Raw genomic sequence first — 144,179 nt, forward strand, 5'->3', positions numbered from 1 at the left:
AACCCGCTCGGTCATTTAGCGGATGGACATATTTAAAATGTATACCATCATTTCTGAAGATAGGAATGATTCTGTCCTATAAAATAATAGCTAGTCTCCCTTATAGTGTAATTATAAAATAATTTTTTAAATGATTAATTTAAATTCATTCGTATTTAATCTGTATCAAGTTTTGGTCATTAGATCGAACGAATTTTATGAATTTTTGTTTTTTATAACGTGACAGTTGCTGGTGGCAGATAATTTTATATTTTAATATTTTTTAGTATAGTAAATTGAAAAAAATACTCCAAAGCCCATGTTTTTATTCAAAACAAGTGTTTTGTTTGGGGGTTATTAGGACCATTAAGCATTAAGCATTATTAAGGACGTAGTAAACGTTAGATTTTGTCATATATTCTATGCATTACGGGCCGATAGCCATAACGTAAAAAGCAAATATTGTTTCAATGACGACACATGGCTTGGCAAATATTTATGAGCGAACTATTTGTTTACACATCGTCTAAATGTTATCTTAACGGTAAATATAATTTAGGGTTATTTTGGCGACGCTTGATACGTATTAACATTAAAATATACGTCGTGTATGAATAGCTATGAAGAATTTCAAAATAATAAATGGAATTAAAATGTTTCGATTGACTAAAAAGCACATATTCTACTTAAAACAAAACGTGCAGTTGTTCTTAGACTACTGCTTGTTCACTCTAATAGGGATTATGTGCGTTTTATGAACAGTAAAATATTACAGAAATATTTAATCTTAAAATATTAATGTGTAATTTTGCTATACATAAAGAAAAAAAGGGGACAATGAACAAGTCGTGCGATTGGTTATGAAAGTTAAGAATATACTTTATTGAATGAAAGAGTTTATCTAATTAAACGGCTTAAAATTAGTGACACTTTGTATTAAAGTGTATATATTTTCAATATGACTTAAATTAACATAATAATTTATATATGTGAATATTTTTGATTGTGATATAAAATACTCAATATATAATTCAAAACTATAAATAAGTAACTTTATCAATACTAGGAAGTAAAAAATAACATTTTCAATCTATTTAAGAAAGATAAAGAGATCTAAGATTTTCGCTAGTATTATTCATTTAAAAGAAACGAGTATTTTTCGGATGAACTAGCGTGATCACGGTTGCTGAAAAGTAACCGAAACGTCGGGAGTGTGTAGTTTTTTACAAAAATAAATCACGCGTAGTTTATCCGAAAGATATTAGTTTCATTTAAATATTTAAGAAATATTCTTGAATGACAATCCAATTTTTTTTGAATCAGGACTATTTTCATGTATTTTAGAATAATATAAAAACATTTGCTGAATGAAACTACATCAACTATGTAGAGATTTTTGTTTTTCTTAATTCTCTCTACTAAACTTGTATTAACAATTAATATATGTTCAACCAATATTTGAAACCGATTTCTATTTTGTGGAATTATAGCGGAACAAACTAAACACACAGATTAGTTAAGAACCAAATTTTTCATGTCGTTTAGAAATATGTGCATGGAATTATTAATCTGTATGGATAATTAATTAATTTTAAAAAAGTACAAAAAAAAATCTATTCCATGCGTAATTATATAACTTTATTTTTTTATGCTTAGGGATTTTATAAAATGACAATAAGCGGATGACTTCTTTTAACAGAAAAAAGATAGCATACCTTCTTAACCTTAAAACCAGTGTTTAAACTTTAAAGTAATTATTATTAAAGATTACCTGAATTAACTTTTCTGTTAATACAATTAACCACTTAGCTAACTTAGCGTCAAGTTTCAACGTGTCTTCGTCTCAGCAATTTGTCACCAACAAAATTCTAACTCAATGTTATAATAAATTTGACACAGCTTTTTAAAATTTCATTCGACAAAAGGTTCATATTTTTAGAAAATCATGATACGAACGACGTGAATATTAAAAACAGTACTGGAAAACTAATAAGTAAACTGAAATGAATCCTACATTTATGTACATTTTAAAAATGCCTTCTGTAATGTTAGATAAGTGACTGCATCGTGGATAGGAAATAACATGAACGGGAAGTGAAAGACCACTGCTCATTGGATAACATATAAATATTATATATATAATTTACACTTACAGATTTTTTATTCTAGATATGATCTTTCCAATTATACATCTCTGGAATAGTAATTTGGAAGTGAGTTCATTTATTTTCGTTTCGGTTTTCAAGAAAAATTCTTTTATAAAGCAATATATAATAGTAGGATATTAATATTATTTTTCATGATTGAGAAATATTTTTCATTGGGACTATGTAAACTGTCCTTAAGCACCGGATACATGTACGCTTTTGATTTCTTTGTGGGAAATGGGAACGATTTTGCACTATTCTAGTAACATGCAATAGAGTTGTAAAATTTATTACAGCCCGCTTGAGTTTTTATACTTACTTTATTTAAAAGAAAAGTTTAAATTTTTCAGTTTTTACTTTGGAACCAAACGTCTTAATAAGGCAGCAATTTATTTTTGTTTTTTTAATTGTTGATAATGATCATGGTTTTTTAGAAAAGAAAAATAATCCCTATGAAGCAATCTGATTTTCGACTACGCTTTTCTAAGAAAGGCTTTAAATTATAATTAATATGAGGTATGTGTAATAAATGTAAAATAAAGCACATAATAAAATGTGTTAAAGTATAGAAGGTTAAATATTTTATAAGATCGGTAAAAATTGAACAGTACAATGATTTTTTTAGCGCTTATTGACATAGAATGAAAATGACCATTGCCATGAGTAATTATAAGGTAATTTGGTTTCTATTAAAGCTTATATTAATTATTTTTTTTCAGAATACTTAATACAATTGAAAATAAATTAATTATACATGAGTTGGTAAAGTAAACGATTGCTTAAAATTTTATATGTGCGGTAACATGTATGTAGATATATAAATTTATTTGGATATATGTATACATATGTATGCCTATCACACATGTACAAAAAAAATAGTCCTTCTAGACATAATTATTATAAAAGTCCTAAATTAGATATAAATCTAATACAGAGCATTTTAATCATATGTAATTTCAAAATAGATTGTTTCCAACACGCACTATCGGAAAATATTTCATTCATGATTTAAATCGAAAATAGACGATAAAAGCCACGTGGACATCATCCGTTAACGATGGTATTTTAAAATAAAGTCAATATATCACATCTATTTTTCACCTATCCTAAAATGTTCACTGGCTGGACGCCATAAATTTAGTTAATTTTAAACAAAGATAAACATCATGTATAGATTCTTGGTTTATTTATAATAATGTTAACTTTGTGTTTCAATAATTCTATTATGATTTATATAGACGTGATTATTTTGTCAATGAGACAAAAACTTTTCCTATAAATATCATAAATACTAATATTATTTTTATTTACTTATCACACACTTGGATTCTTCTTCATAAAATAAATGAAAATTCATGCCTTTTTTATTAGCTTTTTATTAGCTTCACCTGTATGTTTGTTTGTATGTTTGTTTGTAACCGACTTCTTTGGGCGCGATTTTGACCCACTTTAAACGGCCAGATTTCGTTCAAACTTTGTAGATTTATTGAGGACCGATGACAATACACTAATTTGATAAAATTATTCCATTTTTTAATTTGCAAAATATGATTTTTGTTAATTTATATAATTTTCATCTATAGTCGATAAGGTAAGAAACTTAATTAAAATTAAAAAAACTAGCTATTATAAATAAATCAAACTAAAGAGTATGAAATAAATAATAGTTTAAAAAAACTAAAAAACACGCTTTTTATAGAAAACCGAACTAAAAAATAGAAAATAAATTTTAATAAATTTAAATTAAGAAAATAGTGTTAAAAATTTCAATAAATATAAATTTATAATAGTGTGAATAAAAAAAAATGTACTTTATTTTTAAAAAAGCGTGGGGTGCTTTTTAAGATATTATGGAAATGATAATCACTCTACTCAAATCTGTCAATAAAATATTTATAACTATTCACACCAAGCACCCCACGCTTTTTTTTTAATAAAATACTTTTTTTTTATTCACACTATTATTAATTTATATTTATTGAAATTTTTAACACTATTTTTTTAATTTAAATTTATTTTCTATTTTTTAGTTCGGTTTTCTATAAAAAGCGTGTTTTTTAGTTTTTTTAAACCATTATTTATTTTATTTAAGATTTATTCTTTTACTTCTAACGGAAATTAAGCATAAGATGGTTTTTGTAGATTATGCTCGTGACTACATCCACATGGACTTTGAAATCGGGTTCAGAGAGAAACTTATATTGTATTCTTAAATGCCATCTATTGTCTGTACCCAGTTATTTCAATTCCGTTTCATACGATTCTATAAGGACATTTTGAATAACTTGTGACCTACACTTTATACTAACGTGATAATATTATCACTCGAAAATTTTAACTAAATCCGTTCTTTGAACTTTTGCTTGAAAGAATATAAAATGTCTATCCCTCCAAATATCCTTACAAACTTCAAACTTCATAATATTAGTAGGATGTGTTGAGAGGCACTTATATTTATACGGGTATTCCAATAGGGACCTCCTAACTATAACATCACCTTACATTAAATGTATTAATAGATACTCATATATATAAAATACTAACATAACAGATACTCAGCAATTTATATAATGCATTTAGTGCTGTAAATAGTTAAGACGTAATTTCTATGGTAATTTTCTTGTTCGTGCCAACGCATCTTAGACTACGTTTCATCAGAACAGCTCCTGTTGTATACAGCTTGTTTAGAATTAATTTACTTAAGATAGCGTCCCAAGCGACTCAAAGACTTCTTCACTGTCAATTATCTAACAACATTTTCACTTAAAAGACCATAAGTTTTACACAACAAATTTAATATATTCTAATACAGGGAGCATAAATTTATTGAGTATTTTATATAAGTATGACCATATTGCAGATAAAATGAGGACCTACAGAGTATTTATATTAAAACATCACGGTAATTTTATTATTAAAAAAAATAAAATAAACTTACTAGTAACACAATCTCATTAGATAAATTAATAAAACCGTATTAACATTATTCTATTAAAAATTAAAATGCCTCCCAAACATTGTAAATTTACCTAAACCATTTCCGACGACAGATACAAGCTACTGGATATAAAATTTTATCCACTTATAGAGAAAAATCTAATATGAAAAGTTGGTTGTAGTATTTTATTTAACAATTGAAAAAAAAATTGTTACAATAATTACGCATGTTGGTAACATTTCATAAATGGAAGTGAACCAACAATAAGAAACAAACCTATTATCAGTTACAGTAACGAAGGGTTAATTTATGAGGTTATGTCCAAAATATAAAGCTATAAATAAACTGTAATCACAACTACAAAGATTTAAAAATATATTAAATTTATAAGTATACTTAATACGAAAACATTCAAAACTAAAACAAAACTTTTTTTCCCTGATGGCTTGTGTGATGTGTCCGTAAAAGATCTTGCAAATTGGACTTCCGAATTTTAACACTTGATAATCTCCATCTGCCGAAGCTGCATATGTCGATTTATTTGCCCTTTGTTGAGTCTGTTTGCCAAATTACTAAGGTCAAGGACGGCTTTTAACAACAATTACATATATGATTATTTAACGTAGATGTGATGTGAACTGGCCACCGAGATCGTAAGACTTACACAAGTCATATTTTTTATCGTTAGATTTCCTTAAGTCACAGATGTATAAAAATAAGATGTAAACCACAAAAACAAGTAGAATAAAACATGCCTACGATAACTCCACACTCACTTTGTTTTATTAATATTTAAATATAGAAAATGTGTAATAAACACCCTCGGCTTACATTTTGACTGTTAGTAACCGTAATCACGGTAAGACGAGTACGTCTTGGTATGTTACATCTATATCCAACGATTTCTTACATTCCTTACGCATTACCACGTATGAACACAGAACGCTGTGTTTCTTTTAGTATACTTGAAGGTGTAGTGAATTAATTTTTTTTAAATTAACAATGATCTGTTTTAAGACGAAATCTCTCAGCATTCCATAGATTCACCCTGGGGGTGCCGGGTCTATCGCGTTGCAGGGAGAGGAGCTTCAACAGTGCCTGGGACTTGCGATCCAGGTGTAGGTTTAAGGGGCCCCTATCTAATGCGCGTTTAACGCTCACCTCCACCGTTCATGCTCCTTTATCTACCTAACCGAATTTGAAATGAACCTACTAGGGCTGCCTTCGACGCACGTACCATGAATGAACTGATGTTAGTTCAGGTCCAAAACTTTTAACAGGTTGTAGAGATTTCGCTGTTATATCTCCCGCACTTACTTCTACCGCGTACAAATTTACAACGAACTTATTTTTAGTGAGTTCGTTAGTGAGCTCGTAATGCTCGTTGACCTTGATGGCATGGTCTTTGGGGATATTGGTTTCCCAAGGAACCGTGAGCTTTATTATGACAAAGCGCTTTAAAATTCGTTAATATAAAAATATTATGTCCGGTCTGGACGCCGTCGCGTAAATATCCTCTGGGATTTTATATTGCTTCTCATACGTATCCATCATGAAAGTCCAATCCGAAGCCGCTTTAATGATAGAGTAAGGCTTGACGTTTGATTATGTAGCCCTAGTGCCTTCTCCCACAAAATCTATTCATCGCTGGTTTGTGGTTATTTCTTTTGCGCTCTTGCTACCGAAAGACTAACCGGTTCACGTATGATTTCTAAAACCCTATCGTGACATCGGGAGTATTGACAGCTATCCAGGAGTATCCCACATTTCACCACCAAGTGCTTAGCAGTTGCAACTGCCTCCCCGCAGATGTAGCAAGTTTTTTCGGTACCGTAACCCCATCTTACTAAATTACTCTGATCTGGGAAAGTCATATGGAACGCATTGATATAAAATTTTAGCAGCGCTGACGACCAATCATGAATTGAATTGCGCCATTTAAGTGCTAATGGGATGCAAAAATCTCCTATGTGCAACCATTCATTCCGCATATCTATGCTCATTGCATGGATGTTATATTTACGATTCTCTTCTTGCCTAATAAAGGTATTGAATATATTCGTATCTTTGGCCTTCCTACCTGATCCTAACTCTACTCTGTTACTTTGTGCCCCTATCATAAACTGTTTATGGAATTGAAGTCTTGATTCTAGCTCTATGGCATCTTTGCCTTTTGGGAGCAATGTAACGACGTCATCATGGGATTTCTCCAGGATATGTCTCTTGGAAACTCATAGGTGTTTATAGAGCTCCGATGGCCTTTTTAGATTTATTTCAAAATTATTGCGGTCCTTGAAAAACGCAGACGAATCAGTAGATAGCGCGAGCCCGAGCCACAACTTCAACACCTTTATGACGCTTGCATCTAACCTTGACAAAAGGGTTTTATTAAAATCATAGACGAGGAAAGGCCAATTTAAACGTGATTTGGAATAATTATTGTAGATCCAAGCTTTTTTGACGTTACTACTCGGTGGATTATCGACCTTGTTAAGATCGTTCAAAAAGCTATCTACTATTCCTTCTAAGGATGGAGTACGACCTATATTATGTATCTTATGACCAAGAAACTTAAAAGAATGCCATCCAGTTAAATGTAAAGATCAAAAAGTTTTCAATTTTAAATTTCATGTACTGAAAAATATAGACGTTATACTATCAGGTTCAATAGTGTTGGAGACATTGAATTGTAGTGGCCGGTTACTGCGGATAATTAGACAGAAGACTATGTTGAAGTTAAATGGATAAAAGTACACATTGAAACTTTAAGAAATAAACTGTCACATGTAATATTAAATGTATTAGATATATGACACAATAACGTTAAGGATTCCTAATATTATTCTTATTTTAAATTTTAAAGAAAGTGATTTGTCAAACAATTATTTTATAATATTCTTAATTATTATTTTTAAACATAATCTCCAGAACGAAAATGTTCATAGAATGAATCATCCTGAATTAGAATAAAAAATATAAAACAGATTATTTTATAGCCACCAGATACAACTGTCTAAACAATTAAGTTTTAGTATTAAGATGTCAATTATCAATTTTTATTCGTAGTTATATTCCAACTTTTTTGAACTTACAATTACACCACTTTTCAAATTAAACTTCTTTGCTGCTATTTTTAAACTTTTTGTTTCTTATATTTTTTGTATGAGGTAATAATATTATGCATATATACGTAATATGAACTTTAAGGATGGTCTGTCATTGGCTAAAGATATAAAATTGTGATTTTATAATTTGAAAATATCATATTACAGTACTATTGTTTTATTTTTGTGATGACAATAAAAAAAGTTACAGAACGGCTATATTTTTAGAAATTAAAAAAATAATGATGTTCTAAATGTTTTTCATAATGAGTTATACTTAAGTATTAAAACAATTTACAGCTTTCACCATACACCGTAGCTTTTAACACAAAAGGCGCTAATTGACCCCAATTCACGCCAACCCTTTAGTTTGAGAATAAATGGCTAGTCATGGAGATTCTAACAATCCACTATCTACACGGTTAATTCAATTTAAATTCATTCATTTATATTTATTTTTATCTGACTAAAAGGTTGTGAATTTTTCATACAATACAAATATAAGGTTTAAAAAAATGTCCAGGAGTATTTGAAGATATAAATATTATTAAAGATAAACATGTTCATTTTTGGATAAAGTCCTTTTGTTAACTAAATAGTATTTTATATTAAAATTTTGAGTTAAAGGAAAGGATTACAATACATTCATTTAAGAGCTTTTTGATTTTTAAGCGCCATTATTCAGAATGGAATCACCAAAACGTATTGCTATTTTTTGTTGTTCTACAAGTCACTGACGTTCGATTTACACTCTCTAAAAATAAAATTATTAGCCCATATCTGGTGAAATTTTTATATAAGCAGCCAATCCAAATACTGACTGCCAATAAAATTGCCTGCCTATTGAAAGGGATAATGATATATACTTAGTTGCCCATAACAATCAAAATATGGTTAACGGAATGGGGAAAACCATTAAAATGAGAGTTTTATTTCTTTAGAGGGCTGCAAGAGGGCAGGAGAAAGTTATTTTTTTTTAGTTTCCTAAAAAAAATTTACATTTAGGGTTACGATTTTGAGAGGTATATATTTTTTAAGTTAACGTTGGGGCTAAGTGTAATATTAAATGGAAATTTGTAGAATGGCTATTGATGTCTTTCTCTTGAGAAATGTGGTGAAAAAGATTTTCACACTATATCTCGTGCACCTAACTATACCTAAACGTACAGAAAATTTTATAATACTAATGAGATCTAAGATTTTCGCGAGTATTCATTTAAATGAAACTAGTATTATTCGGATTTACTACGCGGATTTTTTTATTTAAAAACTACATAATCCCGACGTTTCGGTTACTTTGCAGCAACCGTGATCACGGGCAGCACCTCGTCTGCCAGAAAATTAAGAAATCGATGGCGGTAGATGTTAAATAACAAGGACCAACTGAAAGACATTCACACCTCGTCTGCCCGTGATCACGGTTGCTGCAAAGTAACCGAAACGTCGGGATTATGTAGTTTTTAAATAAAAAAATCCGCGTAGTAAATCCGAATAATACTAGTTTCATTTATAATACTATTTGTAGTACTTGAATTTTTTTACATTTTCATTTTATCGTTATTACGTTTATGGTAAATTTACAATAAAATGCCTACGGCGTAATTCTCTAAAGGATTTTTTATCAAAAAAACAAATTTGTTTCATTTCGTTAATTTATCAGGGTTGTACAGCAGTCTGAAGTTAACTGGGTTTTTCCCCACATGAAAGAAATACTAGAAAAAAATGTAACATTGAAATATAATAAAAAAGTTTTTTTTATTAACACTGCGAGAGATAAAACTATTAAGACTACTTACTCGGAATCCAATTTTCGTTATTTTGTTTGTTAGAAAAGTTACAATTTTTGTTTGGAGGCTTGTGTACGGTCGAAGAAATTTTAACTTACAACTCATCGAAATCACTTCATCTACTTGTAAAAATATATATTATGGGTGAATGCAGTAACAAAAGCAATTTTAAATTGATTAGCTTGTTCATGCACAACTTCAATACAATATTATATTTTATATTGCTTTCTAATATTGTACTGCATAATGTAAAGATTTGGTTTAAATAGCGTTACAACTTTAGTTTTAATAGCAATAAATTTCTGGTATTTTAATAAAACAATTATATCTTTATCACAATATATAGTTTCAACATCACTCCACTATATCACATTTTACTAATTAACAGTCATTAATTCAGTTATTGAAATGCTTATAGCTAGAACATTGTAAAAAAGACAAAATATTACTCTCAAAGAATAAGTCCTCGTTGACACACAATATATATTCACAATTTTTAACACTTGATGAAGTCTTCGCCGACCAAACGGTGGGAATTGACTGACTGTTGCATTAAGCAAATTATAACACTTGGTATTCGTTTTTTAAAAACTACCCTCTTATAGTTATATTTACGTTTCCAACAGTGAGTGAATTCACAAATTAATATGAACAGTTATTAAATATTTTACAATTACAATTCAATAAATTATTGCGATATCTAACAATATTATGTCAAAATGTTAAAATTTTGTTTACCGAGATAAAACAGGAAACAAATGTCAAAACATAAAATCACAGCACGTTTACATTGTGAAAATATTTCTATATTCATAATACCGTCGATCAGAGATGTAAATTGTGATTGACTTGGGTGTTAACCACGTTGTATTATAAATATTAGAATCATTAACTAATATTTCCAGCTTGCTATATGAATATAGTAAATATATTCTTAAATATTCCAAATTAATATTATAAATCGACATATGTTTTTGAATTTGAAATGTTATTCACCGTGACTCCTTTTTTTGTAACCAAGTCATGTAGACGTCATAAATTTGATATTCTTCTCTTCTGGAAATCCATATTTTTATAAACCTCATGAGCTAAGCTGACGATTTAAAATATATATTTTTTTTATTATTCACTAGCATTTACTGAATAATTAAATAAATAAATAAATAAAAGACATGCTTTTTCCTTTGAAAAACTTGTGTTATGTGTTATGTAAAGTCGCCAGTACCATTCATGTTTCGATAGGCGCTAACCTAGTGAGATACAACTTAATTTTTATAGCATTTATCACCCTCTCACCAATTAAATTCAAGATGCTCTGTAAAAAAACATTAGTCTGCAACATCTTTAAGACAAATTAAAATGACCTAGAATAAAACAAAGCAAGCGTGAAATCGAATTGTATTGCTCCCTAAATTAATTTGCAATTTATAATTACATTAATTTGCAATTGCAATTTTAAGTCTATAGAAAAAATAATAAAGGTATGTATTTTTGACATTAATTATATTTGGTCAAAGATTTTTTTTAATGAAACTAATATTTTTTGGATGTACTATGCGTGCTTTATTTTTGTAACAAACTTCATACTCCCGACGTTTCGATTACTTTTTAGCAACCGTTATCGCGGGCAGACGAGATGTGAATCCCCGTGAATCACGAGATGCCCGTGATCACGGTTGCTGAAAAGTAACCGAAACGTCGGGAGTATGTATTACTTTACAAAAATAAAGTACGCGTGGTATATCCAAAAAATATTGGTTTCATTTAAAAGAATAAAACTCGCGAAAGTCTTAGATCTCATTATCAGAACAAATTTTTATACAAATTTAAAATTGAGTTATATATTTGTTAGAATTCCAACTGTCATCGCATTTCATGACCTAGTAAAGATAAATGTAACACTACACGACATGACAACGCTGAGAATCTAATAATATCCAGTAGCATTGTGTTGTTACTTTCACACCAGTTCATTTCACTGATTACTATTTTCTTTGTTGAAGAACGAATATCGTATTAAGAATATTATTTTTGTATTAAAGAATAAAAAATATTTGGCAGTTATATAAAAAATTTTCATGGAAATGAATGTATGTATGTTTTCGGAATTAATTTCCGTTTATGGAGTTTACAAATTGATTTTTAATCTGACGTTTTGATTAGTTCTCAGTAACGGAACTAATAGGAAAATAAGTTCAATATATTTTTTTTGCAAGCTAATAGGTATATGTTTCAAAAATTGATAAAATATATAAGTTGTATTCTTCAAATAAAATAAATGCTAGTTTGTACATGTGTTGTAAGGCTTTAATTAATAGATATAGAATGAAGTAAAACCCTAATAGATATATTTTAATATGATCCACGGGCAACACTATCTTAAGCATTAGAAATATTTTATATAATTACGTTAAATATGATAATGGTGCAGTTTTGAATTAATAAATTTAATCGACATCACTACTAATGGTGACGTTCTTTGGCCAGATCATTTTGGTTTTAGTGAAATGAGTGTTAGTATTATAGAATATAAGATTTTAAAGTGTTTAAATTAGTACTTTGACAAAATAATCCTCTAATATAGTGCACTTATATGTTACGTACTCATCTGCCTTGAGTTTAATTCCAATCTTAAATTTGCTACATACAAATTCGTATTTGAATTCTAAAATAATACATAACAAAGATTCATGGACGCAAGCAGGAAAATAAATTTTCGGGATATCAGATATCCCGAAAACAATATGTTCAACATAAACAAAAGAACACAGCTATAAATAATATAAAACTTTTCTTAAAAGAAGTATAAGTATTTATATTGTTTTGGTGCTACCCCCATGTGTTGAATCTAGGTCACCCAAATCAGTAACCTGAACCTTGGGCTTGACATGTCCTTCACGTAAGATTTGTGACACTTAAAAGCGTTGTAACAGTCACTTAAAATGACAAATAATATTATCAAAACAAACAACAACAGATCAGTTTTATTTTTTCTTCATATTTTATATATGATTTGGTCAAATATTTTATTGACGATAGGTTTTACTATTCCGACCTTAAAAGGAACAAAAGACGTTTTTGGGTGCGCATTATTGTTCATATGTTTCAGTCTGTTGATGAAAATATTTCTGGTTTATATGAAATATGTTAAGTAACGAAACTTAAATAAATATCAAGTGAATAACAATGATCTCATTTGATATACAACTTCGTTACATTGTATTGAATCTACGATCTCTGGATCTAATGTCGTCATCAGAAGTAATCAAAACACTGTTTGACTTTATAAATTGGAATTAACTTCAGGCAAACAATATTAACAAAGGAAATAAATCAAATTTAAAAGAAAAAGTACAAAATATTTCTTAAATTTGAAATAATTGAAATAATATTTGAGGTTATCAAAGTAAAAATAGTTATGTGTATGCTAAATAAGTAAGTATTGGGTCAAAGAAAAAAATTTTAACGAGACATTTCCCCGAAAAACTACTCATCATTAGTTATTATTCAGTGGCATAGAACCCTCGGAATACAAATCAGACTCTCGTTTTAAATAAATCCTACTAGTTTGGTCATCTCGAATAAAATATGGTAACAAAGGTATTTTATTACTATTATGTTAAAAACGAACTCACAAGTATATGCATATATATATATATATATATATATATATATATATATATATATATATATATATATATATATATATATATATATATATATATATATATATTGTAATATAATTATTTTCTAATCTTATTATTGTAACAGAACTCGTAGAGAAAGATTTAACAGATGCCAGTTGAGACAAAAAGATCCATTATATCTTTTTCCCTTAACATTTTTTTTTTCTTATTTGTATACTAGTCTTTATTTAGAATGATGTTGTAAGTATCCCTATCTCCTTGTCAAGCTGTCCTTATTTTTTTTGTGTTTTAGTTTCTTGAGACTAAGCATTACAAAATTTCACAGATATAATTTTTTCTTATTTTATATTGGTATTATATTTTAGTAATCGTGTATTTTTTGGCTTTAAAATACTGTTATCTACGTAACCTCTTCATAAGAATCCCCAGTTTCATATAAAATACAATAAATTAGAGATTTATTTTTGAAACTTATGCTGTCTTAGTTTGTATTCTTCACATGTATTTTATGTATATCGATGTTTATGTTCATAATGAAACACGCAACGATAACAAACTTTTAATACTGGCAGGGGCACAATATATAAACGGGTCTCAGCATAATTTTTAATTACAATAATAAAGTCATTCAGAGTTTATGAAAACATATACATGACAAATTTTCAGATGTAAATTCACTGATGTACCTTAATATTATAATTTTTAATCTAACTAAATAGAAAAGGTCGATTTGCGTTTTCACCACCCTTCGTCGTTTCATTAATATAAAGGGATCTTTATTTATATGAAAGGGAAACCAGGTCATTGGGCTACTTGACGATCATTAATCATTTCAAAGAAAATATGATTTTAACTGAGGATGTTTTGAATGCAATATAATTTATTAACATTTTCAAAACGGTAGTCTAAAAACGCCAACAATGCTATTGCTTATACAATCTTTAGGACTAATGAGTATTCTTTAAAGAATAAAATTCAATAATATTCATAGGAACTCAATTGAAACGATTCCTAAAGTAAGTAGAGGAATTTCCATGATTTTACTTTTTGACTTAAAAGAATTTGCCTCTCTTTGAATAGACATTAAGTAAACGTGAAATAAATATAAATGTGTTGAATTGAACTTAACAGCCTTAATATTTTTTCTGAATTAGTATTTAAAAATATGAATTCGCTGAGAAGAATCACTAATATCTTTTGTTATTCAGATATTAAGTTTGTACTTGTATAATATTATATGTAATATGTATATAAGTATATAGAAATATCAAACTTACATCATAAAACTTCCGTTAATAAAACTAACAGTTCTTAACGAGTTTTAGATCAAGTTTTATTTGTTTTCCATTTTAATAGGGATACCCTCCCCGTCCTAACTGTAAAATTATGGGCAAATAGATTTGACTTCATGTAAATATATTTGCTATTTCAATGTTTACATTTAATTTAAGGCTGTCGATATTCAAAATCTGATTGAATTTCAGAATAGTTAATAATACATTTTAAAAAACAATTCCTTTTTTTTTCCTTTTATAGATTATTTCGCAAACATAAAGCATATGTATGTTTGATCGGAAATATTCAAAATTGTGCCGAATTGCTTCACAGCTGAATGATTAAATCAAGATCCATTTAACATCATCTTGAAATTAGTAATTCCACTTGAAATGAATTGTTCTTAATAGCTTTTGGGATATATTGGGATGTTTACTATACTGTGTTATATCAAACGTGGCACAGATAGTATTTTATGTGTGTCAAATGTTTAAATTCTTATAAAATGAATCTTTATAGCAGCACAGAGTTAAACGATTACAATTTATTTAATTACAATAATAAGTTCTTTGTCTAAACATTATTTGAAACTTTGTATTATTCTTATGTATTATTATTCTCATAATAACTATTCTCATTTCAGGGGTGATAATTTACTTTTAAGAGTTTTGATCAAAAAAGTAATCATAAATATAAGTCGAATTTAAAATACTTTAATTCAAATAGAGTTCCGAATAGTTGATTTTATTTTTTTTATTACGAAGAAATATTTTTATTAAATTCACGTAAATAACAGTGTTAGCATAACCTCAGCCTTATATCAGGATAAGTGATTTTTTGAGAAAGTTTCTTAGGCAGATGGATGAGTGTAATCTCCACTTTCCCCGGTATTATTGAGGGCTTAAAGGAGGGTGTACTCATATTACCGTTACATACCCAAGGATGGGGAAGCTGCGACATTTTATAGAATTTCAGATAAAAAGGGTGCGCGAAATCAACCATACATCACCTTAAAGGATACTATTATTCATTTTATAAAGTCACTTTACCAAAGTAACGAATTTCAACAAATTTTTTTAAGCATTGTTTGTGTACACGTTACTTCTACTTATAAAATTAAAATCGTGTAGTACATTTTTGCACCATATTTTGAATTAAAAGAAAAAAGAAATTAAATTTTATGAATCTATAAAATTTTATTTTTTGGTAATTTCAGAAATAGCACCATAATAATAAAACTACAACCTGGGGCAATAAAGGGTCTAGGTCTTGGGCAATAAAATTTGTTGTTTGTATTAGATAATTATTTTCTCTATCGACTTAACTTTGGTTATTGCCTGGCGGGGCGTATTCTTACTTCATTTAATCTCAAAAGAACCATTATTGGTGTAATTATTTAATATAATAAAAAATGTATTAATCAAACAAAAGTAGTAGGGAGACAATAAATGTAAAAATGTCTGATATATATTAAAAAGAGTGATTCATTAAAAATAAATCATTATGAGGTTTATATTTTAATTATATAATTTAATACGTTTGTAGACATTCGTTTGACTATAATAGGCTATTATATAAAATTATAATTATAATCATTTTCATTTATAAAGCGAAAACATTCATTTAACGAACGAATAGGTATTACTTAAAGCAATTAATTTATATTTATTAATTGATCACAGTTATTTTTACAACAAATATAAAACATTAATTTGAGTACATGAATTCATCGCCGTCAAAACTCAGTTTGTAAACACAATCAATCACAAAATTTAATATTTACTTTGTGTAACAGCTGTAAACGTTATTTTTTTTTTAACAAAAACAAAAACATTGGATAAACATCAGATATGTCACAAAAATCGCAAAGACTAATACAGAATTAAATAAATTTATTTAAATGTAATTACGGAGATTTAAGTCTTAAAATTTTTAGAAAAAGAATAAGAGCGGGCCTATGGAATTATTTTGAACATGAGCATCCCATTTAAGCATTTATGTGATTGAGTATACGATTAAATATAGTTCATCATTAAAATTTACGAACGATTCCTACAAATTTAATTACAGATTAAATTAACGAAATAAATTTGTTCAAATAAACCAAGTGATTAAAAAAAAAATCAGAACAGTAATGTAAGGGTCAATTTATTTTGTTTTACATTCTCCAATGTCAATTCATTAACACGATGTTCAACATATGCAAATGAAGAGTGTGAATTTTTATTGAATTTGATTACCTTAGTAAAAAGGCGAAAAGGTGTTCATTTCATCACCGCCTATTTCAATAATGTCTAATTAAGCTCAAACATTGAAACGACGTTTACATCGTTGAATTTTAGAGAAAGTTAATCGTCTGAACTACATTGCGAGTTATAGTGAAGTAAAGAGTGTTTGTCAGATAATTATGGATGAAATACAAAACTTGTGCCAAAAATTTCATTTACCATACATGTATGCAACATTTTTTGAATTTTTATGCCTCAATTTCTCTTTCAATCCTTATCTTTATCTTTTGCTTGTATGCTGGTATGTGTAGCTATAGTCTAAACATGTCGTATTTCCAATTTAAATTGAAAAAGAAATGTTTAAATTGCTTCAAAATCATTTATATCTTAGCTTCATGTAGAATGTCTGTAGATATGAATTCAGGCATAACAAACTTGTACATTGAATTAAGTTCTCTTAAAGTTTCCTTATCAATTTATTATTGCTGTCAATGCACCTGAGACTTACTTTGACTATTTAGATAAAATAAATCTTTGCTCAAGCACATATTTATTAATAAATCATTATACAGATTAACATTTGTACAACAAATTTTTAAAAAAATAATTGTTATAAAGATTAATATTTATTTCACCAAAAGATATTGACTAAATCAATATAAATTTAACGCTCACTGAAAACGTAAAAATGGTCTGCCAAAAATCGTCTCTCGGCATCGTAAATCACACGTTCGCAGCCCTCGCTAATGTCGAACGTAAGACGACGTAAAATTAATCTTATATCATTTGTAACTTATACCACGATATTTACTTTTTTGGTTATTGTCAGAAAATAAAAATTGCTATTCTATTGCTATTACTAAAATTTTTATCTCAATGCTTTCCAGAAGACTCTCCCAGATCTAAGCACTGCTAAGCATTTGCTGGTAGGATATAAGCTACCTCTGGATAGCGGTAAAAGTCGCGTCGCTTCGATAGGGTTTTAGAAATCATATTTGAAGCGGTTAGTCTTTCGGTAGCAAAAAACAACCACAAACCAGCGTCAATATGTTTCGTGAGAGAAAACACTAGGGCTACAAAATCAAACGTCAAGCCTTACTATATTATTAAAGCGGTTTGGAATTGGACTATCATGATGGATACGTATGAAAAGCAATATAAAATCCCAGAGGATATTTGCGCAACAGCTTCCAGGCCGGACATAATATTTTTATATTAACGAATTTTAAAGCGCTTTGTCATAATAAAGCTCACGATTCCTTGGGAAACCAATATCCCCAAAGACTATGTCATCAAGGACAACAAGCATCACGAGCTCACTAACGAACTCACTAAGATTAGGTTCGTTGTAAATTTGTACGCGATAGAAGTAGGAACTAGAGGTGTAACAGCCAAATCTTTCTACAACCTGCTAAAAGACTTGGGCCTGTCAAGAACTAACATCAGTTCATTCTTGGAATGTGCGTCGAAGGCAGCCCTAACAGGTTCGTTTCAAATTTAGTTAGGTAGAGAGAGGAGCTTGAACGGTGGAGGTGAGCGTTTAACGCGCGTTGGTTAGGGGCCCCTTAAACCTACACCTGGGTCTCAAGTCCCAGGCACTGTTGAAGCTCCTCTCCCTGCAACGCGATGAACCCGGCACCCACAAGGTGAATCCATGGAATGCTGAGAGGTTTTGTCTGTTATTATTATTTTTACCAAACGGTTCACGTTGCAAGTATAGTGTGATTCTATTAACGTATGAAGAGGTCTAATTTACATTGTAACAAAATTTTATGAAATTTTTAAATACCCACTGCATATTGTCATATAAATTTTCATTAAATGATTACCCTGAGAATTAACATGCGAAAAGTATAATGAGATCTAAGATTTTCGCGAGTTTTATTCATTTAAATGAAACTAATATTTTTCGGATAACCTACGCGGATTTTTATTATTTTAAAAAACTACATAATCCTGACGATTCGGTTACTTTTCAGCAACCGTGATCACGGGCAGACGAGATGGAAAAAATAACAAGGACCAACTGACAGACACTCACATCTCGTCTGCCCGTAGTTTATCCGAAAAATATTAGTTTCATTTAAATGCGAGAAGTACTTCAATAAATAATTATAGAGCAAAAATGGCTCACATCATTTCGATAAAGAGCTGATAGTTTTATAATGCGGGCGAATATCATACCAAACATAGCTAAGAAATTGCTATTAAAGTAAAAACAAATACATCGAAATTGGTATATCCGTTTTGAGCGCTATAATGATATTTATAGACGGACATTCTCAACCACACACACACACAAATTTGAGACTGAATTCTGGAATAGGGAGTCCAAACCGATTTATAATTCAAATAATAGTTAGAAATAGTATTCTATATTTTTTCAACAATAAAATAATGATCAAAATTTTATTAGATCAAAAATATTTTATTATTTTAATTTTTGCAGTCATTACATGTAGCACCTAAATATTTAATCGCCACATATTGCTTTTCTGGAGTAGTGATATGAGTATACTCATTCTAGATATTTGTTAGACAAAGTTCACACATTTTTCATTTATTTGCTTGTCCTGGAGGCGTACTAGAAGAAAGAACTGATTATTAGAAGTTATCGTATGTGAGTTTTCATATTTCTTTCATTATTTGAACTAAAGTTATTCGTTTAAGAGGTTTTTGACCCAACTTCATCATATAACTAAAATATTTGAAACCGGTATTAACTATGGGTAAATTGTGTGTAAGGAATGATTAGCGATCTTGGGTTAATTTGGGTTTCTAAAAATTGGCCAACATGTGAAGAAATTACAAAGTTCTTTTCAAATGTTACGAACAACCCATACAAAAATTCCTTTATGTAGTATGTATTCCTTTACGTATGAATATAGTAGTGCAAGCATTTCTAAATAAGAAACACCCGTTGAATCCAAAATTTAAATGAAATTAAGGTTAAACTAGTTTTCACAAAAGCCTTCGGTCGATTCTGGCATAGCACACTTCTATCAAAGCTTATGGTAAGGGATTACCCAAAGGGATTATGCAGTTGGGTAGTCAGGTTCTATTTTAGTTTTTAAGTTTTGCGTTTACGGTTCAACCTAGACTTTGCCAAAGCTCAGTGCTATCAGCAGTAATGTTTATTCTTCGTATAAAGAACACAAGCTATTAATATATGATGTAAGGGAAATTATAATTAAAGAGAAATTTCGAAATTTATATTTTTTACAAATAAGGATAAAATAGAAGTAAAAACTAATGATAGAGGAGGCTGGAGGGACCAAAAATATTTGTGTCCAAAACAGGACATTGTTTATGGAGTAAGTTCATTTAAGCCCTGAAAAAGGCCCAGTTTTACAAACTTACTATTAAAAAGACTATTTTTACTATTGCTTCAATATTCACTGTAGTATCTGCTAGTTTCATTAATTTAAAAGCTACTTATTTGGATTAATACTCTAAGACACCTATGGGGTTTTCCAATAGGGACGCTTGAACTTTGACAGCTGATTGCGGCCATGTTGTTTGAGTGACAGCTGTCAAATGCCGTGTGTTATATTCATTCCGTCCTTCCAAACCACCATGGCAGGTTACAGTGTCGAGCAGCACGTGCAAATCATAAAATTGTTTTATGAAAATGGGTCTTCAGTTCGAGCAACGTTCCGCGCACTTCGCCCGTTTTACGGTCGCGATGATCGTCCTGCCGAGTCGACTATCCGTCGATTGGTGGACAAATTCGAGTCAACCGGGTCAGTTAACAATCAGCCGGTTCCCGTGCGTCAACGTAACGCGAGATCTGCCGAGAATATCGCCGCTGTGCGCGACAGTGTCATCGAAAACCCGCGGCAGTCAATTCCGCGTCGCGCACAGGAACTCGGCCTTTCGCAGACGACAACTTGGCGAATTTTGCGTTGTGACTTGAGCCTGCACCCGTACAAGATCCAGCTGACCCAAGAGCTCAAGGTTAATGACCATAGACAGCGCCGTGTGTTCGCTGACTGGGCATTAGAGCAGTTGGAAGTTGACGCCGATTTTGGCAAAAAAATCATCTTCAGCGACGAGGCGCATTTTTGGATGAATGGCTATGTCAACAAGCAAAATTGCCGTATTTGGGACGAGACCAATCCACACGAGGTTCACCAAGTGGCAATGCACCCGCAGAAAGTGACTGTTTGGTGCGGATTTTGGGCCGGAGGCGTGATTGGTCCGTATTTTTTCGAAAACGATAATGGTGTGGCCGTCACCGTCAATGGTGAGCGATACCGGTCGATGATAACCAACTTCTTTTGGCCTGAAATCGAGAATATGGATCTGGACAACATGTGGTTTCAACAGGACGGCGCTACGTGCCACACAGCACACGCTACGATGGAAGTTCTGCACGAGCAATTTCTGGACATGGTCATCTCGCGCGGAGGCGACGTGAACTGGCCACCGAGATCGTGCGATTTGACCCCGCTGGACTTTTTCTTGTGGGGTTTTCTTAAGTCGCAGGTCTATGCCAACAAGCCGCAAACCACCGATGCCCTCAAAGTCAACATACGCCACGCCATCGATCAAATACAGCCCGATTTGTGCGCCAGAGTCATCGAAAATTGGACCTTTCGTGTGCGCGCCACCAACCGAAGCCGTGGCGGTCATTTGAATGATGTCATATTCCATACATAATGGGGTCGATAGACCTTCCAAATAAAAAAAAAATTTCGCAAATATCTTTCCTACATGTATTTTTTTTTGCATTTCAAAGATCAAGCGCCCTTAATGGAAAACCCTTTACAAGTTAGGTCAAATTGTAAGTTTTTTATGCAATTACAAGATCTTTTACTGTAACAGCCATTGCCATAGGTTTGTTTATTTTGGATTGATTACTTTTATTTATTTTCAGGTCTCAAAAACATGGTTCTAAGAAAATCAGTCTTTGCATACAAAATAAGGTCAGCAAAAAATCCCTAAAAATACGCGTGTCTTTACGAGAGCAACCAAATATCATCAGGTAGGTCTCTTATTTATTATTTAAAAAAAATATTTTACACTCATTAAAGACATTGTTTTATTCTTTTATATTATAGTGCTATATCATACCGTATTATTTTGTGGTTTTCATTAAATTTTATTAAAAAATTTATATGTATAAATAATTGTTTTTACAGAGACTTCTTTAAATATTAATTCATAATGTTTTAATAACTAATATCATTAATATGTTCATATTAGATAACCCGAAGAAAAGAGTGCTGATCAACTTGGTTGGTCATTGATTTAAATACATTTTTTGGTAAAATAAAGAAATTCGTGGTGGTATTAACAATATTATTATTTAAAAACAACAAAAAATTGCCTGTTTTGTGTGATTTACAATCATGTGTTTTAGTAATTCGTCTATGTCTTGGATTTTAGTTTAACACTCTGCAGTTATTTGTACCTGAACGTGGAAAAATGTATCCCCTAAATTTAGAAGGATCTTAGTATGACTTGGTTATTATGGTCACTGTTATTATTCAATCAGAATTTGAAAGTTTACAAAATACAGAAACATTGTGCTTTAGATAGATAAGGGCTCGGGCAGCCGGCAGAGTTAAATTAACTTTTAAATTCCCATCCAAATACACACAACTGTATATCTCTCACTTGTTTGTTTAGGTCCATGCCTTTGATTGTTTCGGTTGTTCCATTATAAGAAATCATAACATATGCTGTATAAACTAAATTCTGAGTTATATTCAGTAATCAAAATAGTGATTTGAAATTACTTTCAGTACTTTTGCCTTAGTGGATGTTGCCCTTAAAGTATTTATTGGTCATATGATGTTCTTAAAAATATTATTCTTAAAAATATACACTAGAAATACATTTATAGAATATTGTACTTATATTTGTGACATAAACTTGTAATTCAAAGTCGAATTGCAAGCACTTAAGATTTAAGAACCCTCTCATAAAGTTTTGTAAGCCAACTTAACTGCCGGGAGAGGTGAGCGCAAATAATATCCAACTTTGGTTATAAATTATTATTTATCTGTGCCGACATGAAAATACGAAGAAACATTAAAGCGGATTTCATGTATGGCTAAACAATATAAATGCAAATTGTGATAGAATCTTAATCGTATTTCTGTGTTGATACTTAATAATAAAATATAATCCCGCCGACAAATACAAACAAAAATATTGTAAATTGTACAGGTAACTTTAGAAATCGAGCATAAACAAAAGAAAAATTATGACTAGGTAAAAGATAATCGATTTCAAAAAAAAAAAAAAGAAACAGCATAGGAACATAGGTATTAAAAAGAAAAAAATAATTTTACACTTAAAAACTATTTCCTATCCTAATATATCTCATAATAAATTCTCAATATCCGCATAAAAATCGACTTAAACCTAATGTAGATTAACAAACACTACATACTTTTAATTATTTACCAATAATCTAATTTAATACTTAACCTAATACATATGAGTATTCAATTTCTTAATATCTTAAAGTGTATATACTACATTATGCAAGTTTTAGACTTACATATATGCTTTTCTTATGCTAACCATGTCAGAACTGGACCAAATTGAAATTGGATCAAACAGGAAGCACTAGCATTAAAAAAAACAATAAAATCGCTTAATCCACTCAAAAGTTATTAGGTAAAAATATTAAAAAAATACAGACGATAAACTACAAATTTTTTGAAGATATGTTCTCATAGTCATTATTATCAGTTAATTGTAAAGTCAGAATATGAAAAATCCCGTGACTTTTAATTAAGTTAACAGATACATTACCCTCCGTTAATAATTAAATAACTTAAAATGTCTGATTATGTGCAAGCTATGAGTAATTATAAATGTTTTAATTGACATTTGAGGTACAAAAAAAAGAATCTATTAATTGTTATAACCTTTAAGATACTACGTCATTAAAAATATATATTAATAAAGATATTAACCCATTTTTCCACTCGTCCTAAGACGTCATTGAAATTTGATTACGAAGTAACTTCTGCTAGTAAAAATCTTAATTTGCAGTTACAACTGACTGTGGATATAGAGTTTTATTATTTGTTGAAGAATATTAACAAAGTTATTACCATTTTATTATCATTTTTAACACATTATCAAGTTTATGGAAAAAAAAATGTTTAGTATCCAATCTATCTAACATCGAAGTCCTGACAGACACTTGATAATTATATTATAATTTGTTAACAAACAAAATTAAAATTAAATGCTACTATGTAACACATTATAAGAGTCTCATATGACGCACTTGAAAAATCAAGAGAATGCTTTTTATTCTATGCAAAAAATAAAACAATATTAAATATGAACAATTTAATTTACTACAGAGAAGACTTTTTTAATATTTTATTAAAAATCCTCTGTCATTATTGAAAGAGACATAAAAACATAATTTTATACACATTCGACATCACCATCGATTTAACGTAAAAGTGCTATAAAAAATAGCATGGTGTAAATCAGGCCCTTAAACTGTAACCAAAAAAGCACAGCCTTAACATTAGAAGAGCGACATTAATAAATGAATTGTTCCCAAGATAACTGAACTTAAATTATCTACACTACGGTAGGCTGACGCTGGGAGGACGAAGGTACTTAATATTGTAATAGCTTTCTAAACCAGAACAATCCCAGGAGAACATCCTGGTATAACTGGTTTTAGTTGAGGTAATTTCATTCCTCTTTTGTTTTTCATAGTTTTAAAATTTCTCTCTTCATTTTTGTTATTTGTGTTTCGGATTTCATCGAAACCGGATTCCTGCTGACAACAAGGTTATCAATGGATGATAAAATAACTGTATCTCGTTTTAAAAACAGAACGTTATTTGTTTGTTGAAAAATTATTTATTCATTCGATCATCCGTTCGTTGGTGCGTTCACTCACTCACTGATTTAGTCTTTCATTCATTCATCGTGATGATTTAATTATATACTTTTATGTTCCTATTCCAGGAATATAAAAAAATTTTCAACTAACTTTGCATACAATTAAATTTTAGATATTAAATGGAATTAGGATTCGAAATAAAATTTCATTTTAACAATACGATTCATAAACTCAAAATTTATATAGAATTTTAATAAAATTCTATATAAGTTCCATAAGTCTTCTTCACTATTATACTGCTTGTCTATATTACAATTAAATAAAACAATTAATTTATCGCCACATTGGCAGACCACGCAATAAAGTTCAATGAGCAAGACACTTTGACATTCATCAATAACAGCGTTTATATTTTCTTGTTTTGTGTTATCATATTTTTATAATCTGATGAACATTTAGAACTGAACAGTTTTTTATTTATTTATTTAATTATTAAATAATAGCAAACATAACCAAGCTATGAAAATGAAATCGTTACGTCATAAATAGTATAGTAACAAAAAATGTTCTTGGTGAACCTGTAAGGAGGTTGTTTCCTAAGTTTCCTTGAGATTTAAGCTGAGTGCAATACGCTGTTAAGCATAATTTTCATCAGATCACCAGGGAATGTGTGCACATCTGTATCCGATGCTCAGTATCTATGCACATCTGCCTTCAGAATCTCCGTTACTGTAGAGACACCAAATTTTACACACTTTGATCGACAGAGATGTGAATAAAATAATTTATACTGATGTATACAAATCGTAGGGCAGTGACAAGGAGATGATTCGGTTATTTGAACATATATAGTTTTAGCGTTTTAGACTGACTTAAAATATATATTTTTTAAATTTTAAAATGGAATTACCCATGAAAATTTCCACTTAAGAATTAAACGCATATGTTCGATGAAATAATATTCAACTCTACAAAATTTATATTTCTCCATCTAACATTAACCGTATAATAATAAAAATGTGAAAGGAAAGTAAAAGAAACTTAATGTCTGCCATCAAAATATACTTATATGAGATATTTTATGGAAAAAAATATTAAAATAGAAATATTAAACAGGGAGATATTAATATGTGAGCTAATTTATGATATGTGCTTGTATTACCCTGTCTGAAGTCATTTTCTACATAAATGGAATCAATATGACATACCCTTATATATTAATTACTTCTGACATGCTTTATTTAATTAAACTTTTTTGTAATTATAAAAATTCTTTGGTCTTAAAAAATGTTTAGAGGTCATTGAACAATTACTTGTATCCAAGTAATCCAACTTAATTTTTTAGAAATCACAAAAATTATCTTCTTCGCATGTAATAAGGGTTGATTGAGAAACCAGAAAAGCGCATTAGTAAGTCTTAGTAGCAAATCAAGTTCAACAATCGCTTAAACACAGAACGGTGAAATAAAACCATATTTTTTACAATTAAAATGATCAACATAGATATGACACAAATAAAGACGTTAAAATACAGATTAAATCACTCTCAGTAAATGTTATTTTTCTTGCAACTTTATTCTCCGAAAGATGTGACCGATACGATAAAACTGTCACGGTATCAGAGAACTTATAACCCAAATATAATCTGTCATTTTAGGGAGATGATCGTATTAAAAATATATCTGTAACTATTTATTATTACAGACAATCTTGCAAATATTTATTAGTTTTTTTTTTAATATACTTATAGTTACATGATTATTATTTCACAACAAATAAGTCTATTAAGTAATCCTAGAATCCCCAGACGTTTCGACTCGCACGTTTCTCGCGCCGACGTTGATGTACGTTTATTGGCTTTAACACTTCCCACCAATCTATATCAAACTGAATCACATCCGTTTCTTGTGATGCATCTAAGATCGGTTTGTAAAATGTTTTTATTTATCGATAGTATACTACACATAATTAAATTTAATTTGATAATTCGATAATTATTCTTTATTATATGAAAAAACATCAGATGATATGGAATAGATGTCATAAAATATCGTTTAATTGAGATGAGTATGTTTAATGCGGGAACGATCTTCACTGAACCACAATAAATTAACATTATATTGAACTTAGTTAGCCGTTTTATTATATTCCAGCTAAGAGGAAATAAATGTACGTACCTAATATAATACAATAATTTTCACGAAGAACACCGTTAATACTTACAATACACCCTAAGACGTATAAGTAACTGCTATACTGAAATCATATAAAAAAATACTCTTGAAAATACAAAGTAATATTCAACTGTAGAATATAATTTTTATAAAATAGCAATATTTATGTACTGTTACAAAATAAAATTTACATTATCAAAGGACCTTCAAGAGTGATTATGTTTATATATTTTATTATCGTTATGTGTTTTATTTTCAATCGTTTAGTACTGATTGATTTTAAAGTAACTTATATTCAATGTATTTATTGTAAGTGTATATACAATAGCGTTTACAGAAATATTTTTATGACATCAAAAGGGATAAGCATTCCTTTTTAGATTTAATTTCACGGGTTGATTTCTCGGGCTATCTATAATTGGACTATATTTCTGTAGAAATATATAAAGTATAACGAATCAAACTATAAATTTATTATTCTAGTTACCATTACGAACTAGGTCAAAAAATAACAGTTAAGATACAACAAATGCATCTGTCTTATTGTTATTTGATTTGTATTGAATTACATCAAATCTGTCACGTAAAGAGTAAATGTTTGACAAATGGTTAATAAAATTGAAAGGTACAAACTTTGTTAATATTTACATTGAAAATGTGTTTTTGGTTAATTTTGAAACACTTATTTTTATTTATACATTTAATACATAATACATCAATGAAAAAATTATCACCGTACGTATATTTTTAATATTAAATTAATAATTAAGGTAATTTCAATATGCAATAATAAAAAAATTATATTCGCTTCACTGCATTATAAAACCAAAAAAAAAAACACGAATATAAAATATCAAAACAAAGGTAAAGTAATTGTTTATTTCACAAATTAAATATAATAATTTTAGTGAGTTTTCTCAAAATACAATAATAAACATATGTGCATTTTTATTTCTAGTTAATATTAACTAGAAATAAAAATGCACAAAAATCAAATAAAATCTGTCTAGATTTTTAAGAAATTTTACGTAACTTAACGTAATAATTAATTTCTGTTCGTAAAAAAAACCTTATGAGCGAACTTAGATAACGACGTAGTATAAAGCTAGCAACCCTTTTAGTTTACTGTAAGTCAGTTAAATTGTAAAATTTGCTATTCATATCGAGCTTAGTTTAGTTATTTAACTTCTTATTCCAAGTTGTTAAAATAGCGGGGAAGAGGCGGTTTGTTCGGTCAATAATAAATCGATGTACACACATAGTCGTTAGTTGTCTTGTCTATATTTGCTATGCATGGTTAGAAACCTGATCATCATTTAACAAAGTCATTCGCAGTTATTAACATAATATATATTCATATATACATATATATTTACTTGCATATTTTATAAACATTTGTCCTACTATCGACTAATAAGACTAATAAGATAGAAGACTAAGACTTTCGCGAGTATCCATTTAAATTAAACTTATATTTTTTGGATATTATTTTTTTAGATCTTCATACTCCCGACATTTCGTCGTACCGATTGCTGCAAAGTAACCGACGGCCCGTAATCGTGATCAGGGGCAGAAGAGGTGTCTGCCCGTGATCACGGTTAAAAATAATAAAATACGCGTAGTAATCCGAAAAATATTAGTTTCTACTATCTACTACTGTTGTTGGTATTTCAGAAGAAAATGTACCTATAGCACATTCTCATGCATTCGTCACTTGATTATTTATTTATTACTATTGCTATTTTGATTTTCCAATTCATTATTTAGTTTTTTTCCAGAAATTTTATGCATGTACAATTTAGTCGTCATTCACCAAGAAAATATGTGTAAAAGAAAAAATATTCGTTACATTTTACAGTCTTAACACCCACTTAAAAGTTCATGCATTATTATGTCTAATATTAAAGACCTCACAACACAAATACCTTAATTCAAGGAAGCTAATTAATTCTATAAACGACTCCATATTTTAGTTACAAACGACCATTTTTTTTACGAAAATTGATCTGTATGATAAACCCACTAATATCTCTATCGCATGTTGACTTTTATTGTGTTCAATCACATATTTACGACTACAATTTATTATTTGTCAATAAATAAATTGGAGTGTGACTTTAATTCCAATTCCTTGTGGTTTTTTTTTTTTATCAGATTTGTGGACATTTTTTGTTCGTACGTTTGTATTCAAATTAATTTATGATGTCAAAGATCTAGGTTGAAGGTTAAAGAATTTCATGTTCACCTAGGTTTTTGAGTGGCGTGGCAGGGGAAGTAATTACACGTTTTCATTGTGTACTGAGTTATACAGAACAGAATAACGAAAGTGTTTATTTTTGGAAAAGTGTATATTTTTTCATTTTATTTGTTTGGTTACGAAGCAGAATTAATATCCTGACGGTGTTAAAAAATTTAAACACAAGTTTTTTTTTCTCCGCTCGATACTTTTCTATACCAATATCATTATATGTAACGAACGAATCGGCAAAAAAGATTATGTAAAATTTGTTTATTGATAATATATGATTCATATAAAATAATATACCTTGTAATCACTATTGTATATAGACTCTGTTGTATATATCAATAATGCATTAAAGTTTTATACTCTTTGCGTATTCACAGATTTCTTAAGCCGTTTGTATTCTTATCTTATCTTTAAATTCGATTTATCATTCTACAAGATTGTATGAAAATTATATTTCTTTGTCTGTTTTATTCTATTATATAAAATTTTAGAGAAAATATTTTTTTACCCAATTTCTAGCTACCTTAAATATACTTTCATGTAAAAATATTTATTTTTGGAAAAAATATTAAGTTACTAAAATATAATTAAGAAAATACGAAAAACAAATCGTTGATTTGTAATATAAAAATCACATACAAAAATTCGTCTCATATACATAAGCAAAAATAATTTGTGCAGTTATGCATTATATATATAATTATACATAATATGTAATATATAAAAAAAATATATAATTTCGAAGATATCTGTTAGAGCTACAGGTGCGCATTGACCTAACTGTGGAATCGGCAGTTGGTTCGAGGTCTTCACGACGGCTGGACGTCCGCGCTCATAGAAATGTTCGATATGCCAACGAAATCACGTTTCAAACAGAAATGGCCGTTACAAATATAATAGACGTACTTGTGGAGTGTTATGGTGTTTCTAATATATACTGTGTAATATAATATTTTGTAACTTATCACAAAAAAACGTGAAGAGTTAAAACTTTTAAGGGCCTGTTTGTTTATTTATTTGGGTGAAATTGTTTGGAATGTTTGAAAACAATTTATAGTGGAATCGAATTAATAAGTTTTGCTCGGAATCTTTACTTCGATTTGGTAAGTATCAAATTTTCTTTGTTTTTTTTTATATTATAACACTTATATATATCATTTTATATACATGAATAATTAAGAATGTATTATTCTTGTTAATATTTTAATTTAATTGTTTTAATTTTAATTAACGAAATGTATGTGTTAAATTTAAACGGAATTATTCAAAAGAACGTAATTACGATTTCGAATCGAATAAATTTATTTAATGAAAAATTAAGCAAGTCATTCGCACATAATGCTTGTATAAATATATTTTGAATTGATTGTGAATAAAAATATAAAATCGAGCGCAAAAACTACATACATTAAAATAAATGCTACAAAAAACACTATGACGTTGTAAATGATAGATAGAGAAGGTCAGAAAATGTGTTGCTTAGCCAAAATCAACGTCCTCTTATTAGAAAATTAATTATTAGTTTTCATCTGCTGATCGGTCGAGGAAGTATACCATTAATTCCAACCGTTCCATGATATACTCGAAGGTTAAATTTGATAATTCACTCAAATCACCCAAAGCATAGTTTGACCCAGGAAGCTGTTAGTATTATTATTTATTAGTTATAATGACCATTAAATAAATTAAAATCAACCAAAAGTGTCTATGTAAACCCTTAAACTTGTAAGGAAACATACTTGTAATGTATCGAAATAAATTTTTTGTTACACAACTAGTTATTAAAAAACAATTTTGATTTCCTTGTTAGTTTTTTTGTTCAAGTAAAAATAATGTCATAAAATTATTTTGTCTTTGTCATCCTCAGTAGAATTGATATAAAAAAAAATCCGGGAGTGTTATTAAAGTTTCTATTACAATTTACTGTAAACTTATAAAATTTTTACATAAAGTTTATAAAATTTTCTTTTTGGATAATTTTATATGTGTACATATCTTTTACGAAAGTTTTGTATATATTTATGATATATTATATTTTTTTATAAATGCATTTCTTTCTGAAACCATTATGATCCACATTGTTTGTCTGTAATTCTTTATAAAGACCGGTATTTTATGAAGAAATCAAACAAAATGCCTATAAATTTCAAAGTCGAGTTCACTGTTAATTTAAACAGCAATTAAGCAAACGCTTGTCAATTATTAAAACATGGATTAAAAACGAGAAGATTTCTCGTCTTTCCCTTTTCACCACGAGCATTCTGACTCGATTTAGTTAATTAGGCGACTGTAATTAATTTAGGGATTGAAGATGGATAATGTAACTCGGCAATTAATATCAAAGTTTTAGGAATAAGATATGCTGTTTCTTTTTACTTTGTAAGATATTATCAATAATTATATAAGAAATCTAAAAAATAACGATAGTAAACGAAAGTCTGTGGATCGATTTAGTTGGTTCTTAACGAAAAAATATATGTGTAAAAATAAAATATGGTATATTTGTTGTTACGAGCAACTCAAACGTCTATATGTACTAACCAATACAAAAAAAATATTCGACGTAAATATACTGTTGTTAAGCTGTAGTTGTGACGTCACTTCCGAATAATGCCAAGTTTTTTTGTCAAATCACTAGTAATTTAAATAATAGATTTTTTTTTATGGTTACCATAATTTGTAGTCTGTGTACAACCATAATGGATTAGTAATCGACTATTTTGATGTCAAGTATCTATATTGTCTTTGTGTCTCCACCAAGGAGCCAGTACATAACATAGTTTTTTTTTTAATTACTATGAATCTATTCCTAACTATTGTGACGCAATTGACCTTTGTATAAGTCATGACAAGTCAAATTATTTTTGTTCAGTTGTATTTCAATTAATAATATTCAAGGGTAATGAATAATTTTATTCAATTATAAAAACTGAGCAAGTAAAATCTTAAGTGTAATTATACATTAAATAATGTACAACATTGTGTATTATATTAAGAATTTATATTTAATTCCATTTTATTCGAGATATTAAAATGTATAATATGAGACAAATAAAGAAAATAAGCTATTTCTAAGGCTAAGCAAGAACTTATATCACGTAAATTCTATTTTTAAATATTTAATTCCAAAATATATGTTACGAATGTATATTGTTTAAACGCGTCTTAATTCCCGAAATCACCATATGTTATAGATTTTGTGTTTTATAAAAAAAGATATGTATTCCAGACGACGTTGTTAAAATTTAATTAAATTATAGCACGTAAAAATAACTTTTTCATGAAACCGTCAGCAACGAACAGATTGGGTCTTTGCAGATAAAAATTATTTATTTTGTAGTAAATCGTAAATTTAATAACCTATCTTGGAAATGATTTTGATGTTGTGTTTATATTTAAATTCATTTAGATATATTATTTTATTTTTCACCAGGTAGTCTTTTCTTTTGCCCGTTTATCATGAAAAAAATGTGAATTTCAAATTCTAAAATAGAATCAGATTTCTCTCATAACGCTGACTATTGATAGTTGTATAATCAACTAGTGTGAATGAATTATTTCGTAAGAAAGCCTGCCAAATAAAGCCTTTTAAACAGAACAAGTAAAGGAAAGTAAATTTATTTTCGTTAATTTTGTCCTAACAGCTCTTAAATCAGGTTCACATGTCTTATAATTTATAATTAATTCTATCGCTCTAGAAATTGAAGGCATGGTTCAATTCTGTATAATTTAATGTATATACACCTACTTTGTTGATATAAAAATAAATAATTTTTGGTATTTCTAATGATATTAACAAAATATAGAGATAGGGTAATAGTAACGATCCACTAAAAATACCTTGGATTTCTTTGAAAATCGTATACATCTAATGACTTTAAATAATGATCATTTTTATACTTACCGACTACTTATATTCTACAATTTATCGGTTCAGAATGCACACCGTAAATAAAATACTTCAAGAAGAAAAATGAGTTATTAACATAAAATTGTACACAAAAGAACCTTTTCTAGTACTATGGTAGAAAGAAGGGTAATTGCTTACACAAGTATACACTCTAGCTGGGATATAAAATAAAATTTGAATAGATTTTTAGCTCAATATAAATTCATTATTAAAGAGAAAAATAATATATTATAGTTTTATACATCGAAAATGTATATGTATATTTATATTTGCTTTAAAAGTTATTAGACTTATCTACTAGTGTTTGTATAATGGCTCATTATGTTTATTTCATAAAAATAATGTATTCAAAACAATATTGCTACGGAATAATTAAAATAATATCTTTATTATTATATGACTCTTTAAAGTATATTTGTATAATAAAACGAACATATAATAACACGGTTGAAGTATGTAGCTCTTCAACTGAATCTTGGTTCTTTATTGCTTACTTTTTTCATAGTATTTATTTTTTTAGGTGCTTATAAAATAAGACAATTAAAATAAAATATCTGTTTAAACGGTCTTTTAGATATTAAAGGTAAAGGTAAAGGAAAATCTCACTAAGCACTACAAAATGTTACTAACATATGAGTGTATGTTTAAAAAAATAACCATAAATCATATGTGTAATCTTATCATACGTTAATTAATTATTATATCTATATATCTTTTTTTGTATAACATTTCAATCTATATCTTGGATTTAATTTCAGATTTTACTAATACTGCTCGTAGTTTTAGGATTATCAATTAATATTTTTCAAGTAAGCTAAATTGTTTCTTTATACAGACAGCACTTTAAATTCTTTTTATAATTTTGTCTTTTTTATGACTAACTTATAAAAAGGTGAGGTTAAATCCCGTAAGTTTCTTTAAATACAATGGTTATTTGAATGCTGATTAATTTTTTGCTTTATTGACGTAAGCATTACAATTTATAATACAGAGTACACACGTGCGTATCAGTAAATGTGTACATTTAAGACATAGTTATAAAAAAACACCTACCTCTTGGTGTAGCTATGAAAACATATAGTTTCTCCATGACTTTGTCTGTCTGGAGGTAATTTAAAACCAATACGTTTGTTTGTGAACGCATATATTTTGACTTCTAGAAAGTTTTTTTTTTTCAATATAATTAAGATTTTTTTTTGTAAAGTTTTATTTAATTAACAATATATATGTTTATATATTATAAATATAACAAGCTGGTCCAAGTTATTGTTGAGCGGTAAAATCATGGAATTCACTTTACCAATTCAATCACATACTGCTTGTTTTGAAATTGAACTAAAAGATGATATTTAGTTCCATCGTCTAATGAAAACTGAAATTTTTTTTGAACTGTTGTTAAAATTTCGTAATTCACGTTTTATTTGCCGAAATGTTAATTCTTGCATAATAATAGTACGTTTAAAGAAAACTCTTTCATATAGATCTGTTGTTTCATTTGATTTTTCCTCCTATAAAATATTTCGGACATCACTAGCCGAGATAAAAATTTCGATATAATGAAATAAATCTCAAAATTAAAATCTCCTTTTCCATAGTAAATAAAATACCAGATCGTATTGTGTCATATTTAAGTAAACATGCTAAGAATGATGACGCCAATATTGATTTACATACTGAGACTCATATTTTTTATTTAATCGGACTTACATACATGTGTTTATCCATGCTTATTGATATTGGTTTTATGTGAAAATCTTATACGCGTGTAACATTTTAGCGTGATTTTATATATTAATACTTAAGGATGTTTCTTTAATTATTCCCATGTATTGGATTTCGTCTTTTTAATATGAATGACATTAACATTTGCGTGTGATATCTGAATATTTATAAAATATATATATTTTTTTTATAATTATTGTTGCCATACATTTTTGTTAGTCTATATCGTTGTTCGGGTTGATAACCCGAAATTGAATAACTATTTTTGATAGTAGTTAAATTTCTACGAGCTTATGATGTAAAATAAACATAGTATCCCTAGAATATAAAGTAACACGATTTGAATAAGTTACGCAAGAAAATGTCTAATTTAAGACACAAAAAAAGATTTTAATATGTCCTGCAAGATAAACATTTCATTATCGATAATGGCTAAAAAATTATAAAATATCTGCTGTCAAAAATTATTCATTAATGGTAATAAATATTTGATAACACTTTCTCAACTTCCTGTTGGCGAGGCCCGTTTCCCTAATGGCTCGATCTTTAAGGACGCCTTACAAATTTATCGCATTCGTCATAGAAATACGTAATAGGATAATTTAATAATGTTAGTGTAAATTTTACCTGACAATGTTTAAATAAGCATTAGCAAATACGTCAGTGTAAAACATCCATCAATGAAATATGTTGTCGTTTGTTAAACAGTTTCTATAAATTTAATCTTAAACAATTACAATTTACGTTGCTAATAAAAAAAAAAACCTAAGCATTAATTAACAAATAAACTAATATAACAGTAACGAAAACTGCTGTTTACTTGAATTTTCTTCCTTAATTATTTATAATCCTAGCATGATTTCCGATAATTGTATTAATTCCTTCCAGTTGATCTAAAAACTGTTAAAAAAAGGTATTAAAGTAATATTTTCTTAACGTTTTACAATGTTAATAACTTTTTTTGTGTACAAAATATGATAATTCCTAATTTATTATTCATTTAATACCGTCTGGACATACACGTCTAGTTTGTTTTAAATACCAAAATAAAAGGTGAAGGACGTTTTATTTTATACTTTGTTTAATTTTCCAAATGTAAAAATTGAAATTTATATAATTTTTTAAACTTTAATTACTATTAAAAAAAGATATTTTATATAAATTAGGAAATTTTTACCGTCACAATTTTTAATTATATTTTTTCTTTCGGAATAATAAACCTTTAAGATGTTAGTATATATATAAAGTATATAATTTTCGCCTCTTGACTACACCAGTACAAAAAAAAACTATTGCTCTGGATAGATTTTGCCGTCAGGTTTCAAGTAACAATTGTATATTATTCTACTTATTTTTTATGTGAAAGATGGCAAACGAGCAGACGGCCTACTCGATGGACAGTAGTGACCGCCGCCCATGGACACCCGCAACATAGATGTTGCGGATGCGTTGCCAACCTTGATTGTTAAGGAAAAAGGAATGGCAGGAAATGCTTGGAATAGGGAAAAGGGAACCGGCTCTCCCACTCACCGGACGAAACGTAGCCATGTAAAGGCTACTTCACTTCGATCTTCTGCGAGAGGGTGGTACTTCCCCGGTCGAGCCAGCCCATGTTCGTGCTGCAGTAACTTGACCACAGTTAGGCTTTACCACCTTAATATTTTTATTTTTATTTTATACTACACTGTCTTTAATTATTTTAAAATTCAAAGTAATATACGCTAAGGTTATATTACCACGTCTTGTTAGATACTTTAATAACACTTACAATTTTAACAAATATTATGAATTATTCCCAAATGTCACAGTCTTATATAAATATATCAACAATGTCAATTACTTCCAGTACGAGTTCTAAGTTAAACTGACGATAACAGTTACTATGATTCATTTCACTAAGCTTGAACTCCTTGAGGTCTTGCTTAAAAACACCCTCATTATTTATTTAACATGCAATGTGTCAAGCTTTTGTCCGTTTTAAAGAATAATATGCAAGTTTTATCAAAAACACATAAATGAACTGTTATCTCAAATAAATTGACGGTGAATATGTTCTCAACTTAACGTAAACACGTGCCATATTTTTATAACTTCCAACTATAATGTATGTTGTATATTATTAAAATTTGTACATTAATGTATATTTTTATTTAATTTGCTTTTAATACAAAATCCACTATATACCTACTGTTTGTTTTTGTTTATAAGAGAAACTTAATATTCGTTATAAAGGACCCATTTTAATGTACACTGAAGTGATCCTTAGGGTGAGGTTTAAATTACGTTTGACCTTTGTTTTGTTTATCGATAAGTATTATTTGAACATTAATTTGTTTTTTGGACCGGTTTGTTTTTATTGTTCCCTGGAGTTTCTAACTTTGGGTATTTTATGTATACATATGTATACTGTTTATTAAATATAGGAATATTCTTTGATTAAGTTGGTTTATTTTATGTTTATAATGTTCTGGTTAAAGTGGCCTCCAAAGTAAAACTATCCTCTGAATTTTCGCAAACTGTCTCAAAAAGCTTTTCAATCTATCCATTCATTGTACTGACAAGGGTCCAGTGGATAATTTTGATCTCAGCTGAACAAATTGAGCTTGAATTATAATTGATAAATGTATAAATTCTTGACTTAATACCTATACGAAAAACAATGAAGGTTATATAATTTATTCTACTAAGGGGAGGGGATATATTTTTGTTGAGGGTCATTTATAATATTTAACTTAGCGTGTTAATTTGAAAATATTTCTATTATAAAATTTATATAATAAAACAACATTTTTTGCGACTTTCAACGTGTTTACGTAAAACAACTGCAATGTATAAACAGCAATCAAACGTGCATTAAATTCTAATCAACAATTTCCAGGTAGTTGTTTATTTGTTCACAATGTACTTTTCTGAGAACACTTCCTAGGTAAAAAACGTATACGTAGATTTTTACAAAATAATTTTCATTATAACAATATGTTAAAGGAATAGATTTTGGTTGTTAGAGGAATATAAAATTTTAAACAAGGAGGGATACGAAGTGGTTTATTATATAAAGAATATAAATTTCTTATACATTCAAACCAATATTCTACCTTAAAATGAATTACAAATCATAAATAGTTTTTATTAAATAGAAATTGCATTTTAAGAAATCACTATAAACTTAATATTCTAAAATATTTTTGTATTTTCTATATACTTAAAAACCATATATAACGGTTTGAAATTTAAAAGTAATTCAATTCAAAATTATCACAATAACTAAACAAGCGTCACGGTCATCCAGAGGAAGTATCAATTGATCAGTTAGTGAGTTAGTATCGTAAGTGTGATGAGAACAAATGCGTCATTTTATCCTGCACTTATTGCTTATCGTGGAATATTGGTTCCGCAATGGAGTAATAAGCCTTACTAGTAATTGGTTCCGTCTAGTGTACACTTGAAGTAAGATGAAAGCTTTGAGCGGTATTCTTAAAGGGAACCTTCTATTTCAAATATATAGTCCCCCCATTCTCACATGAAAAGCCAAATGTCATTTTATTCTTGTCATATCCGTTATTCTGTTTGAGCGATGGCATCAGTCCTGCTTATAGAAATCAATATTAGTTTTTTAATATTTCCCAGTCACCCTGACGTCATAACAAACAAAAACAAACATTGTTTTCCGTGGAAAAATTTCCAGGGAACGTTAAACTCGTTCATAATTTTGTTTTAACAGGCTGAAATGTAATGAATTTAAAAATTTATATCAGTATTATAAAGTTAATAGTCGTGGTGGCCTGGAGGTTAAGGTAAGGTTAAGCTACTCATAGACGAGGGAACGGGTTCGAAACCTGGCAAGTACCTATGTGATGTTTTCCTAGTTATATATATTTTTTAAAAGTATTTAGACACCACTCACTGGCGGTGGAGGAAAACATTTCGAGGAAACCTGGGATTATAATTTAAAATTATAAGTTTGAAATCGCCAATTCACCGTGAACAAGCGTGGTGATTAATACTCTAACCTTTTCCCTGTGAGAAGAGGCTGCTCAGCAGTGGGCTACGCTCATGATAAGGATGATGATAATAAAGTTTGGATAATTAAAATATAAAATCGATTGTATTTAAATATGCTAACGTCAACGCTATTTTTAGTGTCTGTTAATAGCTAGACATATACAAACATATGTTTAAATATACGCATATTGATTTTCTACTTCTTTAAACAGCTTTACTAGCGTCTTTTTATCCAACTGAGTTCTTGAACAAGTAAGAATATGTTGATAAATATTACAGTATTTTATTATTATTTCAGATCTCGTAGCAACAATGGCACGTTAACATTTCGTTTGCGTAATTGTCATTACAGATGACTAATTGTTTCAAGGTATAATGTAATATTATTATATATTAATAAATAAAAATTTACTTTTAAATATAAAGAAATAAAATATATTATTATTATGATGTATGCTGTTTAAGGTAGCATACAAACTTTTTGTCTTAAAATTTTAATTACTTCACCATTGCCATTTCATCTGGGTAGAAGAGACAACTTTTCTTAACTCATTTACTAATGTGTGTAATTCAAACTTAGTTAAGACTACGGTTATTTCTTATTGTTAAACGAACACAAAGCTAAACATGAGTGAGATCAAAGCTTAAATCTTTTTTGATACTATCAAAATCTAATCAAAATACTATGACTAAAAAATTGTAAGATTTAATCGCATGTGCACATAAAATAAACATGAAACAAATAAAATTTTTTAAACGTGTGACGTGTGGATATATGTATGTTTTATAAAAAAAAATATGTTAAGCACAAAAATATTACTGGTTACATATTTGACTGAAAACTTTACTATGCAATCAATTTTATGACGATATGGATGGCACATTATGGAACACACAGTTATGTAGTTACCGTAGCTTATAGACGCTTGCAATACCAGCAATGCCAGGGGTGTCAAACGTGTGTACTCTCCTTTTCTGAAGACCCTTATAAAATATCTAGGGGAAAACTCCGAAGGCAGTTTATTCCATACCATGAAAGTTCGCGGAAGGAAATATCTCTGAAACAATAATATCCGTGACCGTTGACGAGCCGTATGCGAATGGTCTCCCTGCGAGTAATGATGTACGGATAAAAAGTTCCTCTGAACATATTATGTCATTATATATTCGGTAGAGCACACAAATGGTAGCAAAAATCTCTCCTCAAACTTCATGGTTCAATACTACCTGTAAGCATATCGTCGACATTCTGCACAGTCACGTCTTTTCTTAACAGTGTTAAAATTCCATGCTATTATGTTCGAGGTATTACGTTTTGAAACATGAGCGCAATTTATTGCTATTCATGACATTTTGATAAAAATATGTTTATTATAACAAGAAAATAAGACAATATTATATTTAAATATTTATTTTATCGAAACGTTTCAAAGTAAATTAAAGTTCTTGGCCGTTTTTTAAAATTTTATTTATTTTGCCTAATTATAGTCAGTAAAAAATTCGTCGTTTATCAATAAGGTAATCGTAAAAAATATACCCTTAATTCTTTGGTGTCTTGTATAATAGGATTGCTTATGTAATGTTTTATAATCTTCGCAAAAAACAGCAAACATAATATGTTTTAAGACTTAACACCGCAAGATGTTCTTGAGTGTTAAGAGCCACCCAGCTTTGTTTATTGTCATTGCTTCCGTGTATAGGATTTATGTTACTTGTCTTTGTGAATAATTTACTACACAAACGTTTGATATTAGTACGAAATTGTTCAACAGAGTGTTTGTTATAATAATAATGAAATATTTCAAATAAAGAAACAATATTTTGATATTATAAACAGCATAATATCTGTTACAAGTTAATTTGTTGGCTTTTGTTTGCTTTTGGATTGAATTATTTTTGTTCAAAAAAAAAATATTCAGCTGGAAAAATGGAAAACTCTTATAGCTGACAGTGATAATGCGAAAGACTGATTTAGATTCATTCACCAGTTTCATAGATCAAACAGAATAAGAGACAAACCCAAAAATATCTTAAAATCATATTGTATGTAATAAAATTAAAAGGGTTGCTTACAACAGTGAAAGAGTTGTTTTTTTATTGAACAAACAATTGGTTTAATTGAATTTATACCGAAAATGATGTTGTTAAAAATGCTCTAGGAATTTTAATGAAGACAATTGTTTAATCCGTTCTGTGTATTTAAAACAAATAACTCTGTTGTAATTAAGAACATAAAGTACGATGTAAAGATCCTTTACAACCTCACCCATAAAGCCTGCACGTCTTCTATACTCACGAACTCATTTGAATTTCAAGTTACATTATGTATTTCCGCGTGTCTACATGAAATTTGACAAAGAAGTTCTAGAATATTCTCTTTTATATTTTAATTCCATATCTGCGCAGTTTCCTGAATACGTATGTCACGTTTATAGTATATTATGAGCAGACATCTAATTTACTTCATCTTAACGTTCGCTTGCTATTCGAAACTTAAAGAAAATAGCTCTAATATTTATCCTAAATAGAAAGTAAAGTAACTAAAGTAATATTATTATAATTAATCCAAGAGACTTTTTTATTTAATTTAACCTATTTGTCACACGCTCTTTAAAAATTAGTATTAAATATATCGTCGATTTTTTTATGTATATAAAATAATTTAGGATATCGGTTGACACAAACAAAAAAGAGTTTTATAACTGTACATTTTCTAAATTAAAATATGTAATATTGAGTAGAGTCATTGTACTGACAAAGGGTTTCGTTATCACTTATAAAATGAATATTTTTTAATACAGGTTTATACGAAAAAAATATTTGAAATTTTAATGTGCCAAATCTTGGCGTCATATTTATAGTTCAAAAATTGTTTTATACTTGAGTTAAGTAATTTAGGGCTGTCACACTTAAATGAAATATGTTTTAAACACCGGTTTAAAAAGTATTATGGTGTTATAGCGAGTATAAAACGAATAGGCTTTTCTATTTTAAAGTTTTTAACGTTTGAGCCACATACTTGCCAATTAAGCTACTGTGAGCTTGGTCGGTGAAATTGTAATGTAAAATTATATTACTGCTTTCAATTTTGAAGTGAATTAAATTTTTAATACATACAGCAATATACAATAAATATTTTATTAAATTATAAGTCTATTTAGTTATACAGAATCCTAGGAACCTTCTTAATATTATGTGATAAATGTCATCTCTACTAGCTATATTGGAGAATCTAAAAATAATAATTACAACTGTAATTCAGATAAAGATGAAATGTCTTGTTAAAATAATAAATTTATATATTTACTCAAATAATATTTAAATAGCAATCGTCTTATCATAAGTACAATATTATATTGAGTGTATCTCATATTAGTTCAACTTAATGTTTTGTACATTTATTTTCCACATTTTCATACGCTTCGATGTTTTATTTCACTTAATTTTAGAGCAAGCGTCTTCGTTTTAGATACGTTATCTTTTTATTGATAAATACCGCGTGTATTAGATAGGTAGAGATGATTAGATTTTATAGATTTTAAGAGAATATTTTTCCAATGTTATCAATCTGAGATAAAAATGACAACTTATCAATGGAAAGTACACATTTTATATAAAAATATGAACTTATCGTTATCATTTGACGTTTTTTAACTTGATTGGATTTTTTAAATAAGGGTACGTGATATTATGATATGTACGTTTTTTAAACATATTATGTCGAATGTCTAATTGGCAGCCATTTAAAGCCTCAAAGTGATAGTATGTGATAAAGGTGATAGTGTGTGATTCCGCGGTCGTAAATTACCTTGACTTGACATTTATTACGTTTTGTTCTACATGTCTTATAGTGTAAGCGAACAAAATTTATGTATCGTTCTAAGACACTGGAATAAGTAAAGAATTTGTTATTTCTGTAGTTTCTTAACAATTTTTTGATTCTGATTTAATTATTTGGATGTTTTTGAAATACTTTGACAGGAAATAATTTATCAAATTTAATTTAATGTCAATCTATCAAACACCATGATTGAGCCCTTCAACTTTGCTTTTCGTAGAACAAATAAAAATAATCTAACTGTCTAACCCCACGATTATTATAATCTTTAACAATTGTAAAACTTTTGAAATAAAATCTAGAAGAAAGTAAACTGATATTTCTAGTATTTTCATATGTATTCTATATTCTATTGGCAATACTTGAAATACAAGGCTATTTTTATATTTCTCGGAATATATATTCATAAAACAGCCTGTGACCATGACATTATGCAAGCGAGATTTTAGGTACTGGAACTGAGTATATGGAGCGTTAAAGGGTAACAAACGAAAACATTTTTGCATCGTTACCTTATTATAGCATCTAAACAGAATTCAAGTTTAGGAAGTAATATAATTCGTTTAAATTACAACTGTATACTTGTTACGTGGCGTGGAAAACTATACATCATAAGAGAATTAATGGATGCAATTACGACGCGTCAATTAATAATAGTCGTACACACAGCGTCATTTACTATACGTGCTTATAAGACCGGATCTAAATTTTAGTTACTAATTCGATGTAACAGACTATTGTCCAGATTTAATCAGCCTCTTTAAGCTTATAATTCGGTACATTTTCTAACATGTATACAATTATTTTAAAAGTTTTTTATATTTTTATTATACAGTTTTTCAGAATCTCTCATAATCGAATGTCTTATATTGAACAATTTAGCATATAAAGTACTTACTTTATTTTTAGCTTAGGATTCATTTTGATATTGTTTCATCTCAATATTCATGAGAAGCAATAGTAAATATTATTTTCTGGGAAGTATTTATTAAATCTAATAATCTAGCATTGATGAAATATGTTCAAGAGTTCATAGTGCATTTTTTTAGTAAGGTTGTATGATAATTTTAAAAGTACCTACAGCTATTTGTATTGGAGATCAAGGCTGAATACAAAAGTTATTCAAATACAGATCATTTCTATTTCTATCGCCTATTTCGATGCTCTTGATCATAAGTGATGTATTGTCAGTACTTTTCTGTGATCGTTGCCGATCAAATATTCATCCTTGAATCGATTCTGTGGTGAATTTTCTATGAACCTCTTAAAATAGCCTTAATCACTTTTCTTCGTTATGTAATTTTGTACTATCCAACTGTTTTAAACTGTACATTCAACTATTTCTTTATGTCATGAATGTAGTTATTTTATGCAACAATCTCAAAACAGTAGTGATTGACGCTTCGTTGATAGTACATATTTTAAGATATAAGACTTCGATAAATGTCATCGATTTTGTTTCACAACATAGATTGATTATTAGATTGATAATGAAGTCGTCTACATGGCAGTTCTTAGATTATAGTTATAATATTTTTTAACGTAAAAAATCAGTAAATTATTAAAAGTCTTAAAAAAAGCATTGCTCTAATAATATTGTTAACTTGGTAGCACGAAATGACAATTCGTAAGATTTCACAAAAAGCAAAACGTTTTAATTACAGGCACTTTTTGAATTACAATGACGTCATTTTTCCTTTAAGAAGTTCACTTACTCAAAAATATAACTGAAATTTTAAAAGTAAGTTTGAATTTTTTTTAATTTTAACTGAGGCTGAAGTAAAGGCCTGAATGATATATAACTAGTAATTAAGGAACTTTTTTTTTTATGTGTGACTAATTGATTTTGGGACAGATTATAAATGAATTAAGAAATGGCTTCTTGTGCTGACGACATCATATTTCGAAATAAAAGTGATTTCAATCAAAAAATATATATTTATCCTACTTGTAAAACAATGGACTATCGGGAAAGATTTTTATGTATACCTATCTCTTCTTCGGTTTAATGTATTAAGAACCGTTTAAAAAACAAGTCCGTACACTTTACAAGTAATTGGTTATTTTTTAGGTCCATTACACTATTACCAAGATTGGTTGCACTTAGATTCGTTCCCCTTTTCAAAGCTATTATTTTGCTTTTTGTTGAAAGGGTTCTGACAATGAAAATTCTGTAAGCTAAATGAAAATACGACCAAAATTTATTATTTACTTCCAAATAGAAAATATTAATGCTGAAATTCAATGAAGTATTTTATTTTTTATTCACTATTCGTTTGTATAAAAATATTTGACTAGGATTCTGAGAATTTTAAGTCATTTTAAATGTAAAAATGTATTATGGAACGTAAATAATGAATTAAAATTGGATAAAAATTTTAAATATTTATTCTTAATCATAATAGCAATGTATAGCTCTAAAAATATAAAGGTCTTCACTTTTTAACACCTTATAAAGCTTTATGGAGGCGAATAGGAAAAACGCAGATGGTTTTTGGTAGGAAATATTCTTAACAATTATTTAGTGTCTGAATCTTTAATATTCAAAAAATTAAATGGTAAAAACCCTCGATTAGTGCTTGATTTGTATATCAATTTAAAAAGTAACACTCAGTAAAACGTCACTAAATATAAGTCGTCTCCGAAGAATTTCGTACTTTTTTCTGAATTGATTTTGTACTTCATTGGCAACCCTTGAATGTTATATTTTACAATAACATTACCGTCATAGGATATTAATATTATAAAATGCAATTGATAGCACTAAGTAAAGTTTCTTATAACGCTGTATCAAAAAAAAGTAATAATATTTGAAATTAGATATCTGACGTTATTGGTTTTCCCTATTATTATTTATTATTGACATTATTGGGAACAGATTTATCAGATTACTTTGTTTGAGCATTTCATTGATTTATTATTATAAGACCATGTAGATCATGTTCAACATTGTTGAGCACAAAATTATGTATATATATAAAGACGATACAGTATACCTGTCTGTTTTAATAATATATTATTTTATAACTTTCTGAATTGTTTTTGGGAGACTATGTAATTTATTTAATACGGCTGCATTATATACTTCTTCAGGAAGATATTTCAACGTTCATAAAGTGAAATCTGAAATAAGATCTAATTTTAATAAAAAAACCACTCGATTTACTTATAATTTTTTTGTAATAATTTGTCCGATTTTATTGTAATTCGGTAAATAGTGCAAGTGTCATTGAAGGTATTAATGATATTGGTTTTGGATGTTAAATATCGGATAGTTATATCTGACAATATATATTATTATATCCCAAATGTAATCTTAAATAAGAATTTTGACTTTCCGTCTTTGGGTTGTTGGCGTACGCAATCATCTATTTGCAGAACCACTATTTAAAATTTATTTTTAGTTTCTTTGAAGTGTAATCATATGTAGTTTATGAGATAGCTAACAACACCATATCAGTTTCCCACGAACACTATAGAGTGGAAAGTAGTTATTTTTTTTATATAAATAGCCCAAATTAATTCTTTTTCCAATAATTTTATATATTCTGTAAAATATGTAAATATTTAATTGAATTAAAAATGAAATGGATGTACCAAAAATCTCTCATGTCAATCAAATTATACCCATAGTATAGTTTTTTAAAACGTATGAGCGAGATGAAATATTTAATTAACTTAATATTTATGATATCCAATTTTAATTATGGTATTAATTAAAATTTTATTGCACATGACACTATTTTAAAACGAAGGCCTGACTGCTGGTGTGCCAATAATATAGTCCTTATGTACCAATCACATGTATAGTCTTCTCGAATTTTATTTATTTAATTTAAGGATTAAAGATTATTGAGCAGGAAAACATTAATACAGCCTTGTGTATGTGATCTATATCAAACGGAAAACAATTCATTTCATGATTGAATGAACTCGTGATATCTCGAAATTGAATATTGATGATTGCCGCTGGACTTTCATTACTTTCTCGTGCGTTGCTTTAGATCATTTTTGTAGTAAAGGATATATTTAATTCAATAATTTTTATTATGAATTATTCTTCCTACCTTCTTTTTTATTTGTTTCGTCTTCATCTCCCATCTTATAAAGTTTTTTTTTAGTTTATTAATCTAAAATGTTGTAAGTTTAAATTTACTTGTGGTTATGTTAATAAATAATTATTTCTAGCTCCGTGTGCGGAATGTCAGTAAATTTATAAAAGTCTTAATATTAGTATATAGTCAATTACCATTAAAAGTCTTTGGAAAATATTTTAAAGATTTTTTACGACTCACCGTAATGCTTTCTTTGTGTTCACTGTCAATTTAATTGTTTCTAGTGAAAAATAAGAATTTACGTTCGGTTGTCGGAAACCCGGAAACCGTCTACTCTTTTAATGCCACTGCGGCTAGCAGCATAAGTCCTCACAAAACAAACAAGACAAAATTTACTTGAAGAAAACCCCATAGCAGAGCCGTATTCCAACTAGAACTTATAACCTCTGTTTTATGAAATAAAACGGTCTGAAATAAACTTAATTTCAATACAAAACTACCTAAAACTTATTTGATAGAGGTGGAATGGATCATTAAAAGTTTGGTCATAAGAACGACCCTACTATTGAATTTAAATTGTCCTGGTTCCTCGATCACGTCAAATTTAAATATTTACACAAAAGCGGAAGCCGTTTTCTTGATATACTTTTTATTTTAGTTTCGGCAACTAAACCGGATTGAAAGCAACTTGAAAAATTCGTTTGTATCAAATAGAATATTTTAAAATCTTCTCTTAAAGTATAAAAAAATAAACCTCAAGTTTCTCATCTGCAAGAAAACTAAAAGATAAATTATTTCGAATTTAAAATGAAATCAACTGTCTAGAGCAAAGCGAACTGGTTTATTTCATTTACTTCACTCTACAAGTCGTTTACAACCGTACTTTACTGTTTAAAACTCGGCAACCCACAGAAGAGTATCATTTAAATTCGCTCCTTACTTCACTGAATAAAATTATATTCTGTAATAAAAATAGGAACACCATATTTTAACTTCAGGAGTGATGACACGCGCACTGACCTTCAGTAAAAAAACTGACTCCCAAAATAATATTACTTATTTACAAATATACTTATATGAAACAAACCTATTGCAAGGTGAAATATAAGTTGGGTATTAAATATATATAAATTATCATTATACGGGTAGGGTTCCTGCTTCGATTAAAGATTTTAATAAAAATAAGATGTACCATTGTACTTATCATATTTTTTTAAGAATCTACATTTACATCACAGCATGTGTACATATACCAAAATATCTAGACAGATAAAAATAACTGAGTATTTTATTCTGAGTATTTTGTATGAAATAATAATTAAGCTCAGCGAGCAATTTCCGATAAAATTTGAGTCCTCGACGGTAATCAATGGCTTACTGGATTCCGGAACACGTGAATTGCAGTAATCAAAGTTGCAGTTTGCTGTAGAGCACTACCTGTATTGTAAGGGTTTTAAATGTATTCTTTTGATCATGCCATCAAAATACTGTATTATTTACTGCCATACTACTGGTACAGATTTGCCGAAATTTAATATTAACTAGAAAAAAAAAACACACTTCTTCCATAACGTTTACTCCTTTGACATAATATATTGAAAACATGTTTTATAGTTTATGCCTTGGGAAGCCTTTGCTTACTTAGGATTTATTTTTAAGCAGTAACCTTTGGATTATTCTTATCAAAAAACTACATTCTATACGATTTATAAAAATAATATTCCATTAACTAATCTTTGCTGCAATCTGTTACTAGTACTTCCTATTAAAAAATAAAATTTCAAAAGTAATTTTAGGTATAATTAAAAAAGGCTATCTTATAGCTTTGCTCATTAAATATTGTAAAAAGTATGACACATTATTAAACAGTTTTTTTAATTGGCTTTATTAGGAAATTTTGGAGGTTGAAAAAATTTATATTATCGAGAAAAGTCTGTTTTTCTGCTTGGTACTTACAATCGAGCCAGAACTTTTTTTACAATTAATTAAGAAAAGAAATGAGTGTATGTATATTTAATCAGGCTTTCGAAGGCCGGAAGACTTTAAAAACAAAAAGTATTTTTTATAATATATTCAAAACTAAAAGTTACAATTAAAACTTATACTAAGAAACAACAGTGAACGATGCTAGGTCACCTATTGAATGTCTCTTAAATACGACACAGAGACGAAACCTCTTAGCATTCAATGGATTCACCGTGCGGGTGCCGGGTCCATCGCGTTGCAGGGAGAGGACCTTCAACAGTGCCTGGGACTTGCGACCCAGGTGTAGGTTTAAGGGGCTCCTATCTAACGCCTTAACATAAATGTATATTGTATAGAGTGCTGAAAATAAGTATTAATTAGGACTACCCGTGTAGAGATGACCTGGTGGCTCAGCAAAGTCAGCGGTTCTCCAATAAGTATTGCATGTAATGTGCTAAGTATAACTGGATCGCATTCTCAGCAGTTACACAATGATTAGAGATATAGAAATTTCGTAAATATTAATAGATGCGAAATGATCTATCAATCTTTCGATTCAATATTTTTTGCACATGTAAGTGTAGCTTCAATTCGTTATTTACGTTGCTGAGAGAATATACAGATGATAGTTGTGTATCAGAAAAACTATAATTAAATTAGAAAAGACATAAAATTTAAATTGTAAATCTAAGTAAACTTAGATATACAAAATTACAATAATATGTGGTTAGAAAAAAGTGTATTTTTTTTTTGTACCACTATTATCATAGCATGCAAGTTATCTATCTTCTATAAAAGTGTGCATAACTCAAACGTCTTAAGTTATTCTTCACTTTATGGCCCTTACTCGTCTGAGTGCAATCTTTATACCACTTTGTTCACAAAGAAAACACTTATGTCTTTCAGACCATATTTCCATTTTATCAAACTGCTTAATTTAAAACTTTAGTGGCATACTAAATTCCTCTTTTTCAAATTAATTAAAATTTATGTGTAGACGCAGAGATTATAATTATATTAGCTTTTATAAAATAAGAGGTTGTTGATGAATATTCCAGATAACGCTATTTAGACACAAAATAATGTAATCATATAAAATTTTACTAATATAATGTAAGCTCGTCTTAAGTAAATACGTAATATAAATGACTCAGATAATTTTAGGAAACGCTGTCAACATTTAAAAAGATTTAAATACATTTTTTGTATCAGAAATTGTTTTGAGAAACCTCAACTATACTTGAAAATGTAGAAGTGATTCACATGTTTTAAATTCTAAACTACAATGAAAAATACTTTGTTTAGCGTTATAGCGTTGGAATCTTAATCCAAATGAATTTTATTCAATATAATACTGCTGAATATTCGTAATAAAAGTGACATAAGTCAAAAGAAATTGTTACCTTAAATAATGCTCTTTATTTTTATACAGTACGTGCAATAAAGTAAATAATTTAAAAGCTAAGTCTTATTTACTATTCAAACAAGTATTTAATAAACAATATTCTTCTTCTTATTATCTCCTTGTTATCTAACAAAGGCTTTGACAAACTCTAACATTTTCATCGTCCCTAAGGCATCTATTGGGCACTTCTTTGAGCCTTCGTTGAATATTTAACTGCTTTCAACCATAGTAGTATAATATATGATCTTACCCTTTAAGTTTTAGAATATTCTAGTACGGTAAATGAAGTTGGGCTACTGTAACAAACTACATACTAGATCAGATAATTAAAATCGATACGTATGAGAAATTTTATTAAATATTTGAAAACACGGAAAAATATTAACATTCGTGTGTTTTTGCACTGATTATGAATTTCAATATTTTTTTCTGGTTAATTGAATTTTTTTCAGTTGAATTTAAATTTTAATATTATTTTAGAATATTCAGTATAATGACATTATGAATTATTTTTCTTATCATCTTCAGAAAAGAATAGTTTAAATATGAAATCTAAATGAAAACATTATTGTGAACAACTTCTTAGTAACGAATGGTTCTTTATTTCTTTTTAATAAAGGAGGATGGTAAGTACAATGGAATGGAATGGAATGGAATGGAATGGAATGGAATGGAATGGAATGGAATGGAATGGAATGGAATGGAATGGAATGGAATGGAATGGAATGGAATGGAATGGAATGGAATGGAATGGAATGGAATGGAATGGAATAAATTTAAGTACAATGGAGTATTAAAGTGGCTGATATTTACCAGTGGCAGTGGATTAAAAGATAAGTTACAAGAAACTTGTTATTCTATTGTAATCTTATCTTGTATCGATAAATTTTGATACAATCATACGTTATTGACGTCTTACGTCTCCGTTTTACGTTCTATTTTCTATTACAAATTATTATATTACTTCACTTAAAGAATAGTGAATATGAAGCAATGTTTCAGAAAAGTATTAGGAAGCATTTTAAACATGAGTAGATATTTTTAAATAACTACAAGACAGCACTATTCATTCAGCAAAAAACAACTTATTAACTATGAGTAATTGTTAATTTATACAATACTTATTGTAAGAGTTCTCGAATAAAATGAAGTTTAAAATAAATTTTTTTAGGTTATATTTAAAAAAAATCCAAATATTATGTGAGATATCCATTGTAGTTTTTTTTTTTTTTTAATTAAAATAACGTTATTGTGTTTCATAAGATTTTAAGTCCGAACATAAAATTCTTATTTTAATATTGTTACTTAATATAAATACATTAAAATATAATGAACACTCAGCTAAATATTTTAACCAATATTTATTTAATTAACTGACTTGTTTTTGAGGAAATGTTATAAAGAAATATTATACAAAACACTTTGAATAGTCTCTTTTTATCAAGACGCTTACATGACCAATATTATATCACAATAGCTGATGGTCTTACATTTAAAATCATAGATCCAACAATTAAATGGTATGTAAGTTATAATTTTTTTCTTGAAAACTTATTATGACACGTTCTATAAGTCATTCGATTGAAAGAGAATATGATACGAAATTGCATTCCTTAGCAGTAATGGAATTCCCAACCTCAATACCTGAGATCCTTATATCTCAATATCTTCGGCTTCCCTTTCTATAACAGATCCAATGTTCTATTTGAGTCTAGTTAAGACGATAACTCCCGATCGGCTGTAGATAACATTCCCAGTAAACATTTACTTGTGATGTATTATACTTTATCTCATAGAAATTTATATTTACGTATATTCCCAGAAGTATGTGTTAGAATAAAAGTGAACTAACTAGCAGTGATTTTATAAGCCTATCAGAACTTTTATATTTTAAAGGTTTTTTTTTATCCTTGTAATTTTTTTTTTAATTTCTCATAATTTCAACTAATAACTTTTAAAAATATAAAGGAGCAACTACCTACTGCTTATACTTATTTAACCATTACTCAGTGGATTAATACATAATTTAGTTATAACTAAGTTAACAGTCACAGTTGTATAAATATTTCATATAATACATTGGTACGTATTGTTTGCGACTGCTAACTCACAGAACTAAGTTTCCACGCTAATTTAATAAGCAGCGGTTCGGCAAATCTTGAAGTTACTGGTTAACCTCTGTTGATGTTTGTTTAGTGTTAGATATTAATATGTAAACTATTATTTAAATGTATATAAGTAAATAAAATTGACTTTCATTTTAAATTGATATATTTCATTTGGTATATTATTATTATAAATATATAAACTATTATTTATTATTGCTAGTATTGAAGTATCCTTGAATCTTAACTTTGGGAGTTTAGTTGAGTCCATAAATTAAGGTAGCGCCAAGGAAAATCGGTGTTCTTAAAAAAACAGGATAGTAGATTACTATGTCACGGAGGTGCAGGGACAGCTTCCTTGTCTGTATAAAGCACAGGTACGGCTTACGGTTACATTTGCGTACGGTTACATTTGGGCAGGCGCTGCTAAATGTCACCTCACTGCTTTACTGACTGCTGACTCCGTGGAAAGGGGTGCAAGAAGACTCAGTGACGACAATGATTCTGTTAAAACCTGTCTAGTTAACTTTAAGCATAAGTGTAAAGATGTTAGTGTCGCTGTTTTTTGGCGGATACACTTTGGAGTATCGGTTGACCTAATGGCAGAGAGTCTCCGTAGTTTCGTTGTGGAATTTCCACGGTTGCCGACGAAGTGAAACGTTTCTACATTCCTCAAAAGCAAAGTCCCTACTAACGGATATAATGACAGTCAAGCCCTATCTAGTTATCATGGAATGGAAACTTTTAGGATAGTAAAAATGTAAGAAAAAGAAACAACAAAAAAGACGACTTATGTAACTCAACTTATGTATACAATAACTTATATACATGAGCCTGTAAAAAATATTTTTTCATGACACAAGTATAGGAGACTAGGAAATGTGATTTCTCGTATCTGGCTCAAATTGCTCCAATAATCTCAGTCGGAATACCTCCAAGCATAAAAAGCTTCACTTTATTATGTCTTAAAAATATTTTTAAAAATGTTGAATGTTTTACCATAACTTTTATTATAAAATCGATCGTAAGACTCAAGCTTGCGCAACAGACGTTTCGTCTCCTCTAATATATCACTTTTATTACTTGGTTGTTTATGTACCGCAGAATATTTTCAAATCTTTCCTGTCCTATGTGCATGAAATTAATAGTCTCGTTCATTCGATTTAATGGGCGTTTTTTCAGTCTAATTTGACATGAAGAGATTTCTCACTACTCACAGCGTTTATTAGACATGAACTATTTATTTGTTGAAATTTACTGCCTAGAGAATAAATATTCTTTAATAATTTTTGGATACGACGACTTGATATTTTATTTTATGAATTTTCATTCACATATCTACCAAACAACTGTTGTAATCTGTAAATTAAAATTATTTTAATGTCATAGTATTTAGCTGTAATTCAAATAATAATTTACCGAAAAACGGAGATGCAGTTAAAATGAGGAGTTTCATGGATATGTGTGAAAATTATTTATCATACAACAGTCATATCGGTTAAGCGAAACAACACAGATGTATATATTGTCCATTAGTTAAGATGTGTATACATAATATATATGTTTTTTCAAGCACTTCGTTCAAAATAGCCAATACTTAGGCAATTCTGGGATAGACTTTTACTGAACTAACGGACAATATAAAAATAGCTTCTGCTTATTTGTATAAATCATGAACTACCGAGCTCTTAAATTGTAGACTATTTATTTTCAAATACCTAAAATATGCTAACCATAAAAATGTTGTGACGTAGGTGATCTGCATTGTGTAAATTGTTTAGAGGAACGTTTTTTTCTTATAGAAACAACAAAAGGTTTTTCATTTCGGTTACATACCTACAAATTTGTATAGCAATCAGTATTTGTCTAAAGTATTATTTATGTAAAATATACACATAAAAAGTGAATAAATAAATATCACACATTCATTAATATTCATCATCCATTCTCCGCAGAAAACATGACTGGAAAATTTAAGGACTTAATATCCTATAATACAAACAATTGAGCTTGAAGGGAATAAACAAATGCTTTGATAGAAATACATAATAAAATAATCATTTAATAAACCAGCCTTTTATAAAAAATATTTAAAAAACACTACATAGAACATAGGTGCTATACTATTTTAGTAATATTAATAAGGTCCAGAAATTATTGCAACAAGCATATTTTGGGCTTAAAAATTAAATTCTGTATGTATATCTAATTATTTGGAGTGTTGTAACACAAGATATTTAATGGGAATTATCACTTTTAAGGTTAGTTTTATTAAAAAAAGTAGCGAGTGAGAGTTTATTTTTTTCAATATCCACAAGAGAACACCTCATTTTTAATCAATCTTCGAACTATTTTCCAGAAGAAGAAAGAGTCTTGCGTTACCAAAAACAATTAATTTTTTTTTTGTCGTTTTCTTTTAAATTTGGTGTCAAATTATTATAATCGTAGCAAGTGAAAAGTCAGTCTAATCTAAGCCAGATTATTATTTATGTATTTCTTGAGTTATTACGGGGCCGGTAACAATAAAACTGGAGACATTAAAAAAAAATGTCGTTATCCCAATCGATAAAGTTTTCTTCAGAGTAATTACAAAATATAAAAGTTAAAATATTCGTTACTAATATTTTATATAAGTTATAAATGTTTAAGAAATTACCATTGACAATATGTTCTACAAAATATTGAATATGAATGAAACCATAACTTAAAAGTACATATAACATAACAAGTGACACTTTCAATGGGGTTGTCTCCATAACTAGATCTAGGTACTGCAGAATAGCTCATGTGATATGAACATGTTGGAGTAATTTATTGTAATTCTGTAGTTGACTAGAAATAATCAACTTAAAGAGAATATTATACAATGACTCATAAACATAAAACGTCAATAAGATGTCAGTTGTGTTTTTCATCTACAATTATTATAAATATGAATCTATCCTTACCTAAATTACATGTAAGTATATTTTTCTGTGTATAAAATATCATCTAAAGTTCATCAATTTTTATATCAGATTATAATTTCTTAATGTAAGATTCTGTGTTTAATCCTTTACATTTTGAAAAAATATATATTTATACGAATGCTCCTATGACCAGTTATTCTCGGTTCTGTTTCTTAAACGTATGAAATATTATATAATTATATTGTCACAAATTCTAGTTTATTATTATTTAGAAACTATCTGTTGATTGAAAGATCATTAAGATGATCTTGCTGATACCTAAACAGTGAATCTAGATATATCATAGATGTTTAATTATGTTGCTTAAGCCTTCAATTGTAACTTCTCTTCTTGGTCGATACAATAATAACAATTGATCGTTTTTTCAAAACGTATCTAAACTCGCTATATAATCTTCTCAACAGCTTCTTTATGGATCACCTGTCAAAGTAAACCAAAACGTTAATAGCATCTCTTCTTTCACACTTAATTTTAGACTCATGGCTACATTGTGATATTGGCACGAAGTAGGGTGTCAATGATAAGTCATCTTGGGTAAACGCCAGCGATGAATAATGGATAAATCTGTAAAGGTCGACCAGAATTGTGAAAAAAATATATAAAAGACATTTTAGTCGGTAGAGTACTTAAGAGCAGGTTTATTTTACTAATGGCGTCGGTGGCTTAATATATTTTTATGGAGCGCCAAAAAAATTAATATCAATTTTGTTTGAGTGTTATCAAGTTTTTTTGGTAGGATGAATTTATTATCTTTGGTGTTAAAAATGTGATTTTATGATTCAAATAGTACTTTTTACTTGATAGTTCACTTACACATATATGTTGTTAAAGGACATTTTTATTTTCTAATTGTTGTTTCCCCGATTTTCCTCCCCATGCCTAATCCTATAGCAAGAAAAACGAAGATTACATGCAAATCTCTATAAAGACAGATACAAAAAATATTGAGTTTGTTTGTAGTTAATCTTCTATGGGTACAATTCTACATCTTGAATTTTACTTCGCTGTAGCACAAGAAACATTCTACTTGAAATAATGATATCAATTATATCAGTTTTGATATGATATATAATATTTTAAATACAAACTGCCAGTTATATATTCGCTTATGAATAAGCTTTGTATTACTTTATGTCAATGATATAAGACACGGGTGTGAGTGGACTATTAATTAATTTCCTTATTCTAGATTCCCTTGCTAGAGTGAATATTGTGGTCGCTTCATTAATACAAGAGGTATTAATATAGTGTATATCGTTATATACACTATATTAATACCGGCACGCAAACAGATATGATACGCATTCTAAATCCCTAATTTATCTAAATACCATCAGAGAAAAGAAATTAGTGTCATATAAATTAACGGTAATTATATTACTGCCTTTAAAAATCGTAGGTTGATTTTGAAAATATTTAATAAAAAAAATATATATTAATATGAAGTACTCAAGGTTGGTAAGAAGGTAATATCCTCACGATTGCGTCCTATTATTGTGGCCACGAAATAGATTTTGGGTCACTCGATAACACTTTGACTCCTAATGTTGTCATTGCTTTTTATTACGGACGGAAAACGAAACAATAATAAGCTCCTGATGAAATTCATAGTTTAATAATGCGTTAAACATGCATTATTAATTAAAAATATTGTTGAAAAATATATATATGTAAAGAGCTAAAATATTACATTTCTATTATAAATTGATTATCGACTTTCATTAAATTTATGAGATACATAAATTTTTTGGAGTAATAATTTTGGTCCTGACTTTTTACAGGATAATAATCTTAAATTACTGGCTTCCATTTGTATGTTCGTCCTGAATTTTATGTATATCTAGCCTGTTTGTTCCAAATCAACCAAATCAAAATTTTATATGACATAAACGTTTTAGTTAGACAATTGTTCTTCCTTTGCAATACGCGTTCTTCAAACAGACTATATAGTATAAAAGAACAGTACATAGTGTATTTTATGCTATGGGCCGATTCAGAGAAGACCTCTTTCTTATATAAACTATTGTTCTGTATTTCCTAAGAGAATCAGATTTAAAACCCTATATCCAACGTTCTTCATTTGTTAAATACGTTTCTATTATAGGCGGCATTATACCTGTTGCAATTTTAATTTTCAGATATTTCACAAATCATTGGGCGCTGACCATAAACATTCTATACATAATAATTTAAGTTTCTCACATTTATATATATAACAATTTGAATTTTGACCATTATTACAAATGCGTATTACAAAAATTCAAATTTTATGATATCTCCGTCCCCTACACTCTCAGATAAGATACAAAACTTTTAAGTATTTCCACCATTTAGGCGTGTTATCCTAATAAAGACAACGATCTTTTATTGAAATAATACTTAGGATAATTAGTAAAAAGATAAAAACATTATTGTTGCTGCTAGAGTGACACTTTTTTCTAATAATATAAATAACGGTTATTCTAATATAATTGATAATTTTTATACAAAATATTCCAATATATGTATATATAAAAATTACTGAAAACTATTAGAAGATTAAAAAAACTTCTATTAAAGTATCTATTTAGGATTTATTATTTTTTCTTTGTACAGCAGAACGGAAGTAGAAGCATATATTTGTATAGAAAATATTCAGTCTATTTTTTATGATTTATATGTAAGATACTGTTTGTACTTATTTATACATGTACGTAAAAATTCTTTAATTATTTCTTGTGTACACAACTTCATACTTTATACGATAAACACTTTTGTACATAAAAACTATTATTACAGCAAAGTATGCAAAATGTATTATATTAAATAAATACACTATACACGTAGCATGCGATGACACTTGAACTAATAATTATTAAGACAAATGACAGTATAATTACTGCGGCAATTGTTTTTGATTGACATTGCTTTTAGTCGCAAATAGTTTAAGAATTAGTTTTGAAAAATCATGAATAAACATTGCTTACATTTCAAATGTGTAATTTAAATTATGTGTCATTTGTATTCTAATACAATATGAATGTCTTGTTTGTTTTTAAACTATTGTTTTATCTTACCCTTTAAACGTGTTTTTGGTTGACTGGTAAGTAATGTCTAAACATTAAGACCGTCATTTGTAGAATTTGGTACAAAAAAAAAACGACATCAGGAATTCTTTCCGTTTTCTCTCTGTGTTATTTATTTAAAATGTTAAACATTTATTCTATTTGTGCTACTTATTTTGTTACTTCTTTATGTTTATTTGCGTATATATTTGAAAATTCGAGTAGAAAATGGAATATTTATGTAATACAAATCTTAACTACCAAGTAATGGTTTCATTGTTAATATTGTAACGCTAATATTAACTGTCCTTTTATTTAAAATTAGTGTTTGATTCACGATAAATTTAATATATTAATACGATCACTTTGGATGATTTTTTTGAATTTCATCGAAATGTGTTATCAACGAGTTGTTAATATATCATGATTTGCTAAAGAATTAGAGAAAAAAGATATTAAAAAAAAACTTAAAGATTTGAAACATTTCGTTTTATCTTTGCTTTTTTGATAATCCTTTATCCAAGAAACATTTTAGGCAATTCAGGGAACTGTCCAATAAATTTTAATTTTTACGTAAAGCTACAGTCTTTTATTATTTTAACAATGACGTTAGAACGCCCATTAGAATTATAATTCTAGTTAGTAATATTTTTTTTGAGAACATAAAGAGATAGAATTCTGTAAACTGTGATATATGTTAATGATTTAATTTAATTTACGATTTTAACCAATAACAGAACTAACGAAACAGTCTAATAAAAACATAATACATAATTTACGTTAATAGTAATTCTAAAATTACGAATTCCATGAGAAAATGTCGTTTATTACACCCATTATTCTGTGTAGAATTGTAATTTGGCAGCCATTATGCTTAAGTAAGTTTGCGTGTCACAACCACACTAACAGCACTAGACTTTTAAGACATTTAATTTGTTGATATAAGAAACCACAAGATATTTTTAATTAATTATTTCTTAAAATCTAATTTTAAACAAATAAAAAGTAAAATGCAAAAGTTATTAAAATATTACTATATTGATCATAACTTTCATCATAAATAGACAAAAGTATTCGAGTTAGTAATGACGATGTAAAGAGAGTTGAACTGTCACTCCGGTTTGTTTGGCAAAGCCTCTATTTATCATATACTCTTTTTTCAATTATTACTTTCTAAAAAAAAATTTATTCAAAATATACAGACATAAAGGTATTTTGTAATTAACTGATTTAGATTAAACGGAATTGTTATTTGTAAACTCAATAGTTAAATAATACAAAAGTCTCCTGAAACTCCATCACTTAGGGCCTAGAAAATAATAAGTTGCTTCTGGTTTTCTTTACAGAGATTTGATTTACATGTTCAACGGATACGGTGTAACATATGTTCGTTAAAACATTGAGTAACGTTGACTGTATTGACAGATGTTATCAGCTCGTCTCTGGCCTTGAATACCCTAAAAATTTTAAGCTCTGATGTTTTTTGGATATTTATGTGGACAAATTGGTTTAAGTGTCTATTGATCGCACAGTTGCAACCAAAAGAAGCCTCCGTTATACAAATAATCTCCAATTTAATTCTTTTTTCCTTGATCTTAAATTTGTTTTTTTTTTTTTTCAATGACATATTAATTCGTTTTAAAGTAGCCCTTGATTCATAGTTGAATGTGACCAGCGTGAAAAACAACCATTTGGCGTATTTTTTTCTCGGCGCATTCTCAAAACAGCAAGCTTTATAAGTGGAAAAAATGAGATTTTAACAATACCGACTTTCCTTAAACAGGGATTTCAAAAGTCTTATCTCGAACTTATTTACCATGTGCACCATAGTTGTGTCCTACTCTGGCAAGATTGTACCTCTACTCTCTAGTAACTGGTTTAGAGATTATGTCTTGGACGCTTGCCAAGTGATACGCGTATTAAAAACTCGTGTAGGCCCCTAACTAAAGTCTAATTTCAATCACCTCCATACTGTGTAAGATTATGTTCTACAATCTTACACAGTATGGAGGAGTGTTATTGATAAGATACTTCATGTTACATCTTGAAAAGATATTCGTAGGGAACAAAAAGAAGGATTTTGATAAAATCTGTTAACGGAGTTTTCCTCGGATGCAAGGTATTAAAAGATATGCCTTTAAGGGGAATACACCACCACCTTCAGTTTTTAGACTACCAACCTATTTAAGAGTTTAAAGAACATATAAGTAATAATTTTGTATTAAGAGAGAGAATTTACTATTTTAGGACCAATGTCACTGGTATTAGGAAGCATTATAGCCTAGCAATATACAGTGCAACTTCTAAAAAGTGGAACTTAATATTGCGATAGAGTAAACTCATTACTCGTCACAGCTGTAAGAGGTTTTAGTATTGAACTTAGACCAAGAATATAAAAAGAAATAAAACCAACTTTATAGAATGTAAGAACATTGGTTTTTGGTTTCTATGATGCAAGAGGTTTACACCTACAGTAAAACAAATTTTATAGATTTAACATCGGTTACTACCCTTTTATATACGCACAGTCATGGTCGATCAATCATGTCTACCGCCTAAGTACCGTGATGGATTTAACCTTAATATTACTTTTAACATACTGTTTTTGAAAAATAACACATAGTGTTTATAAATTAAGGTTCATTATACATATTGCGGAATATAATGATTGTGTTAAAACGCATTTACTTATTAATTTATTTTCAGAATTGGTAAAGTTTTAGCAAAAAAAAATTGACAAAATTTATTACACTTTCACTGCAAATTTATTACCAAAATATTTTAAATCTTTTACATCTGCAAGTACTGCCTCCACGAAACGATCTTATAAATTTATGTATTCCAATTTCCAATTCTAAAAGATAAGCCTCAAAACTAAGACAAATTTTTATTATTCATGCATAGAATGAAGTGTTACAGGATCAGTTTAATTTTGAAATTTTTTGAAAAAGTAAGGATATTTGAGAAATGAAAATAGGCATAGACAACTTCTCCAAAAAGACATAAGGTGGTGATTGAAATCAAAATGTTGTTTTTATTCTTTTTGAGAATTCTTCAGAAAATATAACATTATGTCTAAGCCTGTTTTCAATGGTTAAATTCAATTTAGAGAAATGATAATAGTAATTAATGTTAAATAACTGTAGTAAATTACTCACATTTAATCTAAATACGCGAGAACCCTGAAATATAACGCAATCCCCAAATCTTCAATTCGTAATTATTTAAAAGTAGGTAGCCATTAAGACCCTTTGTTCTATTTAATTAATGCAAGGACGTGATGTAGCTATTTCAAATTTTTTTATGGTCCTTTAATTTGTGAACGTAATACTGGTAAGTTACTCCTTGTTAATAATACGTAAGAAACCTGACATTTATTAAATTAATTAAGCGATACTAACATACTTTACGTATAAATGACCAAAAAGATTTACGATACCATTAATATTTATGAAGACTCCATTAAATTTGCTACATTGGAAAACATTTCTTAGGGATCATGGTTTTTTTATGTGAAAGGTGTCAAACGAGCAGACGGCCTACTTGATGGGCAGTAGTGACCGTCGCCAATGGACGTCCGCAACATAGATGTTGCGGATGAGTTCCAAACCTTGATTTTTGAGGAAAAAGGGGGGGGGGAATAAGGAAATGGCAGGAAAGGGTAGGAACGTGGAAAGGGCAACCGCTTCAATGTTTCCCAATAGGACGTGATATTACATTTAGCTAAAATTCTATTTCCGCATTTCATTTCGGTGTATTGACACATGAGAATGTATGAAACTCTGTTAACATAAATCTAACGTTAAAACATAACTATTATTTCTTTATATGTCCAAATTTCAACAGATTCGTTACTACCTAGAAATACAGTAGACAAGATATACAATAAAATAGATCATATTATTGGTTCCACTGGAAAGAGATTGGCAAAAATTTAATGATTTCTCTTCGTTTAAATTCTTAAAACGTCACAAGTTTTGTTATTTCCTTTAGTTTTTCTCTTGTACCGAAGTTAGAAATAATACCCACGTAAGTCTTCATAACTTGAAAGATTAATATATATTACCACTACTTTTAATCATAGTATAAAACTAATATCAAAGAATATCAAAATAAAAACAGAAGTGATCCATGATAATAGTTATAATCATTTTATGCATATTTATTTTACCAAAGTACTTTTGTTCTAATAAAAGATTTGTTTTGTCATAAGGCATGTGACTTTGAAATTATCATTTAGGCAAAGTTTCTTAAATATTTTTAATTTTTATGCATAAAATAGACACAATTAAGAAATATATAAATATTACCAATATCAATACCAAATCCAAGACATTGTTCTTATACTATCCAATTTATAATTTACATTTTTATTTGATATATCAGATTAAATTTACTTTTTTTGTAGGCTAGTTAAACGTTAAATTATATTTTAAGAACATCAAGACTGAATAATTGTAAAATATTGCTTAAACATTTTTTGACAGAACATTGAAATATTTTTAATTACTTTGCAATCATTAATAAAATATTTCTGTTATGGAATAAAACCTCCAGCACTCATTATTACTGCGATTAAATCATAAAACAAAATTCAATATTGACGTGGCATAAATATAGTTGTAAACACAATCTCATTAAGCGCATTATTTTTTGGGGTCGATGTTTAATTTATACGGCTAAAAATTTATAGACCTAAATGCTTAGCCGGACATCCGCTTGAGTTTGCGGAGAGCAGGTAAATGAGGGCTACATAACATTTATATTGCAAACTTATTTTAACTTACTAAAAAGGCAAATGAATATGAACTTCAATCTATTTTTTTAATTATTTATCATGTTAAAATTATACGATCTGTTGTAACAAATATTGTTTATGCGGAGGCTTTTTGGAAATTGAGGAACTGTCTTACATTAATACACTAAAAGCATAAAGTATTCGGTGGTAACTTTTTTATTTAATGAAAACCCTTAGAGGTTACATATTATTCTTTAACGACCTACCTATATTTGTGTTAAGTTGATAAATATTTCTGCTTATTGGTAGTCTACGGAAATACCAATTGGAAATTTTTTGTCGAACATTTGAAATGCATCTCAGGATCATCAACAGACGCAATTTTATTTATTAGGATTATACTGAATAACTATTTGAAACATCCCGCCTTAATTTCTTTTCTATGTTATTTTCATAGCAAACAACACGTGATTAATATACATAAAAATATTGATAATAATTCAATATTACTATTGTTTTTCAATATTACTTCTCTGTAATATTTTTGGTGTATATTTTATCCAATTCATATACAGTTGCACATCAAGATAAACAGCTAAAGATTCATAATAATCGAATTTATATGCTACGCTCATAACTCATACTGTATAGCCCTTATTACGAAAATCATTGTATTAATGAATAAATTTTTACTCGCAATGTGTTTATAAAAAGGAGTCATTGTTTATTTAATAGCTATAGCAGACATATTTGTATATATTATATAAATATATAAAAATATGTCTGATATATATATTTTTTTTTTGACATTCGACTTAGACTTCGCAAAAGAAATTTCTTGCAGTCTCAAAAATTATTAACTCATACATAAAAGAAATTGTATTTAAAATGTTCTAAAATGTAAAGTATTTTTTAAAAACATGTCTGCACTATTTGTTACAATCGAAACTCGTTCCCGTTTTTAGATGTATCAAGTAAGTACATATAGAGCATATAAATCAGTCGCATATAAACAAATTTATATCCCTATTTATAACATGGAAATTACTATATCAATTAAGGCACGCTGGTTATATTACTTTCGTGTTTAATATTCATCAAAGAGATTTATATGGTTATACATAAGGGCAAACTAAGTACCACGTCACATAGGCAAATGTGTAGAGTCATAGTTCAAATAGTAATAAGTCCTTAGAAGGTCAGCCGTCATATTAACCCTTACGTCTCAAATTTTTTTGTTTTACCGAAGTTACCGGAGTTTTACCGAATACGTAACTTTCTGATATTGACATTTAAAAAATTTTGGATCTCAATTAAAGTTTAGTGCTTAGGTAGCAATAATGAAGTTTCAGTATAAAATAACTAAATAAATTAAATGTTTAACGTTTATAATGTTAAAGGATATGTTTTTTCTTAAATGTACGATCCTTAAACAACGGTTCTTTTATAGCCATAATAATATACACATCTGTTATGTAACTTTGGACGGGAAATATAATATTTCCACATTTTCTGTTTTCAATATTAACATAATATTCAGTGACATGTGCTATATCAAAATAACGATTGCGTCAATTCTGTAACAATATCTTATTATATTTATAATCCTGTCAACGTTGCGTATTGAAAACAAAACGTGATACGATAAGACACAAACAAAAAGTTTTTAGGTATATTCGTTGAAGAAAAAATGAGGAAAAAACTTTTTTAAAAATATAAACTATAGTTATTTTTCAACGATGTTATAAAACGAATCTATTGCACCACATAAAATTTTATACAAATTCCTGGATTGAATGATTTATATTTGAAGTATATTACCGATATATAAACCTGAGGATACGTTTTTGTAATACAAATACATAAAATAGTCCAAATCTGTAACATTTTAATGTTAAAATTGAATATATTAATTCTTCACAGCTTATTACACTCAGTGGCAATTGGTAGATGAAATCTTTTGTAATAATGATAAAATTTGCATTTATTCGAAATATATTTGCTTTGTCAGCACAAACGTTGTACGTGTTTTGATGTTTTTAACAACAACTGCTGATTTTAATGCTAAATCGTCATTACTTTTCTCAAGTCTTCTCAAAGTGATTAATTTTCTATTTGAGTGAAGAATATTTTGTTTTTGAACAATATACATTACAAATACATGAAACTATTAGAAAATTTTCATAATTTTCATTCCACTCTACTGTCAAGCGTTTTTTGTTAAGAATGAGTTTTATCTTTATTTCATAGCAATATATTATGTAAGCCAAAGAAACGGCCAAATGTTTTTGGTAAACTCATTTTGTCTGCCGTTTTCTGATAAAAATACACTCAGATTATTATAAAGGAGTGAAGATGACTAAACGAAAAAATGCTCTAGCTTAAATAATATAAGAAACTTATTGAGTATACACGTTTATAAAACGGCATCTCGGACGCTTATACTTGTAAAAATTTTGCAACATTCGTATTCAAATTTTGCATACAGATTTAGTCTCAATGACAATGTGTAGTTAGCTAAGTGTCGCCATTCTGAATCGTATATGGTAAGCGGTACAAGATGGCAGACGGGTGATTTTTTGTACACAACAGCGTCATAGGTATTAACATAAATAATTTCGTGAAAATGATATGTATTATTTGTTATTTGTAAAATCTTTTGTACTTTGTCAACTACCGCGAACAAGTAAGACTGATCAGATAAGATGCAAGCGATAAACCAAACATTAAATATTGATATAGATTTTGGTAATCGATCACGACAATTTTAATAGCCTTTATTTAAAAGTTGTTGTTACTAATGTATATTCTGCTTTTATCTAGATTCGGTTAACTATGTCTCCAAGAAAAATGACCCCTTTGGTAAATTCAAACGACAGTTAAGCTAAGTATTAACCGAAAATCAGCATTTAAGTGCTATTATAGTCATTTCTCTCGTGGTCAGATGTGTAATCGGAAATTCGTTACAAGTTTCCACCCTCTCCCTTTGATCCTATTACCCTTTATCCCTCGATCAGGACTTCCACAATTTAGTATATGTTGCTTTGCAAATATGCAAAACCAACATACAAAGAGAATTATTTATTAAACATTACGTATTTTCCTTCGCAAAGATCGCTTTACTGTTAAAACAGCTTAATGCATTAGAAACTTGATACATTATTGGTCATCTGTCTCGTTTGAGTATATTACACCGTCAGACGCTTACGTGTATAAAACAATACATCTTCTGAGTCATATTTTGTCTTCAGATGTTTTATTTATTCACTATTTCCCGATCGTTATAACATTAGGTAGATGTATTACAAAATAATCTTTGAAAATTTTAAACATACATTGACAGGGGCGAAGTTAAGAAAAAACCTTATTTATACCTACAACAAACTTCTATTTTCCTTTAAAATTTTCTTGTTACTTCTGAATTCAAATCATTTTATTTTACGATATATATTTTCCTACAATATATTTAAAAAACCGGAACCAAGATCACCAGCGTAACAGCGGTTCTAATTTTAGTCGTGGAAGAAACCAACCGATATGTTATTTACGACCGTGGATATGAATTGTGGGATATGAAAGACAAATTGGCACTGACGGACGGACATGGGATTATTATTGTATGTTTCTATTCCAGTTCATATTGGTTGCGTTAATATCACCCTTGGGAGTTCAAGTTCGGCGTACATTATCACTTTGACTGATTAAAATTACTCTGTCCATTATTATCAGTGTTATATAATTTTGAGTAGGGATTTTTTTAATACATCTCAGCCATTTCTGTTGCAATTTTTTCTGGAGTGATATGTCATTTATTTTTGTTATTACAAATATGACTGTCAACTTATGTCATTCATGATATTGGACTTATAAAAAAAAGTATTAATTTTCGTCTTAACGGAGATTTGATAATAATCAGAATTTTTCAGTATATCATCAAGTGCATAAAAACTAGTCATTATCTGTCGAACGAAATGTTTATGCCAAATTGCACCTCAATCGGTTGAGGCAATGCTTTAACATGCAGTTGCAATTTTAAACCAAAGTTATACACAGGGTGGAAAATTCTGATGGTTTGAGAAGTTTTTTTTTTATATTTGTTATTCCATCGATATAAGTTTAATTTTAATTTGTTTGGAAGCTTCAATATTTTATATCTCCGTCAGAATCGCTGTTATTATTCATTAGAATATATAACAAAAAACATGTAATTGAGATCTAAGATTTTCGCGAGTATTCATTTAATATGTAATTGCCTAATGGCAACAATCGAGGGTGGCAGCAATAGTTCTGAAATGGAAGTGTTTTCGCTAATTGATGTTTTATTAGAAATGTGTGATTAGGTCTTAGGCTGAAAAGAAATCAATCACATTTTTCCTAAAAATATTTACACATTTAGTGTGTTTTTTATTATTAATTTTAGAATCTTATTTTTTTGACTCAGTCATTTTTGTAAAATTACTTATTATACTTTTCTTTTCATTGAATATGTTTATTGGATAAACTTGCGCCGTAACTTGAATTTTCAAAACTATTATTAACATATATATTTTATAAGGTTTTCTGCGTTTCGCGTCTCAGTATTTAGAATTCGTGCTAAATTTGATTTAAAATGACAAATCTTGCCTCACATCCGAATTTATTGCTTATCTAAATAAAAAAATTTAATGTTTTTAAAGTGCTCAATGAAAATATAGAAAAATTTTCAACCAATATTAAGATAATTCATGGAATATTAATTATTTATAAAGTATTCAATTAATTACGTCATGTTTATGTACGATGTAAAGGATTATCAAAATAATAAGAACTTGCTTCGCTACGGGCATAATTCATATTATGGAAATGTGTAAATCACGTAGTATTTGATATTTGTGAAATTCGGATTTACGTTACGTTTGAAACACAAATATAAAGAACGCTGTATTGTTATTTGTTCGGTTAATTTAGAGTTGGTTTTTGTTTTTAACAAACGTATAATTGAATTCCATTACAATATAAAATAAGAGAGGAGACTACAAAGTATTTGTTAAGCCATTCTCTTGCTATTGCGTATAAATTAAGTAAATGTAATGAGATCTAAAATTTTCGCGAGTTTTATTCATTTAAATAAAAGTAATATTTTCGGATAAATTACGCGGATTTTTATTAATTTTAAAAAACTACATAATCCCGACGTTTCGGTTACTTTTCAGCAACCGTGATCACGGGCAGACGAGATCTCGTCTAAAATAATAAAAATCCGCGTAGTTTATCCGAAAAATATTAGTTTTATTTAAATTAAGTAAATCTACTTTATTTAGGTCTAGATGCCAGTCAAAACCACATCCTTCAATGAGCTTATTGATTAAAAAGTCTAATTTTCTGATTTTTACTAGTGAAAATAATTAAAAAATGGCCGTCTAAACAACTCACTACGGTTACAACTTTTGAGTTTTTTATCCGAATATAGTTAACGTGATTACGTCACCGCTAACGTCACAGGTCATTAGATTTTATGTCATTATCAGTTAACTGAAGCGTTAAACTGATAATATTGATAAGGCCGGTATGTAAAATAGAATGTATATTTAATGGTAAAATATGTTTCAAGTCGTTTATGCTTATGATTAGGTTGCTTTAATTATAACAAATTTTATACATACCTAGATAAATATTTTGTTTTATGTGAAAGGTAGCATACGAGCAGACGGCCTACTTGGTGGGCAGTAGCCACCGTCGCCCATGGGTATCCTCAACATCTTTGTTGCGGATGCGTTGCCAACCTTGGTTTTTTAGAAATAGGGAAGGGTGGGAAAAGGAAATGACAGGAAAACGTGGGAATAGGGAAAGGGCAACCGGCTCTCACACTCATCGGACGAAACGCAGCCATTAAAGGCCATTTCAAGTCAATCTTCTGTGAGAGGGTGGTACTTCCCCGGTCGAGTCAACCCATGGTCGACCTGTAGTTATATCACTACAGGTAGGTCCTACCACCTATCAAATGTATGTATAAAATGTATATATATTCTACCAAGAATCGAAGATGGCTGCACTCTGATCAATTAATAGGGCTTAGGCGGTATAAACTTTTTAATCTTTGAAATATAACTAATAAATAAAAAATTAAACATATGCAAAAGTATCTACAGTTTCATACAAGTTAAATATTGTAGATTTAGTGCTCTTATTATAAGCTGTTATGAAAAATATACCTAAAATACACAGGTGTTTCTTCGACATAAATAGAATTTTAACCAGATATTTCAAGAAGCTATTATGTAAAGTGAGACCACTCGTACAGAATATCAAAAGCGTCGCAATATTGTAAATATTAAGAACTTAGCAGATGTAGAGTCATGAGACTTAACGTACGCTTAAAAATGACTCGATTTATCTCCCGAATACTCTCGTATATTTGAATATTACTTGTATTTTAGTCAGTAAAGAATGATATGTAAATCGGTTTTACATATTCTGAGTTAAACAGTAACAAACACGCATCACAAAAATACAAATTTTTCCATTGATGACAGATAAAATTATTACTTATATTTATTTACTTACTCATTTTAGTAGGCTTTTTATTTGTAAATTGTAATTTATCAATTAAAGTATAATAATTTCAAATAAACGAGTATGCAAATGATAGCATTAAAATATACATTTAAAGTTGAGCCAACACTCAGAGAAAAAATTTCTTGTCAAAAGTATCATGTTTTTCGTGCAAACCATAATTTTATTTCGTAAAAAATTTATGTGTCAAGAAATTTCGGGAATTATTTAAAAGTATAAGTACAAAGAAACAGTAAAAGTATTAACTATAGCTAAACATGTTAATTTATTTATAAATTCAATTACAGACTTTAGTTATTAATTATTTTAATTATACTTATAGTAAAAATAAATTCATGACTTATTACAAGAACGTTGACTCAGTGGTATATTAGTACTATTATTTATGTAACATCATTTTCGGACTTAATTTAAATACAAATTTGAAAAAAAATCAAAATAGCAACGTCTGTTCATCACAATAGTCGTTATTCGGAACAAAGGTAAAAATAGAAACTAGCGTCTGTTAAAAGGTAATCACAAATAGTAATTACCTGCTGGTACACTTGTATATACACTATTCACTAAGATACATCCAAAATTTGTTTCATTTGCAACCAATGAAACCCAGACAAATTTAAGATACTAGTAATTTTGAAAGTCACATAACATATAATAATTGTATTACAATTCAAATTTCATTTATCATTATGGTGCTTCTGCAATTTAGATAAATGCATTGATACACATATCAATAATGTACATAAAATTTTTTTATATTAGATTTTATAAAATATCTCTGTTTAAAATATAACATATTAGGAGATATGCAGCCACAGAATGTGAATAGTAAAAACAATACCATTACTAGTACTTGACATAAAATTTTATAAATAATGAGACGTACCTGTTAGGGCCTTCCAAGTTCCAAGAATAGACTCATGTTAGTTCTTGGTAGGCCTAAGTCTTTTAGCAGGTTGTAGAGAGATTTGGCTGTTATACCTCTCGCTCCTAATTCTATCAATCACCTGCTTCTAATAGCATCAATTTTATTCTGTATATTGATAACATATAAAAATATCGCTAGCACATCAAATATTCCTCACGTACATTTTTCTATTTTGATTAAAAATAGTAAATAGAGAATATTATTACATGATTTAAAAAATATATATATAATTTTTAACAAATCATTAACAATTAATCAATATTTCTTATTACAATACTATTAACCACATTTCTAATTGTACTTCCGATAACGGAGATTTTCCTATTGAACAGATATTTAATGTATCGTACATTTATTCATTTATAAAATGAATAAAAAACGGCTCGGTGCTTTGAACATAAAAATTATCAACTCAAACAGATCAAACTTGAGATAGTCCAAATATAACAAAAAAAGTTCTACAGCTGTATTATGCGAAATTGAGAAATAACTTGAAAAGAAATTTCGGTTTACATTTTATTCAAATAAATCGAGCCTTGGTTCAAGTTTTAATGAATTATGAACAACGTAAGTGTAAAGAAATATAATATCTGGTTGTTTACGAAATTGGTAAAAGAAATATGATATAAAATACCCGCTTCCCACAGCTTCGGCTGTAGTCTCTTAAAATTCGGTTGATATTTCTGAATCATGAATTACATTAAGGCGATCATTACTGTTAATTTTTACGAAAAAATATTTTTTTTTTTGTATTTTTGCTTGAAATATTAACAAACGACAATATTTTTTATCACATTTTATATATATCGTAAATCTGATGGGAATAAAAAATCACTTTTATATTCTGTACTACCTGTCTGTGACAAATAATTTTTTTGTCTTATAAATATGTGTTTTTTAGTAAACTCAAGTTAATATCATTTAATTTAAAGGAAGCAAATATTCTTATTATCTGAAATTTTCATTTCGTTTTGGTACATTTATTGAAGCGACTCTTTATTTGATGTGATTGATAATTATCACTGATAACTTTTTATTGTTCAATATAAAAGTGTTCCCTTAAAATAATTTACGTATATATATACATATATATTAACACGAACATAGATTTTTAAATGTATATCAAATATTACATATGTATGATGTATATTTCTCTCTCTGAATGAGAAAGGGAGTTATTCGTCTGCCATTGTATAAAGGAAAATTGCGAAAACAGAACATAATGTATCTATAGGGTATATTAAAGAAACGTTGAGCATTTTTGCTTTATGCATAAAGAATAAATTTCATAAATTATGTATGTACAAACCAACATTTGCTCCTTCGAATGAACGAACCATTTTTTGAATATCGAAATATTTAAATGAAAAACGTTTAAGACGTTCTAACAGGGTTTACTAAAGCACTTTGAAAGATAAATGGAGATCAAAATTATTTCTAGATTATGCCAAATATATAAGTAATATGATTAGAAAACTAAGTGATTTAAAAAAAAATCTTTTAAACCATTTATAACCAAATGTATTGAATACCAAAAACATTACGTATTTTTTTTATTTAACAGTAATAATATGCATTCCCTTGTAAGGTCGTCTAAGCAGTTGTTGTTGTTTGAGCGTTTCATTATTACTCCTCAAATGGACCCTTCCTTTATTCGAGTACAATAAACATTAGACGGGACCAATTTTCAATTAAATTATCGAGTACGAAAACAATTATAAAAGTAGGTTCTTAATATAAATGCTAATACGAAGAAATATAAAAAAACACAAATTTATAAACTTTTAAGATGAAAATATATGTGCGTCGATATATATTTTTTTTAAATACTAGAATTTAGATAAAAATATGTACTAAATAAAAGTCGTGGAGGCCTGTAGGTTAAAGGCCCGCCTCTCATACGTGAGGGCGCGGGTTCGAAACCTGGCAAGTACCAATGTGATCTTTTCCGAGTCATATGTATTTTCTAAGAGTATTTAGACACCACTGACGGACGGTGAAGGAAAACATCGTGTGAAAACCTGGTCTTATAATTTCAAGTCTTGAGCAAGCGTGGTGATTAATGCTCTAACCTTCTCCATGTGAGAAGAGGCCTTTGCTCAGCAGTGGGCTCCGATAGGCTGATGATGATGATGATAACTAAATAAAATCGTATACGAAAGTAATGATAAAAGAATTACTGAAATTAAAATTTTTCTTTTCAATTATGACAAAGGAATTATTTTTACTCCTATGTATTGATATAAAAAGTATTTTATCGTTTATCAGTACTTGTGATTAGAGATTACAATTCAATGAAATCCTATGACATATTATTGCCAATAACAATAAAATTATTCAGAATAAATAAAATTAATTTAAAAAAAAAAAAACAATGTATTGCATAATATTTTTCATTGCATATTAATGAAACAGTTATATAAGTTAGGAACTGAGATCTCTTTCTTATAAATACTTTGAAAAAAAAACTTTAAAAACATGAGGTTAAAATAGCATTTTCTTCACAAAAGTTTGGTATTAAAAAAAAATTCGAAAAATTTCTAGAATTCAAATATTGAAACTATGTTTCAATAGAAATTATGTTATCTAAATTAAACAACCTTATAATCTTATCTTATTATCGTTATTAATCTTATCTTAAATATTGAGCTCGAATATGTAACAAGTATCAAGAATGCCACCGAATGTGACGTACATTATTTAAGCACGGAACCAGCCAAGTAATAAACAACCTAACAAGTTTACTCGTCATAAGCGTTTTACGTAAACTCAAGTCGTTTAAATTAATTAGTTAAACTAAGCCTGAAGTCTGTTTCTGTTAAATTTTTACACTTAAATTCAAAATTATGTTTAAGAACACAAGGTTTTGAACTGTAAAATTTATTGCCTAACTAGAATTCCAGATGTTATTTTAAATAATTTTCACTTTTTTGTTTTTAGAATGACTGGTTTTCTCGCGATTATGTATTTTTGATATAAAAAAAAACAATTTTCGTCTAATTTTCTTCCAACACCTAAAGCCATTATCGATATCTTATTAGAATATTGATTAGAAAATATCTATCTACGTATAAAAAATTAAAACAAAAAGTTAGAAAATGATCCTATTGCTGGACTCAGACCAATATATAAAGAAACATGTTACCAATATTATATTATTACAATCAGGATCATTAACAACTGGTAATATTTGCTGATAGTAACAACCATAAATCTACGCTATTCTTCTTCATTCTAGCTAAGTCAGCATGAAACATTACGGAGTCCCCTTAGTAACTAACAACACACTAGTGGCCCGGTCGATAGTAGGCAAACGCAAAATAGGTCTAAATGAGACGCTGGCCAAAGCAAGTCACCGAGTATATGATGCTCGTCATCTTGTTATACATTAGTCTGGAAAAGTTTTGTTCTGTCTCACTTATTATTTATAAGATATAGAAGATTTTAACACAATACATCTATTCTTTTTCTTTGAATAATTTTAATATAATACTTTGTATTAATAGATCTGATTTACGAAAATGGAATAAAATACAGACGTGACATGTGCGAATATGAGAAACCCTGAAATTGAGAGGTATGCTTATTGGTTTCAGTCATGACAACCAAGACCAAGGGTGACACTGTGAGTAACAAAATAATATCTTATACATTCTTTGCACGAATACCGCGACAGGAATATGTTATAGATATAAACTTTTACAAGTTCTTCCTTGAAAGGTAATAGATAATACAGTAAAAGACCATATTTTTCAACATTATCTAACAATAAATTTCAATCTATCATGTAACACAAAAATATATATCATATATAAGTAGGTACATAAATTCAATGAAGAGTATATTGTTATCTATCTGTACCAAAATTATATTTCAGTATAGCAAAATATTAATGTCATTACAAAGTTCGAATTGCCAATCCAAAAGACTGAGCCATTGAAATTAAATTTCTAACTCTCGGTGTACAATAGATTAGTTCACAAAATATTGTTTCAACACAATATAAATTAAACAGACAATAACCAAACGCTGATATTCCGAGCCGTTTCTATTATTACCACTTATTTGTTTATTATCTGTAATCACGGCTCAATAAATATTGAGTATTTTGATACTTTATTACACTTCATGTAAGTGGATTGCAATAACGGTAGGAATATTTTTGCTTTATCTTTGTTTGAGTTTCCTTGTAGACTTAAGGATAGTTAATTTGTTTTACTTTATATTACAACAAAGACATAGACCAGTTCAAAGAGTACCTAGTTCATGAAGTTCGAATGTAGTTTTATAATGTAAACAGAATTACTACGGATCTTTACTTTATTTTTCCTTATAATAGCAAAATGTTAATAATCAACAGACAGAAAAGGAATGAAATGTTATAAAATTAATTTAAAAAATAATTGTAGAATTGGATGATAAACTTGGGTTTTGTAGCTAAATTAATACAGAATTTCATTATAATACAGTGAACCGCTATTTCTTCCACTTAACCTTAAAATAATAAGAGTTGTTTGGCCAACCAGAGGTCGAACTACATTGGTCTACGATGCCTCACGGAACCAAGCGAGATGCTTAATGCCAATTCACTTAAAATTTAGGGTTGTCGAATTTTCATTTACTGGTATGATGTGCAATTACAAATAAAAGTAGGTTTTGTCTTTTATTTCCGATAGAAAACTATTAATCTACAAATAATTTACAATTTAACGACATTACTTTTTAACTTTAGTATTCACTGTCAAAACAAGAATCATGTCTTCTGCAAAAACTTTTGTCTTATTCTGATCATTAATTTGTTATGTTTTAAAGTTTCAAGCACAAAGAAAAAGAATCTCAACAAATTCTCGAGTAGACATCCTTCATAGTTTTGTTTTGAGTCCACGAGGAAAAATATTTTAGAACACATTTAAAAAAAAAGAACTGATTCCTTTTTTGTATTTAACACTGATAGGGTCTTTTAGAATGTGATTTTAATTTTCAAGTCATAAGAGTCATCTTCGACATATATTTATATTTTTATAAACAAACATAAATTTCTTTCTGTAAACGTATGTTTTTGTATGTTTCTTACACTTTATTCACTTAACATGTTTTTTTATAATAAGTAATTAATGACTTATATTTAAATAGATATTAAAGTGCATCAGTGTAATGATAGTTTTAAACTTTTTATCGCGTAGGAACGCGATAGAAAGGGGTTATACATAAAGTAGTTCAATTTCCATATTGCAAACGTGACGAATTAGTTTAAAGTGATATATATATATATATATATATATATATATATATAGTATTCCAATAATACTGTTAGTATAGAGTTAACTGTAATATAAATGTATATAGTAACAGTAACTGGTAGTTATTTATGAAATTTTATTAAGACATTAATTTGAAATTATCAAAATTATTAATAATTTAAAAACAACTAAATTATGTTAAATGAATAAAATGTAGTGACATCCCTTTTAGTCACTGACGTTGCATCAATAATGACACTTCCACAGTCGTGAACAAACGGCGGTTTAATTACGATGACGTCATCTGCGAGCACAAATTTTCATTTGAATTGTATGGAGACAAGAAAAACTCACAACTTCTCAAATGTAGGTCATTGGTCTATTCTTCTTATATTATTATTCTTTTTCTGATTTCTTGATTATAATACATGTGTTCTATATACCTACTTTCAGATGAGGCAAACATTTAGTTAGAATACAAAGGTGGACGAAAGTAATTATCTGGAAGTAATATTTGCCTTAATTTAAAAAACTACAATAAATGCCTCATGAAAATCATTACCTTCCTATTAGTAAAATGTAATTTTATTATCATTCTGCACTTTGTTTTAATCAATAACCATTCCTTCGTGTCCAAAATATTTGTAATTTCTACTGGACAGAATTCAATTTTGCGAACACTCAAAAAGGATTATTGTGTTCGGTTGTGAAGGTATACTTGCCATTGTAGTCTGAAGTTCTCGTTCAGATACTCTCCACACTTCCATCGGTATCGAGCAAACACATTAGGAACCGTGAATTAGATTATCCAATGAAAACTCCAGACTTCTTAGGAAGCTTTGTTTTAAAGTTTGTTTGTTTTAAAGGCAATGTATTGTCCAACTTATTTAAGGAGTAGTGATGATTGTAGGTTATAAAAGAACATATTTATTTATTTTATTATTGATTATTTGGAATTTAATTCAAATGGAAACTAAACGGCCCATGTCTTAGTACAAGTGTTTGTTAGAATTGCCGAAATTTCTTAATAGTATTTTCCATCATCCGATCTGGCCCAAAATGATTGTTTCTCACGTCCTGTGTATTTGAATGGGTGGTAATAGAACCTCATAACCCACGCCTTATGGTTGATGGTTATAGTATACTTCTCATATTTTTGGCTGACCTTATCCACTAAAATTTAAAACAATATAAAGTTTTAATGTGGTAAGTATGTTTAACAATAGATTTGTGAATTTTTTTTTGAAGCTAAATAATGCTGACACAATCTTGGCAACATATATTTCGGCAGAATATTCGGGAACTTCTAGAAGTCCAGGCGTAAAAAATGTTCTAAATTTATTCCCATCCAAAGTTCAACTTCGAATCCGGGCGAGAAACGTAAATAATAATTAGGTAATAATAATGTCTTAAATTTTAGCAGCTAAGTTTTTTAGAACTAGTTCTAATTCTTAAATAGCGAAGCCAAGGGAGCAGCTCTGTACAAACATTTTTGTAATTGTCTCTAGGTTTCATTAAATTTAGTTTCTCACAGGATTGTTGTTATAAGCATTATAACAAAAGAAAAAACAGATAGAAGTATATCCATCTTTCTGCCTATTACTGGAATTAGGGAGACAATTTTGGTGACTAAAAGCAGCACATAAATAGATATAAACATTTAGAGATATAAACAAGGAAGCATATAAAATAGATGTTGAAATATTTAATACCTATTAAATACTAAATGGCGACATTTACTTAAAAAAATTTCGCCAGGTGTAAATATGAAACTATTATCATTTTAACTCATGCTACCTTATTCAGATGATAATAAATTTACCTTCTTTAAAATACACCAAAAACATCAACCGACCATTTATGTGTACGAAGTAGTGGGAGGACAGATTTATAAAGAGTCTCTTAATACAACGATGCTACAAAGTCTCGAAGGCGGATTATAATAAAAAATATAGTCTGAAGAAATATAAATAAAATATCTAATATATAGAATATTTTACATAATATCATAATGTACTTGCATTGCAACACTTTTACCACTGGTATCAAACAGCTGAGCCACTTGTAAATTCATGAAGCTGGAACGAAACAACTCGAGACCAAATCCCAGTAATATTCTAAATAAAAATAAATTAATACGAGCATTTGAATCACTGTGTTAATATTTATCTTTCAGCGACCACTGATGTTGGACTTTGGTATTGATCTCCTTAATGATCAGTCTTATTAGTATTGCTTGAGTGATCCCAACATCGATTGACGATGTCTGTTAATAAGTTTTTTCTTTGGTGGGTATATTTTATATTCGACTGAAGTATCCCTTGATTGCGACTGTTTTTATTTTCATATTTATCTAATATTCATAAAGTTTTAGATATAGCAACTGATTCAATACTTTACATCACAGTGAAAAAGCATTCTAGAACAACACTTTAATTGAACTATTTTTAACAGTTTTCTTAGCACCAAATAACACCTGCAATTCCTTTTATATACTAGGAAGAAGGTAACACAGCTTCTCCATTTTACGGTACAATAATTTAAATTTTTGATTATAGATAAATTTAAAATGTTTTGAATTTTATGAGACGAGGATGATATATGTAATGCAAAATTTACGTTACATTTGTCTTAAATATCAATTGTTGTTATTTCGTATAAATAATATTCGTAGTTTGTATACAGAATTCTAATAATTTTGACACATGTTGAAATAACGCTTCAACTTCCTAACACGCTTATGACTGTTGACTGTTTCGTTAGCAAAGTTGCAAAATTAAAAAAAAAATATGAAGAAGTAATTTTTTTTAAATAAACTTATCATTTGATTTATTGTATATAATTTTATCAGTTCATACCTTCTTACGCTTATACAATAAATGTTTGTTATTATTGCAAAAGATTGCATATATTTGTCTTCCATATAAAATTCCGTACTATCCTTGATAATAACAATTTTATTGACGTCATATTTTGCCCAACGATTAAGCATCGCCAAATTGCACACATCATTGTCACGTCTTTGTGATTAAAAGTAGCATTATTTATTTAGGGACATAGACATAGATTTAAAGATGGACCGACACGTATTGTTCATTACTATTTCAAAACACGTTTTAACTTTCAATTTCGATTTTTGTTTATATATGTTTCATATTAAATTTAAGATTGAATAATTCGAATGCATTTGTTTATCTAAAACAGTTGTTAAATAAGATACAAAGTATTGAATTCAAAAGAAATAATCTACTGAAAAAAATAATTACGTTTACATAAAAAGATACGTTTCAAAATGAAACTGAATATTGCATTATGCCATATATTTGTAAAACATGTGTATTAGACATTTTATCTTAACAAAAGTGAAATAACAAAAAATAGTAATGGTATGTTGTTAAATACATTCATACTTTAATTTTAAAGTCTACTCAATGCTATAAATAATTCTTATATTTTATTAATCTCGTAGTTTGAATGCTTAAAGATTTGTTATACTATATTTTTTTGTATAACCCAGCAAATCCTTTTATTCTACGATCATATTGAAGTAAATAAAAAAATAAATTGTTGACCACTTTAAACAGTATATCATTTTAATAAAGTCACTTTTCAATCATATGATGTGATCGACTCTGAATTTGTACGATGATCTCATCTGTCGAAATGAAAAAACCTTCTAAAACAGCTTCAGAACACTTATTTCATCGTTGCATATTTGCTTAATTGTTATTTTTAAACATACATTTGCATGATTTTTTAAATTCAACATTCTAAATGATATCTATACTTAATAAGCAATAGTTTTATTTTTCTACAGAACAAAACAAAAAGTAGATGGATAGGCATTTCTTATTACGGCCGAAATCAATCAATCAGCGTAATAGAATCGTTTCTAATAAGCCCCGCCTCACTGTCAGTCTGTTTATTGGATACAGCGCATAGAAGAACCATTAGGCACTATTCACTTGAACGAGGCAAGCGATATATACTGTTTAATCAATATCATTTACAAGGACGTTCGATTCGTAACGAGCTATGACTAAATCTTGTATGATGTTCAAAACCGAACTTGTCTTCCAGACTTAATATGCTTACCTAATCAGATGTCTAAAGTGCTTGATGCGAAGTTTCTGTAACTACCACCTATTAAAGGTAATTCTCGTTTAACTTTTTTCTTACAATCTTTTTGTTTTATTATTCAAGGCAGTGTTACCAGTAATATTAAAAGAAAAATATTTGTATTGTGAATATTTCAAATATTACTACTTCTTAAAGTGAGAAACAGTTTCAATGCAAATTAGAATTTTCCAAAATGCTCATTAAAACTTCGATAATATGAAACTTTGAATAGTTTTCATTAATAAGAATATTGATTTCTAAATAATTTGTCAAACATTATTATTATAATATATAGTTTTAACATTATATTTAATATAAACAACGTTTGAAGATAAGATTTAGTATTCCGTAATTGCCCATTTCGTTACGTATCGGGCGGATGTTTTGGTAATTAGATTTATTAGATAGCCATTTCAAATGTCTTCGGTTTGTTTTATTTTATCTATAGATTTAAATTAGCATTTTATAACGAAATATAATACAAGCATTGATATATATTTTGAGATAGAGACAATAGATAAAAATTACTTTTAAATTCAGTAAATAATTTAAAATACCTGAAGCTTGAAAGCTATGACCAGATATTGACAAAATGTATGTATAAATCTTTTTTTATACTTGCTAAAAGACTACGTACCATATAAGTGAAGTTGCATTAAAATATTTGCAGACAATTTGGCTACCAAATAGGGTCAGCGTTGATCAATTAACTATCCCTATCATACGGCTTCATACCTCTTAATTATTTTATCTAGGATCTTGTGATGATGCCCGTCAGCTTTAAACACTCAGTCACTGTTGACAGAACACTCTACTTATTGGTTACACAAAATATTAGACTAAACAGAAATTTGATCTTATACATATTTAAGCAAAACTAAACGATTTTATTTCTATTTTATTATGAAACTTTATTTAAAATTATGGATAAATATTCTTTTTTTTATAAATTAAATTATAATTATTAAATGGTTTATAAAAGAACATCCACACATCGGTAATTTTAAAAGAAAGACAAATATGACTTTGAAACTACTCAAAGACATTTTATGAGACGTACCTGTTATTGTAATTTAAACATCTGCACTACACACTTTCAAACGCAATTTACTCACTAAATTCAACAAACAAATATTTAAAAAAGGTATTTAATAAAACTAGGAGATAAAAACAGAGGGCTCTATTATTTCGGCAGTATTTCCATTGTAAGCAAACAAATGGCCGGTAACGCCTGCCGTATAAAAGAGATACATTCTAGGTTCGTTTTTCAATTTAGTCACAGTGTTAACAAAATTTTATTATTACTATGATATTTTATAAGAATATTTAATGTATTTTTCATGTACTTTAATTTCATGTAGCGCCTTGTTGTCGACGAACTCAATCTTGCATCAATAATTCGACAGACATACCACGACGTGTCAATTTACTGAAAAACAACCTCCAGCGCTTTTTAATTAAAGTTTATCAGGTTTTATGATATAAAAAAGAGTAAAAACATTGTCACCGGAAAAAATAAGCTCAGCGATAAATCATAGATTTTACGTACATATACATTATAATGGAATGTATATATAAATGAATAAAGAAGTTAAATAAAAATAAATTTATTTTTTTACTGTCATGTAAAATTATTCATGCATAATATGTTGTAATATAGATTATATAATACGTAAAAAAGGTTTGAACATAATATTTCTTTGACGTTTTGTTAGAATTTTTCATTCATTTACGTACAGTTCAGGAACTAACTTGAATTATTTAAACATTCGACCGTCCTTTGTGGACGAATGTTATCTTACCATCTACAGAAACTTCAAAGACCATTGTTCTCAAAACACTGGATAATATTAACGTAAAAACAAACAAGACAGATAAAAAGATCTGAATAAAGTTATATTTAGTTTGATATCTATTAATGGCATTTATAACAACGTTTCTTCCTTATAATTCAGTTTTACATGTTTAGCTACTGTACTTATGGAATAGAATTATTTAAGCATATGCTTATATAGCTATTTCAGTTTCAATTCAAATCTTACAAAAATATTTTACCATAATTTAAATGTGGCTTCTAATTTCAATTTGAGAAATGACACACTCGATTAACCTTTTTGGTGTATTTTATCATCTGTGATTTAAAAAAATACAATATTGGTCCGTATTTTGCCATTATTTCAATTTTTTTTACCGGTACTATTTTAGGATTTTACTGATTTAGCCTTCATGGTTAAACTAATTTAATAAAATTTTGTATCTTGCTTATTACATATTATACAGCTTTTGCAAGAATGATTTTTAACCAATATTTTTAGAATTAAACATTTAACTTTGTTTTCTGAAAACTAATAAAATGAAAGTATTCTACATTTTATCGTATATCATTTTAAACTCAAGTGTATCGTGCATCTGATAGTTTAATTGGAAAAGTGAATGAAACGCGATATTCCGGAAGTTGGAAGTTCAAATCCTGTTCGTGTCGGTAAATTATTTATCAACACAACACACATATGTATGCGCTAGTATAATAATTCTATGCCAATCTTCCACACTTATATCCTCTTCCAAAGAAAGATGATACCTTTTCTCAGTGTATTTTTTTTCTTTTTTAAGAAATCCTTGCTATTTTTAGGACATTTTTGTTTATATTTTTTTTTATAAAATATCAATGTTTTCAATGTCGTGTTTCAGCCATTTACACAAGTAACTATTTTTATTTAAACTCTGCGTGGGACCTATTCCTATCCGTAGTCCCCCTTATTCTTCTAAACTACCATTTTTATTATTTATTACAATAATTAGTTTTTCTTACATTTTCACATAAGGAGTAAGGAAAAATAACTCTACATACATATTCCTAATGCCTCTTTAAAACTTCACAGTTGGAAACATTTGTGGCTGTTCATGTTGGCTGGATCAATTGGATTATGCGGTCCGTATCTACAACTTATTCGAAAAGATACATAAATTTTTATAAATTTAGACTAACAAATAGCGTCCCATAAGTCCCTAATAGCGTCCCTATTAAACTCTTGGCTTATAAATACAGCCGTATAAGGAAAGCTAGTGCTTATCAAGATCCGGCATACAACCATACAGGAAATGTGCTAGTACTTAACGCGTACTAGAAGAACTACATTGTTTATGCACTGGCAACGGACGTGAAGCTCTATTTTACACCTTATTTATAGCGTTTTTACCTTTAATTGTTTTCCACAACAAGAGGACACAAAAATTGTTCTTTATTAAGAACAATATTATTATTATTCATAACAATTTTTAATTAAAAAATAACTGTCTTTTTTCTCTGGGAAATCTTCATGAAAGCGAGTTTTTATTTATCTATACTATAGTAATAAAATATGATTATAAAACTGCTGTATTTTTATGTGCAGTCATTTGTTATATATAAATAAAACTACATGATGTTAAAGTCAGGCTTATGGGCCATTCAAATATATAAATTTTATCGGAATACATTCCGGAGCTCTTTGTCGAAGCAAATATAAACTACAAAACATCTCATATCCATCCATATTGTCGCGTTTTGTTCGGGATATGGTTGTATAAATTGGCTTCCGTGAAGCAAAGCAATGTCTTAAAGGATTATGCCGTATTGAAATTTATGCTAGCGTAAATTTTAATAAGATTTAACGCCAAAACGTCGTCATTACTTTATATAGCTGGATTTGGAAATAGGAGATATTTAGGGATAATTAACCATACGTAACGTTTTTTATTACAAACATACATTAAATACAGAAGCTCATATTTAATTGGACATTTTAGGTCGTAAAAAAGTCGATAAAATAAAAATTTCGGCTAACTCTTTGCTATTACTATATTGTTGGAATTAATTATTGAATGATCCTCCTAAAAAAGATATAAATTTTTGTTTAAAATAATATTGTTTGTCTTGCTTTTTGTACAATAAATATGTTATTTTTTTTTCTTTTAATAAATATGGTCTTTGTAGTTACTGAACAAGTATGGTATTAACTAAGTACATCATACATAAAATCATCTAATTACTAATGTAACATACAAAAATTATGTTATAAGGTAATATCGCATTTCAAACGTAATTGTATTTTCTTAAAAGACATGAAATCCCACTTTATTTTATTCATATAATGCCATTTAATTCTTAAATCTCTTAAAACATTTAACAATGTAGCCACTGCTTTTGAACACAACGTGAAAGCAATCTTCTTTCAATTCCGTGATATTTTTACTCAACAAAAGATTTTCCAGACCACCTGTAATACTGGAAAGTAAATTAAATATTCTTATTTTTAACAATACCTTTCTGCAAACGAACAATGGATTAAATTGGTATTTCTTATTTTCGAGATATAAAAGCAAGTTTATTTCAGATAACTTTCTCGTAGCTAGAGGCATATCACGTATGTCGTGATTCGTGTCGTGTTCATCAGGAACATGAACTAAAGAATTTTCCAATTTTCAAAATGCTTTGCTCTGTAATGTTGCTTTTACTTGAAGTTCCCTCCAATTTCTTCAACTACTTAAATATACACATTGCTGAGAAATCGTAATATGTTGACCTCTCTAATATAGGGTGTGTAGTGAATACAATAGTATGAGGAAAATTCTTTCAGGAATTATTTTTTGATTTATATTTGTTACTCACTTTTATGCACATGAATATTTTGATTATTGATCCATTCTTCTTACTGGTTCAGACCTCCGAACACAACTTTTTGCTTTTGTTAAAATCAACGGACAGAGACAACATTTTCTGAAATCATCCGGTCTTATCTTGAGAATAAAAGTATTTTATTCCGTCCATTACGGTTGCTTTAAGTAAACTTGGATCGCGTAAGGGTCAGACATAGTAACCGTGGGATTAGTTTTCCCTTTGATATTAAGGATTAGTGGACCTACATGTATAATGACGTGGCTTACGTAAAAATACGTTACAATTACAGCTCATTATCATAACCTAATAAGTATAACTTTTGAAAATCATACAAAAAAAATTATATATCCATATATAAACTTATATATATATATTTCTTTTTATATTAAAGCCGTAGCTCATCTGATAGAAATAATATCATTTTTATGTTGTAGATAAAGTTGTAGTTCTTCATTCTTTTTTGTAAAGATAAACCGATTTCTTATTTTTATTCTCAATTAATTAATTATATTCCATAAAAACTATTTTGAAATATCACTATTTAGAAACCATTATTATCCTTACAATATTTAGATTTTATAATAGTCTATTTTATAGCAAAAAATAATCGATCATAAATGTGATTACTTAAGGTTTATTATTCATTACAATTTTTTGTAATTATTAACACAGTTTAATCGCATAATCTGTCCATATCATATGATATTGCCTATATTGCTGAAGCGCTGTTTTTTTATAACCTTTTCTGCATGCGATCTTACAATATATATTAACTTCAAACGATACCGTTCGACTTTAAAGAAACTAGGTCTGATATTTAAATATATTTTCTGTTGTAATAGAATTTAAATCGTTTATTAGGTTTTGTGCTGCAATGCGCAAACTTTAGCAGAAATTGGAATCTGGTGTATATTCTCAAATAAATTTATTTGAATATTTAAATTTATGAATATATGTATAACATACATATGTATAAGAAGTAGTAATTGATAATTTTTCAAACTATTTCATAAAATAACACCATGAAATATTTGATAAAAGAAATTATAACACTTTGATATTTAAAATCATGCAAATTTTATAATAAAAAAGCAATAATATCTCATTTTAACTGAAAATAAAGTATCTCTGTTTTTAAAATAGCTGAAATTCGATAGAAGTTAATAAATCTATAGTACGCATGATATTTAATTAAGGTGCTTTATCTTGGAGATAAGATGGTACCTGTGTGATACAAATCCACTATCGGTGATTTGACTATTCTTTTATCAATTGGTTAATTAAATATTGAAGCATTCCCACTAATTCAGAAAGACTCAGTACATAACAGATATTAAGTTAGCTTTTCGCAAGTAGGTTAAAAAGTTAAGAAGAAATTTATCCCACTAGCACCAATATTACTAGATAGTGCACCACCATGGTCTATTGTGAGGTTTCAATTGAAGTTCATGTTTATTTTTATGAAAAAAAAATCTGTTAGACAAAATTTTACTAGCATTAAGTATGTTGAATATATATAACTATTTGATGTTTATGTGACTGTAAACATTAATCAAAGTAAGAGATCAAAGGGAAATTATTTAAATTCAGCTCTATAAAGTATTTTCTTTTAATATTATGATAAATTGAGCTATTGGTTCGGAGCGACAGATAGTTAAATGGTTCAATTAAAATGAAAATAAAATTAAAAACCTGTCTCGCAAAAAGCAGCTTCATAAGGTTTGATACGGGTACGCAATTTTATTGCTGGCTCTTCAGAATACTTTTAGAAGGCGTATTGGTTTGGCGTATTGGCGTATTCATTCTATTTGCAAGCGGAGTTATTAAAAACTCTTGAAATAATTGTCAATTCTAGTGAACTTTGAATATTTTACCTTTAAAAATATATTTAACATGCAGAATTTCAATAAAACTTAATAGATATTTAATAGACCTGGCACCAGCATGGTGAATACATGGAATGCCGAGAAGTTCAGTCTTTCGTCATCTACAAGAATATAAAGTGGTGTATTAATCATGATAAAAGTTTGAACAGTGAAACAGGAAATGTAAAACATTCCTTATTTTAAGTTAAATAAGATTTATTTTTACCTCTTATTGATGAATTTCATTTCAAAATTAAAGTTCTCTATTTAATACCATTTCACGGTCTTTTATAAAGACTTAAAGAAGACCTTATTTTGGTATCTCGCAACAGATGAGACGTTCGAATCGGCCGTAAATATTATACAAAGCTTTTATCTTTCTAAACCTCACAGTTCAAATCTATTAATGACAACATATAAGTTTGATAACATATTTACTATCAACCGTAACAAGGCATAAAAACGTACAATATCTTCATCGTGAAATAAAACCATACGCGAGAGTAAGTAAAGAAATAAGTAATTCAATCACTTATAAATATCCTTATAAAAAAATTCAACAAATTTACGAACCTTCGAAACGCTTAGATTACATCTAAAGAGACCGAAAATATATGTGAGGAATTGAATTTTCTTTTTTTCCTTATATTTGCGAAATTCCTTTCTGATATTTTTGCTTGAGGCATTTGAATTATCATATTTTCTTTCTTTAACATGAAATATTAATAAAATTAAAATTTTTTCACCTTATTTTTTTAAGGTTATTAGTATTTGGTTTATTGTTTTATGGCAAGATATTTTACTAAAGGTCACATTGCATTTATATTAAATACCATTTCTCGTAGGTCGCAGTTATTAACGCTTCGTAGTTTATAAAATTGTACCAATGCCTTAGTTCTTGACTAACGTCAGACTCTCAGGCTCTGGAAGGTGGCCTCGTAGATGATTTGATGAATCCTTTATTTCCAAGAGGTCCAAACCCTGCAACGGCTCGAGCAAAAATGTTTTTTAATCTGTACCGTTATTTATACCAACCAACACTCATTGTTGTGACTACACTAGAACACACGTGCCTACGGAGGCTATGCAGGTGACACTTGACAATTTAAACCATCCATAAGTACTAATTACGTATATATAATTCACTACTCAAATTAGGTTTGAGGAAAAAAAAAGAGGTTTGTATCATAAAAATATATTATTTTGTTATTTGGCCTTTACATATACTAATTAAGTACAAAATAGTGTCTTATTCGGATATATAACGATAGAATAACAAAGACTCAGTCCAATAACAAAAGAACACACACTTTAGCTTTTTTTAGTTTATCAGGATGTATTGTAACGACGTATTTGTAACCGCAAGCCATAAAAAGTCGTGGCAATTTAAAATTTAAACATAATTAAAACTTATAAGCTCTGTTATTTGTTACGTAAGTGTTAGGAGTTGTTAGTTCACAACAAACTCAAACGGATCATTAAAAGTTCTGATAAATATTTATATACAAACGAAGAAGCACTGAATGTTTATTTATTTTTATTATTTAAGCTACTTAATATTTCTTGCCCTAATTAAGTCCTTGTATGTAATGGCTGTGTCAAGTTTGTATTGATTTGATATATAATTAAAGTAAATAATAGTAAACAAAATAATATAGTGCACGCATAAATACGATATTGACTACACCTTAGCTAACAAAATAGCAAATTTCTTAAGAATTCCTAATTTTTTTAAAAGTAAATATAACTTTTTTAATAAATGGACTGTGTATATAGATGCATGTATTCTACATATATGTATGTATCGTATGTTATGACGTATGTTCATCAAGAAAGAATTATAATTTAAAATATTAGCTTTTTTATTATTAAAATTATTACAAAAATTATCCAGCATTGAAACTGTGAAAATGACACGTCTAATCATAAATCAAAAGAACAAAAACCAGTGTCGTTCGAGAGGTTCTTTTCTCGAGTATAAGTGGGAATAAAGTGAAAATTATGTTTGAAACTTTAGAAAACCTCTTGCACGTGTTGATGAGTGCGAGCGTCCTCATCGTCATTGATTTGTTGCGTTCTTTTACGAAGAAAAGAAATAAAAAACATTCAAACTCTAATGCATTTAAAATTAACTTGATTCAATTACATAATTATAAAAATTTTACATCATTATTAGTCTTACGAATTAACACAACAAAATTATGTTCCTTCGCTTGGTTTTATATTCTAGACCATTATTATTTACTTGTTACGTTATGACTTTATATGAGGCTGCTTGTTGAAATGATAATGAAATTTATATAAATTAAAATTTATTATTTTTTTGGGAATAAATCAATTGACGTGTTTCACAATACACTGTACTATTTATTACCTCATCTCAATAACATTACATCACCATAATGACATTTTTATTAGAAATATAATAGAATATTATACAGACAATATCAATTAAATGTTTAAAAACATTAGTACTGAAAGATATTTTTAAATGTGTAACAAATTTGGTAACGTTTACGTCAAAATACAGTTAAGGAATAGATTAAGTATTGTTATTACTGTACGATGGTTATCATTCAGGTTAACTACCGCGTGACCATATAAGTTATCTAATGGGTAGTTAGTACCTTAAGATGTCGTTACTATATGTGAATGGGTGTTAGCATGTACTTTTGTGATTGTTATGTTGTTTTATTTATTATAAGCGTGTCTGATTTATTAAATTAATAATATTGTTTTTTATAGAAATATTAACCATACGTTTATCACAAAATTTCCTATTAAACAGTTAAGTCAAAAAATATTATGTCTATTATACATTAAATATAATAAAAAATACTAAAATTGTTCCCATCTTTTCAGATCGGAAATTTTCTACAACCGCTGACACTAATGAAACAATCCGCAAGCGGGATATTGAACTAGCAGCCACTCCAACCACCTTTCTATTGCAATAAAACAACACGATCGACTAAGGATACGAACAATTGAAAATAAACTCTATTACCTGGACCAAACAGAAGAGTTATTTTCAATCATACAATCCAATGGCTCTATTCAGAATAGGAAGGACGATCCAGGCGATATGTCAATTAAAGCCTATTTCTGAATGTAATCAGTTACGTCGCTCCAAAACGAAGCAGTTACATGACGAAGTTGTTTTTCAAACTTGATTTCGCTGTTTATTTGAGTTCGATTTTATCATACGTTTATTGAATTGGGAAATAATTATCATTAAGTAAACTGTAAACCCAATGCATGGTAATCATAGCGCAAGATTAATCGTCACCCACCCCAGGGACTCGTATGGCGGGTCTAAATCATAATAACCACTGTTCACGGCCTAGCTTTGTTACTTTACCTTCGTGTCTTCTCATACTAATATTTTTATTACTGCAAATAGATTTGGCTCTAACGAACGATTTCAATGATTCAGATTCCATTTTTTATTCAACTCAGAATTCTTCACTAAATTGGACCTTTTACGAAGCTAATGATACGAATAGCAAACATTTACACATCAAACATTCTAAATATTCAACCGTTGTAACGGTTTTTTTAGCAGCAATATTCATGATAGTAATATTTGGAACAATTGTTGGTAATATCTTGGTTTGTGTCGCTGTCTGTTTAGTCCGAAAATTGAGAAGACCTAGTAATTATCTAATTGTTTCGTTGGCCGTAAGTGATCTTTGTGTAGCAATGTTAGTGATGCCAGTGGCAATGGTCTATGACTTGTTAGGGTCGTGGCCGTTTGGACCAGTGGTTTGTGACTTCTGGGTGTCCAGTGATGTGCTATCATGCGCGGCAAGTATTTTAAACCTATGCATGATATCAGTAGATCGATATTATGCGATCACAAAACCTTTGGAATACGGTGTAAAAAGAACGCCAAGGCGTATGCTTTTTTGTGTTTTTATAGTCTGGATGAGTGCTGCTTTTATATCCCTTCCGCCTTTATTGGTTTTGGGAAATGAAAAAACAGAAACGTCATGTTCAGTTTCACAAAATCAGGGTTATCAGATATATGCTACTTTTGGATCTTTTTATTTACCTTTGACTGTAATGGTGGTCGTGTACTATAAAATATTTAGTGCTGCACGAAAAATTGTTAAGGATGAGAGACGCGCTCAATCACATTTAGAGACACATTGTTATTTAGAAATAAATGTTAAAAATGGTGGAGGCGCTGAAGCGAGACTATTAGGAAGTCAACCTACTCCTATTCCGCCTACTCGAGGTTCTACTGCAAGCACAAACACGACGGTAGGTTTTACCTGACATATTAAATTTACTATCCTACATGACAATAAATTTATGCTTTTACAAAATTTATTTATGTTTTCATTGAAAAATTTATAAAATAGCTTCTTCTTTAATATTGCGCTGTGTTCAACGATGCACAAATCACATATTTTAACGTAAGCAAGTTATATAATAACATACCAATACTTTAAACCAATATTCTTATTTCAGTTTTAAGCTTATTTTCTATTTACAATATTAATAATTATTTTGATACAATAATTTAAAACCTTTGGGCGATTAGCACTAACGTTTGTTACTTGCATACATATTTAAAAAAAAATATTAGGCTATCATACTTCTTGGTAATTTTAAGTTACTTAGATAGAGATCATTTGTGTACTCTGCAACATTTATTTACAAAATTTATATGACAATATTTATAATGTTAAATATTTTTTGATAAAGTTGGTGCAAAAAGAAATATTTTTTATATTCTTAATATAAATAATATATTTATCAAATATAACATCGTAATCAAATGGAAAATTTTTGTTTCTGTTACAGTGTAGTATAGAAAAAACGGAAAGTTCAATAGGAAGATGCTTTACAGAACAACGAAAATCAAATGAAGCGCAATGTCCTATGTTAACAGTACAGAAAATTCCAACAAAACCTATTCATACAATAAATCGCCCAAACTCTCAAATGGTTCCCACGCCGGAAATTAAACTTCCAGCAAAAGAAAGACGGAGGCAATCTTCTGAGAGCAATAATAAATTATCAACTAGCAGAATCCGATCATCGTTGTCTAGTTTTGCTCAAAAAAGTCACTTTGCCAAAGACTTATTACATCAAACTCATTCACCGCATCAGAAAAAGTTACGATTCCAATTGGCTAAGGAACGTAAAGCCTCAACAACTCTCGGAATCATTATGTCCGCTTTCATTATTTGTTGGCTACCATTTTTTGTGTTAGCCCTTATCAGACCATTTGTTGCAGAGGATACTATCCCTGACGCTGTGAGTGCACTTTTTCTTTGGCTAGGATATATAAATAGTCTACTCAATCCAATTATATACGCAACTCTGAACAGAGATTTCAGAAAGCCTTTCCAAGAAATACTCTTCTTCAGATGTTCCAATTTGAACCATATGATGAGAGAAGAATTTTACCATAGCCAGTACGGTGGCCCAGATCAACATTACTGTGTAAATAACTCATCTAAAATTCAAAATTACGAAGAAGGGGTCGAAATAGTTTCAGCTGTGGACAGGGAGGAAACGAGGGCCTCAGAAAGTTTTCTATGATTGTCAATACCCAAGGTCAATGTGGACCTGGATACTGTGATTTAATTAAGACTAATACCGAGGTGTAAGTGATAACATTTGTCTTTAGGCATTGGCATTACAATTTATGTTACGAGCCAACTAGTCGTACTTAACTGTATACCTTATTTCTTACGACACATTCTGTCCGAAATATCTTCTGTATAAATGATAAAATGAATGTTATATGGTAGGAAATTATAGATATTCAGTTACAATTTGGAGGATATTAAAATAAATTAGATATATTTCGGATTAACCAAAGAGTAATTATTATTAACTAAAGGAATTTATAACATTAAAATGTTGTGATTTTATTGGTTGGTATTATTTATATTTTGTATTGTCGTGTACGATGTAATGACAATCAATTTGAGCCAGTATTCTAATACATGTGATAGTAGGTTAGTGCCGTTCTATTTTATTTTTAATTGATCAAAATGCTTTTATGTATATTATTAATTATGCCTGTATAGTGTATACGATAATTTTATTTGTATTTTCTTGCAGTGTTTTATCATGTGTTTCCTTTCACCATATTGTATAATAAATGGCACTGCCAGAAGGAGTAATAATTATATTTAATTAAACATAATTAAGTAGTAATTCGTACACAAATCATAGAAACATTTTTAGGTATTAATGTGCTCTATATATGGTTTGCGATTACTAGGTGTGTTGTATAATATTTGTATTTCTATGTATATTATATATTTTAGACAAAGTACTACAAAGATAATTTTAGTGAAAAATTTTATTTATCATTTTTTGTATGTAGTATAATTACTTTGTCATTTATTCATATTTGTCATTTTCGCATTGATAATGTTAAATAATTTAATAGAACAAATGTAAATATCATCAAAAATAATATTAAAGTATATGTATATAAAAAATATAGAATAAAAGCAGATACCGTGTGGGGAAACTACGCTTGGAAAAAAAATATAATGATTTTGACAGTTGAATTTGATGTTGTATTTAATGGAATTTAAAATAAATTTCTTTGATGTAGTTTCTTTCCATAGAATATTATTATACTGTTTGATTAAAATATTCATTAAGTAGATAAATTTTTATTCTAAAAGCTGGTATTCTGCTCTGTTTAAGTAAATTCAGTCGGATAAAATACGTAGTTAGTACTTCGTCGTTAAAAGCACATGAATGGAAAAATATGTCCGGGAATTTAGAAACATTTGCATATATTTTTACGAAAATCTTTTGACAAGTATCCTTTTCCTTTGTTTTAGACTGGGTACTATATGATACTACATTTTTTGTCCTACCTAATATATCAAACATGCATACCTATTGTATGTAAATTTTATATATGTATGTATTAAATTTTTCCCTAAAAATTTAACCAAATCAATCCTGACCATTTATTCACCCATTCCTTTACCTGACAAACTATCTTATTTATTGTTTAGAAAAAAAAATATATCCAATACATCACCGAAGGCCAAAGAGTACTAATATATATTGCATCAGTAAATATAAAATAAATCTCTTATAGCCCGGTGATCTTGTACCGGATTTAAATTTGTTGTAAATATTCTAATAAAATACTTGGACATCTTCCAACAGTGTAGTTAGTGTAAATGGCCTTCATTTTAAATTGATAACGTTGCATAAGTAAAGTCATCTATCAAGTTTTTTTTTTGTAATTTTTTTTTAATAAAATCCTATAAATCTTCCACCGAATTTATTATTCATCTATGTAATGTGTTCCATAAATATCTTGTTCAAATTGTGACAGGGTTGTCACAAATCTATTGAAACAAAATAATTTCAAATGTAAATAAAAATTATTTGAAACAAATACGGGTTTTAGCCTGAAATTTTTTAATCACTTCTTAAAAGTTATATTCATATTAGTAGTAAAAGCATGTATTTTTTTTTTTTTCAATTGGAGTCATTTTCTCTTTATCTTGTTCACAGAGATGTTAAATTTCCTGGCTCAGAATGTTACTCTTAATTAAAACTGCGCCATGTAATCGGGATTCATCTGTCTGTCAAAAGTTATTTCAAAATGTATGATATTTTTTGTGTATAATGAAAAAAACTGCAATTACCCTATATTTGTTTAATGCAAATTACATGTGCCCGTAATATTTCATTGCTTAAATCATATCATTATGACAAACAATGGGTACACTTATACGATTTAATTGAGTCACCGCTAAATTACCGTTGAGGAGTGCACTTTATGATTTCTTTTATAAAAAAAAAATAATTATTTCTTATACAAATTATGTTGCTGGGGAACTCTCTATGGATATAGAGTTATTGATTCTGACTGGAACTTTGATGCAGTTAGGATTATAGTTTGACTTGAAGTTGTTTAGACCGATGATTCATTTATTTGAAAATGTATTTTCTCCACATTCTCCAAAGAAAATCTTAATACCCGTACATCCAAATATTAATATTATATTCAATTATAAACTAATTTGTATTATTCATAGTTTAAATCTAACAAACATATGTATAATATGATATGTGAATTATTTAAATAAACAATGATTTTTGTAATATTTATGATCCAATGTAACATTGGCTACTATGCCATTACGGATTTATGTTATTCCGTGATCTTTTATTCCTTTAAGGAATAAATAATGAGATGGAAGATACAGAAAATTTGTTTCGCTCAAGACTTAATTATAATTATGTGCAATAACTTTCATGTAATATTATTACCAAATGGCCTATTCATATCTTTTTCTTTGTAGTGTTATATTCATAGATAATTAGGTAAATGTATTTACTTTTGGCAACGCTGCGTATGTCATAGTCTACTCTTATATCTATAAGTAAATGTTTTTATTACAGTGTTACTATATACTATGAAAAATATTACCTTTATTTATTAATGATTAATTACGCGGTGTTGCCGCAATCTAAGATTGTTAAGTACAAAATTGTTTATTATACGTTCGTGTTATGTTTAAAATATAATACAATTGTAATGATTGTATATTTGTATAATACGTCGTGAATCAGTAGATCCCTTATACTAGACATTATTGTATTTTTCTTATGTAAAGTGATGAAATAAAAAGTAGATTGGGGTGTTTTTGTTTTACTTTCTCAGCATTGGCCTTTGAACTAATAAAACAAAGTTCTTAGTATCGTGAGGTTGTGGCTTATGTTCTCCTCCAACGGTTTTATGTAGTTTCTTTGGATACAATGTTACTAAACAGAAATTTATGTAATAAAAAAATATTTCATGCTTTTGATGACACACCAAAATTGCAGCATTTCTAAACTTTATTAAAACTATTTATCTTGTAAGTATGCCTTGATATTGATTATAAGTATCTCAAAATATTCAGAAGATTGCAAAAATTAAATTTTATGTATTGATTGATTGAATTTCATATTAAACAAATAAAAACGTAAACATTGGTGATTATTTCTAGATAACAAATTAACATGTTTAGGTTTCTTATATATAAAAATATGTAAACAAGGCAAGACTTGGTTATAAAGGAAAAAAGTTTAAATAAAACTTAATATTTTCGAATATATTATCGCGTCTTTTATTATTTTAAATACACCCGCCGTTGGGGTTACTTTGCAGCAAACCTGATAACGGGCAGACGAGATGATACTACCTGTCAGTTCGTTTTATACAAAAGTTTATATAGGGTTTTCCAATAGGGACGCTTGAACTTTGACAGCTGATTGCGGCCATGTTGTTTAAGTGACAGCTGTCAAATGCAGTGTGTTATATTCATTCCGTCCTTCCAAACCACCATGGCAGGTTACAGTGTCGAGCAACACGTGCAAATCATAAAATTGTTTTATGAAAATGGGTCTTCAGTTCGAGCAACGTTCCGCGCACTTCGCCCGTTTTACGGTCGCGATGATCGTCCTGCCGAGTCGACTATCCGTCGATTGGTGGACAAATTCGAGTCAACCGGGTCAGTTAACAATCAGCCGGTTCCCGTGCGTCAACGTAACGCGAGATCTGCCGAGAATATCGCCGCTGTGCGCGACAGTGTCCTCGAAAACCCGCGGCAGTCAATTCCGCGCCGCGCACAGGAACTCGGCCTTTCGCAGACGACAACTTGGCGAATTTTGCGTTGTGACTTGAGCCTGCACCCGTACAAGATCCAGCTGACCCAAGAGCTCAAGGTTAATGACCATAGACAGCGCCGTGTGTTCGCTGACTGGGCATTAGAGCAGTTGGAAGTTGACGCCGATTTTGGCAAAAAAATCATCTTCAGCGACGAGGCGCATTTTTGGATGAATGGCTATGTCAACAAGCAAAATTGCCGTATTTGGGACGAGACCAATCCACACGAGGTTCACCAAGTGGCAATGCACCCGCAGAAAGTGACTGTTTGGTGCGGATTTTGGGCCGGAGGCGTGATTGGTCCGTATTTTTTCGAAAACGATAATGGTGTGGCCGTCACCGTCAATGGTGAGCGATACCGGTCGATGATAACCAACTTCTTTTGGCCTGAAATCGAGAATATGGATCTGGACAACATGTGGTTTCAACAGGGCGGCGCTACGTGCCACACAGCACACGCTACGATGGAAGTTCTGCACGAGCAATTTCTGGACATGGTCATCTCGCGCGGAGGCGACGTGAACTGGCCACCGAGATCGTGCGATTTGACCCCGCTGGACTTTTTCTTGTGGGGTTTTCTTAAGTCGCAGGTCTATGCCAACAAGCCGCAAACCACCGATGCCCTCAAAGTCAACATACGCCACGCCATCGATCAAATACAGCCCGATTTGTGCGCCAGAGTCATCGAAAATTGGACCTTTCGTGTGCGCGCCACCAACCGAAGCCGTGGCGGTCATTTGAATGATGTCATATTCCATACATAATGGGGTCGATAGACCTTCCAAATAAAAGAAAAATTTTGCAAATATCTTTCCTACATGTATTTTTTTTTGCATTTCAAAGATCAAGCGCCCTTAATGGAAAACCCTATATATACAGCTATCATTGTTAAATAACGGTATGTGTAATACTCAGGGAACTCTGAGTTAAAATTATGTCAACATGAATATAAGTTAAAATTTTAGAATACAGCAATAATTTTTCACTGTTCTATTATTTTGAACCCTCAAATTCTTTTCTAATGACTCACCATAATTTTAGCACTTTATTATGTAAGACGTAAATTTCACAATTCATCTTTTAAAAAAGCTTTATTCATGAAACACTTTAATTCAGACCTTAATAATGAAGCACAAGTTTGAAATTTCATTGAACATTACATTCTATTAGATTATCAGTTGTTATAATTAGATGACTATCCATCGGATGCTATCAATCATATGGGATAAGGCTTCGTTCGAATATAGACTGTTTACTATAACTTACATCAGGCCCTAACAATAGAATTCAGTCTTTAATGGAGTGTGGCTTAACAAATATCTTCTGTATTTGTTATAAAAATATCTGAGAATATCTGAGAAAACAAAATTATATAAACATATATGTCAGAACGTCTTTCTCACGTTCCCTTTTTGAATATTTAAATATAGAAAATTCCAAGACTTTTTGTCGTTGACAAATATTATATTCAGTAATTGTATAATGATATTTCTGTTAAGGAATTTTCTTAAATTGTTCATAATAATTAATTGTCTTAGCTTCGGTTTCAGGTTAAATATATTTTTTTGTAATTCTAGTAGCTACTTTTATTATTTCACCTACCACAATTAAGTCTTACAAGACTCATAACGTTTTTATAAGATCTAAAATAAGAGAGCTATATTAAGTTTCTTCAGATTAATATTAACCTTATTATTTTATTATTTACATTCGCCTATTTAATTTTTTTTTTAGTTATATATGTGATCAGTTCTGTAACTATTGTCATAAAATATTTAATTTTCATTATACAACAAACTTAAAATATTTAATAACGCAATACAAAACAAAGACTTTTTTTACTCAAATGACCATAAAAGGATGTTTTTAAAACACATATGTATAATATTTAAATTGTATAAAAAACCTTAAACGCCAAATGGGTTAGTTTTTTTTATGAAATATCAAAACCAATCATTGTATTTCAAACTGTATCAATATCAATACATATTATAAAACAAAGTCCCTCGCCGCGTCTGTCTGTCTGTCTGTACGTGATAAACGGAAAAACTACTGCACCGATTATCAACCAGTTATCACCACTCAATAGTGTGATTCTTGAGAAAGGTGTTAGTGTATAATTTGTTAAGTTTTTGTATTTAGTAGTTATTACATTCAATATAATAGTTGAAGATTTCGGGAAAACATGATCAGCCTGAGAGCTTTTAAAAAAAAACTGTCTTTGAGATATAACAAACTAATATATGGGGGAATTGTCTATCTTATATAGGTCTACAGAAAAATCTGCGGTGGCATATGTCTATACTATAAGGATAACATACTATATCCATTTTACAACTTTTAAAAATTGGCATTCCTAGACCGTTTATTGGAAAGCTATTTACATAAATACGGTATTAAGTCTTATCAAAATAAAATACTTCGTTTTCAAGTCTACATCAGTATCTGTAAATAACTTTTTAAATCATGTAAACGGGACGTATCATTTGAAAGTTATCATAATATAAGTTTAATAATTCTCAAAATTAAATAGGCTATTTTATATTTTTTGTAAAGAGCCCGTGCAAAGCCGGGGCTGGTACCTAGTATATTATGAAAAGTTGTTTTAAATCATTATTAAACCAAGTCGTGTTTTTTGTTTAAAATTATCATTTTAATTTTATAATAAACTTCAAAAACATTGGGACGCATATACGTTATTAAATTACCTAAAAAAGATACGTAAATTTAACACACAAAGCATAACAAGATTATATCTAGGACCCTCGTAACAGTATTGCGACAGCTGTAACAGATAAAAGTCAAATACAATCCAATTGTATTAAAATCACATAATTAAAATAGTTAAATTTTTTATTAAAAAGAGAGTAACTTTATTTGTTTTACGTTATTAAATACTAAAACAAGTGCGTATAGCTTTAAACTAAGTTTATTAAAACTACATATTTTGGGTTAGAAATGTTTTAAATATATTATATAAAAATATTGTTCTTCAATATTTGAAACGTAATACAATCCCGATGTACATAAAGTAACCCTGAGGTAAAAGAAAGAATATTTAATTAATTAATATTTCCGACTGTTTCAAACACTGAAATATTAAAAGGATAATTCTTTCTTCTTGTAATATTTCTTACATAAATGTTTTATTATTCAACGGATATTAATTATTTTGATCAAAGCATGGATAATTAGATTTTTCCATTTCTTTTAATATATCTTTATATATGGCTAGTTCTTTTGAGTAAGAACCTTTTGACCTTTGACACACGTCAACTCCTTCAACTCGAGGGTGTCAAGAGCAAGACACTAGATGTGGTTAGATATCCTTCAAGTTTACGATAGTTGTTAGATATTAGAGAGGAACACGTGCTGAACGTGTTCTAGGACATGTTAGATAAAAAAAAAACCTTAAAATTCTTCAACGTTTTTCAGATGACTTAGATTTAATCATTTATAATTAAAATATTTAATAAATCATATTCATTATAGTCAAGCATTATTGTTATCTGTGCAGAAACATTGGAAATGAGAAATCTATATTTTTTTTATTTATAAATACGTTATAGAAGTAACTACATTTTTTTTTTCATATCAGTCTAATTATTAAAATAATTACAAAACAAACTACTGATACTGCTTTTGTTTCTTTAATAAATGTTCCCAGAAGAAAAATAATATTATTATACCTGTCTGGTATTTGTTTGCCGCATGTGCCCTCCCTTAAATGTAATATTGTAATACCCGTATAGCTTGGGGCTCATATCTGATGGATGTCCGGACCCAAGGGGATTTTAACCACATCTTGTTTTGATTAAGTTCTCGCAAAGCTAGCTTTGTAATTAGATTTACAAAAATAAAACAGTCATATAGTTGCGCAAATATTATCAAAAGTCTAAATCTTCTATTATTTTCTTTTTATATTTAAAGTAGATCAATCGAATTTTATATTTGAATCACCAAAGTGGAAAATACGCGAGCTTTAGGAGGATTTTTTTTTTTTAGTTTGTATCCCGAGATTCTTGGCACAAAAAGTAGCAAATGTTTTATATCGGCACTGCAGCCGTATATATCTGTATATACAAAAAATCAGTTATATCTGTATAAAAGTTTTTTTGTGAATTAGTTACAGAAACATAATTCTCACAATTATTTTATTATATGTACACACTAAACATTCATGTTTAAATTACGCTAATTTTTAATAGCTATAATGAATAATTTTGATGGTCGTTTTAAGTCATGACATCTAATATATTATTTTAAATGAAATATAGTAACTTAATGTTTTTATTAGCATTATAATTACATCTATACCTTAACTATACACAACTATATATAACTTTACCTGTACATTGCTAATGTGATAGTCCCATAGCGTTATCAGTCGAAAACATGTTTAGTCACAATAATTAATACAACATGAACATGTAATGATTAGAGCATTACATTACATCATTATAATTAAAAGATTACAGATATTGCAGGCACATGTATACATATATATATATATATAGTGTTTCAGGAATAAAGGTATAAATTAAGATAGATATTTAAAAATATCTGAAATGGTCTTTTTAAAAATGGCCTAGAAATAAAACATAAATATCATACAATTAATCTATATTTGATTCTAACGATACTCTCCTTTCTATTAACAATTAAATTAAAGTTGTATTGATTTAAGGAAAAAAATAAAGTCATTAACAACATATATACAACTATATATAACTATTCGCGTAGCTTTTAGCTTTATCAATAAGATAAAATTTTATCCGATGTACGAAAAAGTTTTAAGGCAACCTTTATAAAGTATGTGGGGCTGTGTTAGCGTCACATAAACTTTATAAATTTTTCTATTCTGAAATTCGGTTCCCAACCTTTCATGGTTCCACTCGTATGCTTCTTCCGGTGCAAACATTGCAAAATCCTGACAGCAATACAAAAACCATCCCTTCGGTCTCTGAAAACTTGGCAGAAAGGACAATCGGTCATTGTCACTGATAAACGATAGTGAGACAATGAGTCATGCTATATCAGATGTCAGTAGCAGGGACGAACGGGATTGAGGCTCCAAAAAAACGTCTAATTTGTATGAGCGAACTTTTTAATACGGATTTATAAGCTTCTCTTTTTTAACTTATTTTTTGGACACAACAAAAATATTTAAATCTCGACTTGTAACGTATAAAAACGTTTCTTTAATATATTCAAAAATACCTAAGTTATTTTTCACATTTAACTCGTAAATTTAGCTCATTAAATTTTAGGAAGTTAAAGGTGATTCATAAGATATTATTTTTTATCTTATCTGAATATATATATTGCACAAAGTCAGCATAATTAGTCTTAAAAATATTCTTAGGCATACAAAAAAACTTTAATATTATTTTAATCTAGTAATGTTGTTCGTGACTCTATTAATAGCTATAACGGAATGTAAACACATAATAAATATTTCAGTGATATATAAAACAACAGTGGAAATTTTTGATGTATAACAATAATAGAAAACGCATAGTATCCGGAAATCTTACTTTACTTAAATTAATACACGAGAAGATCATATATATGATTTTAATATTTTTTAAGCAATGATGGAACCATTGCTATTTTTTTTTTCTTTCGTGTCTATAAAAATATTGCATGGTAATTTTTTATAGAAATTGTATGATATAAATTAATCTTTTTTGTGCCTTATGAAAATGATATTACACAATATTTATACTTATGTCATGTGTTTATTGATTGTGTTGTTAGTATATATAGTACATATGGCATTTTGAAATTAAGACGTAATTTTATATTTAATTGTTACTTGAATTATATATTTCCCATTAAAATATTGTGAAATTGCTCCATTCAAGCGGTGTTCAACTCAACGGAAAACATATTGATAAGATCACTCCATCAGATCACACAGTTGATAAGATAAGAGGACTATAATAAAAATATTAAAGTGACAAATAAAAAAAATATATCATTGACTGATTGTGTGATTGATGTTTACAATTAACAGAAGATAAATGGCTTTTCTTTTCTTTAAGAATAACATTCGATTTTAAGATATCAAATATTATTTTATGATTTAAACAGCAAAATTTTGAAACAATTCGAAATGCCCACTGGTCATTGTCACTGACAAACGAGTGGAAGACAATGGTCCTGTCATAACGAACGATGTCACTCGCAGAACTGGGAATTGGGGCTACAAAAAGGGGCAAATAGTCTAGTTGGGAAATCAGCTGTGATGATGCGTCCTCATTTAGAGGCGAGATATAAAGCATTTAGATCAAATATTTTATATCATGAAATAAGAAGTACTACGGAACTATTGTTCAATATTAATCTCAAAAGATGTTTTCAACCATTCTTAGTAGCAATAATAAGTAACAAACATTTAAGAAAATAAAAATTTCATTTAATAAATTTCCTGATTTATAATTTATGACACTATTCACAATTATTCAAATGTGTTATTTAATGTAGAAAGCCATAAAGCTAGTGGATGTTATAACATGCAATGAATTATGCTAATAATATTTTTTTTCTTGTTACATAAATATATAATTAATTAAAGCATTTTTCGGAAACGAGTAGTTTGTATATGTATGTCAAATTTGATTACATTTGATATTTTTATAGAGAATCATTTATTAAGATTGTTAGTTTAGGTTCTCTAGGCGTAATGATTTGATAACATCTAAAATTGCTACATTGCTATAATGTTTACTTAATGTTTATAAAAGGCTAACCTTTTATAATGTCCAATAAAGGTTTTTAAACATTTAATCAAGTATGCTAATGGACCTGAAAAATTAACAAACGATTGCTCATACGATTATTATGTCTAGGATGTATAGAAAGAAACAGTAACTTTTGAATTAGCTATGATTCACATATTTCAACGATCGAGTAACTATGACGTCAAAGCACAAATTAATCTTGGTTGCCCTTACATAAATATTTTCTATGTTGCAAAAGCGTTTACGCTGAATTTTCCCCTATTTGTTTAGAAAGAGTCATTTGTCAATGACAAAATGAACCATGAAGACAAGTTCAAGGTCAAAGCATAAATAGATATCCATAAAGACTTATGAATTATTCATATCGTGATGTAATATTTTCCGTGAAAAACACTTTACCAAGCCGAGTACGTTAAATGTTGTATGTAAGGAAGTCCAACGATTCAAGATGAACTATTTCTGAGAATCGGTGACAAAAAGTATCTTTTATAATTGTATTTATTTTTATAAATGTATTTATTTGTAGGTTCGTTTCTATAACATGGTTGAGAGCAAAAATAAATAGCAAAGGCATTAACCAGGTTACTTACGTCTTACATACGACTAACCTTTCCTCTTCCCGCAACTCTCACTAAATGCGCATTGCAACGCAGAGTTGAAACTTTGTATGTGTAAAATATGGACAAACTAAAAACAAATATGTGGCTTTATTTGAACAAATTATATTTATTTTTTAATTATTTAAAGAAACGGTGGTCGGTAGTTTATATCTTAAGACTTGTGTCGATGAAGTCTTCGTTCTATACTTTCTAATTGAAATTTTATTCAATAATTAGCTCAGCAATGCTAAAAAAATATACTAATGAAGCTATGTTTGCTTCTGAATCGAGAGTAAAACCTTATTTATTTTAATGAGATCTAAGATTTTCGCGAGTTTTATTCATTTAAATGAAACTAGTATTATTCGGATATACTACGCGGATTTTATTATTTAATAATTAATTTTGTTTATTTTTATATCCATAGGCACCGATAGAATGGCAATAGTTTCAAAACTATAGCATTGAAAAACCCTTTCTTATGCAATATTATCTTCGCTGTGGTATTTTAGACAGTTAAAATTTATAGCTGATGCCACTGAACACGTTTTTTTTTTAAATAGTTTGAAGTATTATAAGATTCCTCTAGCGTTTTGTACTATTTTCATCAGTCTGATAAATATTTCAGTTTTTCTTTTTACTTTATTATGAGAAGTTAAAATTTTAATTGTGTGTATATAAGAAGTAAATAACTTTTTTTGGTTATATTGGAATACTTATATTATATGACGTGGTCACGACTAGCGTAAAATTTTGTGGCACATAATAAAGAATGTATTGAAAAGAAACTTAAAGGCAGACGACATATTAGTTTTTAGCCAACAAGGGGCCCATTTAGCAGATGATCATTTTGTTACCTAGATAAGAAATGTAATAATTCCTATATTCAGACACTTTTATTTTTCACTCGCTCTGAAAGATAAATGAATTTTGACACGCCTTTCCTATATTTACTACAAGTTGTCACAGCAATATCAGTGACGCCATAAACAATTTTAATAATCAAAACGAAATATAATTCTGGTTTGTTAACATGTTTACATCTTAAAGTATATTTTCAAGAGTAAAAGGTCATGTTCTGTGAAAGAAAAAAACTGGAATGGGTATGATATGTTTTTTCCGTTCGTAATTTTTTTGAGATATATCAAACATTTTGGTGACAGGTAGTTTCAATTATGTCTTACAAGATTTGACAGGCCACTTCATGGTGTTATTCAATGTTTACTAGACACACAGCACCTTCATTTCAGACATTTATGGAATAAAAATATATTTTGTTATTCTAGGGGTAAAGTTTTCCTCAATACAAATATTTATACAAATGTTTTTTTTATGATTGTATAATATACGTGTTCATAAATATTGCATGAGATGTTAGGCTAAAAAAACTACACACGTCGTTTTTGCAGTTTATTGAACCAAAACTATTTAAGTCTTTTTAATAGGTATGTAGCTAATTACTTTACAATATTAGGATGAATGAAGTACGTATATATATTAAGGATAATCGGAAAAATTAATTCATTGAATTAAAACAATGAAAGGAAATTGATTTGTAAAAAAATAGGGTGAAAATCGATATATGTTTAGTTACCTATCCAATTGTGTCGATTTACATTGTGTTATTACCTGATTACGGGGTAAGATGAAAAAAAATATAAACACCAAAACCAATGACTTGAATACTTGCAAGCGATTAATTATTTAAAATTAACTCGTTTACTAATTATACTCCTTTAATTTTGCGTTGATTGGTAATGATTAATTGAATAACAAGTGCATATAAAATTCTCTACATTTTAAACTTACTTTAATTTATATGTGGTATACTAGAATAAGTAGTTTATGCCTCATTTTTGTTATTAATAATTAGAACAAAAAGGTAAAAAGATTTTTTCCGAATTGTCCTATTTATAAAGTAATGTAGCATTCATATATTCTGTTAAGAATTCTATGACTTTGTTGCTTATTTTACATTTGTTTAGACAATCCATGTCAGACCCCTGAAAGGTATTTTGATTGTACTTTACACTGATAAATTATTTACATCAGAATAGCATATGGTTTCGTGCTGTTTGAAATAATTATTGCAAGAGACAGTCACAAATAACTGGAAATTTTTATCACGACTTTTATGCTATTTTATTTGCCAAATATCAAGTAGACAGAATGTCAAAACTATTAAACTGAACAGAAATAAGAACGTTTCGTAGAGATCTGAATAATATTACTTAATAATAAAGTTAAATATAAAAAATGCAATGAAAGAGAAAAGGTCATGTGGTACATAAATATTATAATACAAGGTCCCTCGCCACGTGTGTCTGTCTGTCTGTTCGCAATAAACGGAAAAACTACTGCACCGATTATAATCAAATAGTTATCACCACTCATTGGCGTGATTCTCGAGAAAGGTTTTTGTATATAATTTGTTAAGGTTTTGTATTTACTTGTGTGTACATTAACGATATTTGTTAAAGATGTCGGCAAAACATGAGCCGTCTGAGAGCTTTTAACGAAAACGTTGCCTAAAGTATATCAAAATAATATATGATGGAATTGTATATATTATATAGGTCCGCGGTGGCATATGTCTATTCCTTAAGGATAATATACTATATCCAATTTACAACTTTTAAAATTGGCATTCCTAGACCGTTTATTGGAAAGATATTTACATAAATACAGTATTAAGTCTTATCAAAATAAATACCTTCGTTTTCAAGCACACACCAGTATCTGTAAATTACTTTTCAAATCATTCAAATCGGGCCTACCATTTGAAAGTTATCTTAATATAAATTTAATAATTCTCAAAATTAAATAGGCTATTTTATATTTTTTGTAAAGAGCCCGTGTGGAGTCGGGGCTGGTACCTAGTTCATGATAAGAAAATACTTCATTATCTTATAATTCAATAAACTTGTTCAACTATTATCCAGCTTCATTACGTTATGTTATTTTAATTATTAAAATAATTTCACTTATTTTAAAAAAATATATATTATTTTATTTGGACAAGAATATTCTATTTAAAATAACTTGTTATTGATTTATCTTACATTATTTTGAAAAGTAGTGTCATTCTCATTATTATGTTATTTAATGTATGTTTGTTTGTTGTTTCCTTAACAGTAGGTTTGTAATATTTAATCGTTTGGTATAGAGAATAGATATATTTTGGAAAATAGATATTACACTTTACATAACAGTTTATATCATTTTATCACTTGGTTTCTCCAAGGAACAATATTAAAAGTAACTCAAACTGAAGTAAAAGAATGTCTTTTCTGCTCAACTTGCCTCCTTTGATCTTATATGAGGAACTGATTTTATATTATCTTGTGTCTTACTGAATTTAACTACATTGTATTTATTTTTCAGTACACATGTATTATTATTTAATGTAAAATTTTTTTGGATACGAAATTTCAACTTTCATTCATTAGCAAGACCTCATACTAAAACAATTTTATACTTCTAACTAATGCAAATTGATTGATTGATCTATTTATTTATTCATGTACCGAAAGTAGAAACAGTTACATTATTATAAAAGAAATGTGATACACAAATGATAATTTATCTGTTAACAGAGATCTCTACCAGAAACCTTTATTTATTTGTAAATACACATAGAACAACACGCTATGGATGAGATAAAAACAGATTTTCCTTTAAAAAACTAAATGTCGGTGTAAGTTTGATATAATGGATTATACTGTTGTATATGTATATGAAACATTCATTAAATAAAAATAGAGTTTGACTTTGTGGACCTCACAAAGATCAGTATCGTTAAGCAACTAAATAAAGGGGCGCGATAGTGGCTGGCTATCCATCTCAACGACTGCACCTAGAGTGGTGAAACGTAATCTCACGGAGTCGCATATATCGCAAACGATACGCTCACGCCACCAATGACGTCACAGATGTAATGCCCCTAATCTTGACTGTTTTGAGTACACTCGTCTAGGTAAGAATTGACTTTTTTAAAAAATAACATTCGATACAATTCCACCGCTAATTTATTAAATTTACACAAAAATAAAAACAATTCTAAATGAATAAGTTTCAACTATCTTGATTTAAACTAATCGTTAAATGAAATCCGAATATAATACAATCGAAAGATTTAAACACACTTCAAAAATCTACTAACGACTAAACTATCACACCAACGCGCGTTACGAACGAAAAAGAGCCCTGATGTCCTCTGACAACTACTTATATGTCGTTTGAATCTCTCCTACCCTCTCATATTCCTACATTGATTCTCTCCTACCCTCTCATATTCCTACAATATATATATTATAATATATATAATATAAAGCGACATATGTGAATCTTTTAAAACGTCTGACTGTTGATGGCATAATCGTTACTTTAAAATAAAACTTTTTAACAAAATTGTTTTCTTTTTATTGACTTAAAAACAATATTCTATAAATTTAGTGTTTGTCACGTTGAAGATTTAAAGCCTATTTGATTTGAAGAATTTAAAGAGACTTTATTAACGTTCCTGTATAATGAAAATTTTGTCGTTATTATAATCTATATTTTGAAATAAGTGTATACAAACCACATCATGTCATTTTCATTAATATAGGAGCAAGTCAATTACTCTTAATTAGGTATTGATTTTATAATGCGGCTCCGCATATTCATATTCTTGTTAATTTGATAAACGCTGGATGTAACAGCTGAAACTAAACTTATAATATATACGTAAAATATTTTTTACGCCTCGAACAAATGGACAAAACATGTTTGCGCTAGACTTGACAAAGTGCCATGCCACAACGTTACTGAAACTTTGATTTATTTTTTAAAACCGCAAAAAATTTGTTGTTCACCTCTTCTTTTAATTTTCGACTCAGCCATTACAATTTAATATCTCGCTAATTAAAAATAGTATAGAATTGTATGGGTCTGCGGTGGTCCTAAAAAAGATATGATTTTTACATAAAAGAATTTAAACATACTTTTATACATCGAAAATAATAATTCCTTATTCCACATAATTGATATATTTAATCGAAAATTAATTCTAGTTAGCAGAAAGTATTATATGGAGCTACTCATCATTATAAATAGAATTTTTTGATCAAAGAATAGCAATTAAATAATTCTTAAACTAATTTTTAGACATTAGGTAATCTAATTTATTTTAAGTGTGAAAGCAAACAAAAACGTAATATGTAATTAGTCAAATAAAATAATACTAATTACCATGAAAAAAACAATACAATAATACAGCATTTTATAAGGTATAAGATTTTCAAACCAACTTAGATAATTCTAAAGTTAATTAATGCTAACTCATAGTTTGATCGCATAAAGTATAATTGATATAGAACGTTATATTACATTGAAAGAGATATCACGGGAAATAAAATGTAATTCCATAAATGCTCTAATTATTATAATGGTGAGAACAATCATTTCATCATTACCATGAAACAGACTACGTTGCGTGTTTCACAAATAAAATAAAAGTAAGATACTCAAAAAGCCAAACGGTGTATCATATTTGTGACAAGTTCAATCGCGTGTCATGTAACTGTACATTATGATACTCATCGTTGACAAATGTGAACGTTTCTGCTTAAATTCAACTCGAAAACAAGTTTCATGGTTTTGTTTTTATGGCTATAATATATCTTTGGAAGAACGTATTTGGAAAAGTATAACCGTTTAAAACAAACTTGTAAAAAATTTATTACGGGTGTTTGTGTTTTGTACATATTTTTCACAAGCAATTATGGTGTCTATTATTTACGATATATATATAGCCCTCGTTGTAGGCATTTTATTGCAAGTCAATTCACATTAAGTAGACTCTTTCGGTCCAGCAACACGGTGAAATATATTTGACAAATTAAGAAAGTATACTACGCTTTTAATATTTTTTTAATAACAGCGTTATTTGAATGAGTATGACAGCACAAACGCACAATAACAACCAAGGATGACGCGTCTATTTGTCGCCGGTTCTCCATCAACTTCAAACAAAACAAACAGCGCTAATAAAAATGTACAAAAGATTGAAAAATGCCATGTCTGTATCTAAGTTATCTTAGTATGAAATTTATAGTAAAACAAAAACAACACAGTGATCATATACTTTACTATACTTTTTATACATTTAATTGATGAGATTAAAATGAAGATTTTAGATTGAGTTACAAAAATGTCTCCAACAACAATTTGCTTGTAACTTCACAACTCTTTTGAAATTTTGACAAATTTAAAGAACTAGTTTTTGCATTTTCTTATTTACAAAGCCTTGATATATGAAAAATAATACTTGTATTAATTATATTTATAACAAAACTAATGGTGAAAACACAAACATTTGTATTGTCACTTTGTATTTGCGGAACATTTCCATGATCAAACAATACTAACGAATTAATGTTAACAAAATTCGACAATATTAACAAACTAAACTGATAGTAGGAAAATACTTGTTAATAAAAACATGATTTAAAAAAAATATTTTGATTATTTTTTTCCAAATTACAAACCTTCTTTCAGAACATTCATTTCGAAGAAAATTTTGGAAAGCTTAAAACTCAAATTTATGGCCAGGTTCCTATAACGTGTAGAATTTCTTTTTATATATATAAAATTATACTAGTTTGATTATTAACTAGCAAATAATGATACATTTAAGTTAATTGTTGTTATAAACACCTGTAATTGACTTTATAATATATTATTATTCAATGCGTAAAAACATACCTGGGCGCAATTAACTGCTCTCTGTTTATGAGCCAACTCATCCAAGGTAGAACCCTCTCATAAAAGATCAACGTAAAATAGCAGTAAAATGTTTGTTTGATACGATTTGTAATAGAGCTGGAAGCTTGTCGCTGCCATTACCCTTTTTAAGTCTGAGATGTGGGTGCGTATTAAAACATTTTAAAACAAAATATGTTTACAATTAATGTTATATTTTATATACGCTTTGGTTTCAGACAAGTGCTACATACATGTATCAGGTCCTAACATATGAAATTGGCGTTTTGTAAGAGAATAACCTATGGTCGACTTTTTCAAAATATATTTATTTAATCAAAATGCCAATGCTATTTATGCACTTTTTCCATCTCATGGATTGATTTGATCCTTTACTAAAAAATCCATTCGGACGGAAACCAATAAATCTTTGAAGACGATATGTATTGCCCCATCAACCTTTCTATCTATTTATGTATCGACCCGCAAATTATCTTCAAAGAACTAGTAAATAATATATAAGACTTAAATTTCAAAGAATTTTTACATTCCTCTTATAGTAAGATAGTAAATGAGTGAGGTTGTGGGCATGTAATAAAACTAAACTAAATGTAACAGTTGCTCGGAATGTTGATTCTTTTGGCTTGAAATTACAGGGCGTGAGAGTAAATCTCTACCCTTCGGAATTCAGAAATGAAACATAGCCTTTAATTTTAGATTAGCTATTAAGAAAATGGGTATGCAATTATTCTGTTTGTATTTTTTTATTACAATTTTGTTCTATGTAATGTTCTGGTAATCTAATAGCAGATTTGCTTGATAATATTTAAAATACCTTTTAACATTAAAGATAACAACATTATCAAACTGTTTTGAGTAAGAGTGGATAGACGAGCACTTTACCCTGGGTCACGAAAAATATCCCTTAATTGTTTTTTACTGAAATTATCAGACCATTTTGTTTTGGAATAAATTAACAAACTCTGTATTTATAATTAGACTTTTAACTTTAAAAATTTACACTCATTTATCGTTTTACTCAATAAATTTTGTTTCAGTTCTCTTACGTTGCTTTTCGTCTTTATATTTTTTTTCTACACAGCGTGCATTCTCTTTATTTTGATATAAATCATAAGATTGAGATTTCTAAACATTTCTTTTATTTTATAATAATGTCAAAAATAAAGAGAAAATGCCTTTGAGAATTAATATTTTATATTTAAAAAAAATGTATAATAAGTGAAAGGACATCATCGCGATTTCATACATTTTCGGTCAAGTGCCGGCCAATAAAAAATTATGCTGTATTCCGTTAGAACTTGTCCCCTTGAGTATTTATTATTATGACACCAAAGCCGAATGACCATTGTCCTTGGTTTTATTGGACTTCAAAAATTCAACATCTTCATACATTTTTAGTGAGTTTAATAAACAAAAACAAAAGATTTGTTCTACCATATTTTTATTTTGAACATCGTTTACTAAGATATATTGCTTCCTGACCTATTTCTGACAAGATAACATGTTATATCTCATTTAAACCACTAATATTACTTGATAATCGGCTGGGATGCCGGGACTTTTTCCTAAGAAATAGCAATAACAATGGCCGCCCTGGTAAACACTCAGCAGATGCCCCTCTTTTTACCGCGCATTACTGCCATCTTGCCATGCTCATTCTTTGGCTCGCATTCGAAAGCAATGCTGCCGTATGTGTCCGTGTCATGCCCACTAGTTGTTATGCTTTGAACTTTAAACTTGCTACAAGTCATGGCAAAGTTGTGTTTCTCGTGCCATGTGTCTACAGAGAATCGGCGAAGATAGAGAGATGCAACATCTCGATATTGCCAAAATAGTGATAGAAGATATAGTAGCTCGACAGTTGGAGCCTACTGCGTTGATTTGTCGACCCAGTAGGCAAAGAACGGAACGAATTCACCAGCGACTTATTCGGGAGGCTGAACAGCAAGCTGATCAAGATCGTGATCTATCGGAAATTAGAATTCCAAGACCAATTTCACTGATTTTGCCAGGTTTTCTTCGTGCTCCAAACACGGCAAATAGTTGCATTTTCCAACATTGTACGAATGAATCTCGCTGTCGTATTTCAGAGAACATAATTTTTCGCATGGTATGCCGCTACAGCTACTTCGTGCCAGAAAGCGCGCACGTCTGTAATAAACACATGGAGCAAAATCTGTGGCATTTACTTCCTGTTCAATACAACTGTTCTGAGGAATTCACTGCAGCTCAAATAATGACTATAACTATTAGACAATTTACCAAGTCTGAGAACTAAAAAGAATAAAAAAACCGTACTGGCGGCAGTATTAGTCAAGTTAAGAACAGGTGACTCGAACGCGCGGCTTGCTAATATATTTAAATGTAGCGAAACAGCGTTTCTTACGGGATAAAAAATCGGACGCAACGCTCTGTTAGAAGATTTTGTGCCCTTAAACGGTGGTTTCGACCATATTTTCCGTGAGGATGTAGCATACAGGAACCTTTTTCTACCCAACAATCTATTTGGGAACCCATCGAGCCCAAAAGACAAAAGAAAAGCGATCACGATTTGTGATGGCACGTACATCTATCTGCAAAAAAGTGGATTATTTTTTCCAACGCAAGTCTTAGAGCCATCACAAATATAGAAACCTCCTAAAACCGTTCCTCTTGGTTTCTTGTGATGGACACATTATCGAAGTAAACGGACCATATGTTGCCACCACGTCTGACGCAGATATTATGAATGACATGCTTAATAATACTGATAGTGCCTTCCAATGGTTTTATATGATTGGAGATGTTTTTATTCTGGACTGTGTTTTTTGTGGTTTTCGAGACTCAGCAAGAAATCTGGAATCTAGCGGATACGTACAACATATGCCAGAGACTAAGTATCCAAATGACACACAGCTAACCACGGATCAGGCCAATAAGTCCAGACTCATAACAATCTGTCGTTGGGTGGTTGAAATGGTCAACGTCAGGTTCAAGGTTCGAGGTTCAAAAACACAAAACAAGATCAACATGGACAAAATAGACCAAAAATCAATATATTTACTAAACGATGTTCAAAATAAAAGTATGGTATAACAAGTCATTTGTTTTTATTTATTAAACTCACTGCAAATGTATGAAGATGTTGAATTTTTGAAGTCCAATAAAACTAAGGACAATGGCCCTACGGCTTTGGTGTCATAATAATAAATACTCAGGGAGACAAGTTCTAACGGAATACAGCATAATTTTTTATTGGCCGGCATTTTCATTTTTGGACCAAAAAGATGATGTCCTTTAGTGGTATTTTTTAGGAAATCTTGAAGATAAAATGTTTTACTGGTTTCGATCCTTCACATGTAATGGCTCTAGAATGGCTTTGGTTGCTACGTGTCAGCTTTGTGCCAGTTTTTATAAACTTCAATTGACTTTCAGTTAATATCTTATTCCTATTTAAAAAACCAGTGCAGGTATTTTTTTAAGTAAATTGTATATTTGGAAGAGTAAAACAAAAGATTCTACAAAACTTAAAACAGTGCCTATGTTGGAAAACTTTATTTTTAACCGGAAGCATTTTAATTTGAATTATAAATAAATTATACTCGTCTACTATAATCGTAGTGTTACTAGCAGTGTTAGAGCTATATTATATTACGGCTAACAAATACCCAAAGGGTTTACAATTATTACAGTGTAAAATAAACATTAAATAATACAATTATATTTGAAATTTAGTGAGTGACGTTTTTGTCTATATATCAATAAATTTATAGAAATGATTCCAGCCTGAAGCTTTTGACATTCCAATTATAGAAAACATTAACGAAGTCAGCGACAATAAGAAACTTTTACAACCTCAATATAGATTATGCTGTGAGTCGTTAAAGAGATCTTCCGTCTTTATTCAAGATGCTCTTTGGGTTATAGCGCACTCAGACTTTTATCGGCTTATAGATTATTGCGTCATATACTAGTATTTTAGATTTTAGTTGGTGAAAACTTATGTGTTTCGGTTTCAAATCTAATGACGATTACTTTGATATGAAAATAAAATATCCACTAAACGTATTGGTAATAATTTCCTAAAAACTAAAACCCGACTAAATACCTTAATATAATAAAATAAATTTTATGAAATATTAAAATCCGAGTTATAACGTCTAATTAACTATTTTCATAGAATTAAAGTAAATCAAATTATTTATATGGACGTCGGAAATCTATTTGATTTATTATATTAAAATAATTACGTTCAAATCTTTAAATTTGTGCCAAATGTACTATTAACGTTAAAGACGATATAACTCTTATCAAAATTTTAATAACATGAATATACTATTTATATATATTTAATATTTTCATAAACTAAATACTGAATTAAATGATAATTTCGAACGTCTGCGTCCTTTATATCTTAAACACAATACCAAAATATATTAAACCTCTATGTGTCAAGAATGATTAATAGCGCGTAACGATGTGTGAAAAGCGATTACTTAGATGACTTGAGCTCCACACGTTTAAAACTTCAGTAAATATAAACAAATATTACATATATAGAGAAATAAATTAACGATGATTTTTATTAATCAATGTAGAAAAGTGTTTAAACTGAACTGTTGGATAATATAAATTATTATTTATATAATTAAAACCTTAAATAGATTTTTATTTATGCGTAACCATAAATAAAATTAAATAAAGAAATTTCTTTATTCATATTTTTTTATTGACTTATCAGTGATAAGTTTAGTTATATTATTTAGCGTGGTTTTTATTAACCACAAAGATACATCCTATTACTAAGACTTCGTGTGACAAAAAATATACTTATTGTAATATTTTGCACCAATCGTTTTAGTTTATTTAACTAAACAACAATGCTACAACGTGTTATTCATGTTATGTAATCACGATCTTCCAGATGATTTAACGCAAAGATTTTTATTTGACAGTTCATGTTTTTCAAAACAAAAAGTCAATCAACGCAAATTTTCCTACAAAGAAAAATGATTTCATTATCACAATTAAAATATGCATATTAACTATATGGTGTATAAAAATTACAAATTTTAAAGCTCTCAAGACTTATACAAATCCTTTGTAATAACAAATATTTATCAAAATTAATTGTCTTAGAATCATTTATTTTTCACAATGTAATTTACTTTCATGTCAATCTATCGAACATACGTATAAAAAGTGAAGGCTTTGACAACTCGATAAATTATATTTAAGTAATATCAAAGTAAAGGAAAAATGTATTTCTAAAAGAAATTCCGTAATGAAATTTAATGGAGTAGAAATATATTGTTCCCAAACTAAAAGGCGCCGCGTCGTATGGGATCAAACGATTCAAAAATATTTGTATAGAAATATACTTTGATTCAAATATATTATTTGCACAAAAAATAACGAAGTCTTATAAATTGATTTAAGTAAGGGTAAAATCAATACATAATATCTACTTCATTTTCAAGCTAAATAAAAAAATATATTGGAACTACATAAATAAATCACAGGTCCGGTAGTGAGGGAAATACTGTTGTCACATTTGGGCAGGCGCTGCCAAATGTGACCTATTGTCATTGTAGTCTTTGGAGAGACTTGGAAAAGGCACATTGATGACCACAAATTAGCCAAGACCAATCTAATCAGTGTTGAGCACAGGTAAAAAGTAACCAGGCTCTCGGTATGCTATAGGTTACACATTAGAGAGTATTCGCAGAAATTGTTCTCTGCAATTCAACTTCCTACAATTTTTATTTAATTTACGTGGAAATTTTATAACACTGAGCCACCTAAGTTTAACTTCTATGTGCAATTCTACCATTCTTGTGAACCAGCATTATCTCCACTATAATTATGGCAAGAAAATAAATAAATAGGTAATCGAAAATAAAGCAAAACGTAAGCTGATTCTTTTAAGTAAAAGTGTCTGAGTGTTTGAAAGTATTATATTTAAAGTGTTTTTAGGTTTAATTAAAATATATTAAATTTTAATTAACAATGTTAACTAGGAATTTACTGAGCAAGCCGAATGAGGTACTAAGTTTTTTTTATTTTATTTTGTTAAACTTTGCTCTCGTTTCTTTATTTCTATGAATTTAAACATCAGTGAAAGTCACTTAAGATTTTGGCACATTTATAAACGACATCAATTTCCATTTGCTCCCTTTAAAGCCTTTTCATATATGGAAAGCGAAAACGATATAAGGTAGCTTTATGAAATCATTTTGTACGGTTTATAATTCAGAAGTAGGTAATATAGACTGTAGTTAAAATAATTCCTTTTTTTACGACGAAAACCGGCGAAATTCTCGCGTTTCGTGTTATAAGTGGATTTATAAATTTCAGACGGAGAGTTATGACAGCTCCTGAAGTATTTTTTTATTTATGCACTGTATACACATAAAAAAATTCAGAAACCATTTCCATTTTTTAAATCATTAAAAATCGAAAACATTATAATGTAATGACATGTAATTTTATATTATCAAAACACCTAAATTTGTTTTGAAGTATCTGTCTGTTATGTTAACAAAAGAATATTTTTGAGAGCTTTGTTTTATTTACATGATACAAAAAAAAAAACAATTATTATTTTATTTGTTACGTCTTTGTATCGAGCATAATCTTAATAACGAATTATCGATTTAAATAATACTTTTACAAGATGATAATTAGTTTTGTAAGGTAAAATTACAGAAATGTAAAATTAGTTCAATTTTCTTACAGAAATTAAGGGTGCAGGTATTTATATAACTGTCACCACAGACAGAAATAAATATCAATAATTAAAATAAAGTAAGATTCAATGTTATAAAATGTGTTTTACCATTGAGATAAAGATTAACAGTTTAGAATATTTAATTACTATTTAAAAATACACATATTAAATGTTAATATTTTTAAAACGTGTTACCGTTTTTATAATATATCGCAACAGCAAACATTTCAAATTGCCATTTCTGTTACACTTTGTACAATAATAATCAATGAATTGAAAACAGGACATAATGAAACTACCACAATTGTACATTAGACAATGCTCAGATTTCAATCGAGCCCGTATTTTACAAATGGTCAACCTTAAGATGATTTTAGTTCACCGAATATGTATAGCCTTCAAAATCGAAAACTGTTCAATAAATATTTTAATATTACACTTAAATATAATACTGTAGTGAAAATATAATTAATATTAATTATTTCATTTACTAAGTATATTTAAAATAATTCTAATTGATTTATGTAATCTTGGAGCATCTAGTGATTTTATATCGGATGATAGCTGTTTTAAGAGGTTCGTAAAAGAGTGAAAAGGTGGGTGTACAGCAGCGCCATTGCTATATAACCGCCTAGATTCTTGAATACTTTACATCGCTTGTCATTGTCCATCCTGGAGATTGTTAGATAAAAATATTAATTTTGAAATGGGCAAGCGGCAGTTTTATCATCTGGCTCTACATTGAGCATTGACATTATTGTGCATTGACATCCACATAGAGAATTGACATTAGAGCGAAGAGTACGATTTACAAATACTTCCGACGGCATCTTGTTCTGACAACATACAATACACGCACGTTTACTGTTGAAAAGGAAAATTGAAAAAGTATTTAAGTTATTTGCTCGGACATGTCGGGAATGTCGAAAGTCCAGACAGTTCAGCAGACTTAATTAGAAAGAACTGGGAAGCAATAACAATGGCAAATATATATATATATGAAGTCGCCGGTGAAATGAAGCTCCTAGGACCCAATTGGTTTTTAAACCAAGTGGGTTTGATGAAGAAGGAAATAATCCAGATAAAGTCAAATTTCCACGTTGCGTTTGAAGGATTGTTTGAAGTGTTGGTAACAACAAAAAAGGAGCTGAAAAAAAGAACCATCACTTTATATGAACCCAAAACTTTGTGAGCGTCACGGTAATCAGTGAAAGCATTAGTAATAAAACTAAAATTTTCGGATTTACTAAGCGAATTTTTATTATTTTAAGCTACACAGTCCCCACGTTTCGGTTACTTTTCAACAACCGTGGTCACGGGCAGACGAGATGTTAATATCTCACTTCACTTCACGTCTTAAATCTCATTAAAGTAATAGTAATTTTTAAATTGCAATTTTCCTTTAATAAATTTGAGGTTTTAGATTGTTACAATCTGTTTTTCCTTTTCTATTGTGTATGTGCTATAAATATGTTGTATGAAATGTATATAACTGTTATTATGTAGAAACTCGGTGATCGGATCGTTTAATGTCATGAATGCGATCCCATTTAGATGCTAGGGATCTTATGAGTATTGAAATTGGACTGAATAGGTGGTTTGATAGACGATATGAAACTGAATATATTACTAAGCGGTACTCAATAAACTAAAATATTTTCTCTTTATAGAACCAGTTTTAGTGTAGAAATTTTAAGGATTACATTTTATATGCTACACAAGTTAATATTTTAAATTATGATAATTTTAGAATAAGTAAATTTTCAACCAAGAAAAAAAAGGAGGAGTATTTTTATGAAAGATTATCTACAGAGTAGTTTGGTTTTGAGATTTTTTGTTATTGCAGAAGGTATATGTTGACTTGGGTTCTATATAAATTTGGAAAACCTGACCACGGGGGTTTATAAGCCTAAGTCGACACCGAAAAGGCAGATTAATTAATTATGTAGAAAGCGTTATGCGTGACGGTGGCGTAGCGCGATAGGACCATTCCCAAGAAAATGCGGAGCGTTCATAAAGTACATGTCACCTAGGCAACAACCTGGATCACTACACATGTGGGGCACATCAATGTGCATCATTGATGGCATTGATTTATTTCTTTGAATTTATTTTTAATATAAATATATTCAACTCAACATATATTTCAATTATTTTAGGAACTTTAAATATTCATTTTTGATTTATTAGTTTTCATCAGTAAAATGTTTTGTTAAAAAAAAATATATATTATTAGCGGAAAGAGTTAAAAATAAATATTTACCATATTGTTTTTATAATTATAATATCATCGAAGTTATAGTTTACATAAAGAAGATAAAAAAATAATTAAGTGTACTTTAATTCCTTTATATACAACAACAGTGCTTGTATATATCTGATAACTGACAATTAATCTTTTGCATAGACAATGTTGATATATAAAGAACACTTTTGTATCTTCTGACACTCTTATAGACTGAATTCCTTTGTTGCGTAAAGCTTCAATATTACAAGGAACTGTCAAACTTTTTCAGATTTCAATTTAGATCCCAAATATTTTTGTATTCAATTCCTTGTACCAAGAAATTCGTTTTTGAAATCCTATGGACACATAAGTTAACCTTAAAAATTATAAGTACTATTATTATTATAACATTTTGTTAGTTTGAAACAACTCAGGCTGTTACTATTCAGTATTGTATCCATAATGAACTATCTTTACGATGTTTCGACTTACCATAGTGTATTTATAATTATTGATCTTACAATGACAGGAACAATTATTTATGTATTATAAAATATCTGTTCGCAAAATTTGCATATACGAGGACATACGGGATGTTTTTATACCGAACGGTAAGGGCTAACATTGTGATATCACTTTTATATAAGTCAATGTTTAAGTGTGGAGGTTGTGTAGACCTCAAACAAGAATGTAAAGAAATACCAGATTAATACAAAATTGTTAATACTTTTGAATATATTTTTGAGATACTTAACAGAAGTCCCCTGAAAATTAATGAAGTACGTTTAAGAGGCTTATTTTGAGATTGGGCAATTACAAGGCAAAGCGTAAGCATTATTGTTTTTGCGGATACAGAAGCTGAAGGGAATGCTTTTGAAGGCTTTTTACCTCCGCAGTTGTCTTATTTACTTAAAATTGTATTCAATTTACTTCTCGAGCAGATAAAATGTTATAGAAAATATTACAGTTTTGCAATATTTTTTAATATTGAAATATATGTGTTATAAAATTAGTACTTCACTACTAGACCTAGTCTGAATAGACCTTAAACAAGGTTTATTTGATAATTTGCGCTCATTGTTTACGCTTATTAATTTCCTTAGGGGACTGACGCTTCACGCTTGGCGTACTTTATCAATAGCATATAAATGGTTAAGGCTGGTAGCCTATAGTTTTAAAATACAAATTGATACTTAACACGTTGATTTAATAATAATTAATAGCTATTAGCATTTATATAATTCTAAAAAAAATATCTATCGTAATGTATGTATGTGTAAACAGTCTTTAATTATTATGAAACAATTGTATTTTAAATGAATTATATTGTATTTAATATTACGCGTAGATATCAATTATTGTGTGTTTCTAAGCGCTTATTCAAAAACCAGGTGACGGTATTACGAAAAGACGAGGTATTGTATTCTTTTAGCATATAAGTATATGTATGTAGAACTGAAAACCAATTTGCTCTTACCGTAAGAATTAATCAATAGCGTTCCCGTGATTTGTATAGAAATCTTATTTTAAATGGAACTTATATTTTCGGAATACTACGCGTTATTTTATTATTTTTAAAACTACATCCTCCCGACGATTTGATTACTATGCTATAACCGTGATCAGGGGCAGACGAGGTGTGAAAATTTTAGATCTCATATTCTTATTTTAAAATGAGAATTTTTGATATGTAAGAGCTGCTTCAATTTCAGTTTGTTTCACTTTCAATAAAACCTTAGTAACATATATTTAGATTGTATAGGCACACACTTGGTTATAAGTACATATTGCGTTAGTACAAAAATCAGAAGATTTATTTAGTGTCTTTTGCTGGCGAACTCCCTCGGGCGATACGTGTGTGATCTTACTGTTATTTATGGCATGCGAAGGATTGTATCCAGTCCCATCGTGTTGAAAGAAACTTTAACGTGCAAATATTTATTATTCCAAACGTTATACCTGTTGGTTGGGTAGTTAGGATGATAAAAATGACATGAGTATAATCAAGTACATTAATATAATTCTTTTTAGTAAGTTTTAGAGACGTCTAGCTATAGTTATTGTATGGAACTTAAACACGAGCTATAATTCAGTTAATTATTTTCTAGTTTCTACATATAACGTTTTAGGCATAACTTAATAAGAATGAAACGGATCACGATCATCGATCTATATAAAACACAGGTGAGAAGCAATATTATTGAAGGCCTTATAAATTTTAAAGTATCGAAAAAAAAGATTGTTGAAATATTTGTCGAAAACGGTTTAGCAGGAAATATTCACTTTTAATTTGTGATAAGCATTAAGCTATACTTAGCATATGTTTTTTTTTTAATCGGTTAATAAGTTAAAACAGTTATGCCGATTTGAAAGATCATGAAGAACATCTGTTTGATAATAATTAGAGTAACTGTAACATATTTATTATATTTTCAATCTAGGTAATGTTATACAAGGTAAACTGTAAAGACGTTTCAATTAATTACTTTCTTGACTTTTTTTTTACTTTAGTATTTCTCTAAATAAAATTCAGTAACAACCTACAGCCAGGCTGTTTAATAAAAATAAAAATAACAGTCGTATACTCTGGATAAATGATATATACTCTCTCTCTTTTCTCTTTAAATGTCAGTTAAAAATTAAAAAGGTTATGAGCAATTATTATTATAGCGTTTAAGTAATCTGTAAGTCCTTATTAGTCTTTGTTATTAGAAGTCAAGCAGTACAAATTTTAAAATAAAAAAAGAATTTCTTAGGAACTTTAGTTTATGGGATGCCGACAGTCAAGTTAACTATCGGCGAGGATGATTTAATACTAAAAGAAGGTACACATCCCGGTTTTAACAACCCTGGGAAGTGAAAAGTTTTTTTTATTACTGTTAATTGTTGTGGCTGTATGAGCACGCTATATAATGTAATGTTACATAGAGTTTATGATTGTTTGATATCAGAGCCTATTCAAAGAGTTCTAAATTGTTGCATGAATAAATGTTGTATTTAAGCTTTTATATTAAAACAAAATATTCGAGCCCAAATCAGGGTTGTCAAAATACTGAAGAACTTTCAGTTTTCCATTTGAGTTCGGTTTGCATCCGCAGTAACCAGAGAAAGTTTTTCTAAACGAATACCGATGCTACAAAAATTCTCATAAATCCAAAACTTCATATCATCCGTCTATGGAAAAGCAACGCAAAAACCAACTTGTTAAAAATTCGAGCTTTGCGAAAGTTTTTTTTCACTCAATAATACGACCAAGCAGCTGCAATACACACTGAAATTTTGAACTATGTTTCAGGGGATAAAGATAATATCACCAGTATTAATGTACTCTGATAAAAATCATCCAATTACTCAAATATTAGCTTTTAAAATTCATTAAATATCTAAGCTATCCATACTATTCCTTGGAAATTTAAGACTACAAAAACTTTTCAACGGTATTAGATTAAATGCGAGCAATTTACAACAAAACCGAATAGAAGCAGTGATTTTAAAAGATTGCAGAAAAGGGGACCTTTAATTTCTCGGATATTTTTCATCTTCCACACTTTTCTATTTAAGTTTTATTGCAACGAGTTTCTATTGAGCTTATGTTTGGTTTTAATTATATATAATTATTGAAAGCCCAAGATGAAACGATGAAATTACCTAAAGTCTAAAAAATTCTGCCTAAAGCCACTTTTATTCGTGAATGCAGGCTCAAGGATAGTTAGTAGACAACAAAAATGTGAAAGGTACATAAATAAATCTTTATACCCTATGTATCGTATAACGTACACCTGTCAGCTTGGGATTCATTTCCGTGTTCTGAGTTTATTTCCATTAATCTCACAATGTAGCTGTCATCTATGAGAACAATAAATACTATGTGTATGTTTAAATAAAATGTATTTAAAAATGTATTTAAAAATGTATTTAAAAATTTTCTGCAAATCTCTTCTAATCTATTACATCCGTAACAAAAATAATAATAATAAGAAACCATTATTTTACAATTATCATAGAAACTACCTGTAATGGTATAGCCTGCATGTTTGATGAAAAATATTGATAGTTAGTATTAGATTAAAGAGCTTCATTAATCTCTCAAGAACTGATACCGTGTATAACGAAATCACATATCTTTAAAGGAAATGAAGCTTTACCTTATTAGTATTCAGGTTCATATTATTAAAACTGTTAAACTATTGTCAGAAAATGTGTATAAACATACATATATAAATTTCCCATCATACAACATGTCCTCATATTCAGTAAGATTTTCTCAATATTATAACCGACCAATAATTAAGACGTGACATAGCTGTAAACCATTTTGTCAGTAGTCCAGGAGAAATCTATGAAATCTGACGATGTGTCTGGTCTAGAACGACGCTTTCCATGCCGCAGCTGTCAGTCATTGGCATGACAACTGCAAATCTTACTTCTGTAGAGTAACCTGAAGCGAGTCAACCCGTAGATTGTATTTTTTTCTTGTCCTACCCATGAGACAAATTTAAGCTGACCAGCTCCAATAATATGTCGATGCATGTCACCTGGTTTGTCAGATTCATCCACGTAGCCTTCAGTAGTAATTAATAGAGGTGAAGGTTTGTGTACCATCAATTCGAATTTAGTTATTCCGAATCGGTAGGATTGCGCAATGCTTCCATCAACAACTGCAGGATCTTGAGTACATTTGAGCAGCGTGGAGCTCAAATCAAAATTTTAACCAATCAGGTGATCTATAGCAAGCCACGGATCACATGGTACTGTAGGGATGGAATATTTCACTTAAGGTTTTATTACCTTAGCTTTGTGAAGTTTCGGAAGGTCCATTTCACATAATATTGCCACAATATAAGCCACAACCAAATCGTCAAGATGTTTCTAAAAAAACTAGTAAGCCAGTGATGACATAGCAACTCTATAAAAATTTACTATTTATTCCTCATAGAAAATTCAGAGAAAATAAGTAAATGAAAATAAGAACAGTACTAAATGTTTGCTGCTAAGTGGATTCTCTCATTTTCCACACCTGGTACTTAGACGGGGCCTTTATAATAAATAAAACATTTCTAGAACACAGAATATTGGTCATATGAAATAAAAGTCTGATAAGTTATTGATGAAATCAATTAGTTAACGAGTAAAAAATATTCTTAAGGTATTTTGAGATATTTAAGTAGTCAAGATCTTGATCAGTAATTATTGATTCATGAAAATCTAATTGTTTTGAGTAGAAAAAACGACACGCTAAGTACGAGTCATATGAATACCAATAAAAACAAATATTTATATCGTATGAGAGCTGCCGTAAATATTTATTTTACTTTGTTATTATATTAGCAGTTACAATATTCTGGGGAAATTTTAATTATTACCGCTCAAAATATGTAGCTCCGTAACAGACTGTCTGATCCTAAAATGGGGTGATTAATTCTTTTTATTAACTTTAACAGGGAATGAAATGTTTTGCAATATTGAAGTGAAACACAAGCACGAAATATATTGATGATGTTAAAATGAACATACATAATTTTCTTCTTGAATGGGATATTGGTTTTATAAAGAATATCGTATTTTTTTAGCAATAATCGTGTTACAGATAACGTAAGAGTATGAAAATTTGTGTTAAGTCATCTGAAGCCAATATCAAGGGCAGAATTATTGTAGTGACATGTTTAATAATAAACTAAAATAACTGGAACGTAACAGTCGAAAATTTCAGAGTAACGGATAAGTATATGGCATCACGAATATTTCATTTTGTTCAAATATTATTTTATGTAAAGTTATATGTTTATGTAATACTCTTTTAATCATAATTTCCTAAGTGTTTTTAGTAGAATTCATCATTATGAAATAATTATAAAATTCCAAGTTCTGCTAACATCAATGAACAGTGTAATAGAATTTTCTGTTTTAAATATTATATCTATCTCAACGTATTTCTTAGTTGTGTGACAGGAACAGATAAGATAGCAGCTTTTGTTTTATCAAAATGTTTAAGCCCAGTTTTTAATGTAAAGTTGTTAAGTCATAGTCAACTTTTTTGGACGATGTTAGGTTGGATGAAATATGGAATAATATTTTATTACATAAACGTTAGTTAAAACATAAGATAGATTGGACAGTATTATGTAATTTACTCTTATATCAAGATGACTATAAATTTGTTCGGTTTCATTTTTATTTAAGTACTTTTCTCTAACTCTTCAAGTAATTTAATTATATTCAAATAAACTGAAAACAGAAAAATAGAAATAAGAAGCTGTGCTCGAAATCTCTTTGAAGTCTGCTTTATAAATAATCAAAGAAAATGAAATCTTATATTTTCCGGAGTAAAATTATTTAAATGAAACTTTTAAAACAATATCGATATACTAATTTCAACAATTATTAAATTTATTCCAATAACCTACTTTAGTTGGTGTCACTGTAATTATTTTATTATTTGTCTCTTTACAGAGAACTTTATCAAAGTGACGATCCAATTTGGTTTTAATGAACAGGACTTACGCCTCCATAACAATGGAATCAAAGTGATAAAGTGTTTCTAACATCCGCCAATAAAAGTGTTTTTTGAAATTTCAGTGCCTTAATTCAATTAATAGTAATTTCTTATTAAATATAGTTTTTATTTTTTGTCTTGTTGATTTGCATTTTGAATGCGAAGCAAAAGGATACTGAAAAGCTAGTTCACAAGTATCAATAGTATATTTTAAATATGAATTTAAGCCAACCTTTTAAGTATCAGATCGAAATTTTTAAGTATCAAGCCCACCAATTTAAGTTTCAGATGATTATTTTTTTAATTTCAGACACCTGTGACTTTGTCTAAGATAAGTTTTGCGAGAAATGTAAATCGAGTTTAAAGTGAGATCTTTTTTAATTAGAAAACTGAAAAAAATATTTGTTTCGAAATCCATTAATTTAGTAATTACTAAAGTGCCACTTAGATACCGTAAGAAAATAAGCTTTACCTTGGTGATTAACGAATATCAAAGAGAATAACAAATAATTTATTTAAGGAAAGAAAACCCCAGGATATGAATATTATTTTTTTATCATAACTTAAAGTTTTCACTGCCAGAAAGTAGTGAAAATGTGACTAAACAATTTTAATTAGGATGAACCGAATAGAAGAAAATAAGTAAATAAGAAATCAACAAAAACATAAAAAAAGTAACACCTAGAAAAGAATTTGTGAAGAAAATTGACGAGATTACAACTCTCTGCCCTCGCATCAGCCTTAGGGATATTAAGATACTATTGCGAGGCATCGAGACGAGAGACAATTATGTATAACATAAGTTTAATATATTAATTAATATATAAATTTACGATTTTCGAAAAAAATTTAAATAACCTCAAATTTGACCTTTTTCTTTTGAAGCACTCATAGGATCGACGGGGACTTTAAAAACTTTATTCGTAATGGTAAACCCCAGCGATATTTGGCTTTCCGGGAATTTTTGTTACTTTAAAAGTCTATATTGACCTATCTATCTTTAAAGTACCACGATGTTGTTAGCAAAGACTGCGCTTCTTGCTATAAGTAAATTTATATACTACTTCTATTATTACTTTTAAAAATTCTTATTTTCTTAACTACACGCTTTCATAGATATTTTTACATTACCCTGCTTTATTAACTCGTGTTAGGGTATGAGAGCTCAATTGGATATTTGATGAATTTTTTTTTTGTGATAATTGTAAAGATCATATATAAGTTTTATATTAAAACGATTTTTGTTTTTTTTTTTTTCGGTATAATTAAAAAGTTATATCAAATTGAAAATATATTTTTGAATCCAGTAACGAAAACACGCCGACAGTCCCCGAGCAAACCCGAGCGCGTGTGACGTCACAATGATAACGTCTGCTCATTGTAGCATACAGCTTACAGTGTTTTGAGGTTTTAACCGATAATATCTCGTAATTATCGGCAATATATCGATAAATATATTAAAAATGTCGAACCTTTAAAGTTATCGTGCTTGCTTCGTACCGTTACGTACGAATACTACAAAAACAACCTCCGAAAAAGTATTTTTAAATGTTCCTCAAGATGTTAAACGTCGTAATCAATGGTTCCAAGCAGTGCGACGAGCTAATCCCAAAACAAAATGATTTTTTTTTTGTTGTGAGGATCATTTTGGTGTATTTTATAATAATATAGCAATCAACAGTTATTTATGTAAACAAATAAGTCGAATAAATAGAATTCAATAATAAAAAACACTTGGTAACTTTAAAAGTCATAGCATTAAAAAAAATCTATGAATAATTTAAAACGATTACATAATAAATTCGTATATTGTTATCAAATGATAATGGGTTAATGTAGTATTTTTATATTTTTATAACGCGCTAGATTATGTATTACACGAAATTGAATTTTCAAAAGTCTATGTAATGGTGGTTCTTCTGTTGTTATGTTTTTATTAAAGTATTTGTTGCCTGCTGAAGCTGCACAGTCATGACATTGAACGTCTTGAACTTTTTTTAATCTTTCGTTAATAGTTAAGGTAACTGAGTAAGCTTTACTCCAAACTCGATGTTCTGGACATATACGCGTTTTCACGATGCAAATACCATTCTTACGGATCAATTGGATATAACGTACAGCCTTGTCACCGTAACTTTCACGTGATACTCTGCAAATAAATTAAATATTGATTGTATTTAAAGTCAATAATTAACTCAACTATGCTGTAATGCTGAAAACTTTATTATACTAATATGAAGAAAATTTGGAAACTTTTATGAGGCGCTGTGGATATTAAGTTAAAATTAGTATGAGCCATACACAAAAGTTTCCATTTTACACAATAACAACACACGTAGCATGATAATATTTAAAACAATTCTTTTTTCTCCTGGAGTTAATATTTAATGATTATAATGAACATGAAATAAATATTTTTTTATGTTATAAGTTTGGTATTATTAGGGTGCAAGTTGCTACACTGACATATTAGTCATTAGTTTGAAACATGGGTTCCGTACAACAAAAATGTTGTCATGATATCACTAATGAAAGTTAACTTTGGCTCGCTGTATAAAGCATTAGTTTTATTTAATCCATCTTTGTGAAATTATACTAGTGATTTCATTCTTTGATACATTGCTTTCTTCCATTTAGCTGTAGTCAAATAAGAATATTAAAACATCTATGTACTTGTTATACTGAAAAGATATACATAAACGTGTAATAAATACGTTTTATAAAATCTTAGGATCCATTATCCAGCTAAAGTACTTGAATAAGGGTCTCGGTGCTATATAATATAACCAGGCTCTTGACATACCTCAAATATTTCAATATAAAATGTGTAATTTCTTAGACATTTTTAAAATATTGGTCTCATAAGCAAAGGACACAAAAGTTGAAGGAACATATGCATAAGGAAATAAAAATAAAACCGACCCTATTTTATAATAGATCCTCAATATAGAGAACTAAATAGAAAATAACACTATTGAAAAACTCTTATTTTTACTTAGTAAAATTATATATTTTAAAAAAGAAATTTATGTATAGTTGGAGATAAAAATTATGAACTCTAAATATTCTAGAAAGAAAACATTCTTGAAATGACGTTAACGGAATAAAAAAATCATTCCAAATATTCATAATCTCGTCTTAGTTTTGCTTAAAATCTATTGAATGAAAATATTGCATAATAAATTCTACACATATATTAATACAATACAAGAAAACCTTATATTTCCAGTTTCACAAATAATTAAAGGAACAAGATTTGTACACATACTTTATTTTAAAAAAATAGAAATATAGAGACATTTATATATATGTAACATTATTTACGTACTAATAATATAAGAAAAAAACATATCAAAGTCGGTAGGCAGTAGCATTGTACTATACTGGAATTTCCCTCAGGTAAAGGCTTCCTCCAAAGGTTCTATTTATCAGAGTCTTAGGCTATTAGTTGCCATTGCAGACCACCGATTAATTATTACAATATTGTCATTGGGTCTTTTCATGAGATAACTTTAATTCTCCATTTATGCTCTTTAATAAGTGCCATATAACCAGCTCATTTCCAAATTAACTTTTCATTAGTGTTGAGAGCCTCGACTGATTTTAATTTTGATTATATTATATTTTAATCTTCAATAATTATTATTGTATTATTATTTTATTTTTCATTTTGGTGATAAATTTCTAGGTTAGGAAATATGTCGGACATTGAAACTGAGTGCTGTATGAAGCCTAAAGAATTAACGAGTGTATTACATTCGGATAGTTTAATCAAGTCAACTATAAACCGCAAAAAAATTTGGACATAAGGGTCTCCTTGCTTGAGATTCCTCTCGTGACTATAAATTTAGACCAGTGGAGTTTGACTCTACCTGAGCAATTACAGTATAGGTATTTGAGTGTTGTAATATATTTTTGCTTTTTATTTTGGGCTTTTTGCGTTTTCCATGTACTTTCGAGTGAGAATATATCAAAGCTTTTTGTTTAATTTATCAATCGATCAATCTGATATGAAGCCGTGTCTGTCACTCTTCATATTTTTAAATTATCATTGGTCTATAGTATAAAAATTCCTTCTTATACAATCGGTTTACTTTCCTTTTAATGTTGTAATTGTGCTTTGATTATTTACTATACAGAAAAGTTTATAAATCCTTTTAAAATCCTAAAGACTTATTTAGTCATTTCTACTCGGACGTGTACAAGTACGATTGTGAATGAATTTTCTGGGATGTTTATATTTACCTGGGCTACTTGTTTAGAGACCCCGTTGTAACTTTCATAACTTTTTTTTTTATTATGATGCTAATTTTTTTATGCTTATCCTACATTTGTACTATGCTGCAGATATTAAATATTATCTTATTTTATATGCACTAACGCTTTTCACAGTTCTATAATTCGTTATTGAGATAGAGCACTCACATTTTAGCTTAATATTTAGGAATCTTACTTACTGCTTACCATTATATAAGTATATAAACATAATTACACATTTTAGTATAGTTATATAGGGTAAAATAAAATCAATAATCTATTTATAGATTCCAAGTATAGAAAAACTAAACAACTAGATCTCATAAGTCTTTGTCTAATTAATTACAGAGTGCTTCCTTAATACTCTTATATAAATTACATTTTAAAGTCATTACCAATAGAAAAAAGTAAAAATAAATCTCTTAATATTGATTTTATGAAAATGTTGAAACGAGATTATGCAAAAATATCACATACGAAACAATATTCTAACACACTGATATCTAGTCTTCACATTGATACCATAAATCACACAGCATATCTACTTCATGCAAAATTTATTTTTTCAGAGCAATGTACCTCTTCAAACTAAAGTTTATGTTAAATTCAACACCAAAATATGAGTGTATGATATATTTCAGTATACACACCTCAAATCTGATATTTTCGATAGGATGTAAATAGTGGTAACCGAAGTAGACACGAAAAATAAATAAAAACTTTCGCAATGCCATTTATACTATAAAAGTTAGGTTCAAACGTCTACCTTTATAGGACCGTAAACAAAGACCACAACGGAATTAAAATTGTCAGGGTGAAATGTAAGGGTCTACTTCAAACGGGAGATAAGGGTAACAAGCGATCCAGCATTTCTGTTTTCGCAAAATTATAATATGAAAAATGAGTATTATATCATGTATAATGAACTCATTTTAAATTCATGTTCTGTATGTTATTTATATATGAGAGTTAATCTTATTATGACGTGTCATACGATTTGAATAATATATAATAATAAGGTCATTAAATTGGTATACCTTACAGTATGTTTCTATTTTAAAAATGCGAAAAATTAAAGTCTTACAAATATTACAATGTAAAAATAATTATACATATTTAATTAGATGACTGTTAAACATAAAACAATGTGTTGGTGTATACATATAAAAAACACGTGATTATTAAAAAATACTTTTATTCGTCAAAAATAACTAAAATTATAAAAACACAAATCATAACTATCATATATCATATGCTATGTATTCATATGACAGTTGTTATTACATTCGTTTATTAATTATCGTGTTTATTAATCAATATTTTGACCGTATAAAATATGGTTACAATTTAAAAATAGACTATAAAAGTATTGCATTTGAGTTTGGAATCTGTCAATACGATTGTTCATTGTACTATGTTAATGACGTGCAAATATATTCTGTGATATTAAATGAAGCAGGTGATAAAAAGAACCGAATCACTGTGATTACGTAATATAGGAGATAAAAAAAATAATTTAAACGGTTGGTATTATTTACCTATTTTGTATACCAGGATATTAATAGGTGTAATGAAACATTCTATGTTTGTAATAGTAGAAGGCCGGGCCGTCCACGCAGTGTTTGTACAAAAAAGTTGGCCAAAGCAATAAGGAAAAGAATTTAAAAAATTCTATCCTCAAATCCAAAAGATATTAACTCGGGAATGAAAATGGTTCCCAGATCAATATCGCTAATATTAAAAGATGTTCTAGTGTTTGCAGACTATAAGAGACAAAGTAGTCATTTAACTGATAATGAAATAAAAATTAGGATGTAGAAACAAAAAAAATGTTTAAACGATAGGTACATTAAAGGAGGACACAGAACGGTTTTGCTTAGTGATGAAAAAACTTTTACAATTGAAAACAAACGAATGATCAAAATGACCGTATGATGACGGCAAATTTTTAGTTTAAACTAAGTACGGAACATCCGTTTCTGACCAAAATTATTTGTGAATAAAGTTTTAAGACCCAGTACCGAAGCTTGATGGAGGGTCTATTCTTAATTGTTGAACATGGTGTTGTTATGGGACCGAGTTACCTTCTTACCTTCACAGGTATGGTATGTAAATAAAGTTATGACGAGTTCTTGATACTTTTTTTTACAAAAATATGCCTACGTCAGTCTTCCATAGCTAACACTTTTCTAAATCATCACAGAAGTATGATTATGCTCACTTTGTTACTGTTGACTAATTGAGAGTCTTTTTCATAATTCCCTGCATTCCTTTTTTACCATTGGTCAACTAGACGTACAGCATGTGCCCATGATTTCGTTGTGGATCTTTCTCGCATCGACTAGTAACGATATATACGGTTTCACCTTTTCATGCGCTCAGCAAGGACAATTCCTTCCAATGACAATTTGAATATCTTTGAGGCCTGAACAGGTTGTTTCTGAGATAGTACGTTCACCTCCTATTCTCTATCTCCACTTTCCAACAACAAGAATGTCAGTAAAACACTATCCAGTGGATATTGAAAAAAAGTACACACTAAAAACAGACCAGGAGTCAAAGAATTTAATACTACATAATGCAAACTTTCGAGTTTCAGGTACTTCCGCTCCAGATATTAATGAAAATAATTAATTAAATTTTTTAATTTGTTTAAAAATATTTTTAACGGCTTATATATAGAAAGTTAATAATCATTCAGTGTTCAAAATTTTGAAAATATGTTATGTAGTTTTATGGAACCAAATAAAGCGGACATAAAATTTTCATTCTAAAAATCTATTTTATTATTTTTCCTTGGTGGACCATACAAGAAGTCTTTAAAAATAGCGTCCATAATTAAAACTTTAAAATAGTCTTCATCTAAAAACTTTAGTAATTAAAGACCTTGAAAGTTAAAGCAGTTTAATTAAAAATATTTTAGACTATAACATTTCTTCTTACATATAGATATTTCACGTTTTAATCAATTAAAAAACAAATGTCACTTTTTTTGTTTAAGTATAGTGTATATATATCGCATGATATTTGCATTATGTAACTTTTCCATTTAGTTTTTGATTTTGGTTTCATTTCTTTGGATTAGTTTACTCCTAATTCAGGGGAAGACCACAATTACTAACTTATTGTTTTTTTGCTAGTGGACTTCAAATACATTCCGTAACATTTCCCAAAAATTGTTTTATTTCTTGTTTATAAATACATAAGTTTTTTTGAGCCCGGGTATATAACACGAAACTGTTTGCATACTCTTCTTGCTAGTACGAATAAATCAGAGCGTAAACAATACATCAGTCATAGTCATGGTTAGTCATAGCTATTACTAGACATTACAACTGATACTATCCAAATTTATCCAAAGAAGTAAACCTCCTTATTTTTAATTTATCTAAAAAAGCTGGATACAAACATTCGCTATTTTAATGGAACCATTTAAATGCATAGCGTGCTATTGTAAAACTCAGCAGCTACTTTAGATGTGTGCTTAGTGTTCATATAAGTATTTTAAAGATTAGTGAACCCGAACTGATTATTTTTCCATTTTCGTCTAAGCGCTCAATAACTTTTTTTAATAAGATTCAAAATGTGCTGTTACTTATTCATACAATAATTTTAATATCTGATTTAATGAGGTATCAGCGGAAAAAACTTATTTTAACTCTTATCATTCAAATGAAGAAATTTTTTTAAAGTCAATAAGTGTATAAGAAAGGAATCATTTTCTTTTGATAGGTATTCAGCGTTACTACGTTTCTGGCTTGAATCGCAGACCCTCCAAGTTTGTGTTTGAGTTCATTTCTGGGGAAAAGATGTGAAATTATTCTTGGAATCTGGCCAAAACTATAAAGCTTGAGATAGCTGTTTTTATGATACTTTTATATTATAAATCGTAGGAAAATATATATCTATCATTTTTGCAGTTTTTGTAAGTGAAGAAAATGTAATCATATTATTTGATGAACATATTTTATTGTCCTTTTAAAAAACAGTGCCTACTGTCAGGATGTTATTTGTAGTTCATACCATTTAACAGATAATTGATATTTTTTTGTTTTTTGCAACACACAATAATATTTACATATGATGTATTTTATTTTCAACACTGATAAGCCTTGACAAAATATACTGTAGATATTAAATAAATTCTAAGATAATAATTTACAGAGTAGAAATACATAGAATGGTTACAAAGAGTTACATCAGTAGAATAAAAGAAAAAGTATATACCGACATCCCATGATTATTACTGCAAAGTATTGGATTTTTTTTATTTGGTATTAAAAAATATATATATTATTTAATTATTTCAAAAAGAAATCCTTTATACTACTCCCAATAATTAACAGGGAATGCCACTTCAAAGTTTTTAAATAGAATTTAAAACTTTGAAGTGGCATTGAATGCTAAATTATGTAAGTAAACTTCTAATACTTGAAAACCCTTACCTAGATCTAGCTTTAGTACCATTTCAAAGAACTGAATTTTAAACAGTAAATTAATTACTGAAATTAATATTAATTACGAGATACGTATGAGTTTATAGCTACTATGTTCACTTTTTCTAAATAAAAGTACGTATGAACAAAGTCTATTTTGTTATTCTATTTAAAAAAAAACCTTAAATGCTATTTAACTTGTTTCTTACAATAATCTTTACATATTTCTTAAAATATTAACATAATAAATACGGCAGAAAATATCTCTTGTTCCTTGTCACATTTTTAACGATTTCAGTAATCGGCTTATTTATTTTTAAAAGTCTCAAAAGAATTAGAAGTTAAAAATTAACAATTAAATATTTTTCCCTTTTGGAAAAAAGATAATCTTTATAACTTTATTGAAAAAGGTACAAAAATAGAAAGCAGCTTTCCTAAGTCTCTCTAACATTATATTTTCATATTTTATTGCGCCTTTTATAACTGCTCCAATAAAATGTACTTCACATCTTTTCAACCGCTATAGCGTTGATTTTATTAAGTCGACTACATCAGCTGTAATAGAATTTTTAAATAAAAAACGTCTTTTTTCATTTGGCTAACATTTAAAATACTAAGTAATTTATCGAAGTTTTTATCAACGTCCATCATCATCATCATCATCATCATCATCATCAGACTATCGGAAGCCCACTGCTGAGCATAAGCCTCTTCTCGCATGGAGAAGGTTTGAGCATTAATCGCCACGCTTGCTCAAGACGGGTTGGCGATTTCAAACTTATAATTTGAAATTATAAGTCCAGGTTTCCTCACGATGTTTTCCTTCACCGTTCGTCAGTGGTGTCTAAATACTATTAGAAAGTACATCAACGTCCAAATATGGTTGAAAGCTTTCAATTCATACAATTTTATCACAAAATAGTTTTTTTATCTTCCATTTATATTGTGGAGAGCGAGTGAACTAATTAGATAAATAACCACGAACCTTTGATGTTTTCTTCTATACCACAAAACCAGGATTAAATTGAAGCATTGAGAAATTGAACAAACAACATTACTCACGAACCACAAATTGTAACCTACATATTGAAATTCAAAAATGAAGAGTAGTTCGTTACACATAATTTAAATCCCAAACTCCTTTTAGAAATAAAATTTGGAGATAACGCTGTTATAATAATAAACACTTTATATTATTTTTACACCTTACATAAATGTAAACCATAATAATTAAAAAAAATTTACGAAAAAATATAAAGTTTTACCTACTAATAATTTAAAATAAATTTAAATGATAATGTCAAATATCGAAAGTTATGTATAAGAAATTCATAAAAAAAATAACTAAATGTGCCATAGTAACACATAAACAATGTCTGTGTAAATAAATCAATTTCTTTGATAACTGAAATTCTCTTGTTATATTCTATACAAATTTTATTAATGACTCGCCGTCACGGAATACAATGGAATTAAAACTGTCCGGGTTTTTAAATTGAGATATAAACAAGGTAGATAATTGTGTTTCTTAAAAACGTACTCGAAATATAGTGCAGTGCAATGAATATTTATTAATTTGATGAAAATTTAAAATAAATTTTGCTTGAATATAAAAATATATTACACCATATTTTTCGGCCTTATGTATCAATTCAATTAATTTCATATGTTGTAAAGAGAATATTCCAAATTGCTTTAATAATATTATTTAAAATACTTACGTTGAAATAAATTAAAACAGCCATTCATCATATACATTGGATTTAACGGAAATATTTGGAAACACGGCCAGACGAGATGATATTGATTTTCCACACTTTTAAGCAGATATTTCAGCTTTATCTAATACGAAATACGAAATCTAATACGAAAGTAATTATATTAATTATAACAAAGTTTTTTAAAAGTCAAGATATTTGTAATTTACTTTATCCCTTTTTGATTTAAATTAAAAATGAACACTGATTATTCTTTAATTTTAGAGATATTCCTGTTAATGTATTTTATTTAGTACAATTCAATGAATTCAAATATAAAATCAAATTAAACCTGACACTTACCAAATTTTATCCTTAAAAAAAGTTTTTGCTCTTTCTTAAAACTAAACTTTTATTACCTGTTTCTAAACCCTTTTATAGATATATTTAAGAGAAGAACAAAAGGGTAGCGTTGTTAAATAATTTTATCGTAACAAAATTATAAAACTTTTGAACCGAGTTCATAAAACTTCAAACCAACTTCACAATTTTGTATGATAACAATGATTTGAGCTGAATAAGCTCTCTTGGGATATAGAGTTCGTGAATCATTTTAGTAAAATAGCTACAGTTCAAAAAGGTAAAGAAATTTAATTAGTTAAAATTTTATAACTTAAACATTTAATTTTATAAGCCCCAGATTTATTACATATAAATATCCTATCTTAATAATAGATAAATACGAGTAACGGGTACATAGGTCGGAACTCAAAATGTTTTTAAACGCACGTTCCAACATACCGAATATAAATATGTATATTGTAATAGTAAATTTGTTAAGGTAGAGCGTAGAAACATTCTCGTACTCTCGAAATATACGAGCATGTCGGTGTCAATGATTAAAAAAAAATAGTAAGTTAATTTCTTCGTAAATAAAATAATAAAACAGACTGAAAATGAATTTAATCAGGTGAGCCATAAAAGGAGGGGATGGTTTCAACTACTAAACGAGACATACCATCGATAAGAACGTTATCCTCGCTAGTGACGCTGTCAAAGGTTATATCACGATTCTTATTAGACTAACAGCATCTGTCAGGTTAAAACAAAGAGGAGACATTAGACGGTACAGTTCACATTTCTTTATTTCAAATAAGAAATCCGCATGAATCATATCCTTCTTCTAGTAACATGTAAACTATAATAAATCTTTTTGAATAAATTTTTATGTTTTTTAAAACGGTGACATCGGAATCATCAAACTCGCTAATATTCCAACATTAAGCCTACAAATGCTTCTCAGAATTCAAGCGGAAACACTTAAATAACAGGCAATATAAAAAAAAACATATCATCTATTAGTGGATGAACATTTTAATATTGTTATTTTCGCCGTTCAGTTTCGCAGTAAATCATAACGAAAAATCAGAAAAAAATCATATTCTGTTCGTTACAAAATTCATAAAAGTGAATTAAATGTCTGAACTAAGTTATAACGATAACTGTTAAACCATTCTTTAATGAATTTTATGTAGCGAACACCAGCGAGACTGGTGTTAGACAATTATGTGGCTTAATTTCAATGTAAATGTTAGGAATACCACACAAAGATATTTTATTTTATATCCATACTAATTTACCCATAATAATTTTTTTTATTTAAGTAATTAAATGAATTAAAAAAATGTTATTTTAATACAATTGTATTATTTAAACCAAAGCATATGAAAAAAATTGGTATTGGAATGTCGTGAAAGTCAACGGCCGTTATTTTATTGGAAAGTTGTACTTTCACAAATATCCACTTTTGTATTGTAGATTTGTTATAAGTATATACCGGGGATTACTAAATATTCGTCACTTAATCCGTAGACCAGCTGAATTTGCGACATTGGATAAAATTATTCATGCCCACTCTAGTAGAAATACATTAGCAGCTTTCCAGTTTTTGCTTGTTGCTATTATAAATTTTATTATAGAATACGTGTCATGGAATGTATTGATGTCATAGCATTGTTTCGCTTTTATACCTCTTTGTTTGAGCGCTATGATATACGTAAGTAGTTCAACGATTTCTATTTTTAATTATAGATGACTAGTTATAAGAAATATTTTATTATTAAGCAAGTTGTCGGGGACTATTTCAAAAAAACATTTTTAGTACAAAAAAAATGTTTTTTTGCAAATAGTCCTCATTCCATCAACTGTCTGTAAACAGTTAATAATTGAATTTTATAGCAAGGCGACAAGGCAAGGAATTTTATAGCAAGGCAAAAGGCAAAGGCAAGTAGTCTTTCATAAATCTCACTCTTCTAATACACAAAGCATCGCTGAAGGGGTCGACTAAAATCTGATACGAATATTTTACAGCTTAAGATCCAATATCCTTATATCCTACTGTTTATACATTATATTATAATACAGTTTTTACTCATCTCTCCTTCTAAAATGAAACATTGTACAAGATCTATATATCTAGTATTATTTTTATTGTTAGTCTAATTAAAAATTAAAATAACTAAGTGAAAGTGAGAAAACACTTTAAACGAAATGTTTATGAAGTAAAGTTACAAATTAAATGTAGTTTTAATAATACTTTTACTTGATTTATCATATAATTATAGCGACCCTACAATAACGTACACCTGGTGGAGGATATTTCTACTACTGCGAGATTTGAGCTGATATTTTATTTGTATTAATATAACGGTACCCTCCTCAAATCACACGATCGATTTGACGCAGATGCAATAACTAACAGAAAGATATGACAATAATAATTATTAATATTACTTATAAATTTGATAGCTAAATTACTTCTTTACTCGTACTGGAATATGATGTATTTAAAATTTAATAGTTATATTTACTTTATTAATAATGGGGGATAATTTAAATAAAAAATGAAGTTCCTGTTTAACTTTTGGTTTTGTATTAAATTAAGTTAGTTAACTTATACCTTTTACCTTTAATCTTAAAATAGTATTGAATATACATTCAATTGCTATTGGTAAGTATGGCTTGAAACAGTTTTCAAGAGGCTTTCACATCTAGAGAATGCTCTCAGACTCATCTTGGGTTGCGGCGCCAATAGAAAAACATTTGGTATATAGCAATTTCAACTTAAAATGTTTTATTAAATGTTATATTATGTATCATTACAGTTTTTTATTTTATTTTAATATGATCAAAAAATATTACATTGTTCGAGAAAAATATATATTTTTAAAGTTAAGTCTAATTTTAAATTTATTTCAATAGGATACCATATTTAATTTCATACTGTTGTGTTATATAGTAATCTAGATATATATGTATGTATATCTGTGTTTATACATATAGATATATTATATATAATAAATTTTAATAGGAATTTTGAAGGAAAACCATTTTATAAAAACAGTAAATTTTTTTTTCATTCTCTCAATCTTTATAGTAAGTGTTTTAAAGCAAACGCCACGTGGGCCAGAATTCATTGTAATACAATCTTTTTTTTTAATAAGCACCACTGACGTTTCGTTAAAGTGCCAATAAGGTGATTACAATTTACCTTCAATACCATAAGAATTCAAAAAAACTATTCGACATTTCAAATTTTGCCAACATTTATGGTAGACTTAGCGACCTTTTTGTAGGTGGTAGAGCCTAGCTGTAGTCGTGTAACTACAGATCGAACATGGGCTGACTCAACCGGGGAATTACCACCCTCTCACAGAAGATAGGCGTAAAATAGCCTTTAATGGCTGCGTGTTGTCCGATGAGTGAGAGAGCCTTTCCCTATTCTCACCTTTTCCTATCATTTCCTTCTTCCCATCCCTCCCTATTCCTGAAACGTTCAAGGTTGGCAACGCATCCGCAACAGAGATGTTGCAGATGTCCATGGGCGACGGTGCTTATTGCCCAGCAAGTAGACCGTCTGTTGGTTTGCCACCTTTCACATAAAAAAAATGTAATATAGAAAATTATTTATGCTTTCATTTCTTTAGTATTTTTAAGGCAATTTGAATTTGTATCAAGAGAAACAAACTAGTGTTGCGATGATATAATACCTTGGAAAAATATAGGGTGAAAGGTTGTCTTAGTAAAGTATTTCTAGATAAAGTTAGTGGAAGGTAGTTCCTGCAATGTATTTCTTTCTCGGAGTTTCTACAACATATTGCTTTTATCCAGATCGCTACTTTCCAAGTTTTAAATAAAAATGAAGGTAAGGTTACGCATAAAAATATTCAAACTAAATAAAATTCGATATAAGCTATTATAGGTACTTAGGATATTGGTAAACAAACAATTTCATACTCTGTAAGAATTAAGACTAAGAAACTGTTAGTTTTGCCAAATAAAGTATATTATTTTATGCCATATTATTTCTTCGTATTATTATTATTAGTACTTAATAACAAGTGACTACAGTTAATCATATATATTTAATCTTGTGATGTGCTACAGAAAACAGCTGATTTAATAGGGATTCCACCCCATGAGTGGAATAATCAAATCCTTTTTTTATACTAGTACAATTTATTAATTATTATATATTATGAATTACTTTTCAAAGCATAGCTATATGTGGTAGAGCCTAGCTGTAGGCAAATAACTACAGTTTAAACATAGGCTATCTCGACCGGGGAAGTACTACCCTCTAAGAGAAGATCGGTTTGAAGTAGTCGATAATGAATGGGTTTCGTCCGATGAGTGAGAGAGCTGGTTGCCCTTTTCCTGTTTCCACCCTTTCCTATCATTTCCTTGTTCCCACCCCTCCCTCTTCCTCAACAATTAAGGTTGGCAACGCATCCGTAACAACTATGTTGCGAATGTCCATGGGCAACGGTGACTACTGCTCATCAAACAGACCTTCTGCTCGTTTGGTAACTTTCACATTAAAAAAAAACTAATACACACCTTGTTTACCTTGTTAAGTATTTTTATAAGATATTATTCATAAAAATTCAAGAAATGTTATTTTTTAATGTGGCAATTTTATAATGAAATGTTTATTTCCTTCGTCAATTTTATATTAATTTAACTCAAGAAAGTAAAATCTTACAAAAATAACAATTTATTCATTATAATGTAGAATACTTTTCACTAAGCATTAACACCAACAAAGAGTCTAAAATTACCTTCTTAATTAAACCCATTTAAGTACGATTGACATAGAGTTAAAACAGCAACAAATAAATAATCTATCCTAAGCGATGAGCTCCAGCTAAATGAACGTAATAATTATCAGAAATTATGCTTTGTTACGTTTTTATTAAACAACGTATGAAGTCTAGTGTCGAGGGCACCTGTAAGCAACTGTATCTGCCACCCATATTAAGACAACTGATAAGGAGCACAATTTTATATTGCAAGTAAAATTGTAGTCACAAAATGTAATGTTTCATGTTATATAACAGTTAAATATAGTTACTCTGTTTGTTGGTATTTTATGCAAATGCATAAAATTATGGGATTTCCAACTTATTTAGTTATAATATAAAGTATATCCTCACGTTTTGTCTCCTCGATGATCACGTGCGTTCTTACTTACGTAGGAATTTCCTTCTGCTAAAACTCGCGCTATGAAATAAATTCCCTGTTGAGTTTTTTCCCAGACACAACAAAACTGAGTTCTTTAAGCGAGTACTGAACGGATTCCTTGCATTCCTGTACTGTTGGCGTTTATAAGCTTCAGTGAGCAGGTGAGTCATATACTTGTATGCCACCGAAGTGGAATAAAAAAAAACGTCTAATTCAATTAAGAAAGATATCTGAATATACTCTTTTGAACGTCGCGAATTCCTTTTAACTAATCATTCAACAACACCCGTTTTGTGTGAAATTTAACTTTAAATTTTAGCAAACTCCAACGGTGTTATTACATGCACTTCTTTATCGTACAGGTCTTAGTACAGTACAAAAAAAACAAACATTCTTTTAAGCATTACCTGCCCCTTACTCATTTATGCTAAAAACAAATAATAGAATGATGAATACATGATCGAGATGGAATACAAAATCGAACGAATAGAGCCAATACATATATATCTCCAAGTTCATATTACTAATATAAGTCTAAACCAGAAATGCATTTGAATTTAAAATATCTAATCAAAAGCCAGATTATTCGATCCAGTTGTCAACCAAACAATATTTTCATATAATTAATGGCCCCATACCACAAATAATAATAATCCGTGACCATTATTATATTTATTTCAACTCCGTATATGATTTTTTTCGACATGTAGGCAAATGTGTTGCGTCCCCAATCGTGAGAAGAGAAAATATTAACTTTATTTAAAAATAATAATAGTTTAATGTTTTGAAATTTAAAATATTTTTAATGCTTTCTGTCTAATAATGTAATATTATTAAACAATTTCAATAGCACTATTAAGCAGTAACTACTGAACTTTCCCTTGATTTATCATATATTATAGTACATTTATTTGTAAATGGTTAAAATAAAGACCGACTCCAGCTTTTCCTTTAATCAACTTTAAGTTAAAGGGGGATTTAAAAAATCTCTTTACTCCACCAGTCCGGCATTAGGATTTGTGCTCTCGTTCAATATTCTTTTTTCATAATGCTTAACGATAAAGCATTTCTATTTTAACCTCTGATGGCTTTGTATGTTTTTTTAAAAGACCTCATACACTTCATTTTATTTTAATTCAGTTGTATCTGTTTGAGAACTTGGAGTCCTAGACCTAATAGAAGGAAATGAAATCTAGTGTAGTTTGATTTTACATAAAACGTAGTTAATAATATTATGGATTTGACAATAAAAAACTATATATCACACAGCCAGTCTTTCATGATATTCCGAAAATATGCTCATACCCTTCATCGAAAATTTATTTTCCGCAAACGATAAAACATTGACTCCCCAAAATTGATATTGTTTTGTTTTCATCCGCAATCGCAGAGACCGAACTTGTTTGTTTTTTCTTACTTCGAATTCTTCTTATAAATGAAAGTGAATATTAAAAGCTTTATAAAAAATTATCCTATCCAGACAGGTTTGTATGTCTAAGGCTATTCACAATAAGGCTCGTCACATATTGTGACGACCGAAGCATTTGGACACCAAGATAAGATAATATTACAGTTTTTGTGTGGGCAATTGTTAGTAATACTTTATTCCAAAAAGTTTTATATAATATTTTACCAATTGGTAAAATAATAATTACAAGTTTCCTTAAGTTTCTATTTCTTCTGTGTATATTAAATTTTCTGGTATTTATTTAAAAATGCTTTTAAATATTTTGCTTGTAAGTGGGTCGTTTGTAAGACTCCTAAGCAAGGAAATTACTTTCACCTGTTTAAAGTATCTTTTTTATTCTTGTCGTTGTCGTGTTTCAACACTCCGTCTGAGTATTAAAAATGATCGATTACAGACTTCAATTGTTCGAAAAATATTTTGTAATATACACTCTCGTATGGTATTAAAATGATATGAACGAAACTACGATGACAACTTAATTATATTTTTATAAATAAATATGAAAGAAATATTAAATTTATAATTCAATCAATAAAGAATTAAGAACTAATATTGAATTAAGAATTTGTGAACATAAGTATTATTCGAATAATTCAATTGTTTATGATTTTATTTAATTTTATTTCACTTTTAGAACTTAGAGATTACAGATATAATCAGTTTTTACTACCTACATATATATATGTATATACAGTTACTTTTTCTGATTATATTTATAGTCTTCTAGTCTAGTTCTAGTCTTCTCTTCCAATTCTTCACTTTAAACATATTGTTTAAAATCTTCATAATATTTTTTATAATTTTCTCTGTGTTAAATAACTTATAATCAACATATTCTGTAACAAAAGATGAACCATAGTAATGCGATAAATTACCAATCAACTTTTCTCTGATATCATTAAGACTGTTAATCGAATCTATGCACCACTTAAAATTTTTTTTCCACATATTTATATTGTTGTAATATTTTTTTGAGTACAATTCCAGTGTTGATAAATCTGTTTCAACATCTGCGATTGTTTTTGTTATATCATTGATAATCTTCTCACAATCCATTAAGAGCTTAAATAGTTCGTTTCCTTCGAAGTGACAATGAATTGAATTAAAGTTATCTATATTAATT

At 28.7% G+C, this 144,179-nt stretch overlaps 2 protein-coding genes across 2 annotated transcripts in view; one reads left to right on the forward strand and one right to left on the reverse strand.

Moving 5' to 3' along the window:
• Positions 1 to 30,154: 30,154 nt before the first annotated feature.
• LOC116774719 (5-hydroxytryptamine receptor 1) lies at positions 30,155 to 95,127 on the forward strand. The gene is made up of 3 exons (XM_032667453.2): positions 30,155 to 30,464; positions 89,341 to 90,744; positions 91,291 to 95,127. The coding sequence occupies exons 2-3, from the start codon at positions 89,785 to 89,787 to the stop codon at positions 92,032 to 92,034; spliced, it is 1,704 nt and encodes a 567-aa protein (XP_032523344.1). The 5' UTR covers positions 30,155 to 30,464; positions 89,341 to 89,784; the 3' UTR covers positions 92,035 to 95,127.
• Positions 95,128 to 143,779: 48,652 nt separating this feature from the next.
• Positions 143,780 to 144,179, reverse strand: part of LOC116774975 (hexosaminidase D-like) — a 2,346-nt gene continuing 1,946 nt past the window's right edge. Inside the window, exon 4 of the mRNA XM_032667763.2 lies at positions 143,780 to 144,179. This exon is cut by the window's right edge and continues 573 nt beyond it. Coding sequence (XP_032523654.2) covers positions 143,780 to 144,179 — 400 coding nt within the window.

This window comes from Danaus plexippus, chromosome 23 (genome assembly GCF_018135715.1).
Source record: "Danaus plexippus chromosome 23, MEX_DaPlex, whole genome shotgun sequence".
Lineage (NCBI taxonomy): Eukaryota > Metazoa > Arthropoda > Insecta > Lepidoptera > Nymphalidae > Danaus > Danaus plexippus.

What these genes read in the sequence shown, in the direction of transcription:
- LOC116774719 (XM_032667453.2), top strand. Translation starts at nt 89,785, where the DNA reads ATGGCGGGTCTAAATCATAATAACCACTGTTCACGGCCTAGCTTTGTT. An exon ending in CTGCAAGCACAAACACGACG is followed by an intron (nt 90,745 to 91,290) that starts GTAGGTTTTACC and finishes TTTCTGTTACAG; the next exon opens with TGTAGTATAGAAAAAACGGA.